Below are 142949 nucleotides of genomic sequence, written 5' to 3' on the forward strand. Positions count from 1 at the left end.
GTTCAAAAGTTTGGGGTCACCCAGACAATTTTGTGTCTTCCATGAGAACTCACTTTTATTCATCAAATGAATTGAACATTTCATAGAACATATAGTCAAGACATTGACAAGGGTAGAAATAATGATTCATATTTGAAGTATTAATTTTGTTCTACAAACTTCAAGCTCAAAGGAAGGCCAGTTGTATCGCTTATATCACCAGCATAACTGTTTTCAGCTGTGCTAGCATAATTGCACGGGTTTTCTAATCAGATATTAGTCTTCTAAGGCGATTAGCAAACACAATGTACCATTAGAACACTGGAGTGATAGTTGATGGAAATGGGCCTCTATACACCTCTGGAGATATTTCATTAGAAACCAGACGTTTCCACCTTGAATATTAATTTATGTTAGGTTTTAGAGCATGTGTTTTCAATTTGTATTAAAGAATGTAAGCCCTATGAATTATTGTTTACTCCTCGGGGTTGTAATTATTAGAAGAAGATTATTAATTACAATCATATTGTTGCTGTGTTGTTTATTCTATACCGGTCACCCTGAGAGCAAAAGGTTCCAGGGTCACATCGGGTTAATAAGCAGACACAGGAACAAGGTTTTGCTTCAGGTCTCCCCACATAACTCACCCACACCCACACCACACAGGACTCAAGGTCATGAAGCTCATACTGATAAGAGACCTCGTCCTGTTTTGTGTAACCACTTGTTTCAATAAAAGGACTGTCGGGGGAGAACTGGGCCAGAGTGTTCTGGAGACGTGCGAAGGCACAGCTCAGCTCTCTCCTTGTGACAAGTAAAACTACGAGCTCGAATCTGTCATCTGTGGTCATTGGAGTTGGTCTGATAATTGAACTAGCGGGGCTTTATCATTAAGGTGAAAACCCCACATTTACCACATTAACAATGTATAGTGTGTATTTTTGATTAATGTTATCTTTATTGAAAAAACAGTGCTTTTCTTTGAAAAATAAAGACATTTCTAAGTGGCCCCAAACTTTTGAACGGTAGTGTACGACTAACTATAGTGGTTTAATCACAGGTGTTCGTCTTCTCAAGAATCTAAAAGCGTGATCACTCTCCTCTGCAAAGCACCACATGGACCGGCTCAGGCAACCAGACCGGCCGAGTTGTCCCCCTCCAGTGTAAAGTAACGGTTCACTGGCACCCTTGAAATGTCAGTGACAAGTTATTCTGGTATTCTATGTGGTTATTTCACACAGGCATTGCCCTCTCCTTGGACTTATTGGTACAAAAGGTTATAGCCTTCTCCCCTACTGTGACCTCAACATGACAGCATACACATTCATATCTACTGGTCACATGGGGCCAACTCCTCCCGGTTCCCCTCAGAGAAAGTGACTGAAACGGAGAAGGCAGGTGTCCCAAATGGACCTTATTACACATTATAAAAGAACCTCCCTCGGGCTGTAATGCTCTGTCACACACACTCCAGAGGAAGTGTGGGCACAGGAGGGCACAGGAGGGCTCACAGGGATTGCGCAACTCCAATGTCAAAGTGCACACACCGGCAGAGGAAATTCACGTACGGAGAGGAAAATCGAACCGAAATGAACCCGCGGCAGCTCTGTAAAGCACTGGAACGTCTCTCCACCAACACGGGCCTCTTTTACTGTGCAAAGACATCCAACTATTAGAAATGTGTTCAACCAGTGCATCCTTTAAAGGTGGGAAGACCATGGTTGATGGCTGATTTCGAGGAATGGTGTTTTAGGAATGGTGCGCATGAACCACCCCTGCATGTACTGAACCTGATATGCTAAAGCAGCAAAGAGGGAGCAGCTGGGGAAGTAGCTGCCACTCACTCTGGGCCCCGCTGCACTGCCATGTTTCTGCAACCCAATAACATGGTTTGGTATCTCATCGCAGAGTGGACACAGCATAAATAGCTGTTGACCACGCCGGACAGATTGTCTAAGAGTTTATGACAATGCCTAACTTGGTTAACTGTTGTAACTGCACTTTGTGGAACATGTCGTGCTCCTATAATATTGATAAGTCTTTTTACAAGGGTTGAATTCACAAGTCTTTGAGAAAGGCCATCAGCCTCGAAGGTAAAAGTTGAAACGGGTCAGCAGTGCTCCTTATTTAGAGCCAGTGTAGTAAGAAAAGTCTACTCGTATCTTTAGGAGCCTGTTCAATTCCATACTTCATAAGATAAGATAAGATAAGATCAAATAATCATTTATTCGTCCCGCAGTGGGGAAATACAGCAGCAAAAGGATAAAGTTCACACAAGAAACTTTGAAAAAAGTGATGTAAACCGTAAAATAGTGATACAAAAACTGTAAGAATCTACAGTAACATTGTATATATATATATACACAGGCAGAATAAATATAGTTATTTTGTGAAATTATAACTGTTACCATCCATCATAAGCCCAAAGCCCGTTATAAAACGCGAGTCCGATCGCTCCAATAGACGCCGATTTGCCATCAAATGCGTTGGACAGATTCTCTGTGTTTCCTGGACACAAATATATAACAATACATATTAATTGTTATAATTTGACGTTTCCCCAAAAGATATTTAAAGAGGAGTTGTGCATTCATGCCGCTGAACATTAGGCCCACCTTTTGCCAGCATTACCATGCCGCCTACGACGATGACGAGGATGATGAAAAGTTTGGCGACTGTGAGGAAGTTTTGCACGTAGTTCGCCAGTTTGACACTCAAACAGTTGACACTGACGATTATAACTGAGAAGCAGAAATTTGAGAGAATACAGTTGGAGAGATATTATTTCTATCCATTATTACCGAAGAGATATCCCTTACCCCTTTGACATAGATTTGACATATTTTCTAAAATTAAATTAAATAATAATTTGTTGAAATAATGTATATGAAAGTTATTATTGCATATCTAGTCATCATTATATATATATATAATTAAAATAATATATATATATATACATTACAATATATATATACACATATATATAAATATAAATATATATATAAATATATATAAAAGAATATATATATTATATAAATATATATATATTAAAAAGAGTATATATACAACAGATATATATATATATATAAAATGTATATATATTTATTAAAAAATGAATCTATATTTATATATAAACATCAACATTCATTTCAAGATCTTGAAATATTAGATCAATAAGTTATGTGCTTTTAATTGACTAGATTAAAGGAAGACTTACATACAGCTGCTGCTGCCAGACACTTGGTCACCACAAGAGGAGGACCACAGCCGGGGTAGAAAGGAGTGGCGGCGTATTCTGCGAAGCTCAGAGTGATAATGGCGAAGGAGCAGGGCTTCAGCACCATGATGGTGGTCCAGGAGTAAAGGTAGGCCAGGAGGGGGCCAAAAGCCTCCGATAAATACGAATACTCTCCCCCAGATTTGGTGATCATGGTGCCGAGCTCAGCATAGCACAGTGCTCCTGTGTAGCCACACACACACACACACACACACACACATCAACAAAAAGAGTAGATATGTAACACACACTCATATCGGGAACTTTTATGTTTGCTTCTGGTAGAACATTTAGATTTTTATCTAACCAACAGATATTTCAACAAACTTAATCCCTAGGGGTCATATTTCAACTGAAAAAGTTGACTATAACACCACAGGTTCCTAAATATAATAACGTATGTGACATATTCTTCAAGCAATTGCACATGTAGTTATTAGTTATAATGGAATAAGAAAGAAAAGAATTTAAAGGAAATATAATTGGGGATTTTTCGAAACAAAATACTGTAAATGAGCCACATTTGACAGCACTGACCTCAAAGATTACACAAATAAATGTGTATTATTTTAAGGCCTTGCGTTAGCACAATTTCTGTGTAAATTATCTCGTAAATAGCTGTGAATTGCAGTAAAACGGCATAAATCAAAGTAGAGATACAGACATCTTTTATGCTGATTCCTGTGTAAAGTGATACTGGTTTGCATGCCGCTCTCACCCATCGTGGCTAACACCCCACAGGCCGCCCAGATGACAAGGCATGGTCCAACCGCTCCCGAGTAAAGCAGAACGGCCTTCGGGGAGATGAAGATGCCCGAGCCGATCATGGTGCCCACGATCAGACAGATGGCACTCAACAAGCCGACCTGAGCACGGAGGCAATGGCAGCAGACGTGTCACTTCCACGCTCACCGTGGGAATATCTAGAATGGCACCGTCAGCAAAATTCAGCCGGAAAACGTTTTTTTTTTTTAAACGTTCCTCTTTAAGTGCTTTAATACAGTACGATGACAACAGTGTGTAAAAGATTCTGTGATGTGGGATACATTTTATTACGTATTCACGATGGGAAAAAAATGTCAGCTCAATCCTTCCTTTGATGGATCGCAAAAAGTAAAGCCCGAGTTGTCCTTATACTTGTGTATGGTTTATTTAGAGCATACATTTGTTATTTACAGAAATACTTCTTATTAATTAGGTGGTGCGAATTGTGAATGTATCACAATACTCCGAATTTATCCTGTGAAATGTATCCTTTCAGTCCTCTAGTTTAGGGAGCTTAGGGGCCTGGACAACCACCACTGTGGAGTTAATGTGAATAGACGGTTGGTGTGGTACTCCCTGGTCCCGGCCCCCATTAGCAGAAAAAATGATGAGATCCCACTGTGTGAACATATGAGACTTGTTCTCAGGAACACACACACACACACACACACACACACACACACACACACACACACACACACACACACACACACACACACACACACACACACACACACACACACACACACACACACACACACACACACACACACACACACACAGAGGCTAACACACTCACATCTTTCTGAAGCACAGTAGCTTTCCCAGGCTTCTTGTCTTTCGCCTGACAGTCGGCGCTGAGGCCCGTGGAGACGTTCTGCGACTCCCTCCTCATCCTGATGCCGCTGCCTTCGTCCATTTCAGTCTGCCGGTGCACGAGAACAGAAGTTTGGCTCTGGCACCGTGTTTTTTGTTTGTTTCTAGATTATCGGGGGGCGACCGTGGGTCAGCGGTCAGGAGGTCCGTCCTTCAATCACAGGAGCGGCGGTTCGATCCCGAGACACTTAAACCCCCGAATTCCTCCCCGCAGCTCCAGTAAGTCGCTTTGGCTGAAAGCGCCAGCTAATCGTAACGTCATTTAATTACATATAAGTCACCGAGACATGCATGCTGGGATGACAGTAAAAAGCACTTCAAAAGGAGCTACACATTAACCCTTGTGTTGCCTTAGGGTCATTTTGACCCGAATCAATATTACACCCTCCCCCCGCCTTTGGGTCATTTTGACCCGATTCAATGTTTCACCCTCCTGTTACCTTTATATTTACTAACATATTTTACCCTTTGGGTTCAATTTGACGCCAGCAATTAAAACCTCCAGAAAATTATTAGAATTAATATTGTTTTCCAAGTTTAAGTGTGAGGCACTTTATGTTTGTTTGTTGACTACCGAAAGAACACCGACATTAAACATTGAATGGGGTCAAATTAATCCTAAAGCGGGGGGAGGGTGTAATATTGATTCGGGTCAAAATGACCCTAAGGCAACACAAGGGTTAAAGGACCATCATAAATTCCAAGAAGTCATGCACCTTGCATAAACCATTGCTATAGTGTGAAGATTGTAAAGACACATTGATAGACACAATTGCGAGTGAGACGTCAAACATAGCGAGATGGTAAAAAGCACACAGTCAACCGGGTAATGTTTCACTTAATAAGCTATCAATGTTTCAAAGACATGACGACTCTTTAACGTGTTCACGACTCATAGTTGAAGACAGGAAGTTGATCTTGAGTGTCATGAGAACCTTGTAGTTTGACCATGGCTCTGGTAACCACACTTGATACATTATTATAAACAAATCAATATATGTGTAAACGTGTTTGTACACTTACATATGACGAAAAACACCTCAGTGATGCTCCATGAACCTCGGATGTTTAAGCCCAGGTATACGGTGACCTCGCAAATAACACTGGGCCAAGTTCAATGAAGAGCAGGAATGTCTGACAGTGGAAACCGTGGGCTCCCTGTGACTGAGCGGACTCCTCCAGGGGGAGGTTCTCTCATCTTATTGGACATCCTCGCTGCGCACTGAAGGGAGGTGGGTAAACACAGGGCGGCCGGGAGAAACTCTCAAGACAGGTTCGATGTTCAACAGGAGAAACTCTGAAACGCGTCCTCCTGTTTGAGCTTGCCTCGTCTGAGTTGCCTCACAAAGCCTCTTTGATAAGGACACATGACACCGCTGCATCTGTGTGCACCCACATGTGTGTATGTGTGTGTCACATTCCCCTTTCCACTCCACCTCTCTCTCTCTCTCTCTCTTTCAGTACACATTCTGTCTCTCTTACTATCTGTCCCTTTCATTGTCTTTTTCTCTCCCTGTGCTTTTTCTCACACATTCCTCTTCCTCTTCCTCTCTCTGTCTCTCCCCCCCTCTTGCCAGGATTGTAACGGTTTACTTCTTCTTCTTCTTTTTTTTAACGGCGGTTGGCATCCATATAATTGGTGCATTACCGCCACCCTCTGGAGTACTATTCCGTCAGTTGACGCCTTACCCCCAAAACCAACAAAACCAACTTGTAACAGTTTAGCTCCACGCCTTCCTTTTTGTAATAGTTGTTTTCATCCTGTCACACCATCTCGTCAGTCCAACTCCCCTCACCTGCCTCTGGTCACCTCGTTAGTCCCTCATTCCCTTCACCTGGTCCTCACGCCCTTCTCACCTGCCTCTGGTCACCTCGTTAGTCCCTCATTCCCTTCACCTGGTCCTCACGCCCTTCTCACCTGCAGCCCATCCCCTCATTAGTCCCTCACTATTTAGCTCCCTCACTTCCACTTGTCCTCTGCCAGATTGTCTTGTGTTTTCGTGCCAAGTTCTCCAGCGTTATCAGAGTATATTCCTGACCTGCCTGTTCTGACCTCTGATTCTTTGCCCCGCCCCTTTTTGGACTTGTTTGCTTCTTCGACTGATCTCCCGGTTTTGACCCAGCCTGTTTCCAACCAAAGACAGTATTCTTTGTTACTCCTGTCTGAGTCGTGCTTTTGGGTCCACTCTAATAGCGTCCTGCCAGGATGTTCTCTGTTATCCCTTTGATCTTCCTCCTCCTATCTCCTCCCCCTGTTCGGGCTCTTCACTAACTTTAATTGATCAATTTAGAGATCAGTGGATGACATCGTGAACAGTCCCTCTCAGATAAAACCTCAGTTCATCTTCCTCTCACATTTGTGTGTGTGTGTGTTACAGCATTTGAAATTAGCAAAGGTTTAAACTAAGTAGAATAACTTAGCCTGACAAAAAAAAGACAGACGTACACAAACATGTGCAGTTCTGTGGATTGTTTTAGCATCAATGTATTTTTTGGGAAACTCTTTGTGTTACATTTTTTACATTTTAAATCAAAGACAGAAATGACTTCAATAATTCAGCCTTAGATAAATATGCAGTCTAAGTATGATATTGTCTCAGAAATATGTTATTCACACTAGTTATAACACTGTTAAATTAAACATAAGTCTAATTGGATCAAATGTTACTCAAGGGTCAATGTCTGTGTCTAGATGACGTTCTAAAAGAAATAATAAAGGACGTGAATGAATAGTTAACAACAACAATCTGGAGTTTTGGTAATCTGCTTTTGATTTATATAACTGCTAAGAGAGGAAGAACATATTCCCTAAAATTTGAAAATAGTTTGTGATAAAACACTCATAGGCTGTAATTATTTACTGGATTGTATTATTTCCATTAAACAGATTTTTCAGAGAGTTTAGACTGCATGCATGTTGCAATAGCATAACCCTTATACTTCCATAAAATTGAACATGCCACAGAAAAGGATTTAATATGTCCTAATATATAGTATGTCAAATACAATATGGCATAAGACCAGAATGTCCTACTGCAGCCGATTTCAAGTTGTGGTATGCAAGCCAGCATGTGTTCTGGCTACTCTGACCGACAATCATCTGCATAGCGGATATTTAAGCAAGAGGGTCCATATTATATGTTAAATGTTATGATGCAAAAAAAATCCAATTAAATGCTAACATGCAAGAGTACGGACTTTGTCCGGGTAGCTGCCGTGCATACTGCATGAAGTAAAAAATAAAAAGCGTATCATTTGTAAAGCAGCTGTATGGCCTAGTCTGGCAGCAGCATTCACACATATTTCATAGATCACATGAAGATGAAATATCTGAAACATACCATCTGACAGGTGTATTACATTATTTGGTGTGAAACTGGGTCTCAACATGAAACATATGGTGGGATCATTTAAACACAAAGATAATTTTCCATCATTGAATTGTGAAGCCTATACGGTCTTGTTTCGCAAAATGACAAAACTCAGAATCAGTCAGAAACACTATATTATATTTCATTTATTTTCATTTATTATACCTTTAGTGTGATTTCGTATTTATTATACATATGGTTCCACTTATGTCTCTTGTTTGTGGGTTACTCCTGCAAATGTCCCTGCTGAGGAATTAATAAAGGACTATCAGACAATAAACATTGTAAAGTGGTTAAATTATAAAGCCAATTTAAAATCACCATGTACACATAGGCTATATTATATAACTAGACTAATAAATAAACTATGTTTTGCCAATACCTGTAAACAAAACGCCCATTGGTCAGGGTCAGGTCGACCTGAACAACGCCTGACCAATCCTAGCGCTTGAATCCTCCACTGGGCGGGTCTAGTCAAGAAATGCAGCGGGACCTCCTTCAAGCGCATGCGCAGCCGTCGAGGCTTCCGTAACACGGAAGTAACCGTGCTTTAAAGTAAAGTGGCTGCGTTTGACAGCGTGCTGAGTAACCGGAAGCAACTTTCAAAAGCATTTAGTGTGAAAACTAACAAAGCGCTCGTTAGTTTTAGGATGAACACCACGTTAAAGCACTGGAAGGAGGCGGCGACTCTTATTTTAGCCGCAGGTCACAAGCTCGGTGCGGACCGTTTGTCGTCAAGGACTCCGCTGACAGCCGCTCCAGGTGCGCTGCTGGACAGCGTCAACGGACGCGTCGACTACAACGTGTTAATGCTGAAGCGAAGCAGCGCGAGTACGTTCATGCCCAATGCGTACGTGTTTCCCGGCGGCACGGTGCACTCTTCGGACTTCTCGAGCGAATGGTTGGACATTTTCAAATCGTTCAGCAGTTCCCCGAATTTCGGTCTGAGAGGTGTCACCCAGGCGGCGGAGACCAGACCTCCCATGTTCGCCACCGACCGGCGGGCACTGGGCTCCCCGGTCCCGGGAGAGGTCGCCTTCCGCATCTGCGCACTGAGGGAGACGTTCGAGGAGTCCGGCGTGCTCCTGTGTGTATCCAAGCGGGAGGAGGAGAGCTTGTTGCGAAGCTTAGGTGACCGAGGAGGCCCGCTGCACTCCAGAGCAAACGACCTGTGCGCTCGAGAAGTCGACAGGTGGAGGGACCTGGTGAACCGGAACCCGTCGAACTTCATCCAGATGTGCAGGGAGTTGGAGGTGTGGCCTAACATCTGGGCTTTGCACGAGTGGAGCAACTGGCTGACTCCCGCAGGCCCACACGGTGTGAAACGGTTCGACACCGCTTTCTTCATCTGCTGCCTGCAGGAGATCCCACACGCACTTCAAGACGAGAAGGAAATCGTGTCCCTGGAGGTGATTCATAAATGTATCACACAACACATTTATAACTAGAACGGGCACTCGGTAGAGCCCTTCTCACCTGCCTCTGGTCACCTCGTTAGTCCCTCATTCCCTTCACCTGGTCCTCACGCCCTTCTCACCTGCCTCTGATCACCTCGTTAGTCCCTCATTCCCTTCACCTGGTCCTCACGCCCTTCTCACCTGCAGCCCATCCCCTCATTAGTCCCTCACTATTTAGCTCCCTCACTTCCACTTGTCCTCTGCCAGATTGTCTTGTGTTTTCGTGCCAAGTTCTCCAGCGTTATTAGAGTATATTCCTGACCTGCCTGTTCTGACCTCTGATTCTCTGCCCCGCCCCTTTTTGGACTTGTTTGCTTCTTGGACTGATCTCCCGGTTTTGACCCAGCCTGTTTCCAACCAAAGACAGTATTATTTGTTACTCCTGTCTGAGTCGTGCTTTTGGGTCCACTCTAATAGCGTCCTGCCAGGATGTTCTCTGTTATCCCTTTGATCTTCCTCCTCCTATCTCCTCCCCCTTTTCGGGCTCTTCACTAACTTTAATTGATCAATTTAGAGATCAGTGGATGACATCGTGAACAGTCCCTCTCAGATAAAACCTCAGTTCATCTTCCTCTCACATGTGTGTGTTGTGTGTGTGTGTGTGTTACAGCCTTTGAAATTAGCAAAGGTTTAAACTAAGTAGAATAACTTAGCCTGACAAAAAAAAGACAGACGTACACAAACATGTGCAGTTCTGTGGATTGTTTTAGCATTAATGTATTTTTTGGGAAACTCTTTGTTACATTTTTTACATTTTAAATCAAAGACAGAAATGACTTCAATAATTCAGCCTTAGATAAATATGCAGTCTAAGTATGATATTGTCTCAGAAATATGTTATTCACACTAGTTATAACACTGTTAAATTAAACATAAGTCTAATTGGATCAAATGTTACTCAAGGGTCAATGTCTGTGTCTAGATGACGTTCTAAAAGAAATAATAAAGGACGTGAATGAATAGTTAACAACAATCTGGAGTTTTGGTAATCTGCTTTTGATTTATATAACTGCTAAGAGAGGAAGAACATATTCCCTAAAATTTGAAAATAGTTTGTGATAAAACACTCATAGGCTGTAATTATTTACTGGATTGTAATATTTCCATTAAACAGATTTTTCAGAGCGCTTAGACTGCATGCATGTTGCAATAGCATAACCCTTATACTTCCATAAAATTGAACATGCCACAGAAAAGGCTTTAATATGTCCTAATATATAGTATGTCAAATACAATATGGCATAAGACCAGAATGTCCTACTGCAGCCAATTTCAACTTATGGTATGCAAGCCAGCATGTGTTCTGGCTACTCTGACCGACAATCATCTGCATAGCGGATATTTAAGCAAGAGGGTCCATATTATATGTTAAATGTTATGATGCAAAAAAAAATCCAATTAAATGCTAACATGCAAGAGTACGGACTTTGTCCGGGTATCTGCCGTGCATACTGCATGAAGTAAAAAATAAAAAGCGTATCATTTGTAAAGCAGCTGTATGGCCTAGTCTGGCAGCAGCATTCACACATATTTCATATATCACATGAAGATGAAATATCTGAAACATACCATCTGACAGGTGTATTACATTATTTGGTGTGAAACTGGGTCTCAACATGAAACATATGGTGGGATCATTTAAACACAAAGATAATTTTCCATCATTGAATTGTGAAGCCTATACGGTCTTGTTTCGCAAAATGACAAAACTCAGAATCAGTCAGAAACACTATATTATATTTCATTTATTATACCATTAGTGTGATTTCGTATTTATTATACATATGGTTCCACTTATGTCTCTTGTTTGTGGGTTACTCCTGCAAATGTCCCTGCTGAGGAATTAATAAAGGACTATCAGACAATAAACATTGTAAAGTGGCTAAATTATAAAGCCAATTTAAAATCACCATGTACATACAAACACACATAGGCTATATTATATAACTAGACTAATAAATAAACTATGTTTTGCCAATACCTGTAAACAAAACGCCCATTGGTCAGGGTCAGGTCGACCTGAACAACGCCTGACCAATCCTAGCGCTTGAATCCTCCACTGGGCGGGTCTAGTCAAGAAATGCAGCGGGACCTCCTTCAAGCGCATGCGCAGCCGTCGAGGCTTCCGTAACACGGAAGTAACCGTGCTTTAAAGTAAAGTGGCTGCGTTTGACAGCGTGCTGAGTAACCGGAAGCAACTTTCAAAAGCATTTTGTGTGAAAACTAAGAAAGCGCTCGTTAGTTTTAGGATGAACACCACGTTAAAGCACTGGAAGGAGGCGGCGACTCTTATTTTAGCCGCAGGTCACAAGCTGGGTGCGGACCGTTTGTCGTCAAGGACTCCGCTGACAGCCGCTCCAGGTGCGCTGCTGGACAGCGTCAACGGACGCGTCGACTACAACGTGTTAATGCTGAAGCGAAGCAGCGCGAGTACGTTCATGCCCAATGCGTACGTGTTTCCCGGCGGCACGGTGCACTCTTCGGACTTCTCGAGCGAATGGTTGGACATTTTCAAATCGTTCAGCAGTTCCCCGAATTTCGGTCTGAGAGGTGTCACCCAGGCGGCGGAGACCAGACCTCCCATGTTCGCCACCGACCGGCGGGCACTGGGCTCCCGGTCCAGGAGAGGTCGCCTTCCGCATCTGCGCACTGAGGGAGACGTTCGAGGAGTCCGGCGTGCTCCTGTGTGTATCCAAGCGGGAGGAGGAGAGCTTGTTGCGAAGCTTAGGTGACCGAGGAGGCCCGCTGCACCACAGAGCAAACGACCTGTGCGCTCGAGAAGTCGACAGGTGGAGGGACCTGGTGAACCGGAACCCGTCGAACTTCATCCAGATGTGCAGGGAGTTGGAGGTGTGGCCTAACATCTGGGCTTTGCACGAGTGGAGCAACTGGCTGACTCCCGCAGGCCCACACGGTGTGAAACGGTTCGACACCGCTTTCTTCATCTGCTGCCTGCAGGAGATCCCACACGCACTTCAAGACGAGAAGGAAATCGTGTCCCTGGAGGTGATTCATAAATGTATCACACAACACATTTATAACTAGAACGGGCACTCGGTAGAGCGCATACCTTCGCATATCACAAGATTGGGCATTGGATTATGAGCATTTTGGCATTAGTTGCATGCCAATTGGATGCAAATTGACCGCGCTTTGGTAAAAAGAATGTTGACCTTTTCGTGACCTTGACCTTTGACCTGATTGATCCCAAAATCTAATCCAATGGTCCCCGGATAATAACCAATCATCCCACCAAATTTCATGCAATTCGGTTTAAAACTTTTTTTGTTATGCGAGGAACACGCATACAAATAAATAAATAAATACACGGCGATCAAAACATAACCTTCCGCATTTTCAATGCGAAGGTAATCAAATGTTGACCAACGAGTTTTGAGAGGGAAATGTACAATGTTTTGTTTTTGTTTATTTAAGCTTAAGATCAAGATAAAGATATTGTTATTGTCATTTTTGTTATTCAACGACATTTCGTTCGATGGCCCACAAACAGCCGGTAGCAGCAAACAACAAAGATAGTCACACGTATAAGATAGAAATACACAAGAGGATAAATAATGTACAGGATAACAATACAGAAGAGGAATAAGATACCAAGTAAAATATGATAGATGTGTGCCTTTGTTTTATAGTGCAATAGCATACAGTGTCAAGTGTCGCATAGATTATATAACAATTAGAGCTGAAACAATTAATTGATTAATCAATCAAGAGAAAATGAATCCGATCATTGATCAGTTAAGTCTTACTTTTAGCAAAGGTTCTAAATGATTAGTTACTGCTTCAAACCAGATTTAAAGGTCATATAGAAGCGACCAGTATCTGTCTGCTAAAGGACTGAAAGCCTTTTTTTTTTAAACATTGAGTATGTCAAATATCAACATGAAAATAGAACCAAGGGGATCTGTATCACAATAACTACTGCTGTGTGTGTGTGTGTGTGTCTCTCTCTCAGTGGTCCACACCCTCGGAGCTTCTCCAGAGCTACCGGGCCCAGGAGCTGTGGCTCGCCCCCCCGCAGGTCTATGAGTTAAGCCGCATGTGCCACGTACCTCGGCTGAAGGACCTCCACGATTTCTCCCGGCGCCGCGGCACCGAGGGCTGCGAGCAGCTGCTGCCTGTCGTTTCCTTAAAACATGAACCCTACACAGCGCTGCTGCCAGGTGCTGATTGACCACCTGCCCGAACCCGCATGCCAACTCCATGTTCCATTAAGTCAATACACAACTAGTTCTGCTTTTGAATGTGAAGGAAAGTGACGTTGTCCAAAACCAAGAATGAAGTGATCCCAGTAACAAGTGTTGTCTGTGTAGTCAAAGCCTGATCCTTTTTACCTTCGCATTGCAAATGCGGAAGGTTATGTTTTGATCGCCGTGTATTTATTTATTACCTTCGCATTGAAAATAATATATTTTTACCATAGCACGGTCAATTTTTATCCAATTGGCATGCAACTAATGCCAACATGTTCATTATTCAACGCCCAATCTTGTGATATGCGAAGGTATGCGCTCTACCGAGTGCCCATTCTAGTTTATTTATTTATTTGTATGCGTGTTCCTCGCATAACAAAAAAAAAATAAACCGAATCGCATGAAATTTGGTGGGATGATTGGTTATTATCCGGGGAACATTTGATTAGATTTTGGGATCGATCGGGTCAAAGGTCAAGGTCAAGGAAAGGTCCAAATCTTCTTTTTACCATAGCGCGGTAAATTGTTATCCAATTGGGATGCAACTAATGCCAACATGTTCATAATTCAATGCCCAATCTTGTGATATGCGAAGGTATGCACTCTACCGAGTGCCCATTCTAGTTATTTATTGCATTGAGCTCCATTGTTGTCCAGAAAACTATCAAAAACACATCCGTGAGCCACAACGTGCTTTTTCATGATGATCACGAGGAAATGCAGCCAATCCCACCGACTCCACACTGAATATCACCAAATCAGCTGCTGACAATAATCCACAACAAATGCACTTTTTGGTCATGTAAGGTTTGCCAAAACTATAATACTCAACACTTAAGATTTATATAGGAAGTAATTTGCTTAGAAGCAGGGGGAGAACATTTTGGGGAAGTGACTTATGTACTTATGTATTTGTTGTTTTGGTCTTTCAAACATAAAATATAAAAAGTAATCTTTTTTTTTTTTAAAGAATGAGCTATTGTTAAAACAAGGAGTAGGTTGAGGTTCAACACTTCGATTCTATAGGTTTAGGATAAATTACCCATTTTATTTGTAATTTCTTTTTCTTTCTTTCTCTTGGGCCCTCCCTACCTCTGCAGGCGACGGCTGCTACCCGTCGGCCGCTTCAGGAGAAGCCGGGGCGGGTCCGAGCACAGAGCCTCAGCTGGAGGATCCTCAGGAGGAAGATCCTGCGCTGCACCGCATTGTGACTCGAGATCCGTACAACATAACTCTACAGATCACCATCGCTCCCAAGTACAATCACCTGCTCCCCGTGCTGCAGCCGACCTCCCCACAAGACTCAAAAAGTAGGCTTTGACTTGCCCCCCCCTGTTGCTGTGTGAGACCCACAACATGAAGCAAAACAAGTGTCCTGCTTTTCATCACACCAGATGGGCCTATTATACCAATAACACCATGTTCTAATCATTAACGTCCTCCTGGCATTGCTCTTCTGTGGAGGAGTTGTTTAGATAGAGCAGGTCCAGTTAAAGCCAACGGTCCTCTCAAAGGTCAGCAGGGACCGTCCGCGTGGACGACGTTTGCCTCCTCGCGAGGATCCTCTTATCTCGGCTTTCCATGGGAATTGATTTGTACTGTTTTTTTAATCGTGGTGTGTTCAGGCGTTCAGCCCGATACCAGGAACCTGAAACGGTTGAATGGAAATCGGACATTTTGCTGTGAACACCTGGAGCGTTGACTCCCACCATGTCAACATGTCTTCCGTGGGGTGAGGTTCATTGCGCGCTCGTCCATGACGCGTGAACCGCGTTAATGACAATTTAATTCTGATGCTAATTTCTTTTTTCTTCCATGTGACTGTCGCAGTCATTCAATTCAGTTTACTTTAAAGGCACGGATTACTAATTAGCCTCGGAGAGCTTTACGATCCGTAAATGCACGACATCCCGCGACCTGTAATTCCACTACTTTTAGCGGTAACGAGCATGTAACGAAGTCTTTTTTTAAATCAATTAACGCAGTTACAATTACTGAAATTTAAATGAGTTTGTTACTCGCGTTACTCTCTTTTGTGAAAAATGAACACTTGAAGACAAGATAGGCCTACTTTAGCTCAGGACCGGGGTGGGTAATCGGGAGAATCGGGAGAGTTCCCGGTGGGCCGCTTCACTTCTGGGCCGGTCGAGAATTTTATTTGATGACATTTGTCACGTTAGTCCATCTTCTCTTAAAGTGGGCTGCACACGTTCCGCATTCTGACACCGCAGCCTCTGCATGGGTTGTACCATGCGAGGAAGTTCACCCCTCCAAAATAGAGTTGGTTCGATATTAGCCTTTTTATATCACCCAAAATATGGCGATCCATAGACTTTGAAAATATTATGCAAATATTGAAATATAATATTTATATTGATATTGAATAGGCTCTCAGATCAAAAGCTTGAGAGCTTGCAATGTTGTGGCTACTGGTCAGAGGTGAGAGATGAGACTTGTTAGCCCATTTTAACGTCTGTTGAGAATCTCATCTCTTATCTATATTTAGCTTTGCCTTTTGAGGCATGTTTGTTCAAACATTTTGTTCACCTTTTGTTAAATCACATATTCAATTATATGCAGCACCTCAAGGCACCTTTGTTTTCTCTTTTAATTAGTGTTAATACTGTAGGCCAATCACTTTTATTTCATTGGGCCTAATGTGGTAAAAAAAAACACTTAAATGACAGACAGTTATTTTGTATTAAGTTAAGTATTAAAAGGGACTTTTGTACTACTGCTTGATTTGAAGGCCTGTTGCCCTGTTGATTGCAATAAATAGGTCTAAAAAATATGTTTATTGTGTTTGACTGTTCAGTTCTGTTAATTACATTAAAAGGGCAGACATAAAAGTAACTTAAAAGTAACTTTCCCTAGTAACTCATTACTTCTGATATACAGTAACTGGTAAAGTAATTAAATTACCTTTAAAAGAAGTAACTAGTAACTAACTAATTACTAATTTTCAATAACTTGCCCAACACTGCTCATCGGCTCAGGAAAAACTCCCCAAAAAACTTTTCATTGGGAAAAAAAGGGGAGAAACCTTCGGCAAAGCGACCTTCATTGCCATCAGATCAAAGAGATCTGTCCCCTCCCCACTAGCTCCCGCCCTTGTTTTTCTTTTCAGTAACTCACATTCGTAATTGCCAAATAAGATGTGGTTGCTATTGGCCTCATTGTGCAACGGTTTTACTCGGACACTAAATTCACGTGAAGTGAGGAGACCACTTCAGGAGGATCGTCAGACCTCGAGTGGGCAAGGCGACATCCAATTGTCCTTGAGCAAGACACTGAACCCCCAGTTGCTCCCCAGCAGCCCACTGCTCCTCAATAACTACGCATTATTATGATTATTTATTTTAGTGTAAGCTGATTAGTTTTTGTTTGATCACTAGAGCGGTTTCCTTTTAAATTGTGCCGATTACAAAAGAAATATTTTTTTCGTACTTAAATTATGAAACGTAGCAAAATAATCTGACACTTTTCTGTCAAATTGTGCTCAGTATTTGCCCGTTATCATTTAGATAATCAAGATCTTTTACAATATCTCGATTATGTGGTTTCATCACAATGATCCCATTAAAAGATGATACATTATCATATTGGAATATGGTGTGTGTGTGTGTGTGTGTGTGTGTGTGTGTGTGTGTGTGTGTGTGTGTGTGTGTGTGTGTGTGTGTGTGTGTGTGTGTGTGTGTGTGTGTGTGTGTGTGTGTGTGTGTGTGTGTGTGTGTGTGTGTGTGTGTGTGTGTGTGTGTGTGTGTGTGTGTGTGTGTGTGTGTGTGTGTGTGTGTGTGTGTGTCATCCTTTATGGTGATACCTCTCAACGGATCAATGTAGTCATTTATGAATTAGATGTTTTTCCAGAGGCTGTTTGGAGAGTGGTGCTGATGATGCTTTGTGGCACACATGTGAGCTCACAGTGAGGGAGCTCTTAAAGGCAATATGGAGTAACTGTGTAGAGGCAGTCTCAATATCTACACAAGCATTGTGTGGAGCTCAGTCGTGCTCATACCAGGCTTGTGTGATTTACAGCTAGGCCTCCATTTACTCTTGTTTTTAAACACTGAAGGTTATTTATTGAACGAGTGGTATTTATATAAATAATTTGTTGACCGAAATGGGATATTATTGTAAGCACAATACATTGTATTTATTTATAGATATATATGTATATATATATATATGTGTGTGTGTGTGTGTATATACATATAAACATTTGTATATATGCATACATTTATATATATACATGTGTGTGTATGTATGTGTGAATATATATATATACATACATCTATGTATGTATGTATAAATACATCTATATATAGATTCAATTCAATTCAATTCAGTTTATTTGTATAGCCCAATTTCACAAATTACAAATTTGTCTCGGAGTGCTTTACAATCTGTACACATAGACATCCCTGCCCCAAAACCTCACATCGGACCAGGAAAAACTCCCAAATAACCCTTCAGGGGGAAAAAAAGGGAAGAAACCTTCAGGAGAGCAACAGAGGAGGATCCCTCTCCAGGATGGACAGAACAATAGATGTCATGTGTACAGAAGGACAGATTTAGAGTTTAAATACAATGTATTTATATTAGTGCTGTGAAAAATAACACGTTAACTCAGTTAATCCAATTACAGGTTTAACTAGTTTTTTTTTTTTAACGCATTTAACGCATGAAATGAGCTTCCAATCCGTCTGTTGTTGGTCGTCGGGACGAAAAAAAAGTCACTTGCAAAATGAGCTTCCAATGCACCACTTCAATCTGAACTCTGTCCGCTCTCATGCAGACGGTCTGTTCATCGGTAATGATCCTTCCGCAGGTTCACCTCCGGAAACCTTGTTCAGACTTTTACTTCCTGTAGATCAGGGGTCTCAACACGTCGATCGCGACCTGCCAGTCGATCGCGGCGTAGTGTCGGTAGATCGCATGACATTAAAGAGATTGGCCCCTGACATGTTCTCTAGAGCACGTCTTTGTTCTTTTATTAAACTAAACGTCTGTTGTTGATCGTATCTCCACAGCAGCATGTCATCTCTGTCTCTGGCGTTGCGTTAACATATCGATCTCCGTCTGGCGCGCCACAGAGCTCCGTGCGCATCGGGACCGAGCAAAAAAAAAGTCCTTGTCAATCTGTCCACCTTTAGATTGTATCATGGTGGAGTTAATGGTTGACAAACTAGAAAAATGCTCTGTTTAACCCTCCTGTTACCTTTACATTTACTAACATATTTCACCCTCGGGGTCAATTTGACCCCAACAATTAAAACCTCCAGAAAATTATTAAATTAATATTGCTTCCCAAGTTTAAGTGTGAGGTACTTTATGTTTGTTTGTTGACTACCTAAATAGCCCTTTAAATAAATAAAACGGTTGATATTTCTGATATGTTTGACACAGTGAAAAACAGCCTGGGGTCAAATTGGCCCCAAAGAACACCGACATTAAACATTGAATGGGGTCAAATTGACCCGAAAGGTCACAGGAGGGTTAAACATTCTGTTTAGGATGAAGATGTATTAATGTTCCATATGGAAGAAAACTGCTAAATAACTGCTGAGTTGCAGCACCATTGTATAGAAGAATGTATAAATGTATATTTCCGTCTTTTGTCATAAATCTCTATGTTCTCACAAAATATACCGAGAATATCGGTAATATGTGATTAATCATGATTAATCCACAAAAACCTGTGATTAATCCGATTAAAAATTGTAATCGTTTCACAGCCCTAATTTATATATATATATATATATATACATGCATAGATGTTTCAGAAAAGAAACACTCAGTGCTCTGTCGATGTGACGGACCATTTGGCTGTAAGAGAGGGAAAGATCCATATATAGTGATTACATCTATTGATTTTGGATTTCTTTCATTCTCCTCATCAAAAAAAAAGAATCGAGTGTCAAAATGTTGCTGCTGTTGTTTTCTTTCCGCCAAAGGTGGGAGTAAGTGGATCTGACCTGTTGGAACACTTTCTTCTAAATTGCTGAAGCATTCTAGACCCGGTCAGCATGACTCAAACCACATTTATATCTCTTTTTGAGACACATTTATCTCCCCCCCCCCCCTCTGCCCTCCTCTTGTCCTCCTCATGTCCTCCTCTTGTCCTCCTCTTGCCCTCCTCTTGCCCTCCCGCCACATCTCCCTCTGCTTCAGAGTGCCGTGTCTGTGGGGGATGGAGGTGTCAGAAAGGGGGCGAGTTGAACGAACATTGCTCAACCTTCTGCGCTATTATAGCGCTGGAGAGAGAGAGTCTGTTGAGGGTTTCTATGGCAACACACATAGCCTTGGAAACCCACCATCTTCGTCCAGATGAGGTGATGATGCGGCGGTCCTATCTCTGCCAAGTGTGTTTTCTCGCCTCTGTGAACCAGTCTGCTCAGTGAGATGGTTTCCATGCAACGGATTGAAATGGTCCTCATTCACAAGTTAAATTAATCCATTTACTCTCCTGTAAAAGGAGAATTTTTGTAATACCTGAAGAAGCACATCTGAAAACGTTGATGTCGTTTCTAGTTTAACCTCTTTGGCTACGTCTCTGTCTTAAGACGGGGATTGCTACGAATTTGATGCGGCGTGCCTGAAACTCAAGTTTCTCAAAGTTGCATATGTAGCGCCCTGAAATGTAATTCCATATCTCTTACTGATGTAGTTCAACGGTGTCCATTTCTTATTATTTGTGTTTAAGGTCATTCGTGTTTTGCGCACACACTGTGAAGGGAGGAAAGTGCTCGTTGTTCCGTGGGAAAAGAGCGCTGTCTCTTTAAGAAGGGGGCGTGTGTAAAGCAGGTGCGGGAAGCCGGCTGAAGAAAACGGTGTGTGCTCGCTTTAACCGGGATCTTGTAGAATAAATGTTGCTTCAGAAGAAGAACGAAGTTGAACTGAAGAGTTCATGTCAAGGGTGCGACACATAAAAACGGACGTCATCGTGAACGTTATCGCCGTTCACTTGAAACTCGGGGATTTTAAAGTGTTCCAAAAGGCTTTATCTCCATCACAAAATAGTTTAGCTTTTGGTGTGAACGCACCTTTAGTCTTTACTGCGTCTGAGATGACGACGGGGGGGAAACGGGATGTCAGAAAGCCTTCTGTGGATTTGAGGCGAGCAAATCACACCGACTGATTTTCAACTGTGTGGCTTTTCAAAACATATACATTCGATTCATGTTTCTCTTCAGGTCTGCTGAATAAATATGTATGTTCCCAAATAATTGGTGGCCAAATCTGCAACTTGATTATTTTTACACATGCAAGGTTCTCCTCTTCATACAGAATGTGATGTTGCTCCATTCCTTCCACAGGGAGTCAGGCTTCTCCCCGGAAGGGGAGGTTATAGCTTTAATTAAATGTGATCCTTTGAGTGGTTGCATATATATACTTCCACTTCCACAAACTATACGGCCAAGCGGTCTGTAAATGCCAGAGCTCTATTTATATATATGTATACGCAGTCATCGGGGGGGGAAATTATTTATTAAAGTCAATTTAGAGCTCGTTTGATGCACATCTGTTGAACTGCGAGCTGACTCTTCATTATCATTCACATTGGAGCATTAATTCAAATGTATTATTGAAGTTATGAAGACGAGGAATGTGTTTTTTAGCTTCCGTAGATGATGAATATATGTATTTATCCTGAGGTCACATGTGTTGCTTCCTAAAAGCACCAAAGGAGCTGCCGTCAAAGGATGTTTGTCATGAATTGTTAAGAGGATAGACCCCAAATGCTAACTGATATGGTGGATTTACATCTCAGCTACTCTTTAATAGTAGTTATTAACCATTTACACACATTATATGTACTGCCTTTATCTTTAAATGGCACATGTTTAAAGATGTGAAAAAGATGAGACAATATCTCCTATCTATACTATTTTTTCCCCCCAGTAAATTCCCTTGTTTACAATAATGTAACCAACAACTTTCATTGACTCTAAACTCTGAGAATGTTTAATGTATTCATTGTGGATAAATGCTCTCAATTCTAGTTAAATATATATATAATTACACCATTTTGGAACCTGTTAGTCTCTTCCTGTATTTGAAACACCAAAGTGTTGAACCTTGAATTAAAAATATATATATTTATTTATTTTCTATATTCACAAGCTCCATTACTGTGAAAAGAAGTTGACATCATTTGCATGATAGATGATAAGTGAAATGAGTGAAAGAAAATGTATCTGCCTCTCTTTGTTTTGTTTAACCTTTCCAAAACCCTTTAATACATGCAAGGAATCACATGATTAAGCATTTTATTTTCTTGTTTCCTATTTCATTAAATCATCACCAATGTTTGTCCGAGTCAAGTTGTTGTTTTATATCATTGCTCTTCGATAGCATTACGACTTCTGACTCGAAGCTATTTGTGAGTTGACCCCCTGACCCCTCTCGCAGCACGTTGAGGCTTTGGCTCTGACAGCCGTCCACACCAAATTTCATGCGATTCAAGAAGATTTTGACCTTTTCATGACCTTGACCTTTTACCCGATCAATCCCAAAATCTAATCAAATGGTCCGCGGATAATAACCAATCATCCCACCAAATTCCATGCGATTCGGTTTAATACTTTTTGTGTTATGCGAGTAACACGCATACAAATAAATAAATAAATACACGGCGATCAAAACGATCATGACGTTCAATTCATACAAGTGTGCCGAAAGCTGTGAAACAGCTGGGAGCTATATATTTCTTCAAAGATGCGAGCCCATTTTTTGTTGTGTGTTTCAACATTTTATTAAAATAAATATACTTATGTATGTACATTATCTGACACGGCAGTCTGTATATAAACACACCCTCTATTCACATTCAATGTACATTCAACACTGGTAGAAAGCCCCTGAAGAGGAACACAAACAGGCATACAGTGCATTATTAAACTTCTCTCATGAGGCTCCTTCATGAAGCACATTGTGATTTGATGCAATGAAGTAAAATGCAAATCTAACTAAATGTTATGATGTATTAAAAGTGTGGAACAGTGCGGATTTGATGACATCCAACGGGGAACTATGGCTCTATATTGACTTCCCACATCATGACCCCTTTAACATATGACCGACATGATCCACCTGCTCAACACGTCTGACTTTGCCGGATGGAATTCATCAATTCATCGATTTAAAGCACCAAAATGCAGCAGAACATCCAAAGAGGAAAATACTTAACAGTAGGCTACATTTACGCCTGCGCTTTATTCCACTAATCCACTTGGATTACGTGTTGTTTGCATCATCCTGATGGCCAGACACTGTCACGTAATTTCATTCCTCTTCCAAAAATACACAACCCCCCTTCAGCGCAAAAAAAAATACTTAATCACAATGTGTGCCCCGACGTCCATATTCTATTGTTCTACATTATATCTAGTGCAACTCTTTCCACTCCACCTGGATACGTCACGTGTCCGTATTTTTCTTCTTCTTCTTCTGTTAAGCCTCTCAAATCACAATTTAAAAAAGCTCTTTCTCCCTCTCGTGGAGCTGCTGCTGGCTCTTATGACCGCGCGCGACGCGCAGAGGGGGTGTCCGTCAGGGTGGGCTTTGTTGACAAGAGACTCAGGACATATTGATGACCAAACATCCGAGAACCAACGCGACCGTGACGACCGCGAAGAACACCAGCACCGCGCAGATCGACGCGAAGCCCGCGTCCCCTTTGGGCTCCTCGTCGCAGTTGGAGATGACACCCACGGAGGAATTTCCCAAACTCATGTTGGACTTGAGCTCGGCGCCCGGTTCCTGCTTCGCCTCCACGGCCCACGGCGCCACCTGCACCTTCATCTCCATCTCCTCCATCATGCGGCTCACCTGGCAGATCTCGCCCTGCAGGTCCCGCAGGTCCGCCGTGTCGATGTTGCCGTCCGCCTCGTACTTCATGTTCTGCACGCTCATGGCGCGCGCCGCCACCGCGGTGGTGCTGCCGGTCATGCCCGTCTGGATGAGGTGTCTCGTGGGCACCTTGAGGGGGAAATCCTGCCCGATCTCCAGGGACCTTTTCATGTCCACCTCCAGCAGCTCCATGCTGCTGGAGAACAGCACCCACAGGCGCTCGTACTCGACTCGGTCGTCTTTGCTGATGCTCTTGTCTTTGAGCAGAGAGGTCAGTACAGTCCTGTTGGCCACGGCCAGCTCCTGGGCCTTTTTGCGGGTCCTCTTCAGCTCCTCTCGCAGGTTCTGCGAATCCGACGTGCTGCCCAGAGCGATGACCAGATGCCTGTAGCAAGCAGCCACTTTGTTCAAAGCGTCCAGCATTGTTTTGCACTCATCTTTCCCCATGGCTGAATACGCAAAGAAATGTATATCAACTCTCCAAAGAAACAAAAGAATCTTGATGAGAAATGGCGAGATGTTAGTGATGGTGCTTCTTCATCCACCGTCCTGCAGTGTCAACAGGAGCACAGCCCCAGCGCGACAAATCCCCTCCACGCACGAGAGCATTCCTCTCTATCCATCCTTCCTTTACGCAAGCGGCCACACAGAGAGAGCGGCTTATAGATGTTAATGCGTCCTGTAAATGGCTTCAGGCTGGGTACCTTTGCGCTTCTCTCCTCTCTCTCTCTCTCGAGATCAGACGGCGACGGAGCGCCTCTCCCGCCGGGCGGATGCTGGGTGGATGTGAAACAATCCAACCTCCCGCTTTTTTCTTCTTCTTCTTCTTCTTAAAAAAAAAGAGGAGATTTCAGCTCCAGATTTAGCTACAGGTGTCCCAACATCCGCGTTCCTGCCGTGTGTGTGTGTGTGTGGGGGGGGGGGGAGAACACGCAGCCTGTCTCGTTCAGTCCGTTAATGTGCAAGGATGGAGATGGAGTTCTTCAGTGCGTTAAAGAGAGGGGGGTCGGGGGGGTCACATGCTCCAACGTGTCCGTGACGAGGTGCCAAACATTGTGTGTTCGGGTTGTTTATCCCAAATGAGGATTTAAATAGCAGAAAGCGCCTCCTGAGATCACATGTGGGCACTAACCAGAACCACGCAGACAGGGGGAGCAGAGCAGCTGCGCTCCCATTGGTTCGGTGGTTCACAGACGTCTCTTTGAAATGCGTCCGCTCATTGGCTGTTCTGTCCTTAATGTGGGCGGGGCTTCGGTGTCTCAGTATGGGACATCAAATCACAAAGTCCTAACCTATCTGCCACTACCTGTCAGTTGTCATCAGCGTCCCTGTGTGTGTGTGTGTGTGTGTGTGTGTGTGTGTGTGTGTGTGTGTGTGTGTGTGTGTGTGTGTGTGCGTGTGCGTGTGCGTGTGTGTGTTTCAGTTTCAGTTTCAGGACTACACATGTACTTCATCCTCAATGCTGCTCCAGGAGGTACACACCACAGCATGTTATTGTGAGGAGAAAACATATTAGGTAGGTTGACTCAGTTTTATTACTTAGTATGTAGCTACGACTAAACTGCTTAATAAGACATTAGCAACCGGACTGAAAGTATTTACTTTTGTTGTTTGAATACAAACCCATGAAGCTGATTCAGATAACACTGAATGCTAGAGCACTGTACAATTTAATTTGAATGATGATCCAAAAATGTTTACTTTAGCTGTGTGACAGTATTGTATTGAGTTTTCAGCCGGACCATGCGATGTGTTTTTTATTTGGTTGTTGATATCGTAGGTTTAATGTTTGTTTACAGCGAAGGCCATAGAGACAACAGGTCAACTATCGTTTGTCCATGTAAATTGTAATATTACTAGCGATAATACTTGTTGGGATTCATTCAGTTTCTCACCCGAAGGTGGTATATATCGAGGTATTTTTAGTATTTTCAGCAGCATTGACATCAGGCTGGCTGTGAAACACAAACCTAAACAAAATCGAAAAACCCATTTCTTTGAGGAATATTTTTGGCTATTGTTTCATGAAATTGTCGTTGGCAGCCGACGCCAGCCCTCGCTGTACTCGGCGGTGCCTCTGCAACAGTGTGATCCTGCAGAGTGATCTGAGCTGGATGACACGGGTTACTGTTGGTTGTGTGTGTCCAGGAGAAGAGGGCTGACCAGTGGGAAGGGCTGACAGCTGGACAACCAAGAGAAACAAAGGCTGGATACCGACAAGATATTCAGCCTTTTAATGTATCTTTGCATTTAAAAACAGTACTGATGTTATGTGCAAATAAATGTGTTATTTGCTGTGTTTTTTTCTATTTTTATAGTTATTATTTTATTTTGTGGTCTGTTTTTTTAAAAACCTTTTTGGTCTGTTTTTATTTTCTTTACCCTTTTCTTTCTCCTTTCCCTTTGTATTGTATCCTTAAAGTCTTGTCTTGTTCATTTTTAAAATAAATATATATTTTGTTAAACTGAAAAGAAAGAGCAAATGTGTTTAAACCAAGATATTCAAATACAAATATTACATATGCCCTGGGACAGAGATGTCGTATGTGTACATATTGTAAAGCCCTTTGAGGCAAATTTGTAATTTGTGATATTGGGCAATACAACTTAAATTGAATTGAATTGAATAAATCCAATGCCACAATAAAGCAAACCAGTTCTTTAAGCATCACCTGTGCTTATTAACCTGCTTAATCAAGACACATTTCATTTACAGAAATAAGGATAACTGTGAGGTGTGTGTGTGTGTGTGTGTGTGTGTGTGTGTGTGTGTGTGTGTGTGTGTGTGTGTGTGTGTGTGTGTGTGTGTGTGTGTAAGTGCCAATCATAAGCATTCTTCTCTTCATGGTTTGCATGCCTCACATGTCAATTAGACACAGACCGGCACGGCGTCGGGCCGGAAGTGTAACACCCTGTCCTGTTTCTCCTGTGTTCCGTGTCTCCTATGTCTCCTCTGTGTCTTCTCTGTCTTGATTGTTTAATTCCCTGCACCTGCCCTCAGCCACTCTTGTCTCGTTAGTGTCTGATGTCGTACACCTGTGTTCCCCCCTATATATTGTGTCAGTCTTTCCCTTGTCTGCTGTCGGATTGTTGTCTCTAGTTCCGTGTCTTTTTCCCGTCGTCCTGTCCGTGTTCCTGGTTCTGCCTGTTTGACCCTGCCTGCCCTGAACCTGGATTCTCTGCCTGCCCCTTTTGGACCTTGTTGTTTTTTTTGTAAACTGTTTTGCCTCATTAAAGAGTGCTTTTTTTTTCTTATTCATATTGCGTCCAGCCTGTCTCTCTGCGCCTGAGCCTCACCCCGTCACAAGAACCTGACAGGAAGGATGCAGCTTGTTGTGCACATGCGGTGTTGCTTGTGTTGTTTTCCTTCTTGGCTCCTGCTGTGCCGAGAGGTGTGAGAGGATAAGACTGAAGTGTTTGCCTGCTCTACTCTTTTTGCATTATTGAGGCGGATGAAGCCTAATGATCCATCGACTCGATAAGAGCAGGGGATGCCCAAGGAGCTGAGGGAGAGGCTCAATGTTTGCTCTATTGTGGCATTGGATTTATTCATGTATTTTATTTGAATATCTCATTGAAAAGTCACGTATTTTCCTTTACATTTAAAGCATTATTAAGTATGTATGACTATCTATTAATCCCCATTCATGTGCCTTGGCTCGTTGTTTTTTTACTGCGTGAATTATGTTTTATGCATTTTGTTATTTCTGACAAATAACACATGTGGTTGAGTCAGATGTGTTGTTAAGATGTTGGCTAATGGATCTTCTTTCCTTTGGATATGTTTCCATGGAAACCTCAACTCTTAATCATTCTCCAGTAATTTGTCCTCAAACTATTTAATTGCTATTAAATACTCAAACAGTCCTTCACAATCTCTCATTATGGATGTAGAATTAAAATGTTGCTGTCAAAATAAATATTCATGAGTAGCAGTTGGATTAATTGTACAATGTGAAAATGTGGTTCAGTGGCCTTTTAGAAACTAACTATTCACATTTGTTTTCAATGAAGATGGGTTTAAAAAAATAAATGGATTGATTATATTTGGATGTTATGTAGTGTGTAGTTCTTCATTAAAATCATTTTTTACCAAGAACATACACTGCAGTCTCCTGGAATTTCATCCTCTGAGCTCACAAAACTTTAGCAACTTATTCTAATTCAGAGTTAGCAAATACAGAAAGACTTTTAAAATCAAAAGACAGACACGACCTATAAATGTTGGAATGCATATGTGTTTAATCTCTTGTCCAAATCATCACCTTTACTTGGAACAGGCAGCATCGAGTATATAATTGCAGGATGGTGTTGTCAAATGGTCTGCGGCGTCTGTCTGTCTGCTCACAAGATTGCTGGTAAACTGGCCTGTTAGATTCAAGTGTGAGGATGAGTCACACATGCTGGTCTCTGATTGCTCTCAGAAGTAACTGAATAGAAAACTCAATGTGATTTCCTGTGCAGAGGTTTTCTGTTTCACGGAGGAGCTGCAGTTGTTCATGTTTTTACACGAATGAATTCTTTACACCGACTCATGAAAAGACAAATGAATCCTGAACAAATGGAATTGTTTTTATAATTTATTATCACGGTCACATTGGGTGACAAAGCAGCATTTATGACTGATGTTTGAATTCACTGCTATAATATATACAGTGGGTACGGAAAGTATTACATGTCATTTAGCTGATGGGACTTACAATCATGTTACATTTATACACCGTAGAGGCAGCTCCAGGGAGCAATTCAGGGTTAAGTGTCTTGCTCAAGGACACATCGACTAGGGTGGAGATTGAACCTCCAACCCCCTGATTGAAAGACGGACCTGCTACCCACTGACCCACAGTCGCCTATTCAGACCCCTTTATATTTTGCACTCTTCGTTTCATTGCAGCCATTTGCTAAAATCAAAAAAGTTCATTTTAATTCTCATTAATGTACACTCAGCACCCCATCTTTTTTGTTGTTGTTTCTTCTCTTTTTTAACATAAGATGAAAACAAGGAGAGGAAAATAAATAATAAATAAATAAAGATAAAACAAAACAAAAACATTACACAAACTTTTCCCCATCCCACCCCTCCCCTTGTATGGCTCTCAGTTTCCTTTCACTTATACATCTACACAGTCTCTACACAGTTTACCTACACCCAACCGTACACATTTATAGCTACACAGACCAATACAGCAGTCACAACAAAATAAAACCAAAATAAAAAATAAATAACCTACAAGCGGACTTAATTTGGCCGCGGTCTCCACCACACACCACAGCACCCCATCTTGACAGAAAAACAGAAATGTGAAATGTGTGCACATTTATTAAAAAGAAAAAACTGAAAAATATCACATGGTCATAAGTATTCAGACCCTTTGCTCAGTATTGGTAGAAGCACCCTTCTAAAGGGTTCGAAAATCAAGTCAAAATTTAGGTGTTATAATTGATGATCGGATCTGAATTTTAATACCCACATCAAATCAATAACAAAATCAGCCTATTACCATCTAAAAAATATAGCAAGAATTAGAGGATTTATGTCCAAATAAGATTTAGAAAAACTAATTCACGCCTTCATCTCCAGTAGGTTAGACTATTGTAATAGTCTTTTTCAGGTCTCCCCAAAAAAGCACTTCGACAGCTACAACTTATTCAGAATGCCGCTGCCAGAGTCCTAACAAAGACTAAGAAAGTTAAACACATTACACCCATTCTCAGGTCTCTGCATTGGCTACCAGTACGTCAGAGAATCGACTTCAAAATACTGCTGCTCGTTTATAAATCTCTAAATGGTGTAGGTCCAAAATATATCTCTGACTTGCTTCCACCTTATGAACCCTCTAGGCCTCTTAGGTCATCTGGGGCCGGTCTGCTAACTGTTCCCAGGGTTAAAACAAAACATGGTGAAGCAGCATTCAGTTATTATGCCACACACAGTTGGAACAAACTTCCGGAAGAGCTTAGATCTGCACCAACTCTTACTACTTTCAAAAACAGGCTAAAAACGTTTATGTTCTCCATTGCCTTAAATTGAATCTTGTATTAATCCTGAAATAATAAGACAACGATAGAAGGAATGATTCTTTGCACTTAGATTTTTATCTTTATTTTTTCTTTTATTAATCTTCTTTTATGCTTTTATGCCTTTTAAAATTGTTTCTTTGATGCACTTTGTATTCCTCTTTTTTTATTTCTTATTCTTGATCTATTTTTTGTAAAGCACTTTGAATTGCATTCATGTATGAAATGTGCTATATAAATAAACTTGCCTTGCCTTGCCTTAAGTGTCTTGCTCAAGGACACATCGACTAGGGTGGAGATTGAACCTCCAACCCCCTGATTGAAAGACGGACCTGCTACCCACTGACCCACAGTCGCCTATTCAGACCCCTTTATATTTTGCACTCTTTGTTTCATTGCAGCCATTTGCTAAAATCAAAAAAGTTCATTTTAATTCTCATTAATGTACACTCAGCACCCCATCTTTTTGTTGTTGTTTCTTCTCTTTTTTAACATAAGATGAAAACAAGGAGAGGAAAATAAATAATAAATAAATAAAGATAAAACAAAACAAAAACATTACACAAACTTTTCCCCATCCCACCCCTCCCCTTGTATGGCTCTCAGTTTCCTTTCACTTATACATCTACACAGTCTCTACACAGTTTACCTACACCCAACCGTACACATTTATATCTACACAAACCAATACAGCACTCACAACAAAATAAAACCAAAATAAAAAATAAATAACCTGCAGCGGACTTAATTTGACGCCGGTCTCACACCACACCACAGCACCCCATCTTGACAGAAAAAAACAGAAATGTAGAAATGTGTGCACATTTATTAAAAAAGAAAAACTGAAATATCACATGGTCATAAGTATTCAGACCCTTTGCTCAGTATTGAGTAGAAGCACCCTTCTAAAGGGGTCTGAATACTTTCCGTACCCACTGTATATCGCCTTAGAACTCGTGGTGACGGAGATCTTGAGGCAGTAGCACCAAAGCTGCTGAACGCTCTGCCTGCACCCCTAAACGTTGGCTGATTCAACCCTCCTGTTACCTTCGGGTCAATTTGACCCCATTCAATGTTTGACCGTCCTGTTACCTTTATATTTCCTGACATATTTTACCCTTGGGGTCAATTTGACCCGAGCAATTAAAATCTCCAGAAAATTATTAGAATTAATATTGTTTTCCAAGTTTAAGTGTGAGGTACTTTATGTTTGTTTGTTGACTACCTAAATAGCCCTTTAAAAATATTTAAAAAGTTGATATTTCTTATATGTTTGACACAGTGAAAAACAGCCTGGGGTCAAATTGACCCGAAAGAACACCGACATTAAACATTGAATGGGGTCAAATTGACCCGAAAGGTAACAGGAGGGTTAAGAGCACCATTTAAACTCCATCTCAAAACATACCTGTTTACTGTGGCAATTGGTTACATTAAATATTCTATGGCCTGCTTTTTTATCTTTTTTGTTCATTTATTTTTCACATTTGTTTTATTGTGTTGTTTATTGCATCATCTTTTGTACTTTGCTCTATTAACTGTTGACATGTTTTGGCCCCTATTATTGCCAAATTGTTTTAATTGACTACTGTGCTGCACTTTGTGACACTTTGTCTGTGATAAGTGCAATATAAATAAACTTTACTTATTTACTTATAATATTTGAAAAGGGGGCCGGATGTGTTTGTGTTGGAGCTAAAACCGTTGATTTGTGTTGCCTTGCCAAGTGCTGTTTGCTTGTTTATGTTTACATGAGAGCCCCATACACAGAGCAGATCATAGTTTCATAGTATATAATATCACTCAAAAAATGACTGAGCTGAAAAAAATGACAGTAAACTAAAAAATCTAAATATATGGCATGCTTGGGCTGAGAAACATCAAGCCTGGAATTAAAAGGTGAGCAATAACGCCCCCAGGTTCAAGAGTTTAAGATGAAAAAAACGAAAACCAGCAGAGATGATAAACAACTTGGTCTCTGGGCGGTTTTCAAACGATGCGATAAAATGATCTGCAAACACTATAATCCAGATGAGCAGGTTCCTGACGGTCCTGGGATGACATGTATAATGCCCTGAAATGTATCTGTTAATGGAGGCTGTCGTCTGTCTCTCACGCATCTCCATCATATGTAATCAATGGTTTAGTCCCAAAAAAAATAGAGCCTGCTTGCACTTACTACACTTGCTGTGAGATTATGGTCAACAGGGGACGGACATAAAGATGATTTCCCCAATAAGGCTCCGAGCAAACACATTAGAAAACTCGTGAATAACCTCTGTCAGCTGTCTTGATAATCCCAGTGTAAAGATCCATTTCCTCTCACATTCAAGTATAGGCTTTCTATAGGAGGCCCACACTAACCTTTGACTATAGCGCAGTCACCAAAATGGGATGCTTCCACTAAATGTTTGAAGACGATTGTATCCATTTTGGTATTTCATAAAATGTTTATTTGATTTGTCTAAACGTGTCTGCTGGTGCAGAGGAAAAAACTAAAATAAACCGTGAACTCAGGGGAGATCCAGAAACCCCTCTCAGAGGAGTATTAGACCCTTTTAAGCAGAACCACTAACCACTGAGCTCCTGTGTGGTCATAATATCATCTAAAATCCAGCTTTTTACTCCAGGTTATGACATAGTATGTATCCCTACCCACAATTGAGATGAAGTGTCTGGAATAGGATTAGAAACTGTCACGACGCTATTAGAGTGGACCCAAAAGCACGACTCAGACAGGAGTAACAAAGATTACTGTCTTTGGTTGGAAACGGGCTGGGTCAAAACCGGGAGATCAGTCGAAGAAGCAAACAAGTCCAAAAAGGGGCGGGGCAGAGAATCAGAGGTCAGGGCAGTTAGGGCAGGCAGGTCAGGAATATACTCTGATAACACTGGAGAACTTGGCACGAAAACACAAGACAAACTGGCAGAGGACAAGTGGAAGTGAGGGAGCTAATTAGTGAGGTACTAATGAGGGGATGGGCTGCAGGTGAGAAGGGCGTGAGGACCAGGTGAAGGGAATGAGGGACTAACGAGGTGACCAGAGGCAGGTGAGGGGAGTTGGATTGACGAGATGGTGTGACAGGATGAAAACAACTATTACAAAAAGGAAGGCGTGGAGCTAAACTGTTCTAGAAACTCATGCAAAGATAATTTGAAGATAAGAAATCCCTTAAAAGCTAAAAGACATCTTGGGCATCGGGTTTAGATTCGAAAGCGCGTTTTACTGCCTTTTTAAAGTGGTTTGGGATCCAGGCGGATGAGGGAGCCCAGAGACGGAGCTTTTGAGGGAGATGCAGTCAGTTATAAACAGAGGCCGAGCATCGACAGGAGAGAGTGGGAGAGAGAGGGAGAGAGAGAGAGGGAGAGAGAGGGGGGGGGGCGAGTGAGAACCAGAGAAAGAGGAAGTCTATCTTTGTTGAATTATTGATGGACCTCATCCGCTGTGTGGTCTATCACACGGCGCAGCATGCGGCAGCGGGGTGAGCCGTGAGTCACGCCTCAACTCCACGAAGGTCCGGAGAGGACCTCTGCTCAACCGTGACACACACACACACTCACACACCCACCCACGCACACCCACACACATACACACACACACACCGCCCTCATGTCTGTTCATTATATAGATATGATTTCTGTTATATTTTCTAGACAGATTGGTGTTATCAGTCGTCTCATCAAACTCTTCCATAAAATCAGCCCGCTCCAAAACACACACACACACACATACACACACACACACACACACACACACACACACATACATACACAATAAGGCTCATATCACCACTCCACATGAGAACAAAAGCTAAGGTTACCTTGAAAGCCCTCGTATAAACTTTGTATTGATCTTGGCAAATGTGATGATGTGATGCAGCACTCTCACAATGTGTGTGTGTGTGTGTGTGTGTGTGTGTGTGTGTGTGCATGTGGAGCAAGCTGATTTTATGGAAGAGTTCGATGAGACGATTGATACCACCAATCTGTTTAGAAAAAAACAGAAATCATACACTACCGTTCAAAAGTTTGGGATCACCCAGACAATTTTGTGTCTTCCATGAAAAATCACACTTTTATTTATCAAATGAATAGAACATATAGTCAAGACATTGACAAGGTTAGAAATAATGATTCATATTTGAAGTATTCATTTTGTTCTACAAACTTCAAGCTCAAAGGAAGGCCAGTTGTATCGCTTATATCACCAGCATAACTGTTTTCAGCTGTGCTAGCATAATTGCACGGGTTTTCTAATCAGATATTAGTCTTCTAAGGCGATTAGCAAACACAATGTACCATTAGAACACTGGAGTGATAGTTGATGGAAATGGGCCTCTATACACCTCTGGAGATATTTCATTAGAAACCAGACGTTTCCACCTAGAATAGTCATTTACCACATTAACAATGTAGAGAGTGTATTTCTGATTAATTTAATGTTATCTTTATTGAAAAAAAGTGCTTTTCTTTGAAAAATAAAGTCATTTCTAAGTGATCCCAAACTTTTGAACGGTAGTGTATATATATATATATATATATATATATATATATATATACAGTATATACATATATATGTCTGTTTATTGTTCATTATATATGTATATTTTTTAAATTTATTTATATATATATATGTCTGTTCATTATATATATATGTCTGTTCATATATATATATATATAAATATGTCTGTTCATATATATATATATATATATATATATATATATACATACATGTGTGTAAGGAAAAGACGTGGGGGTGGTGTCAATCTTCTCATTCTGTGTGTATTTCTCAGAAACGTCGACATTCTCCTTCAAAATGATACGTTCTCATTCTGTTTAGAGGCAGCACGGGGCGGCCAATGAGTCGTCGTGTGTTTTTAAATTGATCCTATTTCCTTGACCAGTGCTCCCGCATAGAGTCCTTTCCATGCTAAACCGAGATGAGCCCAAAGGATGCACGGCATCAGCTCAGTCAAAGGCTTAGCCCTCTAATCCCATCACATCAAGGTAAACTTCGGCGAAACCGGGGGATGAGAAAATGAAATGCGATATGTTTGTCGTATAACCTCTGGCTAAACATACATGCAGGTTTGAATCCGCCTCTTGACACTTCTATCACATCAGACACTTTCTGACGCTTGTCACTCTCTCATAAAAACGTGTCACAACAAATATCCATCATCTGCCGTGTGAAGAAGCTACTTGATTGTCCTCTCGAAGCCTCAATGCAATCTAATGCACAAGTCTACAGATAATATGACAGTCAAAAAACATAATCTAAGAGCTTTCTATCGTGAATAAGAAATGATATGATATGATATTCCTTTATTCGTCCCACAGTGGGGAAATTTCAAAAATCGCAGCAGCGGTGCACATCAGAGCATCAATGAAAATAAATATAAAACACAAAACTAAATACTAAAAACTAAAAACTAATACTAATCCTAAATATACAGGGGGGAAATAAAGTAAAGTGCTGAGTAAAGTAAAGTGCAGAGTTTGCCAGGATGTCCAGCGATCCAGCGAAAAGGTACATTATTGACCTTTAACACGCTTGGGCTGTTGTTTGTGTAAAGCTCACTGTACACCAGTGTACTTGCACCAAGCATACCAGCAGAGCTGAAGGCCTGGAGAGCAAAGGATCTTGGAGCCGGTGTCCGTTTCACTCTTGTGGTTTTAGAAAAGCCAACAGATTGCCCCAGAAGCCTCGGAAAATCCTCTCTAAAAGGCTTCTAGGTCGGCTTTGTGTGGGCGTGGCGAGGCGGGCGCATCAGAGATAAGCCTGTGCAGGTTAGGAGGCCATTCCATCGCTGCATGTCTTTGTGTCATTCCTCATGTCAACTGTGGAAAACGCTCCCAACGTCATTCGAGACTTTGTGGTATTTCTGCTCTGATGTACTGTCACTCTGCCACTTCCTGTTCACGTTTGTCTTCCTACAGGAGATTTTGCATGCATACAATTTTGGGGGGGGGGGGGGGAAGTTTCCAGCATCGACATGATGTCAGTGTGCCGTCAGCCCGACGAGATCCGCAGAGTGGAATATGAATGAGCAGTCAATACGAGATGCTGTAATGCATTTACAAGCTAGAATGGGCACTCGGTAGAGTGCATACCTTCGCATATCACAAGATTGGGCATTGAATTATGAACATGTTGGCATTAGTTGCATGCCAATTGGATAAAAATTGACCGTGCTATGGTAAAAAGAAGATGTTGACCTATCCATGACCTTGACCTTGACCTTTGACCCGATTGATCCCAAAATCTAATCAAATGGTCCCCGGATAATAACCAATCATCCCACCATATTTCATGCGATTCAAGAAAATGTTGACCTTTTCATGACCTTGACCTTTAACCCGATCGATCCCAAAATCTAATCAAATGGTCCCCGCATAATAACCAATCATCCCACCAAATTTCATGCGATTCGGTTTAATACTTTTTTACTTATGCGAGTAACACGCATACAAATAAATAAATAAATAAATACACGGCGATCAAAACATAACCTTCCGCATTTTCAATGCGAAGGTAACAAAAAGAAGACGATTACAGAGGATCGTCTTCATCCTCAATCTGTTGAGTTGTTCTTTTCCTGAAGTGACCCATGATTTAATTGACCTAACCTAATTGACCTATATAAAATAAATTGAATTGAATAACCCAAAAGGGTCACACAGCCTAATCTAGGAGTTGTCAAATAACACATTCACCCATTTGTGTTCTCATTTAATTAGATGTGTTGTATAGATTAGCGATATTAAGTTAGATTATTCTATATAATACTGTAAATGTAGCATCCATGAGTGCATATCAACATGATACTGTACACTGCACACAACCCTTTTCTTTTCTTCTCCCTTCTCCTTCTCTTGCTCTCTTTTTTTTGCCACATGCAGATAAAATGCTGTTAGTCAAACTTCATTTTTAAATTCCTTCATGCAGTCAGTAGTTCATGGCTGAAGTAGCAAACGGAAATAACTGAAGCCAATCGCCTGCTGAAATGTGTGTGACGCCGTCTGAAACCCTGACCCCCAAAAGGTGAATGCAGATTGCTCGCTACCAAATGTTTGATAACTTCAGGACTGTTAAATACATGAACAACTAGAATGGGCACTCGGTAGAGCGCATACCTTCGCATATCACAAGATTGGGCATTGCATTATGAACATTTTGGCATTAGTTGCATGCCAATTGGATAGAAATTGACAGCGCTATGGTAAAAAGAAGATTTTGACCTTTCATGACCTTGACCTTTGACCCGATCAATCCCAAAATCTAATCAAATGGTCCCCGGATAATAACCAATCATCCCACCGAATTTCATGCGATTCGGTTTAATACTTTTTGTGTTATGCGAATAACACGCATACAAATAAATAAATAAATACACGGCGATCAAAACATAACCTTCCGCATTTTCAATGCGAAGGTAATGACATGTATTTCTTAGGTTACGAGGAGAATTTGTAATCACGAAGAATCTTGACCTCAGGAATCTCTCGGTAGCATAAACATTCAAAACATTTTAAAAAGTGCAATTTTGCATTTAATTCACAAGCACCAAGGGAAATCCTCTTGAGGTGTTTCTCTTTTTTCAGAGTTGATGAAGAATTTTCTTCTTTCTCTTTTTATTTGCCTCACATCGTATGTCTGACATCTCTCATAGGAGCTCAGGCCTGGTGTTGTCTTATAGCATGAAACACAATTGGGTATTTGGGAGGAGAAAAAGTGCAAGCTGTGCAATTGTCAAGAGTTTTCAGAAATATACGATCATTTGGTTTCTCGCTGAGAGTTCAAGAAGATCAATGAATCTTCCAAGTGTGGTAAATATAAAGTGGCGTCCATCAAGTGGGTAGTTCAGCTCAGCCTTAGCATGAAGACTAGAAACATCACACTGGCTCCATACAAAGATAACCACATTTGAATTGATACATGCGAACATGTGGAAGTACTGCGATAAGAAAACACTGGGGTTTAAAGTTAATTTATTCAAGATTATTTTTCTTCCTATAGTTTGTCATTTTACCTCAACAGTCTCATCGTGTATTTCCCCTTAACATTGCACTAAAAATAAATGTTGGAAATGTTTTAAGTACAAATAAACTCATGTATTTTCTCTTTGTAAATATCCTAAATAAATCTGAATGTAATACAATAGACAATGGCAAATGTAGATTATACATCCTATCGAAATGAATTGGTTTGATGCTATCATATGTGAGGCTATGCAAACAGATTCTTTAAACAACCATCGCATATGAATATGTCCGCTGGGGCTTTGTTCCTAGACCACTGGCAGACAGATTTCTGTGATAATCACCTTTTAAAAAAGATATTTGTTTCTCTCTCATCCCCTCTGATGTAAGCACAGCCCCATTTCTTCTTTTCCCCTTTTTACTCCTGCAGCTACACACAGCCCATAATAACCCCATGGACCGGCTACAGTCAGACCTGCTCCGAACCACTCTGCTCTCCACTTTGCTTCACTTGATTTCACTCCAAACGCCAGCATGCCATCAGAGGGGTGGGGTGAGGGGGGTACTGCACCAAAAAAAAACAATAATGCACGCGGGAGATTTAGTTTGTTACATGAGCACTTTAGCATTCATTATTTAATTGGATACAAGACTTCTGATTACATCAAGAGTTAAAATCAAATGCCCCTCTTGTGTCTTGAAGGCTGTTCTCCATAATGCATGTTCTGGTACATCTGAGAAGGAGATGTTTTCGGGAATGTACACCAGGTGGGGGCGGGCCTTCAGGGGGGATGCAGAAGATGGTTTACATGCAGCCGTATGTGACTGCTCTTTTTTTTAGCACTCGGTCAGACACTCATCTCGCCATAATGGAGAGAGTGAGAGAAGCAGTTCTGGAAATGGAAACGGCCTCAGTCCCACTCATTCAGCTTTTAAGCTGCTTTAGAGGATTGCTTTTTTTTCTTTTTTCTTTCCCCGCCCTCTCCCTCTAAAATAGACAGCTGATATTGGCTCTGAACCAGAACGGGGAGAGGGCAGAAGTGCTGAGCTTTCACTGTGCAGCTGCACACACGGGGCAGAGAAGGGCCAAGCTGCTTTGTCTTGGCTTTATAATCCACTCTTGGGAAACACATGTGACAGTAAAGACGAGCTGGGGGAAAGTCATGCTGCTCCCTGCTGAAGACAAGCTGATACCAGTGGGTCCCTTTCCCTAGCTGACCCTATTTTTATTTTTATTTATTTTTATTCAGTCAATCAAATCAAATACAATACAATATTATCCTATAAAAAAAATACAAAAGAGAGAGACTGAAAAGGTATCGGTAGAAGCAAAAAAAATGCTTATAAATTCCTATCCTAAATTGAAATAAAAAATAAATCAGTAAATTAATATAAAATAAAGAAAAAAATAAAACAACAAAAAACCAACAATAAACAAGATAAAAAAACAAAATATATTTATATATACTGCCACATACATCTTACATATTAATCCGTTTTTAATTACATTTATAACTCTCAAGGATTTTTTTATCAATAATTCCCATAAAAAACAAAGTCAGAGTGATGTGAGGGTTTCTCTTCAGCTGTCAATCACAAAATACCTGCTGTGACATCACTAACTGAATGAGACGTGTAACTAAATGCACAGGTGTTGGCTGAAGTTCAAGGCTGTGGTTACTTCAGGAACCAGTGAGGTCGGTCTTTTGAGAGAGACTGTGTTCAGATCAGACGAGCAAAATAACTGTAACGTATTTATCAATTTTCTATACCTGCTCATCCTGATCAAGGTTGAAATTGCTTGAGCAGTTCAAGAGCAGATTCCCTTGAAAAGTATCCACGCTACCTTAGCAGCGACTGAAATTAATGCAGACTTGATGTTCACTGTGCAGGTTGATCATGAACATTTATTTGAATCAATGGCTGGTTGTCTCAGGGGTCTCCTCAAGTCGGTGACAGGTATACCGGCAGACCAGAAGGGCTGTACCTGCAGTGGTCGTGCATGCTGGGATGAGTTTGAGAAAGCCATGGAGAAGGAATTTCGGTTGGCCTCAAGGAGGTTCTGGGAAACCATCCGGCGGGCCTACCCGGGCTGTTCTCAGCGGGGTGGGGGGCTGCAGAGCGGCGGAAAGAGCACTTTGAGGAACTCCTAAACACGGCCAACTCGTCCCCTGGAGAGGGAAAGACTTGGGGCAGGTATGCAACAAATAACAGCTGCACCTTTACATGGTATGAGTTATCACAATCATGATAGATAGAACTTTAAACTGCAGTATATTCAACTTTATTTCTTCAGAGAGTGAGTCCATATAAAAACAAATACACCAAACAATAAAAGCAATAAGATAAATACCAAGACGCAGGTATAATCATTGAAGTCAAAAGTAATGCAAGTAAGCGTCTTTGAGTATTCTGAAAAGCGCTATAGAAATGTAATGTATTATTATTATTATTATTATTTTTATTATTAAGTTTACTTGGAGCGTCTGTAATGTTACTGTATTTAGCAAATAGCACCCGCGTTAGGACAACCGACTCAGTTTTGTAGTTGCAACTATATCTCAATCCACGAGGTGGCGCTGTTTTGTTAACTAACAATTATTATTCCGGACATTCCCGAACGGCAACGGAGAAACCCGAGGCGGACCCCGGAAGCTCCGTCGTTACTGGGCGCTGTCAGCCCGTTGTGAGAGCGATGTGTTACCGCTGCTCGCGGGTACGGCTGCATATAACTGGAGTTTAGCCCCAACGAGGCTTCAACATGTATTAAGACGGTTCTCCCGACAAAAGAAATTATAAATATTAAGGTATGTCATTCAGCTGTCACGCGGGGGGCTCTGCTTTTTGCCCTCGTCGCTCGCAAATAGCATGCTAGCTGTGTTAGCTTCTGTTAGTGGCTCGTTAGCAAGCGAGATTTACCATCCAGTCCTGAAGTGGCAAGCTAGCAAACTATGTGTGCGTGCGTGCGTGCGCGAGCCAGTGTGTGTGCGCGCGTGCCTGTTCAGTCACGACCTTTTCATGTGTTGCTGCGGAGATCTGAAGGCTCTCTAAAGTCACACCTCGTTTCCTAACGTCGGTCTGTTGGTGGTTTGTCTGATTTAAATCAAGTCTTATCTGTCCGGGACTCGAGGTCTTTAAACTAACCACGTGTCCACTCACGCGATTAAATGGATGTAAACAGGTCGCTGACATCTCAGTACAGTCACTGTTGTGGTAGTTATTAAGAAAACATGGTTATGGTTTTGGTGGTTTGGACCTCGGCTCCTTTGAGGTAGTTAAAAAAAAAACTGATTTATGATCAGTCAACACACGACAAGCAGAACATAATTACAATTCAATTCAATTCAGTTTATTTGTATAGCCCAATTTCACAATTAATTATTTGTCTCTGCTTTACAATCTGTACACATATACACATCTGCCCCAAAACCTCACGGACCAGAAAAACAGAAAAAAAAAAATAACCCTTCAGAAAAAAAAAAAGGAAAAACCTGAGAGAGAGACACAGAGGAGGATCCTCTCCTAGATGGACAAGATGCATAGAATGTGTGTTGTGTACAGAAGGACAAGATTAAAAATAAATTCAATGAATATGACAGATGTGTATGATAGTTTCATCATAGTAGCTCCACGATGGAGACAGGCAGATCCATCAGGCAGGCAGCGGGCGGGAGGAGGAGAGGAGTGGCGTAGTCATCAGCAGGACAGAGTGCGTCATGATGAGCAGAATTCCACGATGCAGGCCATCATCAGGCAGATAGTCATGCGCCCCCCGTCATTCCCGAGGTTTGGGGAGGAAAGTAAGAAGAAGCGGGAGCGTGAGAAAGAGAGATGAAGTTAGATTGATGTGATTGAGAAAATGAAAGAGAGAAAAGGGAGAGAGACTAAGTAGCTCGATACGTCCTTAAGCCGCTATAAGCATACCGAAAAGCTATAAGCCTATAGCAGCATTTATTTCTACTTCAACTCTGTCAAGGAAACTCTACTCTCTACTCTTAAAGCTAAACGAGTCTGTCTGCCTGACTGACTCTGGTGTTGTGGTTGGTGGAAGAGAGCTGAGGAGCTGAACTGATAAGTGACCTTTAAGGACTCTATAAACTAACCAGCTCTGGGTCTTAGATCTAGTTTGCTCAAGTAGTAGTCAATGTGTAGGCTATAGCTCCTTAAGATGTGGAGAGCAATGGGAGCAAGGCCAATCAAGGCTGATGGAGCATCAAGAATTTTAAATTGATTCTTGATTTTACTGAAGAGAGCAAGAGCAGCTGATTTTACTGGTGTTCAGTGCTTTCTTAGTTTTAGTGAGAACACGATCTGACTGAAACTGGATCAACTGAGGACCCAGCATTCAATGTCACAATGTCACCACATTGCTGTGAATAGCCTTACGGATGGGTGCTTCCTGGGAGTCAAAAGGGAACACTTGCAAAATCATAACACAATTAGTTGGGGAGGAAGTTCACAGACATAAAAAAAATAGTATTAATAATTTACTATATATTTTCTACTTGTGTGTGTGTGTGTGTGTGTGTGTGTGTGTGTGTGTGTGTGTGTGTGTGTGTGTGTGTGTGTGTGTGTGTGTGTGTGTGTGTGTGTGTGTGTGTGTGTGTGTGTGTGTGTGTGTGTGTGTGTGTGTGTGTGTGTGTGTTTGTTTGTTTCAGGCCTACACATGTACTTCATCCTCACTGCTGCTCCAGGAGGTACACACCACAGCATGTTATTGTGAGGAGAAAACATATTAGGTAGGTTGACTCAGTTTTATTACTTAGTATGTAGCTACGACTAAACTGCTTAATAAGACATTAGCAACCGGACTGAAAGTATTTACTTTTGTTGTTTGAATACAAACCCATGAAGCTGATTCAGATAAAACTGAATGCTAGAGCACTGTACAATTTAATTTGAATGATGATCCAAAAATGTTTACTTTAGCTGTGTGACAGTATTGTATTGAGTTTTCAGCCGGACCATGCGATGTGTTTTTTATTTGGTTGTTGATATCGTAGGTTTAATGTTTGTTTACAGCGAAAGCCATAGAGACAACAGGTCAACTATTGTTTGTCCATGTAAATTGTAATATCACTAGCTATAATACTTGTTGGGATTCATTCAGTTTCTCACCCGAAGGTGGTATATATCGAGGTATTTTTCGTATTTTCAGCAGCATTGACATCAGGCTGGCTGTGAAACACAAACTCGCTTAGCAAAATCGAAAAACCCATTTCTTTGAGGAATATTTTTGGCTATTGTTTCATGAACTTGTCGTTGGCAGCCGACGCCAGCCCTCGCTGTACTCGGCGGTGCCTCTGCAACAGTGTGATCCTGCAGAGTGATCTGAGCTGGATGACACGGGTTACTGTTGGTTGTGTGTGTCCAGGAGAAGAGGGCTGACCAGTGGGAAGGGCTGACAGCTGGACAACCAGCTGGCGGGCTTCTTTGGACCTATATCTAATCTACACAACTTAAACTGGGAGTGTTTTCTGTCTTCTTTAGGAAGATGTTAACTTTTTATTTCATTTTTAATCCCGCAAAGCAAACGTAGGAGCCAGATGAATCAATCCCTCGACCATTTTCTTAGCTGACGCTCAGATCCTGATGCAGCTTGTCTTTTTTTAGAGTTCTGTACATGTGCTGCTGACGGTCAAAGAGCGTCAGACTTCAAAGTGAGAGCGGCATCTCATGGCTACATCAATACAGTCTCTATTTATATTTTATTATTTGATCGTAGAGCGTTAGTTACACTCTTATCTACGACATTCGTATCAGTAGCCACCAGAATGTGACTTTCCATTTCACGTGTGTAGTTTGGCCAGAGAGAGACGAGTTTGACCCGCAGCTAGAAGGTAAGTTGCAATGGGAGTTTTCTTTTTACACCAGAAAAATCTATTCCCAGAGAAGTATGTTTAGTATTTAATTGATATACATTATCTCACAGTCACAATGAAATCTGCTAGCAGGAGGTACTGAGTCTATAGATTGTTACCTTCGCATTGAAAATGCGGAAGGTTCTGTTTTGATCGACGTGTATTTATTTATTTATTTGTATGCGTGTTACTCGCATAACTAAAAAAGTATTAAACCGAATCGCATGAAATTTGGTGGGATGATTGGTTATTATCCGGGGACCATTTGATTAGATTTTGGGATCGATCGGGTCAAGGTCATGTAAAGGTCAAGATCTTCTTTTTACCATAGCACGGTCAATTTTTATCCAATTGGCATGCAACTAATGCCAAAATGTTCATAATTCAACGCCCAATCTTGTGATATGCGAAGGTATGCGCTCTACCGAGTGCCCGTTCTAGTTATTAGGTGTATTCGTCACATGTTCCTCAGCTGCAGGATCAGTTTCCTCAAAGGGATCAGGTCAGCTATCGATGTGTCTTATAGCTGCAGACATCGTCTCACGAGTGGGTCGTGGATGTTCTCTTGTGACCTTAACATGAATACAGAGGAAGAAACAATGACTCGGGTCTGTTGGGATAATGGCTGCACGGCTTAAAGGTCCCTGAGCTTGACGATTGAGTCTGAGGTCGATTCACCCTTTGCTCATACACAGGGTTCGTACGCTTATGGAACACCTGGAAAAGTCATGGAATTTTTAAACGGTCATTTCCAAGCCTGGAAAAGTCATGGAAAAAACTTAAATCATAAAAGTTTTGGAAAAGTCATGGAAATTTGTTATCAGATAATCATTTACGCCGAGTTTGAAATAATTAATATGTTTTTTTTAATGAAAGACGCTAAAAATATAAGCCGGTGTTCGCTCTCAATACGCAACATTTACTCCATTTTTCATGTTTATACCGAGATTTCAGTTTGGTTGTGGAAATTTGGTTTAAAGTCCTGGAAAAGTCCTTGAAATCCATTGGTCAACATGTGTAAGAACCCTGATACATTTACTTGCGGTGTGATTTAAGGATAGCAAAAAAAGATCCCGGCCAGTTTAAATTAAACACGGCGAGAGTCTCGCGTGATGACTCCTGGTGGTTTCTCTTGTGCTAAACCCCAGGACCAAATATCCCAAAAGTTGACCCGTCGGCTTTTTCTGAAAGGACTCTAATAGAAAATCTACTCGACACCGAGTGTGAAATCAATAATCAGGTCATGTATTCTTGCAAGAAGAAGCAGAGTTGAATAATCTACAGGTTTCGTGTCAAACTCTACAAATAAGAGAGGTAACAGCGTAAGTTGCCCCATCATGTGGTGAGCAGGGCCGTCCTTCAATCAGGGTCGACTCAGAGGTCTGTCTCTGGGTTTATACACGGTGATAAACAATTAATTACAGGATTGGATGGTGAAGGTCAGGCCGGTCTGAACCGGTTTCATTCAGGTCCTGATGGGGAGACTGTGGGTGCTACCCTGAAGAGATGCGTTGTCTGCGAGGTCACAAATATACTGAAACTGTTTAACAGATTCAGTCACTAAGACGTAGCTTTGTCTTTATTTATTTCCCCAACAGACTCCCGATGCTTTGAACTGCCTCTGTGATTTGTTTATTTCATGAATGACGGGTAATGTTTCATGATTTAGTCGGTTCTTCGTCCTGTATAGAGCAGGAACACCTTACAGGGGTTAAAAACAAGCCTAAATACTTCAGACCTGCTTCATAGTGACAAAAACATCTATATTTAAGTCATATAAATACCACTTTTATAAATGTAATTTTATTAAAAATTCAAATTGGATTCAACTTGACATTGTTGATGCTTTAGAAAATGGAAAGTAGTAATACTGGCATAAATCCAGACATTTAATGCTGACTTTCACTAAGTACTTCCCATTTAAAATAATTAGCCTATTGCTGTGTGCCATGTAATCATATCCACGTTTATATTGGCCCAAAGCCAATGTGAGTGGGAGAAATGTACACGGTATGCCCGTCTAGGTATGTCCCCATCCGTAGACATATGCACGACCCAAGGATGCAGCACAATGTTATAATTTATAGCAAATTATTTCTCTGACCCCCTGACGGATTACCACAGACCGCAATTTGAGAATCATCGGTTTAAAATCCCCTGAGAGACGCAGTGCACTCGATACATGCTATTTCCTACTTGTGCAGTTTGTATATCAGTGTTGTCGTGTCTAAAAAAAACTATTTTCACTGAGTCTTATATATTATTCGTTTTCATGTTTTTATGATTGTGATAAGTGTCCATCCTCGTATTCCTACCACATCTCTTCTGTTCATCTTCTCTTTCTCTCTTTGAATCCCCCTCATGTTTCAGACTAAAATGCTGCTTCTCATTTGTGTATTTCACCAAAATGCATTGCAAAAGTTTATTTATTTATGAAATAACTACCATCGACACTTTATACGTCTTGTTTTTTTTGTATCACGAGAAGACCGAGACAGTATCCTCTTTCAGGGTTCGTACGGTCATGGAAAACCTGGAAAAGTCATGGAATTTTTAAATGGTCATTTCCAGGCTTGGAAAAGTAATAAAAAAAACTTAAATCATCAAAGTTTTGGAAAAGTCATGGAAATGTGTTATAATCACATGTTCATTGACGCCGAGTTTGAAATCATTAATATATTTTTTTAAAGAAAGACGCTCAAAATATAAGCCGGCGTTCACTCTCGATACGCAACATTTTCTAAATTTTTCATGTTTATACCTAGATTTCAGTTTGGTCGTGGACATTTGGTTTAAAGTCATGGAAAAGTCCTGGAAATCCATCGGTCAAAATGTGTCAGAACCCTGCTCTCTTTTAATCTTGCTTCTTCTAATGTTTCCCCGAACCGTAGGGCAGGATGCAGTCTTCAAACCACCGGCTGCGAGATCTGGAGCAGCACCACCCGCTGCTGTCGGCGGGCGCAGACGTCGAGACGGGGAGCCTGGCGGCCGGGGCGATGGTCGGAGGTCCCCACGCCGGCCACATGGCGGGGAGCCCCACCATGTGGTTCATCCAGGACAGCTGTGGGATGGTGTGCGCGGGCATCACCTGGTTCCTGGTGCTCTACGCTGAATTCGTGGTGAACTTTGTGATGCTGCTGCCCAGCAAGAACTTCTGGTACTCGCTGCTGAACGGCGCCACCTTCAACTCCCTGGCCGTGCTCGCGCTGGCCTCACATGTGCGCACCATGATGACCGACCCGGTAAGGCCGTGAAGTGAAATGAGAGTGGGCGAGGTTGAGGGTGCGTATGTAGGAAAGGAGGAAAGGTGAGAGGAGGAGAGTAGAGTTTTAAAAGTGCAGCAGAGGAAGAGAAAATGTAGTCGTGAGCAAGAAAACGATTGTATGTCTACAAAACTAATACACACTACAACATCTTCTCCAGGTGTGAAAAGGTGTTGAGAGAAACTGTCAGTCATCGAGCCTGCAGCCATAACGGGGCACCCCAAAATATGATGCCGCTTTTGCCGCAGTCGAGTTTTGCCGTGGTCAGACAACGAGGCGCACACTCACTAAGTCACGACTCACGGGTGTCCAGACAGTCACACACATGACCAAACTCATGACCTTTCCCCAGGCTTCATCCTGTCTGAGATAATAAAAATCCGGCCCTTAATGTTTATTGTCCACGCATCTGAACAACTGCGAATAACTTTTGGATTTTTTTTGTTCTGGGGACCTCACAATAAGTATTTAAATTTCTGTTAAATAATTCAATTAGCAAAAGTGATTCTTCTCCAGCTCAAGTTCAATGGACTTAGTTCCATAGATTCTCTTAATCCTATGTATTTATACGAAGCATTTTTTATAATTTGCGATGCCTTTTGGCCTCTGCAGTGTGTGCATGTGATGGCAAGCACCATTTTCCAGAGAATCAAAACGTTGACTTGAAAACGGAAAGAGAGAAATAAACTATTTATTTGGAGCCTGACAGTGTGCAGACGTCCTTTTTGCCCTGTAGCTACGTCTGTTTTGTCTCATTCCTGTTCATCTTTTCCTGTACTTGGTCTCTTTTAAGCTCAAAAGTAAGTTCCACAGGTCTTATTCTGCACTTTGTGAATTCAGCCCAATTCAATCACTCTATTAAAAAGGCCAACATAATAGTGCAGCAGTGTGTGAAACTCTACAAACGTATAAAGGATTGTGAAATTGCTGCAAACACAAAGACACACAGCTGGAGTTCTCTGAGCCATAAAATGACATAATGCACTTATTCCGACATTTGTAACTGACTGTCTCCCCCCCCCCCTTAGGGTGCGGTTCCTAAGGGTAACGCAACCAAGGAGTACATGGAGAGCTTACACCTGAAGCCCGGTGAGGTCATCTACAAGTGCCCAAAGTGCTGCAGCATCAAGCCTGAGAGAGCACACCACTGCAGGTCAGTCTTCATTGTTGTTGCCAATTTATCACCAAATTAGATTGTGACCTGCTCCTTTACACCCCCCCCCCCCCTCCTGCCTTGTAGCATCCTCGCTGTGCTTTTAAAAGCATCTGTATATGCGTATAGTTGATGACATTAACCGAGTCGGTGAGTCGTGCATCAACGTCTTCTCTTTCCTGGCTGCAGTATTTGTAAAAGATGTATCCGGAAGATGGATCACCACTGTCCGTGGGTCAACAACTGCGTGGGAGAAAAGAATCAGAGATTCTTTGTACTTTTCACTGTAAGTACATGAAAAGTACTCGTGGGTGTGGTGTTTTTTAATTTGAACAAGGACTGTGGTAAGGATGGGAAACCCACCGTTTACAGTCATTACTTTATATCACTTACTGTTCATGATGCTAAAGAGCTTAACATTCGTCATGATGACTCTATTTTTAATTTTGCAATGACGTCAGTTATTTGTCTCAGACGAGACTAGCGGGTACTTTCCCACACGTTGTTCAACATTTTATTTCTTGATGAGGTTCCCAGTGACAGAAGCTGTCACACTTGCCAGAGGACAAGGACACATGTGAGATTAAATGTTTATTTTACAGACAGCATACCTGCAAATTTGTCACCTTTCAGTGAAATTCACCATTTTGAAATCAAAATAGGTCATCCAAGTGAAGCGTTTAGGGGGTTTAGGTTAGCTTGAATGTCAGCCCGCTACATCTGCTGCTGTCACGCTGCACGGTGTATCGATACTAACAAAGTACCCGTACGTTAAACACGATGTGATTAAGCATATTTTTAGTATCAATACTTCATTAAAAGAGCAATCAGAGCGCACGCGCTGCTCCGTGTCAAGCGGTCTGCACGCAATGCGCTGCGCAGCGCTCACAGCGAGTGGCGTCACGTGGCGGAGCTTTTGAGACTTAAAGTCTTCAGCTTTAAAAAAAAAAAGAAGAAAAAGATGATTCCAGAAGTGAAATGTTTCAATTCTTTGTCTCCAGGCAGACAGTCTGTAAAGTTATGTAACTCTCCAGCTGCTCATCCTGTTGAACTGTGTATCATCTGGTCAGATACAGACTAAAGGCCTCATAGTGTAACATCAATGCTATGAAGGCTCCATGTAGTTTCATTAATATCTGGCTGTATTAATACTAATAATACTGCCATTTGTTAAGTGTTGAAAAAGTTGGTAAAAAGTGAACCATGCAGAAGTCGGCCGTAGAGATTTCTCTGATTGGGCCTCGCTCCTATTCACACCTGGGCCCATGCAAAATACATATTACTGAATATTTCAAGGTGTGGCGGCCATCTTACCGGGTTCACCATCATCTTTCAAGGTGTTGTAACTATTCTATTAATATATATATATATATACACATCTATTATATTCTTATTAGAAGGGTTTGTGGCCACTGACTTAGTCAGAGCAGAGGAGCCCCACCCCGTTGTCACCTTTTTCACCCCTCATGAGTTTGCAGGTATGAGATGGAGGTTGGTAGTAAAAGAAAAACTAGAGCGAACAAGCACCACACATTGTTTTGTGTTTATCTGCAGGTCTAAATATTTTTAGAGTTTTATTACTAATGTGAAATAAACTAGCCTACAATGACCGTGTCTGCAAACCAACCTCGTGGGAAAAGAGTGGATTTAAAGCCTCTCTTGTTTGTCTTCTCCGTCACATTTTCTCATCTCTCTCTCCTCTCTCTCTCTCTCTCTCTCTCTCTCTCTGCAGATGTACATCTCTTTGATTTCTGCCCATTCCCTGGGCCTCAGTGGGATGCACTTCTTCACCTGTATTAAAGTCCAGTGGAACGGTAAGGCCGTCAACCGTGACGAGTATCTGAGTCAAAAAGGCAAACGGAGAATGTCAGATGAGTCAGAAATACAGATGTTTATACAAGAGGGTGATTTAGACTGCTCACAACAAACGTTCACGTTTACTCGCCCGACTATTTGTGGTTTATTCGCACCTTGGAGGGGGCGGGGCTTATCTCTGTGGCTTTACTCCGTGGAAACGGTTATCATTCCCGCCATCCACCACGGAAGAAATAAACACTATTTCTGCTTTATACTTGTCGTGGAAATCCCACAAACATCCAGCGCCCTCGTGTTTAGGTTCATCACGTCACCGGCGGGCTCACACGGCTCTGTGACATCGTCTGAATGACTGCCGCCTCCACGCCGACTGGCTTTTCGCAACTCGGCGTCGGGCGAATTTTTCGCCACACTTTGGCGAACGAGGCGAATCCTTCGCTTCGCTCTATTCTCGTCATTCTCGAAATATTGTCGCCGCTTCTGGTGTGAGCGCAGCATTAGCGATGTGAAGAGAGACCGACAGACAAAGGGAAAGATAAAGTTATCATGTTGGAGAGAACGGCTGATCCTGCCGTTGACCTTGTCCGGCTCCCCTGTGGGCCTCTGGAGGACTGAACCAGAAAATGAAGATATTATTTCATTCTTCGTACAACAGCTTCTAGTGCCTCGTACAATATGATACGTTTTTGGGGGGGTATAGATTTAGTTTTCCAGCTTGTTAGATTCAGGTAACCGTTCTGGGAGGATATATTACACTTCCTGTGTGCACATCTATTCGTATATCGATTTATACACATTGGTAATTTAGTCTATTTAATTTGACATTTCAGTTGTTTCGTGCAAATTTAAAAATAAGTTTTCTTCCTCTCCCGCTGTCACTAGAGTGCAGCGCCTTCTCTCCAGGAGTGTCTGTGCTGCTGCTGATCTTCCTCTGCCTCGAAGCCATCCTCTTCCTCACTTTCACAGCTATAATGTTCGGTACACAGATCCACTCCATCTGCAACGACGAGACGGTCAGTATCTGTGTGTGTGTGTGTGTGTGTGTGTGTGTGTGTGTGTGTGTGTGTGTGTGTGTGTGTGTGTGTGTGTGTGTGTGTAACACCTAGGATAAGGATGACAAGTCTTGATAAATGTGTTTGGCTCTTCCAGTATACATCATGTGTTTATGAGTTTTATTTAATTCCTGATTTTCCCAGATGAGGAAATAAAGTAGCAATATGACCCCCTCAGCTTTTCCCCAATGCTAATGTATTGTGTCTCTATCAGGCGAATGAGCCAAAGTAACTTAATGAGGAATCTTTTATTTACAGAGGGGTTTCAATGTCTTGCAGGAGATTGAACGTCTTAAAAACGAGAAGCCCACATGGGAGCGCCGCGTGAGATGGGATGGCATGAGAGCTGTGTTTGGGGGTTCGCCCTCCCTGCTGTGGTGCAATCCATTCACGGGCCTGCGTCTGCGGCGCCTGTTGCTGTTGACCCGCGGCGGGTCAGAGTTCTCCATCTGAGAGCGGGGCGGGCGGAGCTGCTGCAGCTCGCCGACACTTTGACCATCTCCTAAAAAACAAGAGTTCTTGTGCGTCCTCCTCGGACGGCGCGAGGTTGGACGTCTGCTCGCTGGGGGGGGCGGGCTGCTCCAGTGGGACCCCAGTCAACCACTTCTGACCGTTTGTATTCTCCCATGTTGATGGAGACCCGAGTCCTTGAGGTCTACACAAGTATTTCCGACCAACTGTTTAGCTTGTGTGGTTTTAGGTGACGCATGCAGTGTGTAACTCAAGTGAGTCTTATTCCTCGGGCTGCTTGAACTCGACCTCTTCAAGTTCACAACTCCAGACGTTTTTTTTTGTTCTCTTTGCTGTGCACATAAAATGCAAGAATAGCGTTTCAATCAGCAACGTATCTTTCATCATCATCACTGGACCAGGCGAGTGGATATATATGTGGGGGGAGGAGGGGGGGGGATGCTTGAAACTTGTTCTGTTGGACCCAAACAAAGAAACGTACGTGGCACTCGATAGAAGCCTGGATGTGCCGCCTCGATTTGCATGTCTAGCGGCTCAATCAGTCGGCATCTCGGCCAGGAAATGAGGCTTTCATTCTCTTCCGATGAAGGAACACGAGCCTCGTTCTCATTCAAGAGGACCGAGTGGCGTTTCTTATCTGCTCATCCTCCTCTGTCATGATTTCCTTCATGTGGCTGCAATTGTTTATTCTTTAACCTACTCAGGCCAGTAGAAATGAATTGTCCTTTCTAAAAAAAAAAAACACTCTTCAATAGTTGACCCATAATGTCTCACTGGAGACGACGACTGCTATGCTGAATCTTCATTTGGATAAACGGAAACGGTTTTGTATAAGATGTACATATGTGTGTCCATGATGTCGCCATTGCACCACTCCTACATGCTCCATGCGTCATACTCTACAAATGATCAGTGACTGACCCCCCGCCCCCCCCCCCCTTTCCGATACCAATGATATGCCTCCCTGTGTTTTTCGTTAAGTGATTCAGGTTGAACAACTTTGGCTTCAAAAAAAAAAGACCGAATGTGATTAAGTTTGACTCGTTTTACTCGTGCAGTGTTTCTCTGTATGGAGAACTGAACTCTCACTCCTGTGTGCGGTCGAGCTCGTGCAAAAGACTTCAGAGCCGAGTTTCAGACGCGGTCGCTCTGCATGCACGACCTCCTTTCGGAGCTCCGGATCTATAGAGCCGAGCTCCTTCGTGCAGTCCGCCTGTAGACGTTGAGGAGGGGCTCCGTTGCCGAGAGAAGCCGAGGTTCCCGGGCTCATCGTACGAGTTTTTAATACTGAACAAAGTCTTGGGGAGCACAGCAGACGCTGGCGAGGCCTTTTACTACTTCCCTTCAGAAATGTCAGGCCTGTAACATCGAGTGGAAAAACGGTAGCAGATACTTTTCCTTATCCACGCCTCTAAAAACCTGTCAGTCAAGTGAGTTGATTTAGAAAGTTTTTGTCTTTATTGCCATATTTGTGTTTTTATCCTGTGACTACTCCTGATTTTTACCCCATTTGAAAAGTCAATTTCTGATTGATTAGCTGGTATTGTCATATCTAGATTCTCTTAAGTCTCATATGAATGGTGCGTTAGACGATATTCTATTTGTTGTCATCTGTGGTTGCCAGGAGAAGGAACTCGACTGTTTACACTAAATGATGAAATCTGATGCTCTAAGGCTTTAATGTTTGAAGAAACATGCTGTCATTGGAATGTAAAATGTATCTGTTATTGGACTGAGGGACACGGCACTGAAAGCTACCGAATATCAGGTTTTTTATTATTAATGCTGGCCTCTCATTTCGTTTTCAAATTGGGAGAATATCATTTTCCCTCTTTGTCCTAAATACTTTCTCTATATTCAGCATATTCCATCCTTCAAGTCCCGCATCCTAACACGCTCAATACACCGTGGTTTGATTAGTGAGGTGCAAGAGGAAAGGGAGAACGCTGCATCTTCATATAAATCATATGGAAGACAGACTTGAGTAAGACTTATCAGAAAGCGATAGAAAGTCATTCTGGTTAGTATTCCAGATGTAAAACTAGAACGGGCACTCGGTAGAGCGCATACCTTCGCATATCACAAGATTGGGCATTGAACTATGAATATGTTGGCATTAGTTGCATGCCAATTGGATACAAATTGACAGCGCTATGGTAAAAAGAAGATTTTGACCTTTTCATGACCTTGACCTTGACCTGATCGATCCCAAAATCTAATCAAATGGTCCCCGGATAATAACCAATCATCCCACCAAATTGCATGCGATTCGGTTTAATACTCTTTGAGTTATGCGAGGAACACGCATATAAATACACGGCGATCAAAATATAACCTTCCGCTTTTTCAATGCGAAGGTAAATATGTTGCTATTATCAGATATAGTTACAGGTATTGCTGGCAAAATGACATCCTTAGCCAATGAGAGGACTAGTTTAATAAACACAAAAAGATACTTGAGAGAAAACGCTAATGTCTGAAGTGGAACTTGAAGTCACGGCGGCTCAGACACTGTTTCGTGGTATTTAAAGGACAAAGCAGAACTTCAGTGTTATTTATGGGTTGACAAATATCTCTGTGATGACTGTATGCATATTGGATGTCGATTGGTTTAGTTTGGGTACGGTTGGTGTATACAAGTATCCCCCGATAGGACGGTCCCGTTTATGGCCTAACTCGGATGCTGTAATCATAATGTCTTAAATTGGGATTCTGTCACAGGGTTATGTCGTTTTACAGTCATGCTCAGCAAAAGAATCAATGAATAATGATTTATTTTCTCTCTTTTTTTACCGATAATTGTATTTCCTCCACCTTCTGCTTTGTGACATTTTAACCCTCGTATTACCTTTGGGGTCATTTGACCCCATTCAATGTTTGATGTCTCTAAAAAAATGATTAACATAGTTTTTTTGGCTAAATATTTAATGACTTTTCCAATTTATTGGGGACAACTGTGAAGACATAAAATTCACATGTTTTCAATGTCCTGAACACAACTCAATGTCCTGTATGTTAAATTTGACCCCAGGCTGTTTTTCACTGTGTAAAACATATAAGAAATATCAAATTTTTTATTTATTTAAAGGGCTATTTAGGTAGTCAACAAACACATAAAGTACCTGACACTTAAACTTGGGAAACAATATTAATTCTAATAATTTTCTGGAGGTTTTAATTGCTGGGGTCAAAAAGGGTAAAAGATGTTAGTAAATTTGAAGGTAACAGGAGGGTTAAGATACAATCAAAATGGGGAGAGGATTGGTTGACGCTGTGAAACATTGTGTTACAGATACAACACTGTTCTGTCAAAAGTTGTTTTCTTTTTCTCCTACTCGTTTGCAGTTAACGGGGATTTGCACAGAAAATGTTGAGCATTTTGTTTTCGTCATGATTCATAACAGGATGGATGTCTAATCACAGAATTACCATTTAATATCGCTATGAAGAGTTGATACATCTTTTGTTTCCTTCTCTCCTGAGATCATTTGTCCTCCAGAACAAAAGTATTTCAGCTTTATAAACAAAGTATAAAGGTTACCATTAACAATATATAAAATGAATGTTTTATTCTAGTTTTTATATATAATGTGTCATACTCTTATGTCTTATATCCTTAGTGTCATTCTTTTGCATAATAAAGTTGATTAAATGAAAGCTATGTATAATGAGTATCCATCACACATAATTACTGTTCTGTACTCTCTGGTTTTGCTTCAGCATAACCAACATGCCATGTCGGAGAAGTAAAGAAAGAAGTTATGATGGGTGCCAGTTTGGCGAGTTCCTCAGTTAGGTTGGGCGTCCTAACCTTTCCTTGAGGAATAAAAAAAGTCCTTTCCTTGAGAAATAGAAAAAGAAGTGAAATATGTCGTGACCCTATGGTGATGCAGGCACATCATTAAGCACTTGCATAATTATTTCAATTGTACAGTTGTGTTTAAATGTCAGCCTACTGATGAAATGCGCAGCCCTCCACCCAACACACAATGTCACAGTACTTTGCTACATAAACAAAGGTAACACTTAAAACACTGAAGTTAAAACATACATCTGTGAATGGGGTTAATACAACAATATGAATAACCCCGAGCAATTGAGCGGTTCAATCATGTTTAGATTAGAATATAATATCATAGAATATAGATTAATTAGAATAGAATAGATTAGAACAGAATATATTAGATTAGAATATAATAGAAATGGATTAGATTACAATAGAATAGATTAGAATATAATGATTTTATTAGAATAGATTAGAATAGAAATAGAATATAATAGATTAGATTAGATATTCCTTTATTAGTCCCACAGTGGGGACATTTCAGAATCACAGCAGCGGTGCACATCAGAGCATGAATAGAAAATAAATATAAAACACAAAACACAATAACAATGCTAACTACTAATACTAAAATACTAAATATAGAGGAAAAATAAAGTGCTGAGTTTGCCAGGATCTCCAGCGATCTACTGCAGTGTGTTGTGCAGCCTGACAGCAGCGGGAAGGAGGACAGTTTACAAAAAGAGTACAGAAGTCCTTTTAATGTTCTTATTTGGATCTGATAAATATTAGGTCCAAAGAAGTCTTTATTTACTTTATATATATATATATATATATATATATATATACATATAGTCGAGTAGTCAGAAATTAAATAGGTTGTTATGATTTTATTCCCTCGACAAAGCCTCTCAGGAAGTAATCTTTTTTCAAAACCTTGATCAGGTCTCCTCTCATTTTGTAGGATTGTGAGATCCTAACCAGTCTTGATTTTAATTTAGAAACGAACACTAGAGTCATGCGAGTATATTCACATTAAACGCATTTGAACTATTAAGCTACTTGCCTTGTTGTGTTGCCATATCAAACAAGACGAAACGCTGCCTGACAAAATAACTCCGGGAATAGACCACCGGCGTACACGCCTTCGCGGATAAATCATTACGTTTGACTCCCTCCAGCTTCCGTCGTTGGTGTAAATATGGCGGCAAAGGAAGCCGTAGACGGTTACAATGCCGAAGTGGAAGCTACTGTCAACCGCTGGATAGTTGACTACTATTCATTTCTGGCGTTTGAATTGTTTAAAAATGGAAAATACGCGGAATTCTGTGACGTTAGAGATTTAATTCACAGTAAGTAACCAGCGCTCTCGCCGTTTGCTCGCTTCATACCTACCAGACAACGAGTTCATGTGACTAGCGTTAGCTCGCTTGACTTGTATTCGTCGTTATCGTGACTTGTTTTTGTATTTACTGAGTCCTTAAATGTTTTGCCAGCCTAGTTTGAGCCGTGTTGCTCGTCACCGACAGTATATATATACGATTGAAGTATCAGCGTGACATCCTGGGACTGTTTTATCCACTGATTGACGTTAAGCTAGTTGAGCGCGTGGGTTGACGTCATGCGAGTTGTGTCTGTGGCGATCGTTAGCCGGATGGTAAGTGTTTGAAAACACTTCCGATAAAGCCTACAGTTTGTGTGTGAGTACTGTGTGTGTGTGTGTGTGTGTGTGTGTGTGTGTGTGTGTGTGTGTGTGTGTGTGTGTGTGTGTGTGTGTGTGTGTGTGTGTGTGTGTGTGTGTGTGTGTGTGTGTGTGTGTGTGTGTGTGTGTGTGTGTGTGTGTGTGTGTGTGTGTGTGTGTGTGTGTGTGAGATAATATTTCTTATCAGACACACACATTCAATCTGCTCAGTACTTTCAATAATTCAGATTGATATTAACAGAATGGCAAGCTAATTCCTGTTCTTGTTCTAGGTGTCTTGGCCCGTCCTGTGGAGCCCTCGGATGTCTTCAAAACAAATATTAGAATATTGCAGTTTCTCTCCCGGATAAATGACGGTGAAAATTTGGGTGAGTAATGCCTTCACCACGTCACTAACTTTGGCACAAATGTGTTTTGCTTGTTGTTTTTCTGTCGTAGCATCTCATCTGGGTTTCTGTGTGACCCTGCCTGGTACTTTGGCAGTTAAAAATAAAATGGATATTCTTGACCCATTTTGAGATATTATATATAGAAGTACAAAAAAAGAGCATATGTGGTGACGCATGGGAGTTATCAACAGCACTGCATTGTTACACAGAACAATGTCAGAACCTCCGGAAAGCAGCCGCCCCAGACTCTGTCTCTCCCTCCACCTTTTGAATAATTGTGTCTCCGGTGTTCCCGGACATCTTCAACACCTCCTTGGAGACATGCCACGTTCCAGCCTGCTTCAAGGCCTCCACCAGAATCCCTGTCCCCAAAAATCAAAGGATGACTGGACGTAATGACTCCAGACCCGTCGCCCTAACCTCGGTGGTCATGAAGTCTTTTAAGCCCCTTGCAGGGTCTGTACGGTCATAGACAACCTGGAAAAGTCATGGAATTTTAAAATGGTCATTTCCAGGCCTGGAAAAGTCATGGAAAAAAACTTAAATCATAAAAGTTTGGGAACAGTCATGGAAATGTTGATATATTCACATGTTCATTTACGCCGAGTTTGAAATAATTAATGTAAACATGGATTTGCACATATATAATATAAACATTTATATAAGTCTTTAAAGGAATAAACATGAATAGAAATGTTTATTCTTTTAATCAAACTATTGTCTCATTCATTTGTTTCATTTAAGGTGAACTGTATGCTTTGGAATTCTCATTTTTTGAAGACAAAATTCTCTAAATTGTTCATGTTTATACCGAGATTTCAGTTTGGTCGTGGAAATTTGGTTTAAAGTAATAGAAAAGTTATAGAAAAGTCCTGGAAATCCATTGGTCAAAATGTGTAAGAACCCTGCCCTTGTCCTGTCCGACATCAAAACCCTCACCGACCCACTCGTCCGCCCACATAGCCAACCGGCCTTTTGACGATGCAGTCAACGACATTCTGAGATGTCGAGCTAAATGTTTGGCCACTGGGATTCACCACCTTTTTAATTGAATAGTCTCGTATTATAAAAGATGTGAAATGATTAAATGTATCCTTGCATCCAAACTGTTAAACCGGATTCAATGCTTTTCTTTCCAGAATCAGTCGTTCAGTGAGCATATTGTGACCCATACCCCACTATTGCTTTGTCTTTGCCTGCAGAAGTATCCTTTGAGCCCGATAAGTCACTTTCTCCTTTGGAATCTGCCCTAATGGTCCTGGAAGACATAATCCAGGAAGGCAGATTGTCAATGCCACAGCAGGATTTTGAGAAAGTATGCACTTCATTAAAAGAGACCGTAAGTGGATTTAAACATTTTATTTTTTTACAAATGCTGTTTTTATTAAAAGATGCAGCTTAAATGTGCTTTGTGTGTGTGTGTGTGTCATACTCCTGTCTGCCATAAAGGAATCAACTTGATAAACTTACATTTTCATCGTATTTGTGTAATAACACATTATTTAATTTTTTCTGTCCATAGATTGTGACGATGTTCATTAAGAAAAATAAATTTCACAAAGCAAAGCAGGTGCTGGACAAACACTTTACCAAAACAATTTCTGGCAAGGTGAGCTAATTGACTTAAGCAGCAGGTCTACTCTTAACTCAATTGCGTACAATTATCATTTAACTTCTTCTCTTTGGGTTACTGCATTCATATGGTCATTATTTGCATTATAAGTACATTGTTATTGAAAAGCTGCAGTGTCCAATGGAAACAAATGTTGCGTAATGAATCATGAAAATTCATGGGACAATATTACATTTAAATAAATCCAATGATTAATCGCCTATTGGTACTATGTACATCATAGCAAAACGTTCACATGTACTCTCCGTATCTTCGTCAGTACGACAAGAACAAAATAACTGGAGTAACATTCCTGGTGTGTGTACTTGCACCTGGCTAATAAAATGGATTCTGATATGGGAAACAAATGACTTTGTAATCAAAGCACATATTTCTTCTATTTACCTTGTGATCCCGCTGAGCGACTCCACTCAGCCGAGTAGTTAATCTCTTGAGAACCGAGAGCTGCAGGGTACGGCTGACCGGCCTGTGTGTCGTCTCCTCACCTGCATTCCTCCGTTAGCCGTGACCGTCGGTGTGTAACACACTGACCGTATGAGAGGGCAGTTAAAGAGGGAAGACATCAGAGCAGCGAGGAGATGAGTGGCCAGCAGAATCCTTGATTGTGGTTGATGGAGCCCGGGGCCTCCGCAGCTTCCTTGTGTTTGAGTTGTTCGGCTCAACCTCCCTCCTGTAGTCATCATTCCAAAGATGCTGGGTCAGCCTCATCATTATCACACAAAGACAAAGGATATCCAGGTTGTTAGATTTTGTAAAATGTCCCAGTCAATTAACTGTACTTGATTAGTTAATGTTACACATCTCCACAGGAAGTATCACACTATATATTTTTTCTTCAGTTTAGTCTTAGTCTAGCAGTTTGTAGAAACGACTCCCTGAACTTCCCTTGGATAATGTTCGTGCATTCAAGTGTAGAGACTTGCATATATATATATATTTTATATATATATATCTTCTAAAGCAGAAGAAGCAACAGCTTTTATTTTTTTTAATGGCATCCTCAGTCAAGAAATGCAAATGTCTACATACTGTAACTCTTGAGGGCTTGTTTGTTTTGGTTCTTCTTTTATAGTAATATAATATCTCAACAACCAAAATGTTAAATAAAATCAGGCTTATCTTTAGATGCACAGTATTATTATTCTGGAGGAATCGAAGGTTTTCTGGATTTTAATTTTCATCACAGATTTAAATGTTTTTTATATAGTGTCCAATGTTGAGCCATCATTTGATTTATTACATCTAATTGTTTTTAATTTGACTTGCATGTCTATACATTTTGAAGAAATGTTCATGCTTTTGACTGGTTTGTGTATGTTTAATTAATGTGTGTGTGACATTACTTTATGTCTGTGTTCTCTGTAGAAAGTTGTATTCTTGGGTCTCATCAAGAAGAAGAGCAACGTGCATAAAGTCATCGAGCAAATGGACTTCCAGCGGTTCAAGGTGGAGATGTTGGCCTTCTGCCAGACGCTCTACACGGCCACCGTTCCCTTTCTCCACAGGGTGCGTCTCCGTGTTTTAGGGACGAGATATAAGCTCGTTGCATTAAAGCGTTTGTCCCGCGTTCTTCAGTTGACGAGATGTTGATGGAATATAAAAAATAATTTGATATTTTATCGCCCATCGAAGCTTCAAAGGCCCTTCAAAGTTAACCTCACGGATTTTGCGATTACATTTTTAGAAGCATATAAAATTGTTAATCAATCATTAGTCCTCTTCAGACTTTAGAGTCCAATAAGAAAGCCCTAACCTGTAATGACCTTCACGTTGGTCCAGCCGGTCCACGGATGCAACACTGTTGATTTGCTGATGTTGTTGCATGTCTTTATACTCGTGTGTGTGACAGGCTGCAACCGATCTGATTGGTCGAAGACTTGCGGCGCAAGACGCCGATGGACCCGATGAGCAAGACGAAGCCACGCCCCCCTGTCCGCAACAAACGATCACCATCCAGTTCCTCCCACGGTATGCTGAGCAAGGCATCATCCGACTCGTGTTTCTGTGCCTTTTTGTGCCCCTTTTTCCACCTCTTTTTCTTGCGTCCGTCTGATCTGCCAGTACACATATAGTTATCCAGAGGACCAGGCTGGAGGCGGCCCACAGGGCGTTGGCGGCAGCTGCGGGTGAGAGAACATTTGCTCAGCTGGAGGAAGAAGTGGAGGAAGAGGATCAGGCGAGGAAAGAAAACCTCTCGCGGCGCCTCTCGCCTGCCCCCGCGGACTCGGAGGAGGCGGGGCCGTTCCAGAGAGACTTGGGAAGCCCCATGGAGGCCGACCAGCCGCCACGAATGAACGCCGTTTCTCAAACAGAGTCGAGTTGTCTCTCAGAGACGCCCCCGGGGCCGAGGAACCGGCGGCCGGACACCGTGGCGCGGCTGGTGGTGGAGCCGGACAGCCAGGGGAGCTCGCAGAGCACAGCGGCGTCACAGGAAAGGGAGGCCGATGTCGGCGCAGAAGAGCCCCCACAGCCGCCGGCCGTACTCGATGAAAAAGACTCGCAGAGCCTGGGGGCCGATAACGAGATTTCCATACCCGTGCGGAAGATCCGCAGACGAGCCAAAAAGTCCAGCAGGTAAATTTTATTTTTTCAGAAACATACTTTTGGGCTGTTTTTACAAGGTGGTCACAGAATGCCACCGAGTCGCGTGATTTGGTCTGCGGTCTTTTTAATGGATGGTAATTTAACGGGCACGTTGATAAGTTGGGCACGTGTGTTTTCACTGATGAAAGCTGCGCCATCGCGTCGGCCGGTTGCTGTCCAGCATCACTTAGTGGAGATGAAGGCTTTCACTAGTGGCGTCTCAAGCTGCTGTCAGGCGGGCAGACGATCACCTCAGGGTGGAGGCCTGCGTGGGCATGCGACACGTATGCGGGGGTGTAACGGCACAGCATGTTGCGATCCGGACCGCTCCTTCAAATACTACTGGGTGTGAAATAAATAACTATTACTTTAAAGGAATTAATTATTATTTAGATTAACACAAATGTTAGACAATAGGGATTACGTCGTCAGTATCGGGTCACCTTTGACTGTAAGATGACATTAGTTTTCTGTATTTTCCCTCAAACGCATCCAAGCAGGTTCTGATAATACAAAGTGCATCTCCAGAGGCGAACATATTTATTCCACCTGGCTTCATCGCTTCTAGTTCTCTAATTCTCAGTTAGTGTTCGGCACTAAAACGGCTTGTTTGGTCATGCAGAGCCTCAAGCAGTTTGGCAGACAGTGAGGAGGACCCCCACGGCTCTGTGGACCCCCACGGCTCTGAGGACCCCCACGGCTCTGTGGCCAACGGGGACATTCCTGTGGGAAAACATCACAACCGTTTACTCGGCAGGTAAGTTCAAATGTACAATATCACCTTGCATTGGCTGATTTATGGGTTATGCGTTGTAATCTTGATGGGGACCTGCTCTGAACTGGATGAGAGGTTGTCTACCTCCCAACGTTTATGGTTAAACAGCCTAAAATTGAAGTTTGGATCTGAGGATATCAAATAGATATTGGTTGTTTAAACTCACTGTAAAGTCAATTTGCACGAGGAACCTTAAACCAACGCTTTTTGATTCCAATTTCTGGGTTCCGGCAGGAAACTAAATGATCTTGACGTCTTTTTAAAAGTACACATCGTGCTATGATCTTTACAGTTGTAAACATGGTAATTGAATTTGACATAGACCAAAGTATGATTTTGGTGAAAACACACCTCTTTTCCTTGAAAATGCGTGTCTGAGTCGCAACTGTCGTCCCGCAGTAGCGCCATCAAGTCTGAACCGCCTGCACCGGACAGCGGGGCAGATCCACAGGAGTCTCTCTGCAGAACCCCAGTGCGGAAACGTCGCAAACAGCTGGCCAGCCATAGTCTCAGCGAGCAAGTCCAAATCCAGCTTTGATCTTATGTCACTTATGTTCGGTTCGTGATTCAATGGCTGTCGACGTCTGGTAAACGTTGCGTCTTCATGCAGGGTTCCTGAAGCCGTCGTTATCACAGATTCCACATTTGACAGCTCCCCCGAGCGGTCCGCCCCTCAAACCAGCTCGACTCCCAACAAGGACCCTGCTCGGGTCGAAGGTCCTTCCCACACCAAATGGTTTGTGAACATTGAACCGGCAGCGCAAGCACAACACGAAACTTAGTATTTTAAACCTTTACCAAAAGATAACTTGGCATGCATTTTGGCGCCTTTTAAAGCCTCAGGCTGTAAACATTAATCCATCTATTTTACATATCTCTCTGTTCATTTTAAATGATACATTTTCCTCCAGGAAATCTGATTTAACATTAAATTTTATTTGGTCTTTTGGACAACTGTAGTCGACAACGGCAGTTATGTGTTTGTCACAGCTGTTCATCAACGAGCATCATGACTCTGCGCTCGTTCACAGGAAAGTGTTGGTCAACACCGCTAAGGAGAGTAAAGTTACGTGGAGCGACGACGAATCCAATGTAGGCGCCGAAAAGAATAATGGTAATATTTCTGTTTTATGCTTCTACTTTTTTTTCTCTATATAATTGTGAACAATCGTGTTCATGTGGTAATATATCTTTGTTTTGCCCTGAAGAATTGGCCAATGAGAGCGTTTCAGGCCACAGGAAGAGGGTAAGCAGAACTTGTTTTTACCTTAATAATTAACAAATTTGTCGTGGTGTATTTGTGTTCTGGCTACATATACAATGTTTTCTGAATGACCATCTTTTTCTTGTATAAGTATAACTTTGATTTTTGCATTCAAAATGGATTTGCTACCGTCCCGCAGCTTTAAGATTTTTGATTGTTGCAGCAGTGGATGAAAGCGCCACTAACAACAATTTGGTTAGTTGCATTAACTCAAACAAAGCCGAGTAACCGCGCGTTGCTTTTGTGTTGCAGATGTGGAGTGCGCGTGAGACAAAGAATTTGAAACAAGGCGTCAACAAATTTGGGGAGGGCGCCTGGACAAAGATCAAGTCCTATTACGCCTTCAACGACCGGACAAACGTCAACCTGAAGGACCGATGGAGAACAATGAAGAAGTTAAACATGATTTGAGTAGTTCAGCAAAAGTTCAAGTGGCCAGATGAACAACATGAGACCCCACCTCCACACGAATGTATTATTCCTCCTGTTAAGTCTCCCTCACCCGTTTCAGCATTCATGCTTCAAGATGGTGTACAATGTTAAGTTTCTGGTCCTTAGTTCAGGGTTTAATTTGTAACTGTTTTGTTTTTTAAATTAAAAAAATATCCAATACTGTTGTGTGCATTTTCACTGCAGCTTTATATCAGTGGTAAGCTTGCCGAGACAAATAAATCCAAAGATATTATGGATTTATTTTAAAAGATGACATTTACAACAATCAGAAGAAAAAAAAACTCCACTTAATTTGGATTTGGAGGCTGTGATTAAGGAATCCTGTAGATAGCAGATTAGCGGCATCTCCAAGGAGTTTTGTTTGTCCCCAGTATTGTAATTATGGGACTGTTGTAACATCTGCTATGAAGACAGAGATCCTTCTGATAAAAAGAAAACAGCTGTTCTGGGTGAATGTTGCTGAGGTATGAATTGATGAGACAGGTGACTTTTCACAATCCAGCTGTTGGTGCGTCGTCATGTTAATGTATCCTCATTCCTAATGAACTCTCCTACGTCGGCCTGGTGGAACACAACGATGGACAGGGGGTCCACTTGCCGACACGCCAAGGTAGACTTGGCTGCCACGCCAAAACCCTGAGAAAAGAAACACACGACTGGTTTACAAATCCCCTCCGACTAAAGACAAGCTAATCATCTGTTTGTCATGTGATCTAAATGTAATTATTCTGAATGAAGCCTTGTTGGGCAGGGCGTGTGAGCAGTGTTCCCATGTGTATTTTCAGCATGAGTGGCCACAGGCCTTCAAAGTTGACCCATATTGGTCAACCACCCTAGAAGAAGACGGATCTTCAAAAATACATTATTTAAAAATCACCAGACGTGACATGTCATATTAATAAATATGCAATTTTATTATTTGTTGTGCTCATCCTAATTAACTACATTCTAACACTGATAGGTTAAGAAATAAAGTAAATAACTTGACAGAATGCTCATTTCCTCCAAACTTACCAGTGGCACATCCATCATGGAGTAGACCACGACTCCCTGGTACTGCATCGTGTTATCTGTGATTCTCCCGAGCCCGGCTTTCAGCACATGGTTCCCGTAGAGGAACGACTGCTCTGCTCCAGATTTCACCCACACTTTGAACTACAAACACACCGGCGAGCTTAGCTGAAAATGTGCTCTTAGTAGCATAAAATACAAAAAGAAAACAGGACATAGTGTGCACAAACAGCCAAATCCCAGTAAATTATCGACACAAATCTCCAGACAGCCTGTCAAATATACACCAAAACTGAAGTACTATATTGCAATGCAGGGATGCAAACAGGAGCACAGACCATGTGTCATACATGCAAGTTAACTTATATTGTTAAATACCCTAGTAGCAACACAATCTTCATATTGACCATAAAAGCGGCCTCCCCTGTTTAGTTTATTAAGGATCCCCATTAGTCGACACCGTAGTGGAGACTTCTTCCTGGGGTCCAGGCAAAAAAACATTACAATACAAATACATAAAATGCAGTACAGCATGATCAATTGACTTAGAAAACAACATTTACATTAAAATTAAAATAATAATACCCAAATATCTAAAATAATAACCTAATCTACGATAATTTCCTTTCTGATTATTGCTGCCTTAACCCTTGTGTTGCCTTCGGGTCATTTTGACCTGATTCAATGTTTCACCCTCCTGTTACCTTTATATTTACTAACATATTTTACCCTTTGGGTTCAATTTGACGCCAGCAATTAAAACCTCCAGAAAATTATTAGAATTAATATTGTTTTCCAAGTTTAAGTGTGAGGCACTTTATGTTTGTTTGTTGACTACCGAAAGAACACCGACATTAAACATTGAATGGGGTCAAATTAACCCGAAGGCGGCAGGAGGGTTAAGTTTCCTTTTGAAATCACATGTATTCCCCTGTGTCACTCCTCACGGCTCTTGCTGTAAACTCTTCAGTTGACAGCAGTGCATGAATGAGGCTGGACTGAAATGGACTTCAACATGTTTATCCCTCGTGCGACGCGATGCAAATGCAGGCAGCAAAGACACATGCAGCACCCACACCTACCTTTGCATAGGGCGCCAGGAACTCCAGAGCTGTGATGTGCAGGCGGAATTTAATTGTCTTTGTGAACTTCCCAAAACACGTTCCCACCGACACGAGCTTGTCGCGGGCAATGTGCGTCGCCAATTTCAGAATTTTCTCACTGCGGAAAGACAACGAGGCGAAATGAATTCATGAATGATTTGAGAAGCATTAGCTACACTTCGTTACCACAACACGTTGTATCCTGGATTACCTCATGTAGTACACGCGGTCGTTGTGCAGCCTGAAACAGTAAGAACCGTCAGGTCGGTCCACGAGTAGTTTAATGTTGTCACCGATACTGTTTGGAGAGAAAATACAAGGCTCACACACGCAGGCTAACGGATGCTACCATATTGTTCTCTGATTTACGTCTTAATAGGCACACGACACATGTCCACCCCCGAGTCCACTTACTATTTCGAAAGCTTCTCAAACATAGTTTTCGTCTCTTCGTCTGTTAGTGGCCTCATCCTGAATATTAAAACGGAACTTTTTTTTTTTTTAAACCAGCGAGTAGTGTTGTCTCCGGCGAGAAACGTGAAAACGTGGGTAAAGCACGGAAACCGTCACACTTTACGGCGGAAGTCGCGTGACGTCATCGGGGCGCGTAGTTCCTGGTTCGTTTTTTTGTTGCATTCTTTAGCTTTCAATCGATCGTTGGCTCTTTTTTTTTTACTCCGACAAAACCGGTCGTCATCTGGTGAGTTTATTCTCTTTAAAAAAAATGATCATACGTCTCGATAACGTGTGCACTATATCGCCGGTTTAGCAATAAGTTGAGCGTTCATTCGCTTTTTTACATTTCGTTTTTGTTTTTTTGCTGAACATTGAAGTCACACCTTTTTTTGAAAAACGGGCTCCCGTTAGCCTGGTTAGCTAGCTGTCAGTGGAAAAACACACGAACCTGTTAGCTCGTGAGCTAACGGCGTTAGCAGCCGATCGCGCTACCGCTGGTTTCGCCGCAGCCACCGCGCTCTGCACCGGTCACTTACATATGAACGCGGTCGTGTCTCGTGTGGTTGTGGAACTGTAACCGTAATGAGTTGCGCCCTTTTTTAGCGCGGAGCCGCCGTGTGATGAGAGTCTTTGCCGCAGCGGTGCGAAGTTACGTCACGTTTATTTGTTTGTAAATACCTTTTTACTTGCGTGTGTGATCAGAGTCGCGTTAACTCTTCCCGTTAACGCGTTTTTCAAACATGTAAGCACCGCGAGTCGGCAGTCGGTCTGCTGAGTGCAACGCAGTCAGACTCGATGTCAGCCGCAATTACAAATAAGGAAATGTACTCTAGTCAGCGACCTCTTTGCATCTGGCAGATCATATGATCCTCCTGTCTGACCGCAGTGAAAGCTGCATTATGCCTCTTCCTGTTTTCTCGCATGTAAAGTTATACACAGCAAAAGAACACTGACACGTATATCGACATATCTGGTCTTGTTGCTGTTCTGCCGTACTTGACGTTTTGCCTTGACGCTTTTATTCCAGATTAACTACGTTTGGAAAATCCTTCAAATTCATTCGTATATTGTGTCTTTTTTTTAAAGTTGCACTCTGCATCTTTACACAACCCCACAGTCATTTGGAGATCCTGTATTCCTACAATAATTCTCGCCCATACACTACCGTTCAAAAGTTTGGGGTCACTTAGAAATGTCTTTATTTTTCAAAGAAAAGCACTGTTTTTTCAATAAAGATAACATGAATCAAAAATACACACTATACATTGTTAATGTGGTAAATGACTATTCTAGGTGGAAACGGCTGGTTTCTAATGAAATATCTCCATAGGTGTAGAGAGGCCCATTTCCATCAACGATCACTCCAGTGTTCTAATGGTACATTGTGTTTGATAATCGCCTTAGAAGACTAATATCTGATTAGAAAACCCTTGTGCAATTATGTTAGCACAGCTGAAAACAGTTATGCTGGTGATATAAGCTTTACAACTGGCCTTCCTTTGAGCTTGAAGTTTGAAGAACACAATTAATACTTCAAATATTAATCATTTTTTATAACCTTGTCAATGTCTTGACTATATTTTCTATTCAATTTTCAATTCATTTGATAAATAAAAGTGAGTTTTCATGGAAGTCACGAAATTGTCTGGATGACCCCAAACTTTTGAACGGAAGTGTATATGGAATATGTGGTAGATATTCAACATACAATGTTGAATAGCGACAGGCAGCAATGTGGGGTTTTCAATATTTTGTCAGATGCTCCAAATATTCTCGTCTCCATTTTCTCATCTGTTCAGGATTAAGCCTCCTAGGTTCTTTTAACTCCGGGGAGATATTTTAAAAATGGATATCTTATCGTGGCTGCGGCGATAATAAGCCACCTAATGCATACTCGAGCATAAGCTGATCAGTTGCCATGTTTATTATCAAATACTTTGTTATTCGCACAAGATATGAGATAGAAAAGATAAAGTAATACCTGTCCATCACTTGGACGACCCGTGTTTATCGTAGGTGCTCAGGATCCCACGTTGAAATATTTACATCCGGTGCCCTTTGAGACGGTTATTTCCATTTTTGAGGGTACACCGTGAGAATTCTACATCGAAGTACTCTAGATGTATGTACATGTGCAGTAAATAACCGCAGTTCACAAAAAAACAAGGAAATATGAACTATCTTTCATCAGAAGAGTTTCCCAGATGTCTTTAGGTTTGATCTGATTGTCTGTAAGTTGCCAGAAGGGAGAGCTGCACAGGAAGCAGAACACTAGGCACAAAACTAGCTGCCAAATGAATCAGTATCGACCTCTTAATTCTAGTTCCCACTTTTAATATTGTTATTTGGTATTCTGGGAAGATTAGACCTCACAAGAAGATGCCCACAAGTCGCCGATCAACATCTATCGTAGCTCGACAGGAAAAGCGATATGTCCATTGTTTTCTTTCTTTCAATAACCTTGACAAAAGTGTTTAATTTGTCAAAGTATGTTGGCGTTCAATTCCCTTTTTTTTCCCCCGCCACCTTTCCCCTGTTGACAGGAGCGTTCTGCCCTGTGTCGGGAGAATAGTTCTTCGGCGGTTTTACCCGAGAGAAACCAGCGGTCTGTGTTTGCGTCAGTTTCCGGCCGCGTCTGCTGCTCTGGCAACACCGAACAGGAAGAGGGACGCAGAGAGACGTCTGAACTGAGAGCGGAAACTGCTTCGGCTTCTTCGTCGGCCTCAGGATGACTGAGTTCTGGGTTTGTTTCAGCTGCTGCATTGCGGAGCAGCCACAGCCTGTGAGTAGGACATCGGAGGACACATTGATTTATACTCACTTTTAACATCGGGGTCGAGGTGGGAAATTGGTACACGTGTCTGTATCTAGGTAAATAAACAGGGCCGTATTCTCTGGTGTTGTGCAGTGTACCAGCCCATATATATCGTCCACTAGACTGGAACTTATGATTGGCCACCACTCTGAGATCAAGTTTATTTGAAGCCGTGCCTTTTTTTTTTTTACCATAGCAGGGTTCGTACGGTCATGGAAAACCTGGAAAAGTCATGGAATTTGAAAATGGTCATTTCCAGGCCTGGAAAAGTCATGGAAAAAACTTAAATCATAAAAGTTTTGGAAAAGTCATGGAAATTTGTTAAGATCACATGTTCATTTACGTCAAGTTTGAAATAATTAATGTTTTTTAAAGAAAGATGCTCAAAATATAAGCCGGCGTACGCTCTCAATACGCAACATGTTCTAAATTGTTCATGTTTATACCGAGATTTCCGTTTGTTCATGGACATTGGGTTTAAAGTCCTGGAAATCCATCGGTCAAAATGTGTAAGAACCCTGTTTCTCGTCCACTAGACTGGAACTTATGAATGGCCACCATTCTGCATCCACTTTTTTTTTACGATAGAGTAAATAAGAAAATGGTCTAGGGCCTCCAGCGAGCCACTTCCTGCTGTCTTGACACGACACTCACTCAGATTGAATGAGGTTTATTTTTATGACCAGGCTGTCCGCTAACAGATTAGATAAAAGGAATCGTGAATGTCGGCATCGGTCTCTGTTTAAGCTCCAGAACGTGTCAGAATGTGGAAGGCAAAGGGCCGGGCAGGCTCTGTTGTGGCCGCTGTTTACCTCTCATAATTAAAGTTACCTTTTTAAATATGTTTTATTTTAAGCTTAGTCAGGGTTCGTACGGTCATGGAAAACCTGGAAAAGTCATGGAAAAAAACTTAAATCATACAAGTTTTGGAACAGTCATGGAAATGTTGGTATATTCACATGTTCATTTACGCCGAGTTTGAAATAATTAATATAAACCGATGGATTTGCACGTAAAGAATAAACATTTATATAAGTGTTTAAAGGAATAAACATGAATAGAAATGTTTATTCTTTTAATCAAACTATTGTGTCATTCATTTGTTTCATTTAAGGTGAACTGTATGCTTTGGAATTCGCATTTTTGAAATACAAAATTCTCTAAATTGTGCATGTTTATACCGAGATTTCAGTTTGGTCGTGGAAATTTGGTTTAAAGTCCTGGAAAAGTCATGGAAAAGTCCTGGAAATCCATTGGTCAAAATGTGTAAGAACCCTGTGAGTGATCTAATGAAGTTTACGTTTATGATACTCATTTTCAGAAGCGGCGGCGGCGGATCGATCGCTCCATGATCGGGGAGCCGACAAACTTCGTCCACACCACACACGTCGGCTCGGGGGACATGGGCCTGGGGTTGGCTTCAGTAGGTTTTTTTTCTTCTTTTCCGTCCTCACAGAATATTCGACAAACGAGAATAAAGCAAAAATAAGTCTTCAGTCGATTAACATTTCAACCTTTTTTTAAATGTCTGCAGGTGGACCTCGTTCAAGCCCAAATGAAATCTAAAGGCGGCTACATGCACGGAGGATCTGAAGGGTCTCAGTTGTAACAAGGTGAGAGAACTTCGACGACCGCAAAGCCAAACGAGCCCAGCGCGGACTTGTTTTACGCAAACGGTTATTTGTGAGTCGCGTCTTCTTTTTTTTGATGGGACAATTGGATCACTTGCATCTTTTACAATACGAGCAACATGTTACGAGTTGTGCGTGAGGAGTCAGCGGGCAGTCGATCGCACGACAAAACGGGCACTAAAAGCTTGTTTTGAGAAAGTGTTTAGAGGCTCTTGAGCACGCAGCCGGACTGGCCACCCCAAATCCATGTTTTAGTTTCATGCAGCATGGCATTGTAAGCCGTGGACAGACAGAGGGACACGCTCCGTCACGCTCCGTCACGCATGTACGTGACCGATCACATGATGTGTTTTTTGGGGGGGAATTCAGCACGCTCCCTCTGCTGAATAAATGTCCTATTGATTAGCTTTGTTGTGCTGATAACCACTTCCCGTTTTTCTCTTATGACTAACTCGGTCAGGAATTTTTATTATTATTATTTCTACGTTTTGGTTTTAGCCTTATTAGGGCAGTGGCATTCCTTTCTACTGGCCACGGGCAACTGGTTAACTGTTGATGTTGCACACCGCCTTGCTTTTAAACTCCCACTCGGATGTTGCCGTGGTCGCTTTAACTTTATTAACCCGATCTCGTCTCTCTCCGGGCGCCGAAAATGATCCACCCAACACTATCAAACATGTTTGTAAAGAGAAGACGGGTGAAAGAGGCAAAATAAGCTTTCTAAAAGTGACTCTTCACCCAAACTTTGACCCCAACAGGCTCAGATTTGATGGTAGACGAGTGTGATTTGGCTTTAACCCCCCCCCCCCCCCAACGATTGGTATTGAGATCCTAACATGTGTTCCACTCTTTCTCCCGCAGCCCTTCACAGTCTTGTGGAAACTACTGTTGTTGATATGAGGAAGCGTTTTCAAAAAAGCAGTTCTGTCTGTAATGGACGTAGGACCAAAAGATGAAACTACTGCTTTTCCATAATGTTGTATATATTTTTATTTTCCATTCCTTTTTTTAAATTTGTTTTTTTATGAAAGCACTGCTATCCATTTGCTGCCATACTGTTGCACTGCAAAGAGTAACTTAGGAATAGATAAGAGGGTTTAGAAAGCTCATAATCTCAGATGTATGCTTGCGTGTGTATGCATGAGGAAAAATATTTTCACAAATATTTGCCGTTGTAGCCCATTTGGATGCCTGTATTTATTATCTGATTTGTTAAACGGACCTCACGGTGGCTGGGCCACGCTGGAGATTTGGAACATTCAGTTTCTTTCTTTAATTTTCAGAGGTTTATCAAAGGACAGGTAGAGGTGGCGAGGCAACAAACAAAGAAAAGCGATTACGTTCATTGTTTTATTCTGATAAATACTCATTCTCTGAGCTTCTTTCAGGGTTAGAGATTGCTTGTCTTGTAATAAACTTGAAATGAGTAGAGTACACTGGCTCTTACATTGTACACTCACACTTGCTTAGGAATTTTGCATTGATTTCAACTCTTAAGTTTTTTTTATACTCATTTAGATTTGAACCATATAGAATTTTAATAAACTATGAACTTCCTAATCTGCCTTCTGAAGTCACGTTCATTATTGTGTTGGGCAGCTTGATGCTATACGCGCGAAGCTCAGTGGTTGCAACAGGATTCATATTTTTTTATATTTTTATTTTCATGTCTTGTGACGACTAGAATTGTACTTGGAAGTAACTAAATCACAGCACAAACGTGGGCCGGGTTTTATACAGTCGGCCGTCTTCTCAAACCGGCAGCCGACCTCCTGTATGTCCATCAGAACCAGTTTGGGTCGTGATACTGCTGGTTCTCCCCCCCCCCCCACCCAGTGTCTTGTTTTGACATCATTTTTCCTTCCGTTTTTTGGTTGTGACACCGTTCATCTTGGCAGAAATGATCTTGTTCCTCTGGAGATCTTTAACAGCTTAATGTTGTTTTTCTTTCTTTTATTTTGAAAACTCTCCGGACCTCTTAAAGCTGACGCATGCATTCAACCTGCTGCGACCCACCTTTTCGTCGCCGTGTTTGTGATCCAGTTGCTTCAGTGTTAAAAGACGTTTAAAGTTCTCTCCCCTTTATTCAAGTCGAGATGACGTTCTGTACGAAGGGTTCCTCTCGTCGGGGAACGTGGACGAGCGCAGCGCTTATTGCCAGATTACGCTGGTTGTCGGTTGCGCTAATGATCGGAGTCGAGTTCTCGGTCTTCTCGTCCCTCCAGTATTGTCGTATGTCGTCCAAATTTCAGAACCTGGCTCCATTTGAAAATACCTTTTTTACAAATAGTGACGGAGCAGCTGCAGAATGCTCATTGGATGCGTGGCCCCTGATCCTCGGGGGGGGGGGGGGGGATGACCCTCATCGCGTCTCACTGTCATTCTGAATCAAAGAGGTGAAGCGTGTCGAGCGAAACCAGCTGGCCTGGATTCACCAACACATGTCATTATTTGTTCTCGATGTACATCTTTATGATTCGCTAACAACAGAATGTGGTGGTGGTGTTAAAGTCGAGCAAAAGTCTGTGTAAATTGGTGTCAAATGCGTGCTATTGTCATACTATTTATGATTTTTTTTTTTAAGAAGATATTTTGTGTTGGTACCAGGCGGCACAGATTTCCTGATAAATATATATATATAATCACAATTGTAATATCTTTATTATTTACGGCCATACGATTTAATTATGCGATTGGATATTGTCCCAGTGCCCATCTGTTCCTCTTTAAATGTTCCTGTAGTAATTCCTGTGTGAAAAGAGATCCACATCTGTATCGATTAGTCTGAGTTTGTTTCCCAGCAGGTGTCAGACATACTGGGCTGCAGTACATGATGTGACCAGCAGGCTGTGCTTGTGGACTGGTTGAATGTGACTTTAAAATGTTGTTTCCTTTTGGGATTCTTGTAATTGGACTTCTTCTATGATGATACTGTAAATATGTAACATGAAAGTAATGGATCCATCGTTTATATATGTATTCAGGGTCATACATATTCTAGGCTATTTTTCTGTATGACATCAGTGGGAGGAGAGAGAGTTGGAGCAGTGTTTTTGTTTGTTTTTGCTTCTTCTTTTTTTAGGAACTTCCTGATAAGTCTTTACTACTTTTAAGGGAAGTTCATCAGTCTTTTTTTTTCTTCTGCATTTTTCAGAATAAACAATGAGAAATAAATGTTAAATGTTAAAGTTTGACCGGCTGTGTGTTCCATGTTTTCACTTCGATCCAAAACTCCCACGTCTATTGGGTGAAAGGGGGGATGGTGGTGCTTATTAACAATTAATACCAATAATTTGATAAAAGATTAATGTCAATATTAAGCAGTAGAAGAAGAAGTGCACGGATAATTTACTCAACTGAAATTACAAAACGATACAACAAAGTAGAAATACGACACAGCAAGTGAAAGACCTGCGTTCAAAATCCTCCTTTAGTACTAGAATCAAAGTAAAATCACCCCTCTGCTGATAAGTGGCTCTATTTATTTTAATATTTGCACTCACAGTGCTATAATCTCACAACGTATTTAAAGTATGTGGTATTTAATTACTTTAATGTTGTGTTCTGTTGAAAATCTTTCTTAAAATGTTTAAACACAGTTGTCTTCTTTGTATTAATCATATAGTGAGTTGGTCTGACGCTGCTGGTTATACAGTTTATTGGAGTAATCTACAGGACCAGCTTCTGAAGCCCTCAGGTCATAAACAATATCCACATATACAGACTCACAACATGGTAATGTACTTTTATTTGCACACTTATTTTAACAATACAAACAGAAAACAAGGTTGTGCAATATCACACAAACAAACTGCATGTGCTGCATGACAATATACAAAACTGAGTATATATATTTTAGAAGACTTAAAAATTGGTGAAACTAAAAGCTGTTTATGTTAAATATCCAGTACAAACGAACAAAAGAAGGAGCGGTGACTGATCCTGCACGACAGCGAAATGGGATCCGTCTCCTCTGAGCTCGGTGTCGTGTCAGTGAGTTTGAGGCGTTGAACCGCAGAGAAGCGGTGATGCCAGAGAGGAAAGCTTGGCTTGGAACAAGAGCTTCAGCAGAGAGGAGCAGTATTCTCTCCATCCGCCCGGCCTCTCTCGTTTCCCTTCTTCAGTGGTCAGCAGACTGACAGCAGAAAGCTTTAAATAAAAATAAAAATCAGCTTTTAATCAAATGTGGTGGCGGTAACACGAAGAGACGCAGGGGGAGTCATCGGTGTGGTGCATCGGCCAATCGGAGAGCTCCTTGATGTAGTTCGGACCGAACGGGTCACCGCCGGTCTCTGTGTGCTGAGAGGTCAGGTTGTCTTCACCAGCGCCTGAGGAGCAGAAAGCGACGTGGGAAGCTGAAGGAACGCAGAAGAACACAGGAGCTCTACTCCATGGAAGCCCATCCCGCCACCGTGAGAACAACTTTAGGATCCTGTTAGTCAAGATTATGAGATAGTAAGTCGAAATGATGAGATAGTATCTTATAAATATGAGATGCTAAGTCATAATGATGAGATAGTATCTCATCATTTTGACTTCCAGGATCCTAATTTTTTTCCTCACATTGGTGAAAATGGACTTTCATCCTAAGCTATTTTAAATGATAGGATTTTATTATTTATTATTTTCCAACTGCAGCATTCATTATCACATACACACACATCTAACTTACTTATGTGGGATACGGTGGTTAAATCTTTGTGACTGAAATATTTGCTTTTATTTCCTCTCCGTTGGTCTTTCTCACAGAAATACTCCCCTAAAAATCCACATTTGGCCGGCACTATATCTTAGTTGCCGCTCTGCATGTGAACACAATGTGAATATGCGACTGATGCAATCTGCCCCCGTTAGAAAATAAAATGAAAATAAATCACAAAACCATATGAAGACTCTAGAAGTCCGACACGGGGCCGTACAGTGCCAGTGGTCCCACAGCGTGTGAGCTCTCCGTCCTCTCTGCTCCCCGGTCTGGTTCCAGACGTCAGCGTTGCTGAAGCGGTCCATCAACTAAGGAGACAAGACACCTCCGCTCAGTCGGACTCACCCACTCGAACAAGAAATACATGTGATTTCAAAAGGAAACTTAAGGCAGCAATAATCAGAAAGGAAATTATAGTAGATTGGGTTATTATTTTAGGTAATTAAGGTATTTGGGTATTATTATTTTGCTTTTAATGTATATGTTGTTTTCAAAGTCTAAGTGTTTTTGTGATAATTGATCATGCTGTACTGCATTTTATGTATTTGTATTATATTGTAATGTTTTTTTGCCTGGACCCCAGGAAGAATAGTCTCCACTACGGTGTAGACTAATGGGGATCCTTAACCCTCCTGTTGCCTTCGGGTCAATTTGATCCCATTCAATGTTTAACCCTCCTGTTACCTTTATATTTACTGACATATTTTACCCTTGGGGTCAATTTGACCCCAGCAATTAAAACCTCCAGAAAATTATTAGAATTAATATTGTTTTCCAAGTTTAAGTGTGAGCTACTTTATGTTTGTTTGTTGACTACCTAAATAGCCCTTTAAATATATAAAAAAGTTGATATTTCTTATATGTTTGACACAGTGAAAAATAGCCTGGGGTCAAATTGACCCGACAGAACACCGACATTAAACATTGAATGGGGTCAAATTGACCCTAAGGTAACAGGAGGGTTAATAAACTAAACTAAACTAAACCCAGAACCCAAATGCCTCCCAGGAAGCAGTTTGCCCTGAGAACTCCACTCCTCGTCTTTTGAGGTCAGTCATTCTGCCAGTGAGAGTCTCTACGACAGGGTCAAGACATGAAAGATCTGATACCTTAAACACAGCCTCATTCTGCTCCTGGTCCTCTGGATTGGCATCCCAGGTACCTGAAAAACAACAACAACAACAACAACTAGAATGGGCACTCGGTAGAGCGCATACCTTCGCATATCACAATATTGGGCATTGAATTATGAACATTTTGGCATTAGTTGCATGCCAATTGGATACAAATTGACCGTGCTACGGTAAAAATAAGATTTTGACCTTTTCATGACCTTGACCTTTGACCCGATCCATCCCAAAATCTAATCAAATGGTCCCCGGATAATAACCAATCATCCCACCAAATTTCATGCGATTCTGTTTAATACTTTTTGAGTTATGCGAGTAACACGCATACAAATAAATAAATAAATACACGGCAATCAAAACATAACCTTCCGCATTTTCAATGCGAAGGTAACAACAGCTGTTATCAGGCTACAGAGGCAACGTCGAGTCACAGAACAACAACACACCGGCGTCTCACCGTGTGTTTGCGTGTTGCCCGTCGTGTCTCCCTCAGGGTCCTCGGCCTCCCGCGGCGGGCCTGAAGCGGGTCTCGCCGCGGGAGGCCGAGGCTGCGCGGCGTGTGCGCCGTCGATGAGACTCGGCCGTCTTTCCCGAGGCCTCTCTGAGAACATGTCCCCCTGCGAGGAGGTCCGTGCACTCTGACCCGCCCGGCCTCTCCTGCGTCTGCGCGGCTGCGCGCCGGGCAGCATCCTGTAGACCCGGTGTGCGGCGCCGCCTCTCCTCCTGCGGCGCTCCTGCAGCTCGCAGACGTCACGCAGCGAATTCAAGGCGCAGCGGAAGTTGGCCTTCCACGTCTTGGGGTCCGGCTCGTCTCTGCCCGGACGGTATCGTCCTGGAGTGAACGCGGACAAGCGTTGGTCGGACGCGAAGGAATACGACACCGGAGACGCCGACCGGCTGCAAACAGGACTATCAGGAACAGGTGGCGCAGAGGAGGACATGAAGAAATGATCATCCATACTGGAGAACCCAAAACCACGACACCACCTACTGCAGGGACAGCGGAGCATGTTCTCCAACAGACAGATATAGGAGAACATTCCTGATATAGGAGAACATTCCGGATACAGGATAACATTCCTGATATAGGAGAACATTCCTGATATATGAGTACTTTCCTGATACAAGGAAATATTCCTGATACACAATAACAGTCCTGATATGGGAGAACATTCCTGATATAGGAGAACATTCTGGATACAGGGGAACATTCCTGATACACAATAACATTCCTGATATGGGAGAACATTCCGGATACAGGAGAACATTCCTGATATAGGAGAACATTCTGGATACAGGAGAACATTCCTGATATAGGAGAACATTCCGGATACAGGAGAACATTCCTGATATAGGAGAACATTCTGGATACAGGAGAACATTCCTGATATAGGAGAACATTCTGGATACAGGGGAACATTCCTGATATAGGAGAACATTCCGGATACAGGAGAACATTCCTGATATAGGCTAACATTCTGGATACAGGAGAACATTCCTGATATAGGAGAACATTCCTGATACACAATAACATTCCTGATATGGGAGAACATTCCGGATACAGGAGAACATTCCTGGTATAGGAGAACATTCCTGATATAGGAGAACATTCTGGATACAGGAGAACATTCCTGATATAGGAGAACATTCTGGATACAGGAGAATATTCCTGATATATGAGTACATTCCTGATACACGAAAATATTCCTGATACACAATAACATTCCTGATATGGGAGAACATTCTGGATACAGGAAAACATTCAGGATATAGGAGAACATTCCTGATACAAGGACATAGTCCTGATACACAATAACATTCCTGATACGGGAGAACATTCTGGATGCAGGAAAACATTCCAGATACAGGGGAACATTCCTGATACAAGGACATATTCCTGATACACAATAACATTCCTGATTAAGGAGAACCTTCCTGATATAGGAGAACCTTCCTGATACAGGGGAGCATTCCGGCCAACAGCTTTAAGACAATAGATCCCTGTTGGCCAGATGCTCCTCAAGTGAACATCAATACACCTTGCACTGCTTTTCATTTCATACTTTACACTGTAGACACTTTCAATTTGTATGATTATATTTTCATTTTCTTTATTATTTAAATTTTTTTCATGTATATTGAACTGTATATTTGTAAACATGTTTGCTGCTGCTTTAAGAAATCTCCCCCTGGGGATGAATAAAGTCTAATCTAATCTAATCTAATTTGTACACACAACTGGAAACCAAATGGATTTGGATCCATGAATGTGATTCATGTCGGAGGCCCTGAAGATGAGTTATGAAGAACCACCCAGTGGCCCCTGTCAGTCGACGCGTCATCACCCTATACCTGAAAACGTGTGTTCAGCTCTGACCACACCTCCCCGGTGGCTGTGTGGTCAGAGGAGTCCTGGACCTGCATCGCTGCAGCAGGTTCACCCACTGGAGGTCAGCAGAAACCTACAGGAGAGGTGTATTCACACCGAGTGCATGACCTATACGCGTAGCCTTGATGACCTATGATACCTTGTTTCTCCATCGTGGGGACGCAATGTGTTGATATCATCAAGTGTGTGACTTCCTCCAATGGGCTGACTTCTCATATTTATGTGGATCCTTGCCAGTCTTCTGAATAAAGCAGCCAGTCAAAGTAATAAAGTCAACGGAGCTTCCAAAGATCCACAAAGGATCAGTTACAGCCGACAAGGGCCAACAAGAAGAGAAGGAGCGGCAGCAGCAGCGACATTACACACAGGAGGCAACCTCCCACTGGCACGGATGACTTGAGGAGCCATTGATTGTTCAGTCATATAATCTGTGAACTTTTTATTCGTTCATGTTTTTTGTTGTTGTATTTAACCCTTGAATACTGAGCTCAATTTGAGAAGATTCTCATTTACTTTCATTAAACTGTTGATTATGCTTTCCTAGATTTGTGAAGAGCAGTTCTGTTGTACTTTTCTTTTCTTTCTTTTCTTTCCTTTTTTTTCTTAGTTTCACTGAACAGAAATGAACACGAAAAAAATTAGAAAAAAATAAAAAATAGTGTTAATTTACGATATATTTTCTACTCATGTCCATCTTTCATTTTTTCTTTATTTGTATTTGTATTTTTTGTATTATAATTATTTATTTAATTAAGCTCTGTCGTACTTTGACAGTGATACGATCACCCTGAGCTTTCCCATGGTGTGTGTGTGTGTGTGTGTGTGCGTATGCGGGTGTGTGTGTGACAACTTTACTCAGAACTTACATAAATGAGTTTACAGATAGAGAGAACTAACATGTGTTTGTGACAATATGAATATAAAAATACTAATTAGATATTATTCATAAGGTATTGTTTCTTATTCTGTGTATTCTGGACATGAAGTTATTAATTTCTCGATTTCGATGAGAAAATGCCAAATAAATGAACTGAAAGGTTTGCTATGAATAATTTGTACTTGATTGTTAGTTTTACGTCTTGTGATATCCAATAATGATACAGGTTGGAAAGCTTTTAGATGCTAATAGAAAGAGAAACTTATGAATTATCTTTATACAAGTTTGTTTATAGTTTATATATTTATTTTTGGCATACACTGGCACTGTCTAACATTCGTTTCAGTTTCTCATCACTTAGATGAAAACAGGCTTAATAATATAAATCTGGTAAATGTATAAAAGGGAATACTTGAGCAGGGAAATGTCTCCACGATGGAAATAATCACCATAATTATGTCAAAATGACCAAATGCCACATTTTTCATTTACATTTAGAGAGTTCACCTGATGTAAATTCAACAAAGTATACTCTGTTTCAAGGATTATTCTTTGGACTCATCCAGTAAAAACAATATATTTTGGGAATGGTTATCGTCATTATTGAACCGGGAATGTAATAAATACCAGGATAACTAAATAAATACGTGAGGCGAGTTTAAAAAGAATATCCTGCAATTTCTGTTTCACACATTTGAACAAAGTTAATCACATTTAGCGTTGATTAATACATTTGACACACAAACTTTCACATTATTAACATATTATCATCAATATCATAACATTGATTTCGACCGCATTGCCGTGCTGTAGTGCTCCGACCCAAGTGGTCCATTCTCTTACAAGAGATCACAAATATGAAGTTGCAGCATGAAAGTGTAAATGGAAGGAACATCACAATAAGTCTCATGCAGCAAGATCACCACACAGGATAACTAGAACGGGCACTCGGTAGAGCGCATACCTTCGCCACATTTTGGCATTAGTTGCATGACAATTGGATACAAATTGACCGCGCTATATGGTGAAAAGAAGATTTTGACCTTTTCATGACTTTGACCTTGACCTTTGACCCGATCGATCCCAAAATCGAATCAAATGGTCCCCGGATAAAAACCAATCATCCCACCAAATTTCATGCGATTCAGTTCAATACTTTTTGAGTTATGCGAGTAACACACATACAAATAAATAAATACACGGCGATCAAAACATAACCTTCCGCATTTTCAATGCGAAGGTAATAAGAAATATTCTGGATGGACTCAGGGACCATCACAAATCCCATCTGTATGAATGTGGGGCTCCTACCGGTGTGCACGGACCAACTCCTGAACAGTGTGGCATCTCGGTCGATACTCCATCCGTGACGAGCGGCGTGTATCCACGGGATTTGGAAGATTTGTGCCGACTGTGGAATAAAATAGAAGATGCCGTGATACATTGCTGCCGAGAGTTTGTTAAAAACATACAGCAAACCAGGGCATGCATGTGTTTGTGTGGGATGAGGAGGAGATGGAGAGCTCCACCTGGTCCACCCAGCTGACTCCTGGATACCTCCCCGACTGAATCTGCTCCTCCAGCCACGGCCTCAGCCTCAGCCGGCCTGCTCGTTGCATCCTGCAGCTCCAGGTGCGCGGAGGAAAGGTGGAGAGGCGGCGGCGCTGGAGTTTCAGCAAGGACAGAAAACATTCTCAGGATGCTCAGATTCAAACTGAGGTGACTCTTTCCCCCCCCCCCCCCTTTTCTCCTCCGCTGCCTTCTCCCAACCACAGACCTCACAGGTATGACAATCCCCCGTAAACCCTCCCATCACTTTCTTCGCTGCTTAAGTGGCTCTTCGAATTACAGGAAGTACCGTACGGTATGTTGTTCTCTTCCTGGCAGAGACTGAGGTGGAGGAGTGATGATTGATGATCACCCATTGTGGATTAGTCACTTTTTAACACTCCAAAGCCACCTAGTGGCTGCTAGACGTTTTTTTCATGCGGTAACTAAAGTGTGTTTTCAAGTAAAACTACCGGGTGGAAGCAACTGGTGCAACAGTTTTTACTTTTTGTTGTTGTTGTAAATTGTGTTTATTCTCAAAATCAGAGTACACAGTTATACATCGAACTTGTCATTTTTTTATTTTCTCCCCCACAACATTCCCCCAACGGAAGCAAATTGCTTCAATTGCCAAAAAGCACTTTACAGTATGTGTAGTTCAAGTATTCACTAAAGTAAAAATGGTGTAGGAGGGTAATACAGTCAAACAGAAACCAGTAATGAGATTTAGAAATTGTAAGTTATTGCTATTATTAATTCCTACAACAGCGTCAAGATAACTTAAATAAAAAGTTAATTAAAAAATGTATTAAAAAAACGTCAAAGGCCAAAGAAATGGTTCATGAATGGAATGAGAGGGTCCTCAATTTATCAAAGTATCGTATGATCGGACCCCAAGTAGATTTCAATTTCTCCGGCTGGCGCCGCAGCGAGTACTTGATTTTCTCCAGTTTGAAGAACACCAGGTCCTTTAACCACAGGGAGGAACTGGGAGGGCGAAGTGACTTCCAGTCCAATCGGATTCTCTTTCGTGCCAAGAGGGTTGAGGAAGCAATTATGTTTTTGTGTTTCTACAGTTCTTTTACTTTTGAAGTTCATAGTAAATTATTATTATTCTGTTAAACTTGTAAGCATTGTAGTAGTTGCATACAATGCACGTTATCAAATGAGCATTTAAAATGACTGTGTACTCTATATTATGGTACATTCTTTGTACATAACTCACGATATGAATGTCTGCAGTCTTTATTTTAGTGGCAATAAAACCAGATTCTGTATTAAATCACTCTCGTGGTAAAATTGTACACTCTACACGAGACTCTATCATTTAAAAAAAGGACACACCGCTTTATTTTTTATATTATATCAATATAAATCAATTAGTTGATTAATTATATTATATTATAAAAACATTGTGTAATTATACTAAAATAATATGATATTGAATACATACATTTAATGATCTAGTAAACAATATAATCTGACCTTTATATATTTGATGAATTATACAATTATAGTTTTATATTTATATAGCATTAGTGGTCAAGTCCCATCTCTCTCTGTCCGCCCCAAACTGTACCCAGTTTAAACAAAAAACACAAAGTTAAGGAAGTATAATTATGGTAGTTTCCATGCCATGTTCCTACCAATGAAGCTGCATGTTGTATTTTAATATGACAACATTGTTTTGGTGTTTAGTAAGATGGGACACGATAACAACAAATCTAACTCCTATAGGAGTCAATTTATCCAAATCACACGACTCTGTATTTAGCCATAAGGTTAGTTTGACTATAATGTGCAGATCTATAAAAATGTTCTTCTGCCTTAACAATAACTACAAATATTATAAATGTAACAATCAGCAGTAATGTTCCTCTGAAGCAAACACAACTCAAGATAATACGGACAACTTTTATTTGAATGATTTTCTTCAAAAGAAATGTGCCTTAACAGAAAAGTGCATAACAGTAAAGTGCTGCTTTAAAGACAATAATACTCCCAGTTATTTTCATATAGTGAATGCAATAATGAAATAGTAGGATGTCTTTGTTGGAACTAAATCAGCCTGAAGTGAGCCGTGTTATTTTGGAAGTGGCTCTGCAGTTCCAGATAATGAGGAAGTCATTTCACAACCGGCTCATTCTGACAGCCGTCGTGTGTCAGACTCAGTTTGGATGTATTTTTCCTTGAAAGAATCTGTATTGAAGGCTTATTTGGGTACAAATGCACTTTCTTTTTATGGTGACTCCTGTAGAGTATTCTGAAACTGGGCACTTCGCAGATGATGGAAAACAGGCTTCCGGACGCGCGTGAATTAAGTTATCAACATTTAATGGCAGGAAGTGTAGAACAAACATTCAAGGTGCTCCACCTTGGCTCCCGGCTCCTCCGGGAGCTCAGCCTTGCGGCCTCGGCGATTACCTGTGGAAGAAGGGGCCGATTTCTCTAAAACAGAGTTTTTCTCCTCACTGGCCCCGGTGAAAACGTCACTTCCGGTCCCGTAGCTAAAGTATTTTTCACAATAAGAGTCCCGTCTTGTTATTGTCCGCATTAAAGTCACTTTCACAATAAAAGTCTCTTGTTATTGTAAGTCACTTCACGGAATTCAACCGGCCTCGTCAATCTATAATACGAACATAGTCACTCTCATGCAACATACATTAATTCTTGCCATTTACATTTGCATAGAGTAAACATTACCCCTATGCTTCATAATACATTAATAACAATATCAATATTCTCCCTAATATTTTCTATTATAATATCTTTCTATATGTATTAATTTAAAACATAAGACCTCTGCAGATGTTATCAAAATAAACTATTACAACTTAACACACCCCAAGTCAAATTAAGTTCAGGGAGAGAAATAATCCTCCATAGATTATACTTCTGTTCACTCACATTTCACTGACGTCTCACAAATGTTACATCACAGACGAGATAGTTACATTTACAGCGAGTCCTCTGTGCTTTATACAACATTTAGGGAATGGATTTTAACTTACATTAACAGAGTTGAATATGACACGTCATTGACGGATATGAGAGCAGCCTGTAGCGGTTTTGTTTAAAAACTCCAAAAAGTGCATTCTGTGTATGACAGACATTGTACATGAATGTTTTTTAATGTACAAACCTTCTGCATCTTTTCCACCATGAATGCAGTTGCAACGAGTGAAACACAAAAGTTTAGGTTGGTATGGTGCAACGCGGACAAAAAAATATCCTCGACGCAATTTGAGGAACTAATTTCGACTCAAAGTTCATTTCCTTCGCATTGAAAATGCTGAAGGTTATGTTTTGATCGCCGTGTATTTATTTATTTCTAGTTTCTTAAGTGTTTTGAAACTTTTCGTTGTGTCACATGATCTTCATCTGCAGGCGTCCATGACAAAGGTTTGAATGAAAGATTAGGAACGCCATTCACAGTCCGTTACAGCCACCTCGCCCTCACTCTCGTCTTCTACATTTCTCAGCAATGCTTCTTAGTAGTTAAAAAAAAGAAGCATAAATTACATACAATAAAAGAACAACAAAAAATTCCGCCCTACACACTCTGATAGCCGACGTCTGAGATTGTCGGCGTAGACTGGTCGGCAGACATCAAAAGGAGGAAAGGCCTTTGACACCGGCCTCCCTGGACATTGTGATTGAAACACGGGATGCTTTGATCCATGTTGGTGAATAATCCCTCTGGATGTACTTTCAAATGTTCCTCGTTCTCATCACTTCTCTCCCGGGAAAACAAAACATCGGGCTGCTCCACCAGACTCTGAAATGGCTGGTAGTCGTCATCCATCGGAGGAAAGCTTCGCGAGCCTGCAGGTTTTTCATCCGTCGCGGTTTCCCCTTCGGCTTTTCCACGTGGCTTCGTCGCCTCCTCAGAGCTCGGACGCCTGGCCTCAAGCCTGGACACGGGGTCACATGACGCCATTGTGTCGGTGCCACTCGAGGCGAAGGACAAACCGGAGTCTTCTGCAGATGGAAATCCAACAGAATCCGCATTGCAGGGCCGATAGGACATGTCCGTCGTCACGAGGGAGAGAACCCCCGGGGGTGAATTCACAAGGGCCGGTGCCTGGGGGTCAACAGAGGTCACAATGGGATGGTATGTAGACTCGCAAAGCATTTCCGCCTGCGCCTGGACCTCAGAGGCGTCCGTCACCGTCTGACAGCCGGGAAAGAGGACGGAATAAGTTTTGTTGATGAAGTCGGATGACCCGCAACCCGCGTCGTCGGCTCGGACGCCGCGCGGTTTGTCGGGAGAGGAGAGCAAACCGCCGTCTTTGTTTAATCCTTTGGCGGTCAAATGCGATAACGCGCCGATGTTGCCAAACACTTTATTGAGGGCGTCTTCAACGCAGGCTTTGATGTCGGCGGGCTCCGTGTTAGCGTAACTGGAAGCAGAAGAGCTCAGGCTGATGCCACTGCTTCGCTCACGGCTTCCGCCGCTCGTGTCTCTCGGTGAGTCCTTCGACCTGAAATAGAGAGAAACAGATTCAATGAATTTAAACAATATATCATAATAAATTGCCGACAGCACCACAAATAAATCCTGAGGGGAATATTCTCGTGCAGCCACACTAACCATAGTTTGTTTTCATCTGGAACAAGAGGCTCAACGGAGGCGATGGAGAAGAAGTCGATTGTTCCGGGCTTCAAGATCTGCAACGAAGGAGAATACGATTTTTTTTAAACTACAGATAACTACTAACATTTTTGGTGAAATTGGTCGATTTGGAAAAGTTGTTAAGTTCACAGTTCAGAAGAAAATGACTTTCTGAAAGTATCTGGAGAGGTTTAAAGTTATCATTAAGATGTAGGTCATGACATTTGGTAGAAATACAACTGTTATACATATATATATATATATTTATATATATATACAGTATATATATATATGTATATATATACTGTATATATATATAAATATATATATACAGATATATATATATGTAGATATATATGTATATTTATATACTGTTTTGATAAAAGAGAAAGTAACTATACCAACAAATTTAACAGCAGGATTTGTTTGATGAAATATAATATTTTTATTATATTACATGCTGTCTCCTATTTAAATGCATAATTTAAATGCATTGAATGAAAAAATACCCCCAAAAATACCCAAACTAAACAGCATGGTTTTGTGAATTTGCAACTTTTTTTCTTATTTTCTTTAGGAAACATCAAGTTTACATTTCGAGGCATCTCACCTTCTGCTCGCTCGGATGAATAACATAAAATTTTGGATTCTGACATTTGACGACTGAGTCCCACCACTTGGTTTTGAGCCTAAAATCAATTAAGACAAATAAATCAACAACGATACCAAACACGTCACATAAACACAACATAGGAGTCGCAGTGTTTAAGAAAAAAACATATCATATGATGCAAAACAATATTTAATCTGCTTTACTTACTTTACAAAACAAACAAAAATAACAGCGGTGATGATGACTGCAGCAAAACTGAGGCTGATGATGAGAGCCAAGGGCGGGGCATCGGGGGACACGGCTGTAATGCAACATGTATAACATGTATCATAAATAAATAAATAGCCCAAAATGTTCCTTGTGAGGCAATAAGGTCAAATAAAACTAGAAGATGATACTCACTGCTTGTGAATTCCCATTCTTCGCTACTGTCACTGTACTCGCCACTCAAGGGCGTGTAGCTGCTCACGCTGACAGCGTATGTTGTGCTTGGCTCCAAGTTTCGACCAAGTATTTCAAAGTTTTTCAGACCATCGACTGTCGCCGGTTTGACAGATACAGTTACCTGGTTTGGAGAAACAAGAATTATAAACAGATGGTCCAGAAAAAAAAAGTCTCTTTCAAACTGGCATAATCAAATATCAAATGATCTCAGTGGATATGAAACTGCTCCCACCTTTTCTGTGTCTCCTTTTTTATGGTAAGTCACATTCGCTGTCAAGCTATCCCTGAACCCGGCCTCTAGGTTCGGATCCCAATTGACTTGGAAATTGCCATTGGATTCTCTCACCGAGACGATTGTCGGGGGTTTAGTCTTTACTGGAGAAGAAGAGAGATGCGAAAGGTCAGGGAGATGTTTCATAACCCCATCATGATATGGATCTATATCTGTCAGCAACAGGTTCATGTCGGCGGGACTTGCATGGAAGTCAACTCACTGCTCTCTGTGACGCTGATGATTTTGGACTCCATGCTTTCGCCTCCTTTCCAAACTGTGACATTATAAGTGGCCCTCAAGATCAGTGTCATTTCTCCCACAGAGCAACAGCACTGCCTGACGTCACACTGTGTGAAAGTTCCTTTCCTCTCCCTGTGCAATACAAGATGCCATACATCCGGTTGTAAATAGCCTATTTGTACATTTAGATTCCAGTTGATATTTCTTATTACATAAGGAAAAAAACAAGTAACGCCTGAATCGACACAGAAAAAAGAAATGAATGTACAATTTTAGAGTTTTTTTTAGTAAATGCATCTCATCACAACAATAAGTTCCTCACTCATTCCAGTTGTTGCTCCGCAGAGTCAGATTGTATTCGGTGCAGTTTGGTGCTTCAAAGTGGCAAATGAATGTCTCAATAAAGTCGTTGGTACAGTGAAGATTTTTGCCTGAAAAATACATGAAGATTAATTATGATAATGACTTATTGCATAGACTATAAGACGTGTCTATGTTTCCTCTGTATACGTACCAGAGAGCGTGGTTGCAATATTCCAGAGAACTAGCAGGACCAAAGATATCCTACCACGCACGCGCCTGAGAGCAAACACAATAGCAGATAGAGTATCACTTTAAGGCGACAGATTATTGGAGGATTTAAGTAACACAGAGACTTTCCAAGACTCCAGATTACCTTTTTAACTCCATGCTGAAACGATGTCTTCCACTTCTCGGTCGAAAACAACAATCCAAGTCATCTACGAAGAAGTTCTGGGCTGTGCTTACATGCTTCCTGATATGGAAAGCTGTTACTGGAAATGTTGCGCCACTGTAATTCCACGGAAAGGCCTCCTACGCCCATTTCCTCAAAGAGTGGAGGCAACACACTGCCCTCTGCCGACAGCAGGCTGTAGTGCAAGCTACTCGTTTAACTAGCATAAACAATAATAATAATGTAGAATGATGTAAAATAAGAATAAGTAAATACGTGGTAAACGTAAAAAGCGATAAAGGTGTAAAAGGTGTGGTCCATTTAAAGTGGTGAAATGATATCTATCTATCTCCCTCTATATATATATATATATAATATCTATCTATCAATCTATGTATATAAATATTATATATATATATACACTACCGTTCAAAAGTTTGGGATCACCCAGACAATTTCGTGTTTTCCATGAAAACTCACACTTTTATTTATCAAATGACTTGCAAAATGTATAGAAAATATAGTCAAGACATTGACAAGGTTAGAAATAATGATTTGTATTTGAAGTATTAATTTTTTTCTTCAAACTTTGCTTTCGTCAAAGAATGCTCCTTTTGCAGCAATTACAGCATTGCAGACCTTTGGCATTCTAGCTGTTAATTTGTTGAGGTAATCTGTTGAAATTTCACCCCACGCTTCCTGAAGCACCTGCCACAAGTTGGATTGGCTTGATGGGCACTTCTTGCGGAGCATACGGTCAAGCTGCTCCCACAGCAGCTCAATGGGTTGAGATCTGGTGACTGTGCTGGCCACTCCATTACAGACAGCATACCAGCTGCCTGCTTCTTCCCTAAATAGTTCTTGCACAATGTGGAGGTGTGCTTTGGGTCATTGTCCTGTTGGAGGAGGAAATTGGCTCCAATCAAGCGCTGCCCACAGGGTATGGCATGGCGTTGCAAAATGGAGTGATAGCCTTCCTTATTTAAAATCCCTTTTACCTGGTACAAATCTCCCACTTTACCAGCACCAAAGCAGCCCCAGACCATCACATTACCTCCACCATGCTTGACAGATGGTGTCAGGCACTCTTCCAGCATCTTTTCACCTGTTCTGCGTCTCACAAATGTTCTTCTGTGTGATCCAAACACCTCAAACTTGGATTCATCTGTCCATAACACCTTTTTCCAATCTTCCTCTGTCCAATGCCTGTGTTCTTTTGCCCATATCAATCTTTTCTTTTCATTGGCCAGTCTCAGATATGGCTTTTTCTTTGCCACTCTGCCTAGAAGGCCAGCATCCCGGAGTCGCCTCTTCGCTGTCGACGTTGACACTGGCGTTTTGCGGGTACCATTTAAAGAAGCTGCCAGTTGAGGACCTGTGAGGCGTCTATTTCTCAAACTAGAGACTCTAATGTACTTGTCTTCTTGCCGAGTTGTGCACCGGGGCCTCCCACTTCTCTTTCTGCTCTGGTTAGAGCCCGTTTGTGCTGTTCTCTGAAGGGAGTAGTACACACCGCTGTAGGAAATTTTCAGTTTCTTTGCAATTTCTCGCATGGAATATCCTTCATTTCTAAGAACAAGAATAGACTGGCGAATTTCACATGAAAGTTCTTTTTTTCTGGCTATTTTGAGAGTCTTATCGAACCCACAAATGTGATGCTCCAGATAATCAACTAGCTCAAAGGAAGGCCAGTTTTATAGCTTCTCTCATCAGCAAAACAGTTTTCAGCTGTGCTAACATAATTGCACAAGGGTTTTCTAATCATCCATTAGTCTTCTAAGGTGATTAGCAAACACAATGTACCATTAGAACACTGGAGTGATAGTTGCTGGAAATGGGCCTCTATACACATATGGAGATATTTCATTAGAAACCAGACATTTCCACCTAGAATAGTCATTTACCACATTAACAATGTGTATTTCTGATTGATTTAATGTTATCTTCATTGAAAAAAACAATGCTTTTCTTTGAAAAATCAGGACATTTCTAATTGATCCCAAACTTTTGAACGGTAGTGTATAAATATAATATCTATGTATCTATATATATATATATATATATCTATATATATATATATATGATATATCATATATATATATTAGTGCTGTGAAAAATAACGCGTTAACTCAGTTAATTAAATTACAGGTTTAACAAGTGTTTTTTTTTAAAACGCATTTAACGCATGCGCAGAATGAGCTTCCAATCCGTCTGTTGTTGGTCGTCTCTCCAGCAGCATGTCATTCTGTCTCTACGTGTCGCGTTAACACGACTCCGATCTCTGTCTCGCGCGCCGCAGAGCTCGGATGCCGGCGTGTGCGCGCACATCGGGACGAAAAAAAGTCACTTGCACCCCCCTCGAATATCTATCTATCTATCATATATTTATCTGACTGTGAAAAATAACGACTCGCAAAAGTCTACAGTTCAACATGTGTGTTTTGGAATTTTACTGTTTCTTCAGTCATATATAAATTATTTACAGACTAGCAACATTTGGTTTTGACATTATATCTATTAAGTTCTGAATTGACAGAAGGTTCTCATGTTGTTGATGGACATTATAAATAAGTGGACGTTTCATTTATTGTGAGTGTAGCAGTGCATTGACAACATGGAGTTGTAGTGACAGCCACGTGACCAGCAGGTGGCAGCAGAGGGACGTGACAGATAAAGCTGCTTCACGTGTTGCTTATATTTCTGGAGTTTACATGTCGTTGTTTAACCATTTAACAGCATCTTCAAACATGTCCGTGCTTTTTGTTAACAGTGTTCGCAGTATCACTTTAAAGTAAAGTAAAGTAAGAAGAGGTGGATTTCACAAACATCGTCTTTATATTGCAAAAGGCTGTTCTATGGAATAATGTACACAGATTGCTTCGTTGTGTCCGATAATTAAAGTACACCTCGTACAACACTGCACCACTATGATCTACTCCCGAACTGCATACTAAACACACATTGTTTAAATTTATGAATGAGTGAAAATGCAAATCTTTGTATACGTCAAAGGTTTAAATACTGGACACAACATGTCTCATGGAGCTTTGTATTTTCCATGATCTTCCCTGATATTTTTTAAAACTTACAAACAATAACAATGGCACAACAAATATAAAAGATATTTTCTATATCAGTTATCATCTTATATCTGACTACACTATTTGATCCAGGCACTTCATAATTAATATATTATGACGTAAAGACTTATTTTGAAAGTCCCTAACCGGAAGTCGTAGATCCGCTACGTGTCTCGAGCTGCTGTTTGGATGATTAAAATGTCTAACGTCATTTTTGACAAATCAGCGCGTGCATCGAAGTCTTGGATCGCTCTGAGACGACTTGACAAAAACGGTGCGTATGTTTCTGAAAGTATTATGACTTTTAAAATCAGTTATTTATTATTTGTCCAGCCGCTGCTCTCTGTCTGTGTCCGTCTGCTCCGGTATCCATGGCAACCAGCCTCTTTAAGGTCATTGAAGACTTATTAAGCGCTCTTTTTTTTTTTGACATGGATGAGGTCTGAATCCAAGATGTTCCCATTATACTTTCGTTTCGTCCTTTGTTTTTTTCTTTCAGTAAATGATTCGGATGTATCTTCGTGAGGCTCTCAGAGGAGAGCAGCTGTGATTGACTGATATCAGCAGCTTAGGGTTACTTATCCAAACACATAGTTCATCTAAATATGGGATTACTGTTCAATGAAATGATTACAGGATGGTTGTAGTTGTGATTTTATTATCTAATGCGTTTTTTTCCACAAGTGAAAACATTCTAAAAATTACACCCTGCACCCTTAATTGAAAATGAAATCTGAATATATGAAGCTGTGATTATGCTCTTATTGCGAAATACTGGACACAAAATGTCTCCATGGACTCTCTAAAGTCCATTCTTTATGTGTACTGGAAGTTTTTACATTTTCACATCCCACTTAAATAAGTGGAATACTGGAGCATGATTGGCTGTGAAGTCACAAAATATATATGTGTACGTTTACATCTGAAACAGACAGATTTAGGAGATGCTTTACTCCTCGAGAAGATTAGCGCAAAAACAAACTTCAAAGTATCAAACATATATTATTTGGCAGGGCGAAATTCAAATATCCCAACTGTGGCGCAAGGGGACTCTAAGAAATTGTTTGTTGTCCATGAGATCAAAGGTCAAATTGTTTATTGGAGTGACTGTGTGTCAACTTCATCTTTAGTTTTCTATCAGGTTCTCTGCTACTGTCTACTCGCTTTCCAATATTTGAAATAATATTTCCCCCCGTAAATACCCGAGCGGTAAAGCAAATATATTAATGTTACACATCAAATTAAACAACAGAGCCATTTAAAAAAAACTACAACAGAAAACTCAAATAATCATAAATATATGATTATCATAATTCGGCCCGATCCGAAAAAAATTCCGGAGCCAGCGACCCTTAGCTGGGTGCTATCAGAAAAAACCTGATAGTAAAAAACACGACAATTCCGCACTCATTCCACACATTTCTTCCAAACCCCTCTAAACCAAAGCACTAGCGAGATATGAGCCAATAACACAGCAACATGAATCGCTTCATCCTTTATTAGACTCAGCAAATCATTCTTACCATTGTTGATCAGGACCATTAAAACACATTTTTCCTGGTAAATCCACACTGATATATGTTCTACCTCTACCCTGGGCCTCATTTAACTCCTCTGGACATGCAGAGGTAACATGTGACCAGGTGTAGGGAAGGTACATTCCCCCTTTGGGATTTTACATTTCACAAACGGCTCTGAGTGCTGTCAGTCCAGGCGGGCCCATCAGGAGGAGGTGATCATGTTGTCTCCGTTGCAGATGACAGAGTGGTGGCTCTTCGAGAAGTGTCCATTCCTCCAGCAGCTGAGGCCACTGTGATCTTCCAGGTGTGACAGTGTTGTTTGTATTATTGTACCTACATAGTAGTTTCTTTTTCACTTATTACCTTTGCATTGAAAATGCAGAAGGTTATGTTTTGATCGCCGTGTATTTATTTATTTATTTATTTGTATGCGTGTTATTCGCATAACAAAAAAGGTTTTAAACCGAATTGCATGAAATTTGGTGGGATGATTGCTTATTATCCGGGGGCCATTTGATTAGATTTTGGGATCAATCGGGTCAAAGGTCAAGGTCATGGAAAGGTCAACATCTTCTTTTTACCATAGCGCGGTCAAATTTTATCCAATTGGCATGCAATTTATGCCAACATTTTCATAATTCAATGCCCAATCTTGTGATATGCGAAGGTATGCGCTCTACCGAGTGCCCGTTCTAGTTATAAATATGCATGTATAAAAAATTAACAAAAAAAAGATAAAGAAAATAACTAAATCGCAGTGTTAAAAATTAAATAAAATGCATATGCTGTATAGTTTGACATTAAATCTTTTTTTCTTCTTCAGATTATCACCAATACCTTTGGGCTGAACTCCTCCGATGTCATATTCAAGGTATAAAAGCTATTTTGCGCTCACGTTATATATACGTAGATGCAGCTCCACTACTGAAATGATTGTGTCTCCAGAATATTGTAAAAAACAACAACATACAAATCAGTTCTTTTGGTTAGAGCTGAAATTGTCAAATGATAATTTTGCAGTTAAGGAACCAGCGCGGCTGCCTGATCCCTCTGAACAGCTCCATCCCTGCTAACAGCAAGCACATGTAAGGAGTCCGTACACAGTTCAGTCTATACATCTATTCAGTGCATATACTCATATACTCTTATTTATTACTTATTCATGCCGACTTCTGACATGTGTTTCTCACCACAGCCCTTTAGTGCTCGAGGTATCCAAGATCTTTCAGCATGGTAAGAATGGAGTATTTTTTTCTTTCTTTCCCTAAACATCTTATATAAGGAGATCTTATTTAACCCTCCTGTTGCCTTAGGGTCAATTTGACCCCATTCAATGTTTAACCCTCCTGTTACCTTTACATTTACTATCGTATTTTACCCTCGGGGTCAATTTGACCCCAGCAATTAAAACCTCCAGAAAATTATTAGAATTAATATTGTTTCCCAAGTTTAAGTGTGAGGTACTTTATGTTTGTTTGTTGACTACATAAATAGCCCTTTAAATATATAAAAAAGTTGATATTTCTTATATGTTTGACACAGTGAAAAACAGCCTGGGGTCAAATTGACCCGAAAGAACACCGACATAAAACATTGAATGGGGTCAAATTGACCCTAAGGTAACAGGAGGGTTAAATAAGATCCTGTGGAGGTGGTGGTGCTGATGAACCACACCTCCCAGCCCATGCAGGACACTCTGGCAGCTCTGCACAGGTCCTTCAGCCACCGGCTGATTCCTCCCCGGTGTCTGAGGGCGACGTACCACAAGTCCTTCCTTCCCGCTGCTGTCAGGCTGCACAGCAAACTTGCAGTCGACCACTAAAAACACTGGATTACTTTATCACTTGGACATTTTAATCCGTTGACTGTTCAATACACTTTAATTACTACCTTGTATATATATTTTTTTGTTCCTCTGTATATTTAATATTGTTTTTGTATTTTATTCTTATTTGTATTACTGCTATACTGTGCACCTGTTGTTGTGATCCTGCAATTTCCCCACTGATGCACTAATAAAGGAATATATTATCTTATCTTAATACAACGCTGTTCCTAAAATAGCTAAATGTAAACAAGCACCTTAAAAGCTTGCTAATAATAAATTAAATGTTTTATGTTTAATCCATTAATTTGTCGTTTTCTATTTTCCTTTCTGTTCAGATTAAACAAACGAGATGTGACATCATTTGTTATTTTTAGAGACGCTGATGGGGACCTAGGTTCTCTGTTTGTCGAGTCTGGCTACTAAACTAAGAGAACTGGCTGTGGGCACTCGTATATAAACAGATAATAAATGGCAATATATCAAAACACAGTCATAGTAATATGAAAATATGTTCTTTATAGGAGAAGTTGTAATTGTGGACGAATACCATGTTAACAGTTGTGATGTCTCTGTCCCCAGTGCGTCCCAAGGCCAGAACTATTCCCATGACTGTGATCAACCAGAGCATGAAGACCAGGCTGCAGACTATTGACAGGAGGGTAGGTTTAAATATATACACTTTTATTAATCCCCAAGGGGAAATTAGTTCTCTGCATTTAACCCATCCTTAGTTATTAAGGAGCAGTGGGCTGCAGTGATGCGCCCGGGAAGCAACTGGGTGTTCAGTGCCTTGCTCAAGGACACTTCGACTTGCAACTAATGGGGAGAGCGGGGATCGAACCCACAACCTTGCGGTTGCAGGACGGCCCTCTTACCCCACTGAGCTACAGCCACCCCAAAATGAGAGGTTTATGAATGGTTCATTCAGATTCATTCAGCAGCGCTGCTCCAACATAAAATGAAATAGCCAATCAGCGTTTTTATTAAACTATCAAAGAGGAGATTATGCAGAAAACACTGCTATAACAATAGAAACAGCACATTATCTGGTATGGGGAAGTCCTTTTCCTTCAGAAAAATTAGAAAATGAGATATTAACGCAGTAATATCTTTAATAATTATTTGGTTAGGTTTTTAAGATTCATTATTTAGAATTTTGAATAGATGCAACAAATTAAAGTCTCACAAATAGAACATATGAAGTCTGAATGTTCACATCTAAAGATTAATAGTGTCAGAGTTGTTGTGGCTAGCATTAGCTCAAGTTTGCCTGTGTCAATATATTCATTCTTATTATTTACAATTTATTCATGGTATTTTTTTATTCTGTCTTAATCTTAAAGCTTTATTACTTGCCAGAACTCGCATAAAGATTCAATGTTTTAAAACTTTTATTTCCAGATTCAGAGACTGGAGGAACTTCTGCCGCAGATCAAACTCAGATGCAACGAAAAACGAAGCCAGGTATTTTAACTTTTCTCTGGGCCCTCAACACATCGATAACCATAACACATTCATGCATATCAGTGTGACCCTGGCCACTTAGTCACGGGAAATGTTTTTTGATTCATTTAGTTTGTCAAAAAATGTGATAGTGTATCTCCACAACACTTTTATGTCTGTCGCAGGAGATTGAATGTCTCAACCAGAAGTTGAGGTTCCTTCATCAGAGAATGCAGGTGAGTCATTCTCATCATGACCTTGTTGAAGGTGTTGATGGAGTTTGGACCTCTTGAGTCTTCCTGATCAAAGATAGAAAACATAACGGAATCCAATTAACGTTTATACCGTAGAAATTGCCACTGTCTCAGAAACACTCTAGAGACATCTTCATGTATTCTCCAAGTCTCTACATAGTTTCTGCAGTCTTTGGGGCGTCTTACTGCATGTCATTATGTTTTGGTTTCATGTTTGCACATCACTGTTTTCTCTGTTTAAGGTGGTAGATTCTCGCAGCTGGAAGGGGGCGCTGACCAGGTCCCCGCTGTGGTAACAAACACACACATTTCTGGCTGTATTTACGAAACACAAACCATCGGTTGGACTATGGTTACGCTCATCATTCACTGCAGAACGTACATTCCATGTGTCACCATGTAAGGATGGATGATCTGGATTTTGACAATTTGTTTTTTAGGCCTGTATCATTTTTCCTCCAAAGTATTTTTAGTAAATCTCTTATTTTTAGTTTGTAAAACCGAAATCTTTTTCATATTTTTTTCAGCCGGGAAATGTAGTCACGTCATTATACAGGAGGAAACACATATTTGTCACACTTGTGTGGTGTGCGTTATTATAATTACTGTGGTAGCCAACCTGTGGTTTGACCAAATGTCTGAACCTGTGATATAACCTTATGTTGTATAGCATGACATCAATTCAATAAAGGAGAATAAGTGAGATTGTCCTTTCCTTCTTTTCTCAAATGCTACTGTATATAAATATTTCAACAGTTATAACTTTATTATCTTGGATCTCTACAGGATCAGATAAAGCTGAATGTGTGCATCATTATTTGCCAGACTTTAAAAGACTAAATCAGTTTGCATTTTGGTACCAAAGACAGGTAAAAAAAATGTATTAGAGAAATGTAACATATATGCTTTTAGTAAGTTTAACAGGAACACATCGTAAAATATTATTTTTATTATTTGTATTTTACAGAAGTGTAATGTCCAATTCAGATACCAACATACACAAACAGATACAAAAACACATTACCTGTTTTTTTGTATCTTGTTTCCCTCAGATAATTGTTCTTATCTCTTAATAAGTAAGTGGAATACATATGAATTTTTAAAAAGTCTTTAAATCCCCTCTAGACTAATCTTTTCTTTTTTAACTACCCATCGTGTGATCCAAGTCCAAACCGCTAGGGGGCGACGATGCGCCTCTAAGCCGGTTCTCCAACCGCAAGGAAAACCAAAACAAGCAGAAGAAGTTTCTCACGTAGACCTTACGAATTAGAAATGGACCTAATTTGTGCGCGTTTGTGTTTTTTTGTATAGCTCTGATCCACTTATGGGCCGTTTCTTTGGCTATATCTTTATGAACAAGTGTTGGTGTTAAAGTTACCGTGGTTACAATCCGCGTTACGTTAACGTTTCGCATCGTGAGCAGTTTCAGTTGTCGTAAAGTTATCCCGCCAGCAGCAGCAGCCAAGCGTCCATGCAGCTGAGTAACTCAGAGAGACCGGCTCCATGGCTGCGAGACGGACGCTGGTGGACTGCGCGGTGTTGTCACTGCACGGCGCCTGCGTGTTTTATCCGTGCTGCAAACACTGCTTCTCGAGGGCTGACGTTGAGCAGCAGGACCCGACCAGGTAAACACACGCTTAACAACCAACGAAGAAGATGTATTTCACTTCCGGGGTAGGGAGTCACAGGGGTTTTTAGGAATTGTATTTCCAAAACTGTACTGTAACTTATTAGTCTTTATACGAGGTGACCAAATGTATTACCAGCGCTATACTTATCTGACTGACCAGTTCGTTTTGAAGTAACTTCCACTGAACTGTCTCCAGGCCGTCTCTGAATGTGCTTAACAAAGGAAATGAATTAATTCTTGCAGTGTTAATAAGCTATATAGCATACACACACACACACACACACACACACACACACACACACACACACACACACACACACACACACATATATATATAGCCACACAAATACACACAGTCACAATTTCACCTGCATATTCTGCCTGTCCACCACAGATGCAGATGCTCCAAGTGCGGTTCCAGCTGTCTGAGGGAGCAGGTGGATTACAGGTATCGTCTCTCACTGAGGGTGTCCCGGGACAGCTGCATATTTGGAGTAACAGTATTTGGAAGCTGCCTGAATCCATTCTTTGGCATTCATGCAAAGGGGTTACACAGGTGAGCACAGGAAATGACCTTTCAACCAACTCACCACGTCTGCACTTATTTACTCTGTCAACTTTCATCCATATTGAGTATGAACATCTTCTACCAAAGTTGCTATCCAGCCACAGCTAAAATGAGTCTTGGTGTGGTTTGCTCCCGTGGAAGCTCCTGGCACACGGACAGCATTACTGTTGGGTAGTAGTATACTGCAAGTTGCAGTGGTCCCCATGGAAAAGGTCTTGTAGTTAGAAGATTCATGACTGTGGCCTAAACAACACTATTATTAGTATTACATATCTGGCATTTGCAGTGTGAAACGGTGCATCTGCTCTTTAATGTTCATGTTTACATGTTTAAAAGTCTATTAAATGTTAGTAAAAGTGTTTATTGTCAGGTGTTTGTGACTCAACTCTGTTCTAAAACCCTGTGTTGGTCAGAGGGAACACACACGTTTATTTTACTAGTGTGGCACATTTAAAAAAGGCTCATCTTGTTGTCAGTGTCTTCTCTCTTTGGCCGGTCCAGTAAAAGGCAGTGTGGATGTCTGTTGTTACCTTCGCATTGAAAATGCGGAAGGTTATGTTTTGATCGCTGTGTATTTATTTATTTATTTGTATGCGTGTTATTCGCATAAGTAAAAAAGTATTAAACCGAATCGCATGAAATTTGGTGGGATGATTGGTTATTATCCGGCGACCATTTGATTCGATTTTGGGATCGATCGGGTCAAATGTCAAGGTCAAGGTCATGAAAAAGGTCAACATATTCTTGAATTGCATGAAATTTGGTGGGATGATTGGTTATTATCCGGGGACCATTTGATTCGATTTTGGGATCAATCGGGTCAAATGTCAAGGTCATGAAAAGGTCAACATCTTCTTTTTACCATAGCACGGTCAATTTATATCCAATTGGCATGCAACTAATGCCAAAATGTTCATAACTCAATGCCCAATCTTGTGATATGCGAAGGTATGCGCTCTACCAAGTGCCCATTCTAGTTTCTATAATGCTGTAGGTTGGTGGAGAACTCGGACGGAGCATCGACCAGATCCACACTGCTGATGAAGGCTGTCGAGGATTGCTTCATCGGCAGGCATTTCATCTTTGGTATAAAGGTAGAAATGTGATTATGTGCTGTACTTTGCTGATATTGGCTTATTTCACATATAAGTACTTGTATATGTTGGCCAATAAGTAACACAAACCATCCTCGGTCCTGTCTGTGTCGTTCTAGGTAACCGAAACAGAAAGTCTGCCTTGGTTAGGAGGGCCGGTTGTGAATGGCTCGAGCAGGAAAGAAACAGCCCACTTCATTGCCAGTCAGGTGATTCTCCCAAACGGTACAGGCATGGAAGGCTGCACCGTGGTCAGTTATTATCAGACCCTTCTTCAGAAAGCTGCAGAATGTAAGCTTGGGTCCACCGATCCCAGCAGAACCTCCAGACCCCCAGCAACAACCCTGCTGCTGATTCCTCACCGGTTTCCAGCCAGCAGCTTCAATAATTCCACACTTTCTGCCTCAGGTCTTCTTTCCCAGTTACCACAAAGGTAATGACATTAAGAAGCTACTGATAAGTATGTATTTCTGACTGATAAATATCTCCGCCAAGCGTAGCCTAAGAAGGTTATGTCTTCGGCATGTGCTTGAGTGTGTCCGCGGCTAAAGTTGCATATTTCTGGACCCATCAGCCTAATATTTGTTGATGCTCATTTGTGACTGTATGCTGAAGGGCCACTCATGGTTGCAGAGATTCACCTCTTTGAAAAACATAATTTTGTTATTTGTGTTCTACCGTCATGAACTGCTGACTGCTCGCTGCTCTTAACCGGCCCGTAGGGGCCACAATCACCATGAGCTGCTTTAGTTATGGGATCTTGCTCTGCAAGAGATTGTAAATTGTTCCTCTGTTGTACTGTATGCATGTTAGGGGTGTAAGAGTCAGGACCTCCAAATCTGAGGCCATGGTTATCTGTTGAAAAACGTCTCAAGTATCTCAGGGTCTTGTTCACGAGTGAGGTGAAACATGGAGTTGGAGATGGATAGGCGGTTTGCTGCAGCGTCAGGTGAGGCCTCCTGGATGCCTCCCTTTTAAAGGTTTTCTGGGCATGTGCAACTGGTAGGAGGCCCTGGGATAGACCCAGAGGATCCTGGAGCGACTGTCTTGGGAATGCCTCAGGGTCCCCCAGGAAGAGCTGTAAAAAGTTGCTGGAGAGAGGGACGTGAGACGAGAGATAAGGCTGTCTCATTATGGACAGTCCGAGGGGACTTTTGAGACCTTCTTTAAGTCCGCTCCTAATTCTCTCGACTGAAAAATATGGCTCGTTGAAAATGTTTTTAAAAATCTTTAAACTTCACATATGCCTTTTCATTTATTTTAATTGCTTTTGTTTTCATCCTAGTTCTCGGTACCGAGATGGCACCCTAACTCCCACCCCTCCGTGGGAACAGTCTCTTGGACTAGTTACTTCATCAGCGGAGCAGGAGGAAGGCTGCAGTGGAGATGAGAACAGCAGACAGACGGAAAACAAAAGGACACGACGTGGTGCACAGAGAGGCTGCCTGGAGAGTCATACAGTCACAGAGGAGCCGTCACCTCTTCTCTCTTTAGAGGGCAGTGCTTCCAGTCGTCTATCCTTTGCCAGATACCCATACCCACCAGCTGTTGGAAACACGTCTATCCTGAACACTTTGTTCAGCCCCCCCCCGGCTGGCCACAACATCTCCAAGGAGAAGAGGTTTTCTACCCGGCAACTCAACCAAACCTTGTTGTCAAGCTCCCTGGCTTGGGAAGATTTTCCTTTCTCCGAGAGCCTTTCTGAGTTTCTGTGTGAGGACGACAAACATTTTGACCCGGTTGGTGAAACGGATCTAAATATGCTAAATAAGAAAGAAACAAGAAACAACCTGGAAATCGGTTCACAAGACGAGAACGTATCTCACGAATCAACTTCTGTTTGTCAAGGTAACACACAGATTACAGACAGTCCATCACAGATATTACTGGAAATCACCAATACACCTGTACCCAATGGAGGTGGTGACGGACGTGATCTACCTGACCAGATATACAAAACTCCTGTTGGATGTCGATTAAAGAGTCGAGCCCAAACCTTTTGTACCCATGAGTGTAATCAGGAGGACGATAAATCTCATTCTCTGTCTTCTGAAAATGAAGAAGAGCAGCGTGAAGGAGACGCCTACAATTGTTCAGCAGACCTATTCGGTAGCTCACTCCTTATCGAAACGAGCACGAACACACATGCCGAAACTGTCGCGGCGACCGCAGGCGCTTGCCCTCTGCTTCCCACAGCTAACAAACAGCAGCGGAGGAGTAAAAACGATACACATTCAACACCAGACAATCGGAAAAGTAAGAAATGCATCGACCGAGACGGTTTGATTCCAAAAGGCACCCGCGATATTGAATTCATCCCCCCCTCCCGGTCCACCCCCACTGTCGCTGCCTCCTCATACAGAAAATTGACATTGGCTGAATTCAGTCCACAACCCGGCGGTCAAGATTCAAGTTCTTTTTACAGAAATCTGCATGAATTTGACCGCCGAGAGACCGCCAGTAGCACCTCCCCTCGTAAACTAAACTGTGTCAGTGCTAAGCAGCTGTCCCAGGATGGCAGAGAGTCTTCAAAGGAAAACGTGCCGTGGGGTAAGACTTCCCGCAGACACAGATTTACCCCCGAAAGTGGGTTCTGGACACCCGACGAGCATAAAAAAGGTCTGCTGGCTCAGGAGCACCCAAGGGTCCAGAGAGGGGCTCTTAGCACGGGGTCAACCGGAAGGATCAACCACAGACGGGACTCAAGTGATGCGACCGTCTCCGATTTTGAGGACAATGAAGCAATTATTCCTCCGACTCCTGTTGCGGAAACACGACTGAGTGTGAAGCTCAGAAGAAGAAGAATGCAGACTGGAAACGGCGGCAGTGATTTAGATTATTCTGGGGAAGGACAGCCAGGAGATGGCGTTTGTTGTAAAAGAGCTCTGTCGGATCAAACGGTCACATCGTCGCGGAAAGGTCCGGCACAAACGGAACGACGCGACAGTACGGCGGTCGACGAGGGGATTCTGGACGAGTCTCATCGTTGCCTCCTCGACGATGAGAACGAGGCATGTGATTGGTCCAGGGATCTATTCTCTGACTCGATTTGAGAGGTTCTGTTGCAGACAGCCTTGATTTTGACACAATAATCCACAAAATAATGAACTTGAAAAAACGATGCATGTCAGCTCGTACTTCTAACTGCAGAAGGATCTAAGAATAGATCCTGTATACTCAACATAGGAGAGAGGCTGTCAAAAGGCACTACACCTGCACCACCTGCTGCTATTTGCACTTTATCTTTAAAAATGTATCCATGTTCCCACCTATTGCAATTTCCATTCACAAACGTGCAGTGAAACGGGTGATTTCGGATCCTGTCGCTGAATTGTAGCCAATCATTGCTCCAAGTTACTACATCCTGTACTTTTACGGCAGCAGGTGGGGCAACTTCTTATTAACGGCAAAAAATGAATCGCATATGATATGGATTTATTGTTTGGATGTCCACATACTATTTGGGATTTATATCCGTTCTGCACTTTAAAATAATCCACGGCTTTTTTTTGTTGGAAACGTCTCGCCAACTCAAATCTTCAGATCAGATGAACTTTTAAACATTCAGGTGTGTAATTGTCTTTTACCTTGTTGGAGGTATTTGGACCGTGACATGTAGTTGCACCCTCGTCATTGCATTGTACTCGTAACCCTGTCTGTTCTCTGTTGGTTCTACAACCTTGAATGCTATTAAAGGGAAGTCAAAAAGGATGATGTGTATGATTTGGTTGTTATCTAATAAATTAACAAAGATAGCCAGTAAATTTTATATTAACACATCATTTATTTATTGTTGAGTGCTTCAGCAATGTCTCATTTGATTTAAAAGAAATACTGCGGATAATTGTGTATATGACCTCTGACCTCTCGACAGGAGACAAAGAAAAAGGAGCTCCCTGAGAGAATACAGTTATTATTTCTAAGTATGAATAACGGGGCACGGTCCTGTCCTCGTTTAGGTCATAATAACAACTCTTAATTTACTGCATATTTGGATGCTTAAGAACATGTCTCCCCTGATGCCATCTTCTTGTGAGGTGACAATAAATACTGTCTCCGTTGGCTACAGGTCTGTAGTCTCCTGTTGGTTCTCTGTGGGCCGGTCTCAGTCCACGTTTAAGGCCTCAACGCGCTGTCCCCCCTCGCCAGTCGCTGAAATGTTGAAACAGCGCCACCGACCCGTTGTGGCTGAAAGGGGTATGTCGTGTTTTTTGACGCACATAAGACGTGAGAACAAACACGTCAAGTGTGAGGTCGAGATCTGGTTGAGCCACAAAGACTGCAGCGAAAAAACAACAACAATCCCTTCCGAGTGTCCTGTTAATTAAGTGACTGGGGACAAAAGACACTATTCTCATTTTGTGCCAAATGTGTATTAAAAAAGGTATGTGATGGGAATATGAGGCGTCTAGCAGTGTGGGCATCTTTCTTTAAAGCAAATTAGTTGGGCTTTGAGTTTAGGCTGCGTGTGAAATCATGAAGCACTAACGCGCTGTCCCCCTCGCCAGCAGCTAAATGTTGAAACAGCGCCACCGACCCGTAGTGGCTGAAAGCGGTATGTCGTGTTTATTGATGCACATAAGACGTGAGAACAAACTGCTCTTCATCTTTATCTCTTTATTCCCTTGCCAAGCCAACCGTCCCAGGTTGTCCTTTCCACCTGACAGCCCCCTCGGTCCCAAGTAAGTATTAAGTAATACACATATTTGAACATCAACGTATCAACTGTTTGGACACAAATGCACCGTGGGAGTTTGTGGGAGCCTGCTCTCATTAGTGGTTCCTCTTTCCACAGTGGAAGTCTCTGTCCGAGGAAGAGCAGGCCAAGGATTACCAACAGGCCTCCACGCTCAGTGCCACCCTGACTGGACCCCCGGCAATATGTACAACTCATGTTTACGCCAGATACGAGAGCTGATGAAGCAAAGTCACTGAAAGAGTCTTGTTCTGATCAGTACATGTTGGGTGGGAAGTCTAAGGCGTTTTGTTTTTGTGTAGGGAGTGAGGCGAAAGAGAGACCGGAGCAGGGCCGGCAGACTGGCCGCCAAACTGTCTGAAGGTAAGACAATTTCTCTGAGTTTCTGCCTCACTGGTTAAATATAATCAGTATTAATATAATTGCATTGCACGATGTTGACTATAAAGAAGAAATACTGGTATCTGTTCATGTTGTGATCCTAAACTAAACGTTACTTTCCGCAGCCCGATGAACATGACAGTCATCTAGTTCACGTCTGGATTCAGACAAAGACCTGAAAGATCTGAAAGCCGGACTGTAGGAGTCAGAGCCTCAGCCGCGTCTCTCTTGGACCTGAGACTCAGAACACATTGGGTTGTCAATTCATGGATGACACACTCTGAGTGAGTTAGTTAGTTTGTTAGTTAGTTAGTTAGTTAGTAAGGAGGGCATCTCAGCTGGCGTTCTGATTTATCTGCCGAAATTGAGGAGGGCAGGAAGTGGCTGACATACTGTGAGTTAGTATGTGAGTTAGTTCATTAGTTAGTTGGTCAGTTGGTAAGTTAGGTAGTTAGTTAGTAAGACATAAATAGTTTATCCCGGTCATGACTATCACAGGGACAGTTAAAAAGTGAGTTAGTAAGTTTGTTATTTAGTTATTCAGATAGTTAATTACTTAGTCAGTAAGTTAGTTAGTGAGTAAGTTAGTGATTTAGTAAGTTAGTCAGTAATGTTGTTTAGTTATTTAGTTAGTCAAAAATTGTTTAGCCCGGTAATGACTATCACATGGACGCGTTGGCCTCTAGTACAGCATGTGCTAAGGACGGCTCTGAGACATGGAGCCGATACAGTAAGTTGGTTAGTTAGTAAGTTGGTCAGTCGGTTGGTGAGTTAGTTAGTTAGTAAGACAAAAATGATTCAGCCCGGTAATGACTCGCATGGACTTTGACCCGTTTGCCTCTAGTACAGCTAAAGACGGCCCTGAGACATTGAGCCTGTTAAGTTAGTTGGTTAGTGAGTAAGTTGGTTGGTTAGTGAGTTAGTAAATCAAAAATTGTTTAGCCCAGTAATGGCTATCACAGGGTAATAAGTGAGTTAATTAATTAGTTAATTAGTTAGTTGGATAGATAGTAAGTGACCCAAATGAACCTCCGACGTCGAGCCACGGGACTCACGTCGTGATTCAATTCAATTCAGTTTATTTGTATAGCCCAATTTCACAAATTACAAATTTGTCTCGGAGTGCTTTACAATCTGTACACATAGACATCCCTGTCCCAAAACCTCGCATCGGATCAGGAAAAACTCCCAAATAACCCTTCAGGGGGGAAAAAAGGGAAGAAACCTGCAGGAGAGAAACAGAGGAGGATCCCTCTCCAGGATGGACAGGTGCAATAGATGTAATGTGTACAGAAGGACAGATTTAGAGTTAAAATACATTCAATGAATGTGACAGAGTGTATGAATAGTTCATAGTAGGCATATTCCACGATGGAGACCTCCACGATCCATCAGGCAGATGGCGGTGGGGAGGAGGAGTGGGCGGAGTCTCAACAGTGGGCGGAGTCTCAACAGGACAGTGGCGCAGTCAGGAGCAGGAATTCCACGACCCAGACCTCGATGATCCATCAGGCAGATAGGATCTATGCCGTCTCATAGGGTCCGATGACCCCATGAGACGTGAAGTCAAAAGGACTCCGGGGAGAAAGCAGAGTTAGTAATGTGTGATTGAGAGATGAAAATTCATCCTTAAGGAGAGAAAAAAGAGGAGAGAGGTACTCAGTGCATCCTAAAACATCCCCCAGCAGCTATAAGCCTATAGCAGCATATCAAGGGGCTGGACCAGGTGAACCTGATTCAGCCCTAACTATAAGCTCTGTCAAAGAGGAAAGTCTTAAGTCTACTCTTAAATGAGGTGACTGTGTCTGCCTCCCGGACTGAAGGTGGAAGCTGGTTCCATAAAAGAGGAGCTTGATAACTAAAGGCTCTGATCTGCTGTGCTTTTGTGTCGGACCTCGGGATCCACACCTCCTCAACGTTATTAAATAAATAACGTTATCTTATTCTACCTCCTGTGGTCTGCATTTGGGTCCGAAGCTTGTACTCCTGTGACAGTTTAATTAATGTGGCAGGGCCAAGGAATAAAGAGTTACAATTAAAAGCAAATTGTTCTCATGTCTTATTTGTATCAATATACACGACACCTCCAAAGGTCAGCGGTGCATACCAACGGTCTTCTACCCGGGTCGGACCCGGCACCATTAGTCGCTCCAGCTGAACATCAAAATCCTCCGGTGGTCAGGGTGCTCCTACTTGGTCGGAGAGCTGCGTAGCTTCGTTATTTAAAGGGGGCTGGGACAGAGTGGAATTAAAATAACAACAAAAGGTAAAAATCATCTGATGGCAGAAAAAAAACACCTTGCAGTACAAAGCCCTAATCAGATTCTGTATTAACATTATCCACAATGGGAAGGGGCAGCCGCCTCAGCCAGATGAAAAAGCGAATAACTTTCAAACTAAAGCATTTTGAAATGTGTGAACGGTCTTTGTGAAGTGACCTTGAGCTCTAGAATATATCACACACATGAAGAAAAATACAAAAAATATTTGCGTTATTGTAATGGAGTTCAGCTGGGGTTTCAATCAGTTCGCTGTTTGGGGGGGGAACGGTACAGACACAAGGCTACGGAAATAAGGTTTGAAACCTGAGCCCTACCTGCATAGCATGGCTCGAGGGTGCATGCAGCGGCGACATTGGCCTTAAAGACAGAGTGGCACCTTCAGCGCATGTACAGGACATTGCAGGTCGAATGCTAGCCAAGAGTTTAAAGTCCTCTCCAGGGGGGGTGTAATACCCAGGGGTGCACATAACTGGTATGCAGGTACGCATGCGCGAAGATAATCAACAATGCGTAATGCCACTTGTGTTGCTTCGCGCCTTTGCGTACTTGACCGATCTGATATTGATCGTCTCTAAAGCAGCATGTCATTCTGTCTCTACGTATCACAAAAGCTGACGCTACATATGGAGTGAGTACCAAACACCATCTCCCGGTACTCACCCGAGTAACTAACTGAAAAAGTTATGTGCACCTCTGGTAATACCACTGAATACGGACCAATTGAGACTGAACACAACACTACTTTTTAACTTTTTTTATTTTTTTTATGCAAAATACTTTTATAGTTCATATATAATATATAAACATTTAAAAAAAAAAATATATATGTATATGGAAGAAAAAGAATACTAATATATATAATATTGTATTATTTTTTCTTCATTTTTTTCGGATCCAAATGCTTTTATAGTATACAGGACTGTCTCAGAAAATTAGAATATTGTGATAAAGTTCTTTATTTTCTGTAATGCAATTAAAAAAACAAAAATGTCATGCATTCTGGATTCATTACAAATCAACTGAAATATTGCAAGCCTTTTATTCTTTTAATATTGATGATTATGGCTTACAGCTTAAGAAAACTCTAAAATCCTATCTCATAAAATTTTAATATTTCCTCAGACCAAGTAAAAAAAAAGATTTATAACAGCTGAGTGTTTGTCAAGGCTCAGGAAACCCTTGCAGGTGTTTCGAGTTAATTAGACAATTCAAGTGATTTGTTTAATACCCTACTAGTATACTTTTTCATGATATTCTAATATTTAGAGATAGGATATTTGAGTTTTCTTAAGTTGTAAGCCATAATCAGCAATATTAAAAGAATAAAAGGCTTGCAATATTTCAGTTGATTTGTAATGAATCCAGAATGCATGACATTTTTGTTTTTTTTATTGCATTGCAGAAAATAAAGAACTTCATCACAATATTCTAATTTTCTGAGACAGTCCTGTATATATATATTTATGTGAGAGTGGCCTGTTTTATTGAGACATAGTCCATTCTTATGGTCAAAGACCATAAAAACACAAGATCTACGTGGTGTAAACTAAAGTTACAAGCACATTGTCTCATAAAGAATAACTTCAGTGCTGAACTTTATGTGAAGTAGAACTTAAATAAAAGACAAAGATCCCGATGTGCACAGTTACGCTCAGGAACATTACCATTAGTTTTAGAGACTGGTGGCTTTATTTCCACTCCAGAGGACACAGTCTGTTTGCTGTGTGAGATCAGGGACATTGAGAATGAGGTTCACGTTTTGTTTTACTGTCCGATCGACGAGGACATAAGGGATGTAGTGTTAAGTAAAAGGACTTCAGTTTACGTTGATTTATTTTAACTAGTTAACTGGGAAAACTTAAATTGTGCTTCAGTAAAGGAATCTTTTTATTTCCCAGGCCTGGGAGAGAAGGCAGAATGTTTTGTTTAAGATATAGCAGTGAAGTAACCTGTACATTTCTAATTGAATGAAACTAAATGAAATGTGTCCACAGCAGCTGTACTTTTGGTGTTTTTGCCCCATGAGGGTTGGGCACTTTATGTGCTGACACAAAAATAGTGATATCAATCTATCTTTCTATCGAAAGAAATGTTTGTTGTATTTTGTTTCGTTTCAGAAGAACCATGAATTATTACTGCCAGTGTAAACAGTTCGTGAGAACATCACTAATAATGAACAAAAAGTATTATGCACACAAGTTATCAAAAGATTTACAGCAAATCAAAGCCAATATATTTTAATACAATTGTGTCGACAATACTTTCGGGATCAATTTCATTCTTCCTGCAGCACACTTTGTAATCTTTTTGCAATCATTACAATATACCGTCTGTAATATGCAAATCTTTTACTTCATGATCTCGGACAAATTCTTGAGTTTGACACTGCTGTTTACTGCCAAGACGCACCCATGTCCACTGGTCCTACAGAAACCACGACCTTTGGCTGAGAACTTGTCTGGGCCACATCCATGACATCTCTCTCTAAAAACAGACAAACAAATGGGGTCAGACTTGATTCCATATTGCTCCTTTCATTCTGCAGATTATAAATTCATCTCTTACTTTTTCTGTAGCACATTGGTTCACAGGAGTATCCCATTACAGGAGTGCACACTGCTGTACTGCAGTGAATGTACACCTAAACAAAGAAAACCATGTAAGCAGAGCAATACAAACATTTGTTGGATCAGTTTATCATCAATGGATTCAATTATTACCTGTTCCCTCAAGGGTTGAGATTTGGTCGACTTTGATGACATTTGGTCAACAAAGGTAAACATTTTGAAAAGGAAACGTCTGTAGTGACTGGGGAAGAGCAGACGAGAGGAGAAACCGACTGGAACCAGTGAAGACAAGTATTTATCGTTCCTGCTTGGACACCTGGATAAAAAGAAACGGCATGAAGACAACTCCTCTGTATTTCAATTAAAAAAGGAAGTCAGTGTTTTCATAGCATTCATTTCTCTTTCACTACTCCTAATGAGCAGAAATGTAAACTCTGACAAAAATGATTGATCATGTTGTCATAAACAGGACAGTGTGTGTAATTGGTGTTTTAGTTTTTACCCGTCTGTCAGAATGTCCCACTGGGGCAGAGTGTGAGGGTTGGGGCTTGTGGTTGCCCAACAGCGACCAAGAGTCAGGACAAGGTTGGGATCTGTCTTCTCAAGGAGTCGAACCTCCACGTACACAGGGTCCCTCAGTACTTTACTGACAGGATAGTCAGCATCAGTGTAGTACGAAGCATAGGCCACTTCCTCTGTGAGAGCAGGGACCAGTTAGCATGACAGACATCTACAAACACAGGAGCTTGGCCAGGCCGACATTCACTTACCTTCAATACAACCCTTTGAAATGCACTGTCCATTACCCAACCTCAGTTCCACTCTGATGGGTCCCAGAGCAGCAGCTGGTAGAACAATATCTATTAACGGTAGTGCTTCTACAACCACACTTTCAACAGTGGTGCCGATGTACCGACACTGGAAGATCAAACTGAAAAGAGAAAACAGGCATTATGTTGCTTAGTCAGATCTGTTTTTAGATATTACAAAATTACTTTAAAAAATAATCACCTACTCATATTGACTGTCTCTGGTAATGACTCCTAAACGCCCGGTTTCCACTTCATATGAGGAGAACATTCTGTTCTCATAGATTATAACACCAGGCTCCTCCTGCAAAAGGTAAAAGAAAATGGCAAAATGTGGTACAAATGGAACTTTATCTAACTGGTTGAAAAGTTGAGAAACTCAAGTTCTTACCGAAACAACGGTGCCACATGCGGTAACACCAAAGTTATAGATGGCAAAGTCTGAATTAGAGTCAACATGTGTACAGCCTGGAGCTTTGCTCAAGAGTGAGATTGACTCGAGGTCAATGTTGGGCAGAGTGGCATCTCTCGCCACTACGACAATGAACTGGCCATCCTTGGTGCACTGAACGGTCACTGGTGGCATAAAAACAAACGTTGACATGTTAAATATGGAGAATACCTTTTCTGCGTCCTCAATTACGGTACATTGCATGACATTCTCTTCAAAACTCACCTGCCTTTCCATAAAAGCAGTGTTGTCCATCAGAGCAGCAGTTTATCTCTTCACAGTGTTGAGAAGAGATATCAGGAAGTCCACATGTGATTCTCGTGTTTTCTGGCACGTCACAACTCTGGGCAGGAGGATTGTTTGGAAAAATGGGTCCGAGTGGCGTCTGTGAGTTTGTTGGGTTCTGCTGCTGATGCTGATCAAAGAATAAGAAACGGCCGCCACCTCCGCCACCTCCGCCGCCCCATCGGCCGCCACCTCCGCCGCCCCATCGGCCGCCACCTCCGCCGCCCCATCGGCCGCCACCTCCGCCACCTCCGCCGCCCCATCGGCCGCCACCTCCGCCCCATCGGCCGCCACCTCCGCCGCCCCATCGGCCGCCACCTCCGCCCCATCGGCCGCCACCTCCGCCCCATCGGCCACCACCTCCACCACCTCCGCCACGTCCGCCACCTCCACCACTTCCGCCACCTCCACCACTTCCGCCACCTCCGCCACGTCCGCCACTTCCGCCACCTCCGCCACGTCCAGCACCTCCGCCAAGGTAGAAGTGGTAGCTGTGGAAGCCGCCGTGCCCGCCATCGCCGCCGCCGCCACCGCTGCCGCTGCCGCCGCCGCCGTCGCCACCGCCGCCGCCATCGCCGCCGTCGCGGCGACGCCGGCTGTGGCCACGGCGTTCCTCTGATGGAACAGAGCTACCTTGTGGAATAGGATTTACGGAAGGACTCGACAGGCCTTTGCTCTGAGCTTCTACCTCTGTCCCAGCTACGCATGCTAGCAGTGCTAGTGCCACAAAAGAGGTGACACCCCAGTGCTTCGCCATGTTTCAACAGCAGTTAGACCTGGACAGTATCAAAGTGTATTTGCTGCTACATTAACATGTGACTAGGCCTGATGGCAGAATAACCACCAATTACAGCTTCCCATCTTTTCAACAGCCACTTAAAAGCTTCAAGGGGTATTATGTCATGTTTTTCCGTATTATTCAGGGAGTGCATTTGGTTTGGCAACTTGACAACATCAGACACATGTCCGATGAGATCAGGTCACCTTTTTTTAAAGGTCTTTGTGACCTCAAGAGTTATTTGTCCCCAAATGTTTATTTTGTTTGTTCACAATAGCAAACATATTGATCTTTTCTTTGGATCTGGAACACAGTTTGTCATATCCGTTACAGTTTACTAAATAGAGGATTTTTAATCCACTCCAAGAGAAACATGCTTTTACATCCTTCAATGTAGGAAGAATTTTCTAGATATATTATATAATACGTAGATACATTATTATTAAATGTAGCGTAACAGATGAAAAAGGTCTTTTATGATTTAGTTATAATAACTAGTGCAATGTTGTGGTGGCTCCATTGTTGGCTGTCGTCAGTGAGTAGGTTATTCCAGAGTAGCTTGTATGGTGTCTATATATATATATAAACTCTAAGTAAGGGAAACACGTAGAATTAACTCACAATCCCCTTCATTCCACAAGATCACTGACACCTATCTTCACAATAAGTTTTCTGGATGTCACAGAGAGTGTTCCTGATTTTTCAATGTCAACGTCAATGCTAGACGGGGTTACCTGTATTGAAACAAGGCCTCCTTCACACACTCTGAAAATGACCATCCTTCCTCTGTTTGACGACGGCGATATCATTTATAGAATTGCATCAAAGACCACCCTCAGACAACTGGAGACACTCCACCCCTCAGAAATCCGTTTTGCCACAGGTGTACCCTTCACCACCCACCACTGTGATCTTTATAGATTGGTGGATTGGCCCTCCCTTCACACCAGGCGGCTACAACACTGGCTGCTCGTGGTCTACAAGTCCATTTTGGGAATGACCCCTCGCTACCTCTCAAATCTTCTGCACATTTCTGACAGCAATCGCCATTTAAGATCAAGTGACTTCATTAGGCTCATCTTTCCAAAAGTCTGTACTGTGTTTGGTCATAACGCCTTTCATGTTGCCGCTGCAAATTGTCACACCGTGGTGAAGCTTGTCTTGGGTTTTTGTCTTGTAACTTCCTGTTTTATTTTGAAGTCTAACTGTCCTCTCGTTTCAGGTCACTTGCCCTTCCTCATGTGTCACCGGTCTGATTGTCTTCCTTAGACCCTGCATCGATTACAGCCCCCTCAATGCCATCACCATTAAGAATCGTTACCCCCTACCTCTCATGACATCAGTTTTTGACCAACTGCAACAGGCTAAGATATTTACCAAGTGCGATTTACGCAACGCTTATCATTTAGTCAGGATCAGAGAAGGAGATGAATGGAAGACAGGATTTAATACTCCTAGCGGCCACTATGAGTACTTAGTGATGCCTTTTGGACTCACCAATGCCCCAGCTGTATTCCAGGCTATGATCAATGACGTACTCCGGGATTTTTTAGACCAGTTTGTGTACGTTTACCTGGATGACATTCTCATTTACTCACCAGATCTAGATACTCACAGAAAGCATGTGTCCCAGGTTCTCCAACGATTGTTAGAAAACAAACTCTATGTGAAGGCAGAAAAGAGTGAGTTTCATGCCGACACCATCTCCTTCCTGGGCTTCATTGTAGCTCCTGGAAGGGTGCAGATGGATCCGGCTAAAGTGCGTGCTGTGGCCGAATGGCCCACACCTGATAGCCGCAAAAAGGTCCAGCAGTTCCTCGGTTTTGCTAACTTTTATAGGCGGTTTATCAGAGGCTTCAGCGCAATAGCAGCTCCGCTCCATGCACTCACCTCCACGAAGGTGCGCTTCCTCTGGTCCCCGGAGGCGGAGGCAGCCTTTCAGCACCTCAAGACCCGCTTCACCACGGCTCCCATCCTCACGATGCCTGATCCCAAGCGGCAGTTTGTGGTCGAGGTGGACGCCTCCAACGAGGGGATTGGAGCGGTCCTGTCCCAGCGGTCTGAACAGGACGGTAAGATGCATCCCTGCGCCTTCTTGTCGCAGCGTCTGTCGCGGGCGGAGCGGAACTATGATGTCGGCAACCGGGAGCTGTTGGCGGTCAAGCTGGCCTTGGAAGAATGGAGGCACTGGCTTGAGGGAGCTGAACACCCGTTTATCGTCTGGACCGACTATAAAAACCTGGAATATATACGTAAAGCCAAGAGACTGAATTCTCGCCAGGCAAGGTGGGGGCTCTTTTTTAACCGCTTCTCTTTCACCCTCTCGTACAGGCCGGGCTCCCAGAACGTCAAGCCCGATGCCTTGTCACGTCTCTACGACCCAGAGCCAGTTGCCAAGGAACCAGAGCCAATCCTTCCACAAACCTGTGTGGTTGGAGCGGTGACTTGGCAAATAGAAACACAGGTCAAGCAGGCAAACGGTGAGAGTCCGCCATCTAGGGGGTGCCCTGAGAATCGGTTGTTTGTCCCGGCTGAGCTGCGCCCACAGGTGATCCACTGGGCTCACACCTCGCTACTTTCCTGTCATCCGGGGGTTCGGCGGACCATGTTTGCCATCTCTCGGAGGTTCTGGTGGCGGTCCATGGAACGGGAGGTCCAGGAGTACGTTGGGGCTTGTTCGGTCTGCGCCAGGAATAAGACGTCCTCTGGGCACAGATGGGACTTCTACAACCGCTCCCCATCCCCTCCAGACCATGGGCTAACATCTCCATGGACTTTGTCACGGGCCTCCCGGTCTCCGAAGGTAACACCACGGTTCTTACAGTGGTGGACAGGTTTTCCAAAATGACGAGATTTATAGCCTTGCCCAAACTGCCGTCAGCCAAAGAGACAGCTGAGATTATGATTAACAATGTCTTCAGAGTCCACGGTTTCCCTAGGGACATCGTTTCCGACCGGGGGCCCCAGTTCGTGTCACGCTTCTGGAAGGAGTTTTGTCGGCTTATCGGAGCCACGGCGAGTCTCACGTCAGGCTATCACCCGGAGGCCAACGGCCAGGCCGAACGCCTCAACCAGCAGCTGGAGACCGGTCTCCGCTGTCTGGTGTCCCAGAACCCCTCAACCTGGAGCCGGCACCTGGTCTGGGTCGAGTATGCCCATAATACCCTGCCCACCTCGGCCACAGGTTTCTCACCCTTCAAATGTGTGTATGGTTACGAGCCTCCTGTCTTCGCGGACCAGGAACCGGAAGTGTCGGTGCCCTCCGCCCACGCCATGGTCCGCCGTTGCCGACGTATCTGGGCGGCCGCCCGGCAGCTCCTCATCCGCCAAGGAGACCGGGTCAAAAGGGCCGCCGACCGGAGAAGACGGCCCGCCCCTGCGTACCAGCCGGGCCAGAAAGTGTGGCTCTCAGCCAAGAACCTCTCCCTCAAAGGCCTCTCAAAGAAACTGGCACCGCGCTTCGTGGGGCCATTCCCCATCACCAAGATTATCGGGCCTGCAGCGGTTCGCCTTCGTCTGCCCCGGGCTCTCCGGGTCCACCCGACATTCCATGTCAGTCAGGTCAAGCCAGTCAGGGAGAGCTCCATGGTCCCGCCCCTCCCGCCCCCTCCTCCTCCTGAAGTGATAGACGGGGGTCCTGTCTACAAGGTCAAGAGATTATTAGCTGTGCGCAACCGTGGTCGGGGCAAGCAGTACCTGGTGGACTGGCAGGGGTACGGCCCGGAGGAGCGTCAATGGGTCCCATCCCGGTTTATACTGGATCGGTCCCTCATAGAAGACTTTGTGAAGGACCATCCTGAACTGCCTGGGCCGTCAGGAGTCGGCCCTTAGGGGGGGGGGGTACTGTCACACCGTGGTGAAGCTTGTCTTGTCTTGGGTTTTTGTCTTGTAACTTCCTGTTTTATTTTGAAGTCTAACTGTCCTCTCGTTTCAGGTCACTTGCCCTTCCTCATGTGTCACCGGTCTGATTGTCTCCCCTGATCCCTGATTGTTTCCACCTGTTCCCCATTACCCTCATGTGCTTATAGTCTGCGTCTTCCCTCTGTCCTGTGCCAAAGTGTTTCGTCTCATGGTCGTTAAACCAAAGCCACGTTCATAGCCGTCAAGCCTTTTTGTAAACCAAACCTCGAAAGAGTGATTTTTGTTGTAGTTTTCATAGTCCAGCCTTTTATTTCTTAGTACCTTGTTTAGCCTCCACCTCTTAGGAGAGTTTTTGTTTGGAATTAATAACCTGCTCACTGACGCCTCAGCATTTGAGTCCTGATCGGAATCTCGGCCTGACACAAATGACTGGAACTCACTACAAAACACACTCAAACTAACAGCTCTCACCTCTCTCAACATGTTCAAACAAAAGCTGCAACAAGTCATAGCTGACTGCTCTACCTGCTGACCAGCCCTCACTTCTCTCTCTTCCATTTTTATAAAGAACATCCAGTAATCCACCTTTTTCATTTTATTTATTTATTTTTATTATTTATTTTAATGTTTATTTTGGTACATAGTGTTTACCCACGTTGTCTTTAGACATTTACTCATGTATTTGTCATACTGTATTCTATCTGTGCTGTTCTTGTCACTTGTGTGGACTGTGCTACGGCCTCTTGGCCAGGTCATCATTGTAAATGTAAATTTCATGATCCGATGTGAGGTCCTGGGATATATGTGTATATTTATATATGTGTATGTATAGAGATGTATAGATATATGTATGTATGTACATATGTATGTATATGCATATATATATATATATATGTATGTACCTATATATATGTATATAGATATATATGTGTATGTATAGAGATGTATATGTATTTATATGTATACATATACATATATACATACACTACCGTTCAAAAGTTTGGGATCACCCAGACAATTTCGTGTTTTCCATGAAAACTCACACTTTTATTTATCAAATGAGTTGCAAAATGTATAGAAAATATAGTCAAGACATTGACAAGGTTAGAAATAATGATTTGTATTTGAAGTATTAATTTTTTTCTTCAAACTTTGCTTTCGTCGAAGAATGCTCCTTTTGCAGCAATTACAGCATTGCAGACCTTTGGCATTCTAGCTGTTAATTTGTTGAGGTAATCTGTTGAAATTTCACCCCACACTTCCTGAAGCACCTGCCACAAGTTGGATTGGCTTGATGGGCACTTCTTGCGGACCATACGGTCAAGCTGCTCCCACAACAGCTCAATGGGGTTGAGATCTGGTGACTGTGCTGGCCACTCCATTACAGACAGCATACCAGCTGCCTGTTCTTCCCTCAATAGTTCTTGCACAATGTGGAGGTGTGCTTTGGGTCATTGTCCTGTTGGAGGAGGAAATTGGCTCCAATCAAGCGCTGCCCACAGGGTATGGCATGGCGTTGCAAAATGGAGTGATAGCCTTCCTTATTTAAAATCCCTTTACCTGGTACAAATCTCCCACTTTACCAGCACCAAAGCAGCCCCAGACCATCACATTACCTCCACCATGCTTGACAGATGGTGTCAGGCACTCTTCCAGCATCTTTTCACCTGTTCTGCGTCTCACAAATGTTCTTCTGTGTGATCCAACCACCTCAAACTTGGATTCATCTGTCCATAACACCTTTTTCCAATCTTCCTCTGTCCAATGCCTGTGTTCTTTTGCCCATACCAATCTTTTCTTTTATTGGCCAGTCTCAGATATGGCTTTTCTTTGCCACTCTGCCTAGAAGGCCAGCATCCCGGAGTCGCCTCTTCACTGTCGACGTTGACACTGGCGTTTTGGGTACCATTTAAAGAAGCTGCCAGTTGAGGACCTGTGAGGCGTCTATTTCTCAAACTAGAGAATCTAATGTACTTGTCTTCTTGCCGAGTTGTGCACCGGGACCTCCCTCTTCTCTTTCTGCTCTGGTTAGAGCCCGTTTGTGCTGTTCTCTGAAGGGAGTAGTACACACCGCTGTCGGAAATTTTCAGTTTCTTTGCAATTTCTCGCATGGAATAGCCTTCATTTCTAAGAACAAGAATAGACTGGCGAATTTCACATGAAAGTTCTTTTTTTCTGGCCATTTTGAGAGTCTTATCGAACCCACAAATGTGATGCTCCAGATAATCAACTAGCTCAAAGGAAGGCCAGTTTTATAGCTTCTCTCATCAGCAAAACAGTTTTAAGCTGTGCTAACATAATTGCACAAGGGTTTTCTAATCATCCATTAGTCTTCTAAGGTGATTAGCAAACACAATGTACCATTAGAACACTGGAGTGATAGTTGCTGGAAATGGGCCTCTATACACCTATGGAGATATTTCATTAGAAACCAGATGTTTCCACCTAGAATAGTCATTTACCACATTAACAATGTATAGAGTGTATTTCTGATTGATTTAATGTTATCTTCATTGATAAAAACAATGCTTTTCTTTGAAAAATAAGGACATTTCTAAGTGATCCCAAACTTTTGAACGGTAGTGTATATGTATATATACGTATATGTATATATACATATACGTATATATCTAAACATATATACGTATATATACATATGAGTATATATATGTATATATACGTATATGTGTGTATATATATATTTATATATATATATATATAAACACATTAGTTGGCTTATTATAAACTGAATCAGAAGGTGAACTAGCCTTCCCAGATGTGGTTCACACCTGATGGATCAGTATTCTCCACTGCAGATATTGCATTATTAATAATACACACTAAATACACATGTATCTCTGTATATTAACAGTTTGCCAGTGATCCTTGGTGTGTATGTTTTATATGTTGGATGTTCTACTCATCACTTATTGACTATTTGAGGCCCAAAAGGCTGGAGGAGCTTTGCAGAATGTAAAGTTTGGACAGACGGCGCCCCTTAGTGGTTGAATATCAACACCACTGTTACTGTCGACTTAATGTGTAAGGAGCTTGCAAAGAAGCATTACTGCTTTAGAAGGTCCTCAGAAAAGATGTTTAAAAAGATGTCCCCCCCCCCCCCCTTTACACAGCAGAACAATCAGATTGGTGCACGATTTGGATTCTTTCCTGTGTCAACCTGGAGAACAGCAGTCTCCTGTCCGAGTTGTGATATACTGGGACAGCTCTGGGACATTACAAAACATGTAAAAAAAGAAGTCTGGGTGGATCAGTGTTTTTCTTTCTTTTTTCTTCTTCTTTTGTGACAGTGCTTATGAATAAAAACATTTCTGTAAATGTGTCAGAGTTATAGCCAAGAAGCTATTTTTCATCTGTAATCCCGTGAGGCAGATTTCATAAAAACATAAGATTACAGATACAAAGTTCGTACAATATTTATGCTTTCCTAATGGGTACACAGACAATTGAGAATAGTGAACATACTCTTAGACATTGTCAAGTACCAACAAGACATGCACCAAGAAGACTTGCAAATTCAAATGGGAAGTAACTGTAGATCTCGGAGGATACACGCCTTCCAGGCGCCGAGCCCGGTTTCGAACCCTCAAGTTTTTGTACAGCGGCGCTGACCGTGAATGTCGCAAAGACTAACCGCTGGACCACCGCGGCAGGCAGATGTTGCGTAATAAAGTAGGTAGACTATTCCTTGCGTCAAAAATAAATAATAATATTTATGTCACACCTAGTAATCTAGTAAACTAGGATAAAACCAGATGACATGAATACAATATTACAGAATAAAATATTTAAAAACATGTATTTATTATGTTTACTTTTTATTTATTTTGATATATAACTATAACTTGGCATCGGGTTAGTTATCCAATCATCCACTACGTTGTCTGGGCAGCATGCTTTGACCTCTGCACCGGGTTAGGAAGACAATCCTCCAACATTACACCCGATTGCAGGTGTATCACTACAGCTCTACCATATGCTCCAGGCCGATTTACACTGCTGCATTGCACAACCATTCACAGTCAGGGTCCAGGTACTTTTGTGTCATTGTTTTTGGGCCTGTTTCATATCTTTAATATATTCTGCAGCTCACAGAGACTCTTCTCACATTTCGAAACTATTTATTTATAAGTTATTCACTTTTATGTGGCTAAGGTAGCCGGTTCATAAAGCGGCTCAGTTGGCCCGGATCCGAAAACAGATCTATTACGCAAAACTGCAGTTTGGACAAAATCCTTTGAGCATTTCTATTTAACAGTGGACTCTGCAAGTAACAATAAAATGATATTTAAAAAATAAAAGTCTAAAACTATACATTATAAGCAAGACTTTAACAAGTACTAACCATCTATAGATGCACAACCACAGCGAAAGGGAAAACAACACATTAGAGAATTCCTCATTTCCCTCAACCTCCCTGTTTTATCAGAAGAATAAAATCAGATATTAACAGCTTATATTTTTTAACAGTTTATTTGTATTAATGCTCTAATGTACACCCCCTGTTGTGATCCTGAAATGTTCCCACTGTGGGACTAATAAAGGATTATCTTATCTTATCTTGTTTGACCATTTATATTGGAGGCTTATTTGTTGAAAATAATTTTGAAGTATGTACATAAACGTTCAAATAACTCAAATGCAGTGCACTCTCAAAACAAATGTTAAAAATAACGTGTTCATTTAACACATCTGTGTGTCTAGTTAAGGACAACACGTTTTGTGTTGCTTTCAACAGTCACTGTGTCAGCACATTTAACACAAGCTGTGTGTTACATATTTCAACATAACTGTGTTAAAATAACAACAAATTTGTGTTTTTCGTTTTCCCCAAAAATATTTTTTGTCCATGGTAAATTGCTCTAAAATACTTATAAAATAAACAATGTAAAATTCAGGTGACATTTATTTAATTTCATATTATTGAAAGATTTGACAGCTGTCCAGATATGTTTTCTAAAAATAACCACTGTAAACCAACATTAGGATTAGGTGTTGTTTCCTTTTAAGGTCAGAAGCTGAGTTTAGTTTGGCCTTCCGAGCCCTTTGTAGATTGTCCAGTGTACCCACTGTCACAGGTTTGGGCTGTCACACGTAGGTATCTCCCCCTCAAGCACCAAAGAATCAGCAAACACAAGTTTCTATTTGGGAATATACTTTATTACTTCCAGACTGTGCCTCTGCTCTGCCGAACCCTCCCGCCATCTCTCCTCCAGCTTATACCTGAGGGCCAATCAACCAGATCCCCCACATCTGGGGCCAATTTAGGCCCATTTCCGGCAACTGTCCCCAAGCCACTCCCCCACACACCTCCACAGCTCCACAGCTGAAGCATGCTGACTGCACCCCGCTGCCACACACATTAATGCCTTTTGTGCCAGTTTAATAGACCGTTTGCTGACAGATCGAGTTTCCCTTTCACCGTTGTCCACACTGGGATTTGACTGCGTTTCAGCCATGGTTGGCTCCTTAACAATAGAGCCTTGATTTGGCACCTTTAGGCCTATATCAGAATCTATTATATTAAACAATTCAAACGTAAACCACCCGTACAGCTGTTATATTAGGCCTAAGCTGAATCCAATGCATTGGATTTATACACACAAATAAAAGTGTTCACACATCTTTATTGGGCCACGTTTGTAGAGCTACATTCCTTTGTCCATTCAGAGTGTCTATTGGTCCAAATCGTACTTCTTGCGTCACGGTCATCCACTTACATCGCAAAGCAAACACCGCATGACGCGAAACCATTTATCAACGTCCAATACAATTGCAACTAGAATGGGCACTCGGTAGAGCGCATACCTTCGCATATCACAAGATTGGGCATTGAATTATGAACATGTTGGCATTAGTTGCATGCCAATTGGATAAAAATTGACCGTGCTATATGGTAAAAAGAAGATTTTGACCTTTTCATGACCTTGACCTTTGACCCGATTGATCCCAAAATCTAATCACATGGTCCTCGGATAATAACCAATCATCCCACCAAATTTCATGCGATTTAAGAAGATGTTGACCTTTTCATGACCTTGACCTTTGACCCGATCAATCCCAAAATCTAATCAAAAGGTCCCCGGATAATAACCAATCATCCCACCGAATTTCATGCGATTCGGTTTAATACTTTCTTAGTTATGCGAGGAACACGCATCCAAATAAATAAATAAATAAATAAATACACGGCGATCAAAACATAACCTTCCGCATTTTCAATGAGAAGGTAATAATGTTACTTAGAGCACAACACAGGATCAGCTTGACAGACCACGGTCAAAAACTATTTGCTTCTCATCCACCCACCTGTTCTCAATAGCAGGCCCCCACCTATATGCCTTTTAATGGTACTGTGCCACCCTATGTTCAAATGTAGGAAGTGCAATTTCCCTCAAATATATATGAAAGGATAAAAAATTCATTTAGGCTCCAACACAGACCATAGGTATCTAACAAACAAACAAATATACCACTTACCCATTTGAACCAGGTTAGAGGACTGATTCCCTCATTCATGCAGCACTCTTAAGGCAATTTAAAGTTCGCCTGTCAAATTATATATTTAGAAAAATGTATGTGCAAATTCAAAATCCAAATAGGTAGACGGAAACACACCCAGAGAGTGAACTGGATGTACTATAAACACATCCCAAACACCTACAACTATGAGAATACCCAAACGTGTGTATGTGTGTGACCCAAACTTGTGTGTGTGTGTGTGGTTAATTGAAAACATCTTTTTATTCTAATGGTACACATCACGGATGAGTGACACAGGCAGCACACTGCGGCGGTAGAGCAGCCCGTAGACGGGGCTCATCCCCGCGTGCTGGAGGCTCTCCACCTTGCCAAACTGTTGCAGATGGAAGGTGAGCTTCCGGGTCATGGTCCTGACCGCCGGGAACGAGGCCAGGATCTGGGCGAGCAGGAGGAGGAGGTTGAGGGAGTGGACGGCTCTCTATAGGGCAGGGGTGGGCACACTTTTTGGCTCAGGCCACAATGACTTTTAAAATTTGACAGATGGGCCGGGCCAGTGTCAGATGGACAGAGTGTTTGTGTGACAAAAAAAATATGGAGCCATATTTAGTCCACTCCTCATTAAACACTCGGCACTCACTGTCAACTTTACTTTTCTTTGGTCCACGCATTGTTCCAGAATGGCTCAATTATGTGCGTTTGTAGGATACAAAGAAAGGGGGGGCTATGCCCCAGGGGGAATGTCATGATCCACTATGTTTGCGCGCGCAGTGCGGCAACATTTTCTTTGGGGGGCCACGGATATCCATTGTTAGAGACATAAGTACAGGGTCATAGTGATATTTTATGTTCATTTGTACACTATCACTGTGATGAAGATGAACTAGTGTCAAATATACCATTCAATGGAAAAATATATAATAATAACATATATTAATGCAAAGAAAAGAGAGATGGCGATAGTTATTTATTGTATTTCTGGAGACAGTTTCTAACAAAATAAAATAGCTAACAACTAACTTAGGGGGGACTGAAGCATCCAGAGAAAAATACTCTGGATGCAGCTGTCAGGTAATTTTACAACTCCTAAAAACTCTTGTGGTTCGAACCCTGTCTCCAGCGAAGACAGACATGCCAAATAAAAATTAACGTACATTTTCAAAAGTTAACGCTTTATGACATAATTCCAAAGGATTCTGAACGCTAAGACGCGGTGCTTTCTCGTGGGATGCGGTACATTACGGAAATCGTTAACAAAAAACGTTGCGAGCTTGCCTGTGAGGGCAGGGGTGGATGTGAAGAGAAAGCAGTGTTGAAGATGAAGAGCAGAGAGACGTTAATTTGGCGAAGCAACCCAGCGGGAAGTGTTTTAATGAGCACAAGGCAACCTTCAACAAGTTCAACAAATCCATCTTTCTAAAATGTTTAGCACATATTTGTATTGTAAATTGAACCCTCCCGTCAGACCTTTTCAACAATCAGGTCAGTTGTTGGGTCAAGGTGAATGTGACACAAACGCTCTAGATAACCAAGTATCACAGTCCATTTCCGGGAAACATCTGTTAGATAACCAAATATCATAGCAAGTTACATAAGTGTTTCTCCTGGATAACTCTAAGAAGTTCAACCGAAGTTATATGATTTTCTTCAACACAGTCCCCCCTCTGAGGGTCTCTGGACCCCCATGCTAATTTCATATAACCTTGGTCTGACAGGTGGACATGTAACCCAAAGTATTGATCTCTTACAGCATTGCAACAACTTAGTGGTTATACAGTCTATTCAGAATCTATGAGTGATTCTACCAAGTGGTTATGTAATTTATATATGCTTGATTAAATAATATTTCAGACAATTTTAATTTAGCAAGGTAATTTCAAATAAATCATGCTAAAGGTTCACTTTCATATAAGGATGAAAAAAAGCCATAGGTTGCTGAACAGGAAAAACTTCCTTATGGTCCTTGCCTGCCGAGCGACCACCTTTCTGGCATGAAGCGAACTTACATTTACTGATTCATCACACATTTTAGTTCCTGCAGTATATTGAACCCTATACCGGTACTTATTAGATGCAATGTTTATAATACATCTCAGTTTAACATGTATTTGAACTAAAACACTGGTACACTTACTTTAGGAATCATTTGATTAATACATGCATTTTATAGTGAAACACTCTTAGTTTTAATAAATTATGCACTTCATCCTTCTGGAAAGATAATAAAACATGTGACGTGTTGATTTTGGATCTGTTATTCTTTCAACAACCTTTAGGTTGCCGTCTTGGCTGAGATGCCTTCTAGGCCTGTTTCCTCCATGTCAGCTGAGTCCTTCAGATAGTCCGGAATGGGAAACATGTCCCGTAGTCCAATGACCATTTGAGCAAACTGGGCCTTTGTCCCTTGCTCGATCGTCATCATGTTCATCATCTGAGCCAGTTGGAGGTCATAACACCCTCTCTTTGTCCATAGTTCTCTGGCACTGCCTCCTCACTATGGGTACGATGCAACATGCCAATAGAAAAGCTACAATTAGTACTGTTAATGCGCTAATGCCTGTCTTTACCATTACGGACCCCCATTTTCCAAACATTTGGTCTAGCCAATCCCATAACTATCCCCCCTTGCCACACATGTGTAAGTGTAACCTATGGCAATGCTGGCATTGGTCCTGGTCTAACATGGGTTGGAATATATGTGGTTGCATCATACTCAACTGATTCATGGGTTCTGGCTTCTCTCCATGATGGATGAAGGGTCATCATCTGGCCGCTGTCCTGCATGCTCTTTGATGTCGTCACAGGTTCCACCATTGTCAGTCTCTCCTTCCCTATGCTTCCCGTCAACGTCCATATCACGAACTCATTCGTTTTGATGGTGCGTACACACCGGACGCGGCGAAAAAATTCTCGCTGCGTCTGACGCAGCAGTCTCGACGCGCGTCGAAAAAAAGTGTGTTCAGACCAGACGCGTCGCGACCGCAGAGTACTTCCACTTTTTAGTGGACTGAGCTGCACTCTCACTGCGCTTCTCGCTGCTCTCTCGCTTCTTCTCTCTTTGATACGTGTCTCTGAGACTTTTCCACCTCCTGCGGCAGATCTCCTCTGCCATGAAACACATATGCCGGCGGTTGGTTCATAGTAAAGTACAACAAATAGCTTCTCCGACCTTCTTCCACGCTTCATCTTTATAGCTACGGTTTCGGTAAGTAAAAAGAGTCGTGTCATAAAGTTCGGGGTGCCCACAGACGGCGACAATAATCTTTTCCTCCACTTTCTAAACCGGCAGGACGATGACGAGCGGAGCTGCTCAACGCTGATTGGCTGACGCAACTATGACTCACGCGTTTTTGCTGCCGGAGTTGGAAAATTTCAACTCGCGCGTCGACGAGCTGCGTCTGTTCGCTCTGTTCGCCCCGCGGCAAACCCTCTGTTCGTGCTGCTTCAAACGCGTCTGACGCGCTGCTCGCTGGAAAATACGCAGCTACGCAGCTTCTACGCAGCTGTGCATTGACTTTGCATGTAATCTCGACGTGTCCGGTGTGAACACACCATGACACATGTTCCAGACTCACCATGTTGGTCATTTTCATCTGCTTTCACACATCCCTTGGTTTTGTCCTTTGTGCAATGACTCAGGTGATACCACGTTGTACTTCCTTCGACCTGGACCGCTGTTGGCGTTGCTCGCACCACTCGGTAGGGACCTTCCTGTCTTGGCTCGTCCTACTTTTGTCGGAAGACCTTGACGTACATCTGGTCCGCTGGTACCACTGGTTTCTCGGGTTTCTGGTCGGGCCTCGGTTCTTCTGGAGATAGATAGATCTTTGTGTGGCAGTTAGTTGCTTCATATACTCTTTTAGCTCCATCTGCAGGTGCTCATGTGGGGGTCCCTTGTAGGGCCCCCTGAGTTGGGAGCAGAAGCACTGCTCGGGCTACCAATTCTGGGAGTGTTGTGCGTCATTAGAGGCACAACACTGTATTTCACTTCAAAGTCCCCATTGATATTAACAGTTCCTGCAATTGATGGATAAATCTGCAGTTCTGGAATAGTCAATTTTTTCAGCTTTTGCTTCTCTTTTATTCAACTAACCCCGTCTCTTACATTTTTTCTGTAGCACTGACCTTCAACCTTAAACAAGTTAAAAAATGTTTTTGTTCTACCTCTCTTTTCTTTACACAAAAGATAAAAGCAAGAAATGTTAGTTCCATTTACTCACACAAACTCACATCAAATGTGCCTCCTTATTCATACACTCTGTCATATTCATTGATTGTGTTGTTACTGTGTTTTAATTTGTGTGTAATGATTCCTTCTGTACACATTACATCTATTGCACCTGTCCATCCTGGAGAGGGATCCTCCTCTGTTGCTCTCCTGAAGGTTTCTTCCCTTTTTTCCCCCTGAAGGGTTGTTTGGGAGTTTTTCCTGATCCGATGTGAGGTTCTGGGACAGGGATGTCTATGTGTACAGATTGTAAAGCACTCTGAGACTAATTTGTAATTTGTGAAAAAGGGCTATTACAAATAAACTGAATTGAATTGAACTGAATTTTGGCCAGGCTGGATTAAGTCCTTTTGTGCGTTTTGCCTATTTCTCTCATTTCTCTCAAAGACTCCTTTGCATGGTCTGGGTTCTTGATCCCCACAATAGCTACCGGTGTCACACTCATTTACCCCCCCCCTTATTTTATTTTATAAAGTCCAAGCAGGTTATTTCTCATTAATTCTGGTTTAGATGATGATGTTCACTGCTGTATTGTGTTTTATTTTTTATTTGTCAAATAATTTAAATTGCTTTTATTAACTTGAAATAGTATTTCTACGATAATGGAAGATATTGAGATTCTTCAGGTATTCTGGCTTTTGTTCCTCAGCTGTAGCTACATGCTGCGTCACTCAACAATGTCTGGGCATTCAGCCACCACTCACCACTAGGGAGAAAAACTAAAAGACCCCTTTTTTCCTCATTTGGTACTAACAGTTACGCACACATATCTGGGCTCATGGGCTCCTGGCCACCAAACAGAAGTCAGAGCACTACACAACCACTTGTGACTACCTTTACACTTTAAGTGACAAATACAAATTTAAAAAAATTAAGCAATATTTGACTTAACCTTTGACTTTCCAAAAAATGGCTGATCTTGTGTTAACAGTTTCAGGAAGTGGTCATCAGCCCACCCCTACATATGTGGTATCACTGGAAAGCCCAGGATGTCCTCTTGAGAGTATAACAGGAATTGATAGGATAATTCAAGTGAGTCAAAGACGAGATGCAAAACAATATGTCCACCACAGAGGACACACATAAATGGGATGGCTCTCAGGAGATTAAATCATGACAAAAGGGCCCAAAAGTGGACAAAATAAATAACTGCTTGTCTTAGTTATTCGGCGAAAATAATCACATTAAACAAAAGAAAAACACATACCTGCCGAAGACAATAAAACCACCCTGTATTACGTTCCCCCAGAACTAAAACGTAATGTGCAGTTACGTTTGACTGAAACGTATTTCTCCCCTGATTACTTTTGTATTTGACGTCTCTAACCAACGTATCTTTACCGTTTGTTGTGTCGCTTTTCTACAATGCTGTTATTCGTTGGAAACAGCGTGCTCTAGTCTTATTTATTATTATTTTATTTGTTGTGTTGCCTGAATATGACAGCAATAGGCGTGTTTACTTCTCATATCCTCCTGGGAACTGAGGGGAAATAGTGTCTTCCAACGTTTTATTGTTTGTTATTTCCTGCCTATTTTGATTTAAAGAAACATCTTACAATTTAAACATTTTGAAGATTATTTTGATTTAACATTTTACAGCATGTCCATTTTAGTGGACCACAGGACCATTTTCGTGTAAAAAGACAACCAAATATAGAAGATAAACTAACACATTATGGCTGTAGAGTGATATTAAACCAATAATACATTAAACGTGATTATTAAACTGAATCATTCATCCATATGGATTGTTTTGCTTGGTGGTTGAAGGATGGTAGGTCATTTTATATTAAAACTGAACGCCTTATGTCCATTACTAACTTAGAACAGATATTTTTATTTTTATTACCTAAACTAATCTTTTGTTCATCATTCTTTAGTGTTCTTCATTTATTATTTTTATATTTTTAGCTGCGATATTGTTGGAGAAAATCATATGACTTAGTTTGAACTCCTTAGAGTTAGCCAGCAGAAACAATTATGTAACTTGCTATGATACTTGGTTATCTAACAGATGTTTCGTGGAAATGGGGATTTGGGCAACAACAGAAAAAAACTGTATAATAAGTGCGGTTGGGTCACAGTCACCTTGACCCAACAACTGATCTGATTGGTGAAAAGGTCTGATGGGAGTGCTACATTTACACTACAAATATATGCTTAATATTCTAGAAAGACGGATTTGTTGAACTTGTTGAATGTTGCCTTGTGCTCATTAAAACACTTCCCGCTAAGTTGCTTCGCCAAATCAACGTCTCTCTGTTCATCATTTTGCCACAACAATATTTTTTGAAATGTTGAGGAATATCATGCATTTGGTAAACCTCATACAACAATATTGAGCTATTAAATACATAGATTTTGTCTTTGTGTCCACTATATTGACATTCATAAAAGGATAAAAATGACTATTCCTTTAATTAACAAATAACTGAAATGCTTTCAGAACTAAATATATCATTCCTGACATGTTAATAAACAAGAAAATATATGAATATCAAAGAACAAAAGCCAATAACTAAGCAATACTTGACTTAACCTTTGACTTTCCCTAAATTGTGCTGGCTAATCTTGTGTCAAAAGAGAGAGGAAGTTGTCATCATGCAACTACTACCCACGTGGTATCACTAGGAAGCCCAGGATGTCCTCTTTAGAGTACATCAGGACTTAATAGGAGAACTCAAATGAGTCAAAGAAGAGATGCAAACCCAAAAGGTTGTTAATAAAACATGATTTTAAACATGATTTGAAAAAGAAATAATGTAGCTATGAACTTGTTATTTACTTGTTCTTTTTTTGGGCTATACAAAATGAACTGAATATTTAAAAAAATCGGTCCATCCGTTCCTGGGACATGTGAGCCGTGTCTGGGGAAGGCACAGTCTCTCTGCCATGTTAATATCTACCCGAAAATATGTTAACCTCTATCACTAACTTCAGGTGAAAATCACCCGATGACGTGTCTGTTGAAAAAAACAGAAGACCAGGGATTGGATTAGGGAGTCACGTCTACCTTCGATGATATCAGTGAGCAGCCTGAAGCTACACAGGGACTCACGCAAGGACACAAAAGCAACGCAATGAAAACTTGACCACAATCTTGTGGGTAAAAAATATTATTATAATGGTGGTTTACAGGGCATAGGTGTGTAGGAGTCCGGAGGCGTTTCCTTACTCGTTAACAGGGATGCCGAGTGCGAGAGTTCTGTGAAAGGTTTCTTGATATTAATCAAGCAAATACGAGTGCGAACTCTCTGTAAAAATCTCCAATGATTAATTCAGCAAAGTCTCAATAACAGGGATGCCGATTGCGAGATTTCAGTGAAAGGATCATGGTCTATTCCCATGAGGCTGAGTACAAAATTCTCTGTGAAAGGCTCCAATGATTAAGGGAGCAAAGACTCATTAACATATAAGACTGAATGCGGGATTTGCGAAACTCCCAGTGAAAAGCTTTATGGGTAATTGAGCAATTTTTGTGTGAAAGGGAGAAGTCTCGTGGCCACTGAACAGTGTAAGTGTGTTTGTTGCTTTGGAGTACAGACTGAGATGTATGCAGTGGTGTAAGTCGTTTTTTTGGGTATCTGTACTTTATTTGACTACTTATATTTCTGTTTACTTTTACTTCACTACATTTTGCAATGAAAACTTGTACTTTTACTCCGATACATTTCCCCTGAAACAGTATCGTTACTCGTTACTACGGAAAAAAAGAATCACGAGACAAACATCGGGGACTGTTGTGGAACACACCGCAGCGCACCTGAACGCAGCACGAACACCAGGTTGGGGATCAGTGGTAACGTCCGTGGCCATGTTTGGGCGAACTCTTTTCTTTTGTCGGAGTGAAAGTTTCTTCCTCCCGGATGAAGTGCCTCTCATGCCGACCGAAAGCTACGGAGATACTGGCCTTCAAAAACACACCATCCAACCTCAGGAAACACATTGAGGTAAATTAAGATTAATCCCATGAGCATAGCGTTAATGTTTAGTCATCATAAACCTGTTAAGATATCTAGCAGTGTTGTCCTCAGGATTGTAGTAAGTTATATCTTTGGCAGGAGAGGGGGAGGCAGGTGTCTGATTGTCCTACGCATGTTGTACGTTAGGCTAACGTTCGCTAGCTATCGTCAATTAAATGAGACAATTAGCGTGAGTGCAGCAGACAGATCGCTAGCGAGATAATGAGCTGAAGAAGTGTTGACAGTTGTGAGAATTTGTTGATTTGAGTCGTCTTGGCTATAATATAATGCTAATCATTACAGCATTATTATTATTATTTGTATTAATATTATAAGAGTGACGGTCCAGTAATGGCGACGATATTGATTTGGGACTGTTGTTGTGTTTAACTTCAGAGATACAAGTACATATTCACAAATCAACTCTGGATGCACGGACAGTGCATGAAACTAAATGTATAAACCTCAAATTAAAACAAACTATTTTGTACAAAACTGTTGGTTGGGGTCATGACATGTTAGGAAGTGTTATTAATTCTATCATGTCTATAATACTCGCACTTTATTTCAGGAATCAAGCAGCACATGGAAGGACCCTCCCTGCAGCTAGGTGATGCCACCAGGTCCAGTTCATCTGATGAAGAGGACTTCTTCTTCGTCATCTCAAGCGCATGACAGCAGCAAACAGCTGGATGGAGACGTGGATCACGTTGACTTGCTGAAATGCTTCCCAACTGTGTGCTGCTGTCTGTGAAGCTAGACTCACTCTACCTGCATCAGGGCCTGTGAAGCTAGACACACTCTACCTGCACCACCAGGGCCTGTGAAGCTAGACACACTCTACCTGCATCAGGGCCTGTGAAGCTAGACACACTCTACCTGCACCAGGGCCTGTGAAGCTAGACACACTCTACCTGCACCAGGGTCTGTGAAGCTAGACACACTCTACCTGCATCATCAGGGCCTGTGAAGCTAGACACACTCTACCTGCATCAGGGCCTGTGAAGCTAGACACACTCTACCTGCATCAGGGCCTGTGAAGCTAGACACACTCTACCTGCATCAGGGCCTGTGAAGCTAGACACGCTCTACCTGCATCAGGGCCTGTGAAGCTAGACACACTCTACCTGCACCAGGGCCTGTGAAGCTAGACACACTCTACCTGCATCAGGGCCTGTGAAGCTAGACACACTCTACCTGCATCATCAGGGCCTGTGAAGCTAGACACACTCTACCTGCATCAGGGCCTGTGAAGCTAGACACACTCTACCTGCATCAGGGCCTGTGAAGCTAGACACACTCTACCTGCATCAGGGCCTGTGAAGCTAGACACACTCTACCTGCATCAGGGCCTGTGAAGCTAGACACACTCTACCTGCATCAGGGCCTGTGAAGCTAGACACACTCTACCTGCATCAGGGCCTGTGAAGCTAGACACACTCTACCTGCATCAGGGCCTGTGAAGCTAGACACACTCTACCTGCATCAGGGCCTGTGAAGCTAGACACACTCTACCTGCATCAGGGCCTGTGAAGCTAGACACACTCTACCTGCACCATCAGGGCCTGTGAAGCTAGACACACTCTACCTGCACCATCAGGGCCTGTGAAGCTAGACACACTCTACCTGCATCAGGGCCTGTGAAGCTAGACACACTCTACCTGCATCAGGGCCTGTGAAGCTAGACACACTCTACCTGCACCAGGGCCTGTGAAGCTAGACACACTCTACCTGCACCAGGGCCTGTGAAGCTAGACACACTCTACCTGCACCAGGGCCTGTGAAGCTAGACACACTCTACCTGCATCAGGGCCTGTGAAGCTAGACACACTCTACCTGCACCATGTGAACGGCTCTTCAGCATCGCAGGACTCGTCTTCAGTCCAAGAAGAGCGACACTGAAATCTGTCCATTTTGAAAATCAACTTCTTTTGAAGATGAACAAGACATTTTTCACTTTAAAGTGATGATTCTGGTTGTTGCTTTTGGTTCTGCTTTTTTCTGTGTTAATCGTGTTTTTATATTTTAGTAATTTCATAGTATTCATATATTGCTAAGTTCATCCTAGATCATACTCCTTGTTCATGGCGGCCACAGCACCCAAACAAGTAAACTTCATAATTCTCAAAATTCTGACCCTTTGTTTTTTTTATTAACAGCATTTACTTTTACTTTCAATACTTAAGTACATTTAATATCAGAAAATTACTTTTGATACTTAAGTACAAAAAAAATCTGACACTTTAATACTTTTACTCAAGTAGTATTCTCATAAGTGACTTTTACTTTTACTTGAGTAATTTTCCAGTCAAGTATCTTTACTTTTACTCAAGTATGACTTGTGGGTACTTTATACACCACTGGATGTATGTAATATATTGTAATGCTTGTGTGAAACATCATAGCCAATAGAGGGACTAAATAGAGCTGAAACATAAACTGAAGAAATACCACCACATAATTGTGAATGAATGTCGAATGCAAGTGATTGAATGTTTTTGATAAAATTGTGCACGGCTTGAGACGGAGAGTGATACTGCGGGATAACTGATACAAAGCTCCACACACGCTGCCAAGCACAACCTCACACGCCAACGCTGATTGGTTTAGCGAAAGACATATTTTACTTCAAAATACTGATAACTGTAATATTGAGACTCATATTTGCTTTGTCATTTTTTTTAGTGAGAGCTGTAAATTACACAATAGCCAAAAAAGTAAAATTAAATTAAAATGACTGGGCTCGGGGAGTTTTTGACACTTAGGGTGATAGAAAGAACAGTGAAGAATACCCTTGATGCATGCTCCAACTAAAACTGGAAAAGTTGCGGATGACAGACTCGCTGTGCTCAGCTGCACGGCCCCTCCCCTACTCACTTAGCTGCGCGCGCCTACTCTCTGCATGCTCAGACAGAGAGCAGCAGCAGAACAGAGAGCCAGAACATAGACTGAAGAATTATTTTGAGGATAACTATTAATTGGTAGAGTGTGCGACCACCCGTACTTTTTGAAATGTTGTTTTAAATAAATGCATTATTTTGCCAATTTTTAATTTTTCAATTAATTGATCAATTGCCCGGCTAGCTCAGTCGGTAGAGCATGAGACTCTTAATCTCAGGGTTGTGGGTTATTCATTTTTAAATTGATCCTTTTAATTTTTTATAGTTATCTATTTTATATTTTTATTATGAGTTTTCCTCAGTCTTAAAGATTGGTTGAGAGAGCCAATCAAACTATTAAGAGGATAATGTGCAAAGACGCTTCCACTGGTACTGATGACCATGAGATCAATACCAGGCGGGAAGACACATTTGTCACCACGTGAGTTGTTAACAGGAAGAAGTATGCCAGAGCCACCCAGAGATGGAGGTCATATGCCACCTCTGGATGTCTGCAAAATTGAAATGTCAGAATACATAAAAGCTCTAATCTCTCCCACCAAAGCTCTCTCAAACCAGGTTGTTCGAGCCCAGACGATCGATCCGGAGGCAGCAGAGCCAACCAAAGTAAAAGTAGGTGACTGGGTCAGGGTCAGGGTTCACAAGAGAAAGTGGACTGAGCCTAGGTGGACTGGTCTGTACGAAGTGAAGGAGGTTACTTCACACTCGGTCCAGGTCAAGGGTAAGGCAGAGGCACCTTGGCACCACCTGACACATTGTGCCCCAGCTACCTGTCCAACAAGGACATTGATTGAAACACGTTCAGTTACAGCAGGGAAGAACCCGTCTCTCACTCCCCCTTTATACCCCGACTTAGAACAACTAAAAGATGACATGCATGCACAGGCCTCTGCGTTTCCCTTGGTCGCCGTAGCGAATCCACATTACGGTTTACAAATGCCAGGGCAAGCAGACGGCATCCTAGATCGGGAAATAACGGTAAAATGTTTTCCGTCCATGGACAGAAGAACAATGTAGAAAAGCATGTGAAGGACTGACTCCGTACAAACGAGATGCAGAAACATTCAGCAGGGATCATCGCGCATTGGTGGATGCATTCCTGTAGGAGCCATTTCTATACGTTATTTTAATGCTTGTATTTATTTATATTTTCTGAGAATTTGTGCCCTCTACAGGTCGAAAGGCCAATAAATAGGAGCGTGACCTGGAGGAGGTGCGGCTGACTGGGAGCACACAGCTTTTGACCTTGCTGTCTAATTATGTTGCTGGAGGATAGGCCTCGCTGCTTTTTTGTGCTCTGAAACTTTATTTGTTGTTTTATTTTCTACCCACACGTTGTACCATCCATTTTGGTAATAAACCCACCACTTGGAACTGTACTTGGACCGCTTTGGATTTCATTTATTTCACAACACAAGCGTCTAAGAACCCTCAGTCACCGACCAACAAACGTGACTAACAAATGGACACTCAGGATAAATGGTCACTATAATTCCAATTGAACGGAGGTGAAGTCCTTAGGACATTTTGGGGAATATTTGGGAGTGTTTACAGGAGCAGGACCAGGCGTCAATGCAAATTTCCTAGTTGTAGGACATGCAGAACTGCGTGCTCAGACCGACGCAGTGTCTAGAGATGTACGAAGGGTGTTCACTGTAGCACCAGATTACACTAAAATAGCGACATGTAGACAGGACGAGAAGGAGACTACAAAATTACAGGATGAGATTAGAGGAGTGCTTTAGAGCAAACAGCGGCATTCCATGTGATGTTGGAGACGCCACCCCCTCCCAACAACAGTGAAAACAGGCCTTAATGAATGGTTTCGGCCCAGGAATAGCTGAATATATCCGCAAATTCAACGTCAACCACAGAACAGGTTCAGTGCAAGAGTGCTTAAACTATACGGAAAATGCAGCCAGCATGATCAGAGCGAAGAAAAATAAGAAGTTGACAGCAGCATTTGTGGTATCAGAAGAGGGGGATGAGCAGGAAGTGTTTTTTGTAGGGGGAGGGGGAGCAAGAGGACGAGGAGGTCATAAAAGAGGCCGAGATAAGGGCAGCAACAGAGGACGCAATGGAGGAAGAAGTGAGCATGGTAAATTCCTGTGTTACAGATGCGGACAAGAAGGGCATATGGCCAGGGACTGTAAAGAAAACAGACCCGAGCGAGGTGATGGTCAGTATAGGAAAAAACAATATTCAGATGAGAAAGATCACAGAAACCCGTGACAAAGAGACAGATGATGCAGTTCTTAGGTTTAACTAATTACTGCAGATCATGGGTCCCAGATTATGCCACCTTAACCCTGTAAGACCCAAGCATAGAAATAATATCTAAATCTTTTTTTTTTAAAGTCAGATGATATTGTAAGAGTCTTCTGATGCAGATAATGAAGGATTAATTTTAAAAAAATGTTTTTGTAAGTTTTTAGGGAAACGTTGTAATATTGCAACGTTGGGCCTAGTTGGTAGCAGAATTTCAGCATTTGCTCTCCTTGCTGGTGGCATTCTGAAATGGAAACAATAGTTAGAGAATGTTCAAGTATAACTAATTCCAATGTAAATTAATCATATTCAGGCAATACACTCCACTGATGGCACACAATACTGTCTGGCTAGCCTAATGTGCTCTCTACTTACATTTACAAAAGGAAAATACAACCCCCCCAGAACTCTTACATCCCCATATTCCAGAACATTTACACCTCTCCCTGAACAATGCATTATAAATGAAACCCCCACATTCCAAAACATTTACCCTCTCCCTGACCAATGCATTATAAAGGAAACCCCCACATTCCAAAACATTTACCCTCTCCCTGACCAAGCATTATAAATGCAACACCCACATTCCCGGACATTTACACCTCTCCCTGAACATGCATTATAAATGCAACCCCCATATTCCAGAACATTTACACCTCTCCCTGAACAACGCATTATAAATGGAACCCCCACATTCCAGAACATTTACACCTCTCCCTGAACAATGCATTATAAATGCAACCCCCATATTCCAGAACATTTACACCTCTCCCTGAACAATGCATCATAAATGCAACCACCATATTCCAGAACATTTACACCTTTCCCTGAACAATGCATTATAAATGCAACCCCCACATTCCAAAACATTTACACCTCTCCCTGACCAATGCAAAATACATGCAACTCCCACATTCCAAAACATTTACACTTGTCCCTGAACAACCATCCTCCAAAGCATTCTACACACATTCTACACACATTATCGGTCACACTGGGGGTAAGAAGCAGGCGAAGGCGTGGGATGGGGGGAGGGGGGTAGTGAATGCATATCAGTATGTTGAAAGTTCGTGTGTGCGTGGCTTGGTATGTCATCCTCCCCCAGGCCACAACAGACAGAGTTCACAGTCCGCAAGATGGTCGTTGCCATGGAGATAGCCTTGAAAGGTCCTGGGAGAAAACAACCACAGGTGTCTGTGGATAGGGGGAAGGGAATGAGAGAGGTTCTCACTTCAGCGATCTTCAGGGGAGTTGTTGTTCCAGTAACGGCCTTGGCTAAGGCCCGTTCTGGTTGAGGGAGCCGAAAGCAGATAAGATTGGGATTGTTTGGTCTTCCAGCAGCTACATCCAATTTGCGCACCACTTTCCTCCCATTTTTCAAATCGATCCAATTTCGTCGGGCAGCCTTAGGGGGCTTTTAACGGCTGTCACCGTTTCCTTAATTTTCCGATAAACCAGGGCAACGCCAAATCCAAACAGCAGAAATCCTGTAATCATAGTTCCGAATAGGTAGATGTCATCTACGTCCTCCACGGAAAGGGCTGCTAGACACACGACACGTCCATCGTGTAACCAGCTGCAACGTCCCGGCAGGACGGGCAGGTTCCCCCGAACCCAAGCTTCTCGTCGAGAAGACGGTGTCAATTGCGTTGAGAGACCAGTTGATCAGATGATCAATTGATCGGTCCATGGTTTTTAGTTCGAAGAGCGATGAGGAGAGAGTCTCTCAAGTATAAAACAAGACAAGACATGACGATAGGAGCCAAGCAGGGAAGGGAAGGTCACACTTGTAAAGTGTGAATCATCAAATACATTATATTTATCCTGTATCTGAACATCCGAGAAGTGGAATGTCTCCATGTAGTGTGCAAGGGGCACCTGCTATTTTAGCTACCATGTTCACCCAACATTGTAAAATTACAACAATGACATAACAAGCTGAAAATCTAATGTGATGCATTAATTCCACTATAACTTAGTATTTACATGAACTACATATTCTAACAATCACCCAAAAAAATATTTCATGGAATTTACTGACTTCAATGTTGATATAACCAGTTGAATGAAACAAGGAGATGTGCTTCCGGGAAAGTTTGCAGGTAGAGTGAGTTAATGGCCTTATGGCCACACCTATATACACATTTACAATCCAATGGCATTGCAAGGCAAGACAATAGGACCCATTGACTATGTAAATATGGTCTTTCCCCAAAAAACTTTTTTGCAAATGTGTTTTTTAGAGAGATAAAAGTGACGTTGTAATATTACAACGAGGGGTCTTACACGGTTAACACAACCATTGTTGGACACAATCTACACTGACGACATGACCATGGCAGGAAAGATACAATGGACACCAGCGGCAGATAACGCTTTCGAGGCTACTAAACGTTGCCTCGTGGGCTCATCTGTCCTGACATTACCCGATTATGACAAACCATTAGATCAGTATCCTGTGATGACCTATGAGAAGACTGCAGTGGGTGAGAAAGGGTCCCCAGAAGAGGGGGACTACACCGCTTATTTGAACATTGGGAAAACCTATGAGACCCAACCCCGTTTAAAATTGATCAAAGTAGTTCACACCTATCAGGTGTGAAAAGGGGGATTTGTAGAAATAGATTAACAGAAAATAGGTCATATATATAGATACTTTAGAATTATAGTGCAACACTGAGCACATTGGCCCTGTGTTGACCCCCCCTCACACACACACACACACACACACACTACTGATGGCTGGAGAAGGAAGACCTGGGTGGGGCCTAGAGGGTTGGACTACACCCTGTGATCCAATGAGGATCCTAAGTCTAAACCACGGGCCGCCTCCTATGCACACACAATCACAAATGCTCTTAAAGACTTAATATGCATAACTAATCTTTTGGAATTTCAGTCTGTCAGGAATCGAGCGAGCGGAGTTCCTTCCTACAGACCCGTGTACACGTATTCAGCAAAGCAGCGGAAGGGAAAGACATAACAGTGTACACAGACAGCCAATCTACATGTGTTCGGAGCCCAATGGGCTCGCAGAGAAATGAAGACATCAACAGGAAAGCCTGTCATCCACGCACACCTACTAACTAACCTTTTAAAAGTAAACTTGTGCTCCCAGCAAGCTTGTACAACACAGCTGCCCATTTGAGTCATGGGCCATGCCATGTCTCAACAGGAGGGATGGTACGGATGATAAACATGCACTTCCATACATACAATTACACAACATTTTCCAAAAACTTTTGTAGAACATGTATGGTATGTTACAGACATAATGCACAAGGAATGTGTGTCTCTGGTTGAAACATACATGAGAATTACGCCAACTCCGCAGGGGCTGTCACCTTTTGAAATAGTGACAGGGAGGCAGTTTAGACTGCCAAGTCTAGACACTATAAGAGAGGTAGATGAGGTGGGACGGAGCACACACTAGCTGACTGGATGAGCCGTCTTTTTAAAAGTAACGAGATCGCTCGAACAAATAACATCTCTGCCAGACATCTCTGCTCCCCTCCAGAACACCCGTGTGGAGCCAGACGACCAGGTCCTCATCAAAACATTGGCGCCATCCACGCTGGGAAGGTCCATTCACCGTCTTGCTGACTACTCCAACGTCGTTAAAAATTGCAGAGTGGAACACCTGGATACATCAGAGCCACTGCAAGAAGGTAATACCTCTCCAGGCAGACGACGGATAGTGGTGTGAAGTCCGGTTACAAAGGGTGGTGGTTCTTTTAGTGGCCACTAGTCTCAACCCGGTGAAGAAATCAACTGAGCCACAATCCATTTAGAAAATGCTTGGTCAGGTGTTACTTGCAGTGGCCGCAGTTGCTGCGACCCTTGAGGTCATAGGACTGCTGAACTATGACGAACTGCAGTCGAGGCAGAAAAGATGGACGCATCTGAAAAACGACCCCTGGGGTCGGGACAGCGAAGAAGAGAAACAACCACGGCTGAAGAATAAATGGTTTTCGTATATGCATAAGTTGCCTGCAAGTTATGGGAAAACGAATTGCTATGTGTGTTCTGTGTTGCCTATTTCTTCTGACCAGGTGACCCTCCATGGCAAAGTGATGAGCAGATTGTAGGCTAAATGTTTTGCATCCATGGCAGGGGTAGGTTACCAAAAGGCCAGAATAATAATTGACGATATCACCCCCCACGCTCCAGGTTTGAGAAATTGAATATATGTGAAACCGAATTTTGGGTAAGCTGGAACCATACTGTTAGAGGGAAATCTATTCCACAGCGGCTGATCATGCGAGGCAAGGAGCAACATCCAATGTGAATAACAATTTAATCAGGTCTGAATATGAGAAAAACACAGTACAAAGCTAAAAAATTAAAAACAGGAGGGAATGTTAGGTTTTAGAGCATGTGTTTTCAATTTGTATTAAAGAATGTAAGCCCTATGAATTATTGTTTACTCCACAGGTTTGTAATTATTAGAAGAAGATTAATAATTACAATCATATTATTGATGTGTTGTTTATTCTATACCGGTCACCCTGAGAGCAAAAGATTCCAGGGTCACATCTGGTTAATGGGCAGACACAGGAACAAGGTTGTGTTTCAATTCTCACCACATACCCACCCACACCACACAGGAATTTAGGGTCATAAAGCTCATACAGATAAGAGACCTCGTCCTGTGTTGTGTAAAGGACTTGCTTCAATAAAAGAACTGTCGGGGGAGAACTGAGCCAGAGTGTTTTGGGTGAGTGCGGAGGCACAGCTCAGGCATTTCTCCTTGTGACAAGTAAAACTACGCGCTCGAGTCTGTCATCTGTGGTCATTGGAGTTGGTCTGGTAATTCAACTAGCGGGGCTTTATCTTTAAGGTGAAAACCCCACAGTCTAGAAGGTCGTTTATCAAAAGGGCCCCTTCACGTGTGTGTGTGTGGGTCAGAGAGGCCTGTGGTTGAATCCGGATATTAATTGCTAAAGCTGGACCGTTCCTTATCTTATCTGCGCTGTGAGTTAAAGTCTATAGTTGCTCTTTCTGAACTATGAATATAATGAGCTCTTTGTATGTGATCACTTCTAGAATGTGCGTGATGCGGGGGAGGGGTGTGCATAAAACTTCCTTCGAGTGTATCACTGTTATCTTCTTTAGATGAGTCAGGCGCCAGAGTGCCCTGCTGAAGCTTTCAACTTTCATCCAGTGTTTTCCACCTTACACATAATCTTTATGCACACAATATTTGGGACAAGCCAAGCAAAAGTATATATTCTTTACACACACACACATACACACACACAAATTACTCTGCAGACTGACCCTTGACTTCCTAATTGTTTCTAAAATTAATCTTACTGCTTTATATTCAACATATTATATCTACCTAAATATAATGCATTGAGGTCATGGGGTGAAATCCCCTCCAAAACCTTTACAAGAGGAAATTGTCACCGTGCCAATATCCCTTGTAAAATCCTTAAAAACAGTATTTTAGTAAATTGTTCATACTTTTCAATCAACTTAGAGATGTGGATCCTTTTCACATTCGGAGACGGCATCTGAATATGAAAACCCTGGGACAAATAGCTGCAAGTTAAGGGCCCCCAAAACAGGTTCAAATGGTAAAAGTGGGACTTTATTCCCTTATATTTGCATATTTTTTGACAAAATTGGCCATAATCTCCTAAATATGAGTTCAGGAAATCCCAAATTGAACACAGACACTCAGGACAGGGCACACACGAGTTAATTTGAGTCTGAAATTCTGGATGTTTTCCAGGTTGTAGCCACTGCCAAATGGGGTAGTATACAATTGAGATTTTTCATATATTACAAAAATGTGTAAATCTTTGAAGGAGTGAATTTGCCCCCCCCCCCCCCCAATTCAGAAAGCGGGTTGATGAACATGTAAACTTGTCACCAATATTAGCGCTAATGCTGTTGACAATATACCCTTGCAAGTTTATAAAATGTATCTTATCTGAAGCTCCAAGTTAACGTTAACATGATGAATGCTGTGCCGGGTCAAAGTCGGAATGAGTAATGGTAACGTGTACACGCTAATTTAAGGTAATAGCATTAACCTAGCTAATGCTAGCTACCTTAGCAGACATTTTTTATAAAGTTACCGATAACACAAGGCTAGCGTTATAGCTATTTATCATGATGTAACACAGAAAGTGGGTTAAGTTACTACATTCAGGAAGAGTGTTTGACAACGATTATTGAGCAATAGTTTGAGGATGGTGTACAAAGTCAAAGAAATACCCCCCCCCCCCCAAAAGATTAGAAATTGCATAATGAGGGTCTGGATGTTGATGTTTTAGCATACTACTGATCTAAATAGTTATGTACACAGTGATCAAGTTGGAATATTGTTATTGTTCAGAGATGTAATGTATAGGTATGATACTGCCGTAAACACATCCTCTTAGCGATTTACATTGTTCCAGATCAATTGGTGACATTATGTTCTTTTTCAGGCTGATCAACCGAGTACAGATGCAGCTGTTCCAAGCTGTCAGTGGGAGGTATGTGTAGCCATGATAATATATTTTAATAAAATAGATAATATATAATAATATAATATATATACAATAATGTAGCCCTGTCTACAAATTAGGATTTGAACCTCAAGAGGTAGCCAGTTTTCTCATTTGTTTTGGTGATCTGAGTTTTCAAATTTGTTTTGGTGAAATCATTATTTTTCGGTGTGTGGGTGGGGTTGTCCTGAGACCAACCGCCTATCCAGCCTCACTATCAGGTAGAGGGGCGGGGCTTCAGCGAAAGAGCATTGTTATCATATATAGTGGAAAGCAACAGCTGTTGGCCCGAGCAGAGGTAATTGTGGGAACATCCAACTAATGCTGATGAATAGTTACTGCTCGTATGTGATCTACCTAAGGTAAGACCAGTTGTTTGTGAAATGGAAAACAATGTGGTGTTGCTAATCGCGATTATTATTAGCATTATATGTTTAGCTTTGCATGTATAAACCCCAGGAATCAATTTCAATTTTTTAAATTTGTGAAATTTCACCACTGTGGGACGAATAAAGGTATATCATATCATATCAT

The 142949-nt window shown here is 41.8% G+C and overlaps 12 protein-coding genes and 1 pseudogene across 14 annotated transcripts in view; 7 read left to right on the top strand and 6 right to left on the bottom strand.

Moving 5' to 3' along the window:
* The window catches only part of slc7a9 (solute carrier family 7 member 9), a 12160-nt gene extending 6167 nt beyond the window's left edge, over window positions 1-5993 (bottom strand). The window contains exons 1-6 of the mRNA XM_056412883.1: window positions 5921-5993; window positions 4821-4946; window positions 3975-4122; window positions 3197-3439; window positions 2595-2720; window positions 2388-2487 (exon numbers count right to left, since the gene is read on the bottom strand). Of these exons, the coding sequence (XP_056268858.1) occupies window positions 2388-2487; window positions 2595-2720; window positions 3197-3439; window positions 3975-4122; window positions 4821-4940 (737 nt within the window). The 5' untranslated portion in view covers window positions 4941-4946; window positions 5921-5993. The remainder of the gene's footprint in view (window positions 1-2387; window positions 2488-2594; window positions 2721-3196; window positions 3440-3974; window positions 4123-4820; window positions 4947-5920) is intronic.
* A 2686-nt stretch (window positions 5994-8679) lies between these two features.
* LOC130192597 (acyl-coenzyme A diphosphatase NUDT19-like) lies at window positions 8680-9716 on the top strand. The gene has a single exon (XM_056412689.1). It carries the CDS (start codon window positions 8919-8921, stop codon window positions 9714-9716), a length of 798 nt encoding a protein of 265 aa, XP_056268664.1. The 5' UTR covers window positions 8680-8918.
* Window positions 9717-11715: 1999 nt separating this feature from the next.
* On the top strand, window positions 11716-16727 carry LOC130192508 (acyl-coenzyme A diphosphatase NUDT19-like). The gene is given in 4 exon segments (XM_056412549.1): window positions 11716-12336; window positions 12338-12731; window positions 13699-13906; window positions 15037-16727. Coding segments are annotated over 4 exon segments (1185 nt in total). The 5' UTR covers window positions 11716-11974; the 3' UTR covers window positions 15258-16727.
* A 5945-nt stretch (window positions 16728-22672) lies between these two features.
* si:ch73-167i17.6 (regulator of G-protein signaling 9-binding protein) lies at window positions 22673-24494 on the bottom strand. Its single transcript, XM_056413111.1, has one exon. It carries the CDS (start codon window positions 24233-24235, stop codon window positions 23516-23518), a length of 720 nt encoding a protein of 239 aa, XP_056269086.1. The 5' UTR covers window positions 24236-24494; the 3' UTR covers window positions 22673-23515.
* Window positions 24495-40407: 15913 nt separating this feature from the next.
* zdhhc7 (zinc finger DHHC-type palmitoyltransferase 7) lies at window positions 40408-51504 on the top strand. Of its 2 annotated transcripts, XM_056413059.1 has the most exons (8): window positions 40408-40596; window positions 42448-42528; window positions 46542-46892; window positions 47942-48066; window positions 48256-48352; window positions 49799-49880; window positions 50764-50894; window positions 51213-51504. In XM_056413059.1, exons 3-8 carry the CDS (start codon window positions 46548-46550, stop codon window positions 51384-51386), a joined length of 954 nt encoding a protein of 317 aa, XP_056269034.1. In that variant the 5' UTR covers window positions 40408-40596; window positions 42448-42528; window positions 46542-46547; the 3' UTR covers window positions 51387-51504. The 2 variants fall into 2 exon arrangements, with proteins under 2 accessions (XP_056269034.1, XP_056269036.1); XM_056413061.1 differs by lacking the exon at window positions 42448-42528.
* A 4885-nt stretch (window positions 51505-56389) lies between these two features.
* On the top strand, window positions 56390-64146 carry LOC130192393 (telomeric repeat-binding factor 2-like). 2 transcript variants are annotated; one of them, XM_056412359.1, is made up of 13 exons: window positions 56390-56540; window positions 57163-57258; window positions 58482-58618; window positions 58802-58888; window positions 60278-60418; window positions 60762-60880; window positions 60974-61486; window positions 62118-62252; window positions 62670-62786; window positions 62881-63006; window positions 63302-63384; window positions 63479-63516; window positions 63787-64146. In XM_056412359.1, exons 1-13 carry the CDS (start codon window positions 56390-56392, stop codon window positions 63943-63945), a joined length of 1902 nt encoding a protein of 633 aa, XP_056268334.1. In that variant the 3' UTR covers window positions 63946-64146. The 2 variants fall into 2 exon arrangements, with proteins under 2 accessions (XP_056268334.1, XP_056268335.1); XM_056412360.1 differs by lacking the exon at window positions 62670-62786.
* A 62-nt stretch (window positions 64147-64208) lies between these two features.
* On the bottom strand, window positions 64209-66651 carry nip7 (NIP7 nucleolar pre-rRNA processing protein). Its single transcript, XM_056412361.1, has 5 exons — window positions 66516-66651; window positions 66313-66399; window positions 66081-66219; window positions 65002-65142; window positions 64209-64623 (listed from the first exon to the last, which is right to left on the bottom strand). Exons 1-5 carry the CDS (start codon window positions 66569-66571, stop codon window positions 64504-64506), a joined length of 543 nt encoding a protein of 180 aa, XP_056268336.1. The 5' UTR covers window positions 66572-66651; the 3' UTR covers window positions 64209-64503.
* A 68-nt stretch (window positions 66652-66719) lies between these two features.
* Window positions 66720-74197, top strand: LOC130192395 (CDC42 small effector protein 2-like). Its single transcript, XM_056412363.1, has 5 exons — window positions 66720-66801; window positions 69101-69339; window positions 70694-70795; window positions 70907-70985; window positions 71865-74197. The coding sequence occupies exons 2-4, from the start codon at window positions 69286-69288 to the stop codon at window positions 70979-70981; spliced, it is 231 nt and encodes a 76-aa protein (XP_056268338.1). The 5' UTR covers window positions 66720-66801; window positions 69101-69285; the 3' UTR covers window positions 70982-70985; window positions 71865-74197.
* Window positions 74198-74733: 536 nt separating this feature from the next.
* On the bottom strand, window positions 74734-81720 carry LOC130192598 (interferon regulatory factor 2-like). Its single transcript, XM_056412690.1, has 6 exons — window positions 81631-81720; window positions 81413-81512; window positions 77293-77667; window positions 76815-76867; window positions 75923-76013; window positions 74734-75331 (listed from the first exon to the last, which is right to left on the bottom strand). Exons 1-6 carry the CDS (start codon window positions 81718-81720, stop codon window positions 75183-75185), a joined length of 858 nt encoding a protein of 285 aa, XP_056268665.1. The 3' UTR covers window positions 74734-75182.
* Window positions 81721-83549: 1829 nt separating this feature from the next.
* On the bottom strand, window positions 83550-88592 carry LOC130192574 (uncharacterized). Its single transcript, XM_056412661.1, has 10 exons — window positions 88512-88592; window positions 88350-88414; window positions 88158-88266; window positions 87816-87967; window positions 87554-87696; window positions 87280-87442; window positions 87085-87178; window positions 86875-86953; window positions 86244-86320; window positions 83550-86133 (listed from the first exon to the last, which is right to left on the bottom strand). Exons 1-10 carry the CDS (start codon window positions 88523-88525, stop codon window positions 85203-85205), a joined length of 1827 nt encoding a protein of 608 aa, XP_056268636.1. The 5' UTR covers window positions 88526-88592; the 3' UTR covers window positions 83550-85202.
* A 3209-nt stretch (window positions 88593-91801) lies between these two features.
* si:zfos-1056e6.1 (uncharacterized protein LOC107988029 homolog) lies at window positions 91802-97359 on the top strand. The gene is made up of 9 exons (XM_056413051.1): window positions 91802-91883; window positions 93366-93433; window positions 93953-94000; window positions 94150-94214; window positions 94325-94362; window positions 95537-95616; window positions 96359-96421; window positions 96586-96636; window positions 96897-97359. The coding sequence occupies exons 1-9, from the start codon at window positions 91808-91810 to the stop codon at window positions 96948-96950; spliced, it is 543 nt and encodes a 180-aa protein (XP_056269026.1). The 5' UTR covers window positions 91802-91807; the 3' UTR covers window positions 96951-97359.
* A 363-nt stretch (window positions 97360-97722) lies between these two features.
* ddias (DNA damage-induced apoptosis suppressor) lies at window positions 97723-103657 on the top strand. Its single transcript, XM_056413050.1, has 5 exons — window positions 97723-98279; window positions 98679-98840; window positions 99847-99946; window positions 100066-100379; window positions 101232-103657. The coding sequence occupies exons 1-5, from the start codon at window positions 98158-98160 to the stop codon at window positions 102997-102999; spliced, it is 2466 nt and encodes an 821-aa protein (XP_056269025.1). The 5' UTR covers window positions 97723-98157; the 3' UTR covers window positions 103000-103657.
* A 5869-nt stretch (window positions 103658-109526) lies between these two features.
* Window positions 109527-112158, bottom strand: LOC130192599 (zona pellucida sperm-binding protein 4-like; annotated as a pseudogene).
* Between the last annotated feature and the right edge of the window lie 30791 nt (window positions 112159-142949).

Source organism: Pseudoliparis swirei, chromosome 4, assembly GCF_029220125.1.
Source record: "Pseudoliparis swirei isolate HS2019 ecotype Mariana Trench chromosome 4, NWPU_hadal_v1, whole genome shotgun sequence".
NCBI classification, from domain to species: domain Eukaryota; kingdom Metazoa; phylum Chordata; class Actinopteri; order Perciformes; family Liparidae; genus Pseudoliparis; species Pseudoliparis swirei.

Coding starts and splice junctions, on each gene's coding strand:
- LOC130192597 (XM_056412689.1), top strand. CDS start 8,919: ATGAACACCACGTTAAAGCACTGGAAGGAGGCGGCGACTCTTATTTTA.
- si:ch73-167i17.6 (XM_056413111.1), bottom strand. CDS start 24,235: ATGGGGAAAGATGAGTGCAAAACAATGCTGGACGCTTTGAACAAAGTG.
- zdhhc7 (XM_056413059.1), top strand. CDS start 46,548: ATGCAGTCTTCAAACCACCGGCTGCGAGATCTGGAGCAGCACCACCCG. Junction 49,881..50,763: donor TATTAAAGTCCAGTGGAACG/GTAAGGCCGTCA, acceptor CGCTGTCACTAG/AGTGCAGCGCCTTCTCTCCA. Junction 50,895..51,212: donor CCATCTGCAACGACGAGACG/GTCAGTATCTGT, acceptor AATGTCTTGCAG/GAGATTGAACGTCTTAAAAA.
- LOC130192393 (XM_056412359.1), top strand. CDS start 56,390: ATGGCGGCAAAGGAAGCCGTAGACGGTTACAATGCCGAAGTGGAAGCT. Junction 63,385..63,478: donor AGGCGCCGAAAAGAATAATG/GTAATATTTCTG, acceptor TTTGCCCTGAAG/AATTGGCCAATGAGAGCGTT. Junction 63,517..63,786: donor TTTCAGGCCACAGGAAGAGG/GTAAGCAGAACT, acceptor TTTGTGTTGCAG/ATGTGGAGTGCGCGTGAGAC.
- nip7 (XM_056412361.1), bottom strand. CDS start 66,571: ATGAGGCCACTAACAGACGAAGAGACGAAAACTATGTTTGAGAAGCTT. Junction 66,220..66,312: donor GACCGCGTGTACTACATGAG/GTAATCCAGGAT, acceptor GTCTTTCCGCAG/TGAGAAAATTCTGAAATTGG. Junction 64,624..65,001: donor CCATGATGGATGTGCCACTG/GTAAGTTTGGAG, acceptor TTCTTTTCTCAG/GGTTTTGGCGTGGCAGCCAA.
- LOC130192395 (XM_056412363.1), top strand. CDS start 69,286: ATGACTGAGTTCTGGGTTTGTTTCAGCTGCTGCATTGCGGAGCAGCCA. Junction 69,340..70,693: donor TTGCGGAGCAGCCACAGCCT/GTGAGTAGGACA, acceptor ACTCATTTTCAG/AAGCGGCGGCGGCGGATCGA. Junction 70,796..70,906: donor TGGGCCTGGGGTTGGCTTCA/GTAGGTTTTTTT, acceptor AAATGTCTGCAG/GTGGACCTCGTTCAAGCCCA.
- LOC130192598 (XM_056412690.1), bottom strand. CDS start 81,720: ATGCAACGAGCAGGCCGGCTGAGGCTGAGGCCGTGGCTGGAGGAGCAG. Junction 76,014..76,814: donor AGAATGAGGCTGTGTTTAAG/GTATCAGATCTT, acceptor TTGTCTCCTTAG/TTGATGGACCGCTTCAGCAA. Junction 75,332..75,922: donor GCTGTGGGACCACTGGCACT/GTACGGCCCCGT, acceptor TCTGCTCCTCAG/GCGCTGGTGAAGACAACCTG.
- LOC130192574 (XM_056412661.1), bottom strand. Junction 87,697..87,815: donor CATCAGCGTCACAGAGAGCA/GTGAGTTGACTT, acceptor CTTCTTCTCCAG/TAAAGACTAAACCCCCGACA. Junction 87,443..87,553: donor AAAAAGGAGACACAGAAAAG/GTGGGAGCAGTT, acceptor TCTCCAAACCAG/GTAACTGTATCTGTCAAACC.
- si:zfos-1056e6.1 (XM_056413051.1), top strand. CDS start 91,808: ATGTCTAACGTCATTTTTGACAAATCAGCGCGTGCATCGAAGTCTTGG. Junction 94,363..95,536: donor ATCCAAGATCTTTCAGCATG/GTAAGAATGGAG, acceptor CTCTGTCCCCAG/TGCGTCCCAAGGCCAGAACT. Junction 96,422..96,585: donor GCAACGAAAAACGAAGCCAG/GTATTTTAACTT, acceptor TGTCTGTCGCAG/GAGATTGAATGTCTCAACCA.
- ddias (XM_056413050.1), top strand. CDS start 98,158: ATGGCTGCGAGACGGACGCTGGTGGACTGCGCGGTGTTGTCACTGCAC. Junction 98,280..98,678: donor GAGCAGCAGGACCCGACCAG/GTAAACACACGC, acceptor TGTCCACCACAG/ATGCAGATGCTCCAAGTGCG. Junction 100,380..101,231: donor CTTTCCCAGTTACCACAAAG/GTAATGACATTA, acceptor TTTTCATCCTAG/TTCTCGGTACCGAGATGGCA.